At 40.1% G+C, this 126,754-nt stretch overlaps 3 protein-coding genes across 5 annotated transcripts in view; 2 read left to right on the top strand and 1 right to left on the bottom strand.

Annotated features, from left to right (window-relative positions):
• The first annotated feature begins 13,438 nt into the window (after positions 1-13,438).
• HGFAC (HGF activator) lies at positions 13,439-54,050 on the top strand. 2 transcript variants are annotated; one of them, XM_058803736.1, is made up of 14 exons: positions 13,439-13,617; positions 15,192-15,246; positions 17,066-17,162; positions 22,194-22,435; positions 26,807-26,932; positions 27,580-27,711; positions 29,036-29,146; positions 40,730-40,904; positions 43,230-43,315; positions 43,758-43,998; positions 46,472-46,611; positions 48,699-48,839; positions 49,872-50,002; positions 52,385-54,050. In XM_058803736.1, the coding sequence occupies exons 1-14, from the start codon at positions 13,552-13,554 to the stop codon at positions 52,553-52,555; spliced, it is 1,914 nt and encodes a 637-aa protein (XP_058659719.1). In that variant the 5' UTR covers positions 13,439-13,551; the 3' UTR covers positions 52,556-54,050. The 2 variants fall into 2 exon arrangements, with proteins under 2 accessions (XP_058659719.1, XP_058659718.1); XM_058803735.1 differs by having other exon boundaries at positions 49,854-50,002.
• Positions 54,051-56,267: 2,217 nt separating this feature from the next.
• Positions 56,268-115,939, top strand: DOK7 (docking protein 7). The gene is made up of 11 exons (XM_058803733.1): positions 56,268-56,493; positions 58,637-58,867; positions 62,669-62,869; positions 69,257-69,376; positions 76,863-76,970; positions 78,456-79,330; positions 98,135-98,177; positions 107,962-108,027; positions 109,095-109,166; positions 111,994-112,146; positions 114,210-115,939. The coding sequence occupies exons 1-11, from the start codon at positions 56,268-56,270 to the stop codon at positions 114,335-114,337; spliced, it is 2,223 nt and encodes a 740-aa protein (XP_058659716.1). The 3' UTR covers positions 114,338-115,939.
• Positions 115,940-125,566: 9,627 nt separating this feature from the next.
• The window catches only part of LRPAP1 (LDL receptor related protein associated protein 1), a 10,015-nt gene continuing 8,827 nt past the window's right edge, over positions 125,567-126,754 (bottom strand). The window contains exons 7-8 of one of the 2 annotated variants that reach the window (XM_058803417.1): positions 126,577-126,753; positions 125,567-126,267 (exon numbers count right to left, since the gene is read on the bottom strand). In XM_058803417.1, the coding sequence (XP_058659400.1) occupies positions 126,202-126,267; positions 126,577-126,753 (243 nt within the window). In that variant the 3' untranslated portion in view covers positions 125,567-126,201. The remainder of the gene's footprint in view (positions 126,268-126,576; position 126,754) is intronic. The other variant, XM_058803418.1, reaches the window with a different exon arrangement.

Below are 126,754 nucleotides of genomic sequence, written 5' to 3'. Positions count from 1 at the left end.
AACTCAGTGTGGGCCCGAATGAAGGTATATGCTGTGAAAATAGCTGTACTTTTTAAAACTTTCAAGCTTTAACCTAATTTTAGAGTCATGATAAAATCGTGGTGGCGTAATGCTACTAGAGAGTTGGGAAACACAGCAGGCAGAACACAGCTCAGTGATGTGAAAATACTTCAATATTTATGTATTTTTAAAGAGTTTATTTCTTCTTCTTTTTTTTTTTTTTTTAATAGTATTGTGCTAATAGTTGCCCTTAAGCAGATATTTCATTACACAGATAAATGGCCAAAATTTTTTGGAAAATCTTATCTTCTGGAAAATCCATAGCTTTGTTCTAATCAAAACTAAAATAACAGCAGTCAAACTCAAGAGAGGGCTTTTTGACCTGGGGTATGCTTTGCACTGCTTTTGTGTCTTGGAAAATAAAGTCCTAGCATCTGACAGATAAAAACTTGAAATTCAAATGCAGTCATTACAGTCCTTATTAATCTCTGATCAATATATTAGATGAAACAAGGTTGCTTATCTTAAATTGTGCGAGGGCACTCAAATGACTGGGAGTGAGCAATGCAGAATTTTTCATCTGGAAAAAGGGACAGCTGAGGGGAGATGCAAGAACAGCTGAAAAACCTCGAGTGCCATGGAGAGGGAGTTGACTTTCACACTCCTTTCTAATGCAAGGATTAGGGGCCATCAGATGAAACTAAGAAAAGCCAGGTGTAAATCAAAGAGCTCTTTCTCCGCCCTCTCCTGTTTCCTATCCCTGAGCTGCTGTGCTCAGAGAAACAAGCAAATGGAAGTTCATAAATTCTGAGTGCAACAAAATGGGTTTTATTGTATCAAGGATTCAAATGGAATTTGACAGCATGGGAGTCGAGTTGTGTGCAGGGAAATGAAGGATGTGGAAGAATGGAGTTTTCTTTAACATAGAGAAAAGCTTTGGCATAATGCCTGGAAATCCTGTAAACAAAGGGACATGGGAAAAGCTGTTTCTCCCCATGCTATGCTGCCATGCCAATCAATAGCAGATTGTTTAAAAGAATGAGTTCTTAGCTAGAACTAATAGAAATTAATTCCTTAGACCTAGAAGTCATTAATGATATCAGCTTTCCTTTCAATATCTGGCAGAATATAAAAGAATCAGGAGTTAATAGAAAGGAATGTGGGCAGCCTGTCTGGCTGATGGTTTCCAATATTTTACTAGGGATGTGGTCTAGTTTTTATTACTGTGTGACTTCAGCATTATGATATGATTTGAAGTTGCCTCTTCATACTGTGATTTACACTACTAATCAAATTTACTTACAGTTAAAAATCAGCCTAATTGAAGCCCTGCTTGATTACTTGATCCTTTATCTTGCCAGCTTGTTCCTGAAGATAATTGAATTCTAACTGGCTTTATTTCTCTTCTAGTTTTCCTGGTTTTTTCCATGTGGAAGCTCCACTTGTGCAGAGTTACTCTTTTCTCTTCCTAATCCCATGATGATAAATAACAAGGGTCTTTTCATCCTTTTAGGTGGAAGAGGGAGGTCTACTGACCTGTGTCAGTACTCAAACCTGAAACTGTAACAACCAGCAATGTAAAAAAACTCCAATCCCAACACTCAGAAAATCCTGCAGCATTCCAAATCTCATTTAATGTAGCAGTTGTCTTATATTTCACTTGTTGTCATGGTATCTGATTTTCAATTGTAGTGGTTCAGCCTCATTGGTTCCACAAGTCAGTTTTGTTGTGGTTTAATTTTAAAGGCTTTGTGAAGAATAGAAAGTATAAATCCAGGCCAACTTGCAATGAGACTTCTCCCATAGGATTACTAGAGTTTTGTGCCTTGTCAACAAGTTTGTGATATAACACACATGCAAAATAAATCACTGCACAGTTTAGCTCTGGGGAGCTGTGTGACAAAGAATAAGGGGTTATGAAGACACAAAAACAGGCTTTGCAAAGAGACTTTGCCAGAGCTTTACTGCTCCGTGGGAAGGAGCCAGTACCTGGCTGTGTTGTCCTTTCTCATGCTCCTGGAAGTCTTCTGGTACTATTTATTGTCCTTCAAAGATGCTGTGTCCTCCTGGCACTACTTTTCTCCCTGCAAGTTTTGGTTTCCTTGTGCCTTTGCTGTAGCCTGAACTGCATTATTCCTGTTTCTGTTCTGATGCTGGAATTTAATGTTCTTGACAGGAAACTTCTAGAAGATGTGGCTCAGCTGGCAGCCTCCTTGTCTCATTGTAGCAGAGATAACCAGGACTTATGAGCATATTTTTATTTTTTGGAAGTAGCTTGATTTTCACCACAAAACTGAAATCCTTGTCAGTAGTTGTCTCTCAGCAGCAGCGCTGCTGCTCACCCCAGCCCTCTCCAACACAGATTTGACAGCAAATAATACTGTGATTTCAAATGGCCTCTCCCAAGGTACTGGGAGACAAGGGAGAGTGTGTGTGGTAGTGTGATGCAAACACCTGGAGGCATCTTTTCACAATTTCTCAGAGATTTTGAAAAGTTTCCAAAGGCTCAGTTGGATAGCAGCAGGTCCTTACCCAGGGGTGTGAGAAGCCAAAACAGGTCTGAGGCACCTCCCAGCTCCCAACAACAGTTCGGTGACTTGTGTTTAGAAATGCCCCTATTTTCTGCACCAGCAGGCAGATTTCCAAGCCTTGTGGGATTGTAGCAAAGCTGTGTGACAACAGAGTTGCTCTGTGGGCAGTGTGGGTGTTCACCCTGTGGCAAAACAAGGGGCACATCCAGGTGCTTATCTCTGTGCTCTTGGAATAGCATCCCAGGTTTAGCATTGTGGAGTGATGGAGAACTGTGTGATTTGTGACCCCTAATCCAATGCCAGTTAAAACACAGGAAAGGATTTCATTGATCTTACCAAAATGCTTCCTTTCTGTAGACCAACTGTCACTTTTAGCCAGGTTACTATTGATTTTTTCAGAAGAAAAAAATTGTTGAGAAGTGCTGGATGATCACATCTGCAAATCTTGCCTGTATTACTCAAAATATTAGCAAATCCAAGATGTTGCACATGAACCAACTTTCTGAACTGTTTGTGTGAAAGATAAAAAATTGTTTATATTTTTTGTCCCAATTGATAAATCTGTTGTATGGTCTAAAATGCTGCTGTACAGAATTTTATTTTTATCCTTATTTTATTTGTGGTTTTTCTTTAAATATCTATATGATTAGTTTCTAATATGAAAATGCACATTGGTTTTCTTCCTCGTCCCTTATCTCCCCAAAGTATTAAGAAATCCTGTACTGCACAATAATGTTTATAGAATCTTAAGTGTGTCAAACTCATTAAAATGGTAATTGTCTATGTAGTAAGTAAATAATTTATACCACTAGAGCTGATAATGCTTAATGGATATTTAATTTCAATGTTGGGGAAAAAATGTGAAAAATATTTTTTCAGTTATTCTGGGACCTGTTGCCATTTAGATATTGCAGTTTAAATGGAAGTATGAGACAACATAAAACTCACATGCATTTTATTAGATTCTGCAAAAATATCTTCTAAACCCTAGCCTACATAAAGAAATTCCTTTAAAAGGTGATCATTAAGAATTCTTGCCAAATATTTATATACCTTAAAAATAGCTCATCCTCAGGAATTTAATAATAGTAGGGTATGTTTTTAGCCTTTAATTATTTCCTTTTGCTCTATTCTAGCAACACAAAGGGATTGCAAGCCTGAATAGCCAAATGTTTTCCAGGTACAGTGTAATCCTCCTCTGGCTTCTTGTCTGCATAGTCTTGGTGTTGTCTGGCTTTGTGTGGTGATCTGAGGGGACCAGTGCATCAGAGCTGCTCTTGCTGCTAACACAGCTAAAATATACAGATGCTCTATCTGCCAGAGAGAGATAGCGAGATGGATGGAAGGCAGGTTGGTTACAGGGGTTCAATGCCTGTGTAAACTAAGGTGTATCAGTGACACAAGAGTGCTTCAATCCTTCAATGACTCCCTTCTCCTCCACATCCCTCTCTGTGCTTGGAACAGTCTGTGCCAGAGCAAGAGGAATACAGAAGTTTAAGTACCAATAGTGGAGAATAATGTCTGATGGGAGTGGGATGAAACCTCTCTTCCAGGTCCATGCTAGCACTGTATTTCTGTCTGTGATAATCTCATCCCAGTTTCCAGGTAGGTGTGAATCCCACCCCTGTGTGTCTGCAGAGCTGCAAATGGAGCATTTCCATGGGTGCCCAGAGCCTGTAGCAAGTGTCAGGGTGGATGCTGTAAGGGCATTCACCCACCCCCCTGGAGAAGGTCCTGGAGTCCAAGTTTGGGAAGCGTATTCTTAAATGCCTTGTGTCTGCCTTGCCAGGGAGCATCAACCTGTTCCTCATTTGCATTCTTTGCTTGCAAAGATTTGCTCACCAACTAGTCTAGAAATCAGTTATTGTGCAGATTCACACCTCAGTTCCAGAGCAGGCTGATAAACAAAAAAAGGCCAGCTAGAAGTTCATCTGAAAAAAGCTAATCCTTCTTGGAGTGGCACATTCTTAGGCCAGGGCACAAAAATGAAATTAATGTTTCTCCCCATTCCTGAAAGAGGTAACTGGGGTCTTTCTTAATGATTTGAGTATTTTCTGGAAAGATGAAACCTTGTGATGATGAGGAATTTAATTACTATTACTTTAATTATTATTCTCCCTCATTTATAGATTTGCCCATGCATTCTTTTCAGCTATTTGCCATTATTTACCAATATACCAAGAGCATGCACTCCCTCAACAGCTACATAACCTCAACCTTTTCCATGATTTAAAAATTTCCAGAGGCAGTGCTGTGTGCAGGATGAAGCAATGCCTGGCTGAGATCAGCCCTCTGTATGCAGAGCAGTTAGCTGAAACTTGTTTGCAAGCAGGAGATAATCCATGGTGGTGGGAGCATATCTCTGATCTTGACCTTGCTTATTGGAGTGTTGACTGAAGTTTGTGTGTTAGAAAATCCAGAGCCACACATGCTGCAATTTCATTCCCAGGTGAGATTGTGAAGGGAGGCAGATGTTCATCTCCTGTGGGAAGGTCTGGATGGTGAAGTTTTGCTGGTCTTGCACAGCCTCCATCTCCTGGAAAAAGCTGCTTCTCCCATTGCATCTTGCCTGTTTGTTTTATGCTCTTGTGAGAAAGGACTGATGCAGATGTATGAGATTCTGCTGCCATTCACTGCAATGACATGAGCTTGTGCCATTAAAACACCCACTCTGTGATGTCATAAGAGGTATTTTTTTCTTGCTTTACACTCTGTAGTCAACAGGATTCAGCCTCCTGTTTGCAAAAGAAAGTCCAGTTTAATTCAAAGTACACTTAGCAGAGCTGATATGAAAGACATGATTTCTCTTTTAGGAGAACCCAGTTGGGATCTTGCCTAACTTTAGGTGTCTGCTCCAAAGCTGCCTTTGTATCCTAAGTACTTTATGTATTTGTTAGGGATGGAATTAAGACTGTCTGGGGATATAAAGAATTGTTTGTTTAATACCTTCCATGTATATAAAGAATGATTTGTTTCATCCTTGAGCTGAAACATGCTTTTGCACAGGTGACTCATACCTTAAATTTAACACTTCTATATTTCAAGGTCTCCACTGCCTAATCTGTGAGCCTTGATAGCTGCCTCAGATGTAAATGCATATTCAGGAGGCCCCTGAAGCTAGGTGGGGTGACTCTCATCTGCCAGTTCCTCCTGATCTCTGAACAATGTAAGTCAATGACAGCTCAGATTGTTTCAGCAGCAATTACACAGAGCAGCAATTACATTTCTGCAGCAATTACAAGGAGTGGCACTGGAAGTACAGCAAAATGAGGGGGGGAAAAGAGAGAGAAGGAAATACAGCAGGGATATTGACCATGTTGTGAAATCTTTAGCCTAAGCCTGTTCTTGAGCCTGTGAGTTGTACACAGTCACTTCTGAAGTGAGGATTTAGGCAGTGGGGAGAGGGCTGCTCTTCTTCCTGGGGCATCTCTGCCTGCCTTATCTTTAGGAGTGCAGGAAAAATGGCCCAGGAGTTTTGCCAGGGACAGAATTCCTATTGATTTGGTGAAAAAAGTGTGCATCAGTGCCCAGTAGGATGAGACCATGGATTGGCAAGAGCAGAGGGAGATAAGAGGCATCAGTAGTGGGGTTTTTGTATGCAGTGAGAGGGCAGTCCTGCTGGGAACACTGTGTCCCTGCTTCCAGGAGGCAGCTTTATCTCTCTGCCTCCTTGATACATCACCATCTCTCCCAAACATACCCCAGGGCATGGGACTGAGATCCAAGGGTCCTTTTCCTGCATAGGAACATGACCTTGGCATCAGGGAGACTGAAGGGAGAAGCTTGAAGAGTCCCTTACAGATTTTCCCCTCAATTTGGGATAGAAAAAACCCAGGGAAAGCTGAGACAAACACTGTGCTAGATCAACAAATCTAGGATGAGTGTCCTTACAATGATATTGAAAAATGCAGTGTCCAAGCAGCCCTGCTGGCCCTGGGCAGCTGCCTCAGTGATCCTGAGGGATGGGAGCACTCCCTGCACAGGTTTAGCAGAGGGCACCTCTTTGTCTGGCTTCCCCTGGTCACTGTGGCCAAAAGGCTGATCAGCTGGTGACAGCTGGCTCTTCAGCCCTTGGCATAGGTGCTGCTTGCAGAGCAGAAAAAACATCTGGTTTATACACACAAACACACACACATATATATGTATATATATGCACATACACACATCAAAAGCATACAGAAAATGTAGATATATCTATATATACATATATATGTATACAGGTTTCCATATAGGATACTATTAGGCCTGCAATCAGAATATTTGGAGCATTACTTATTGAACTCTGCTCTCCATCCTACCATAGGGGGTCACCCCAAAGTCAAGGCAGGCTCTGGGGCTGGCATCCTTCCCACGAGGTTGTCCGTTCCTTGTTAGTGCTCTTTCCCCTTCCAAAGGGAAGACTTCAGCTGCCTTCAGCTGCACCAGTGGAGCCACTTCCCTCACACATGCCTGACTTTAGACCATTTTAAAGTATGCCATGGGGGCGTCTAATATGCTAATGAAGAAAGTGGGTGGAATTGCAGGAATTTGAGCACAGCTAAAAATGTAAGTGCCTAACAATTGCAAATCAGCCTGTGCTCAAGTTACCTAAATGTGTTGGCATCGGTGGAAGGTGGGTGCCTCCACACCTCTTCTTGTCAGTTTGCAGTGAGTACACAGCTAAAAAAAACCCCACACGCCTCTGTATATGGGCCTACTGTTTCAGCCAGGGTTATCAGCAAAGGTTTATACCAAAGTCCTTGAGAAATACAGTTACCTGCTTTCCACCCTTATTCATGCAGTGGGAGGAAGTCTCTTCATGCAAACACACCCTAAGCTGGCTGCAGGCATGGCATTTTAGATAAACCATGACATCTGGAACAGAACTAAGTGCTATCCTGAAATGGACTTCTAAAAGCTTGTTTAGATCTGGGTTTGGGATGTATAAATTAAGGTTCTGCCTATTGTGGATTGTAGCAGAGCTTTAAATCACTCACAGATTGGTGTGATTAGGAGTGTAAAAGCACAGCTTGATTTTGTTTCTGCAGCTGAAGCCCAGCTCTTCCATTGCTATATCAATATAATTTGTTTTTTTTATAGCAGAACTGAAGGTTTTTTGGCTGCATCAATAAAAACATCCATAAGCACGGCTGCAGATAAAGGCATTAAAAAGATGTACCTGCAATATAGAGATGCAACTGCAGGGGCTGTATCTGGCCAAAACTGAGATTTCACAGGGAAGTTTTCACACATGAAAAGAAGCAGTACAGAGAAGTACACATTACAAAAATGGCCCAGGGTGCTGGGCTGTGGAGGGCCCTGTGCCTGCTCCTGTGTGATGCAGGCAATGAGGACATGGAGGCTGTGCAGCACTGGACTGGGGAGGAGGTGACACCTTCTGGAGAGGGATTCATGGTCTGATCCTTTTAGCTGAGGGGTGGCACAGCTCCGAGCGCAGGCCCAGAGGTGTGGGAAGAGAAGGTGCTGGTGCAGAGTAAGATCAGAGAGGCCATGGCTGAGGGGCAGTAGTGTCAGATAAACACCAGGGTGTGGGGTTTAAACAGAAACATGCCAAGGCCAGCTGGAAGAACCACGTGGAGAACATCCAGGAGAAGATCCCTCTCCATGTGGAGATGTGATGGAAAGGGGAAGGCCTGCAGAGCTGCCAGAGGAGGTCTCAAGGCCTGCAGAGGAGATCCCAAGAAGGCAGTGGCAGCAGGGACACCCAATAACACCCTGAGCCCATCCTGTGCGCAGAGGGATGGCATTCCCTCTGCTGTCCTGCACTCTGAGGGGTTGGAGGCCGCTGGGAGATCATGGGCCAGGATGGGACATCACAGCCAACATGTCTGAGGGGAGGAGAGTGAGTGAGGGAGATGAAAGAAATAACATGATAGATCTGAGCACTGCTTCTCTCCCTGGAGAGAAGAGAAAGGAAATCAGTGCAGAAAACCCCAGAGCTGTGAGCTGGTGGGTGCGGGAAGCCAGGAGAGCTGCTAGAGATCCTGGGGGAGTGTGGGAGGTGAGAGGAGTGAGGAGGAGAAAACATTTGGCTGAAGACATATATTTCAGTCCCAGGATTATCTGCTAAGTGCTGCAGCACCCAATCCATGCTTGCACGATGCCAGCTGCTCAGCAGCAGCGCTGGCAGCTGTGCTTTTCACAGCCTTGTGAAAGAGTTTGTTTGGCAGAGATTATCCCCAGTTTGGGGACAGCAAATTCTGGTGCAGGAGAGGACAGACTGGGACTCCAGTTCTTCCTGAGAGCCAAAAAGCATGGCATTTTTTTCCCCTTGGGTTTCTGAAGATCCCAGGGAAACAAGAGGGATGACACACAGAGATGTTCATGGTCACAATGTAGCTGGATTTTACCCTGTTTAAGGCCCACAAAAATAACTATCCAGTTTGATTTCTTTTTTCTTGCTGAAATAAGCAAACAAGAAAAATGATTTCAGCTTTCTGTCTTTGCTCTAGCAAAAGAAACACAATGGCTACAATGGCTTCTCTCAAGGCACCACTCCAGGAGACATAAGGGAAGGTGGAGGCTCACTTGTCACCCAGGGGTGAAGGTGCTGGTTTTGGGTGTGAGTGACAAGACTGAGGTTGCACCATTTGCTGAGACAGGTGTGACCTGTACCCTGCTGTGCTGGGACAGCTGAGGAGTTTGAAGGACAAAAGAGTAAGGGTTCCTCATGCACTCAGTGCTGCTGTGTTACCTTATTTATTTAAAAAGTCGCTATGCTTTTAGCTGTGAGTGTTCACCTCAGTTCTGGTGATTTGAATATTCATTAAATTTCAGAGACTCAAAGTCTATTATTGTGAGTTTTGGTAATGGTTCCCAGGATGATGGGAATGATATCAAGCAGCAGAGATGAAGGAAATCCCATCTGGCAGGGACAACAAAGTCTCTAGTGTGGTTTGCAGGTCCCCCAGAAGAAAAAAAAGGGAGTTAGTTGGGTTTGTTCATCAGTTTCATGTTAGCACTGAGTCCCTTGTTAGTACACCAGGAACAGAACTGCCACATGCGATTGCTTGCATTCCACACATTCCTGAAAGATAAATCAAAAGTTGTATTTTTAATACCAGAAATAGTTCTAATTACTTCCTGTTCACCTGTACTCACCAGGCTGTACAAAGGTCCTGGACAGAGTACACTTGCAGAGGCTTTGGATCCTGCACCAGTTCCTTGTGCTACCAATGCTCCTGCAAGTGTCTCCTTATCTGGGAAGCTGGGTCTGGCCTGTGTAGCAATAATGTCAACTAAAGTCATGAAATCAGATCATCTCAGGTGACAACACTACCCCATTAGTTTGGGTTACTTTATCACCGTTAAAAAGCTTAGAAATTTGCAAAAATACAGGGGGAATCTCCTCACTCCCCTGTCATGAGAAAAGTTTGTAGATTTTTTTTCAGTTTTGCAGTAGCTGAGTGGAAGTTTTCTCAGAAACATTTACAATGGTCAGAAAATAATGAAAAAATGGGGACAGATGAATGTGCAGTTACCAGACAGCTCTCTCACTACCTTGGTAGCTGGTACAGAGGAATGAATGCAAATGGATGTGTGTGTGTGTCTAGGCTTGTCTTTTCCACTTATATCTAGTCAACTCATTGATTAAAAAACCCTCTGCAATTTCATTATTTCATATTGATGGCTGACTCAGTTAATTTATGTTTTGCAGATATTTAATGATTTAGGGTAGTTGTTAATATTGTTTCATTATTATTATTAAGTAGTTCAAAGGTTGGGCTCAGCCTGAGCTTTTATTAATTATTTTTAAATTTTAAGTAATAAAAGCATTGCAGTGTGGGAAATAAGGAAAAGGCAAATGCATGAGGCAGCATTATCAGTATCTGGTATACAGCCACAGCAAGAGTTCTGTCTCTTTCTCCTCATTTATTGTGTGTTTATTTGCCTTTGCTTTTTCTCATGATGTCAGTATAAAGAGGAAAATGACTGCTGAAATGAATGGATTTCAGCCTTTGATACAGAAGGATTAGTCTGCAAATATGAAAAAGAATTCCTACTCTTATTTTGAAACTTATCATTGTCTTTAGTAGTAGCAGAATATGGCTTCAAATACATTTGGGTTCTGTGTTCTGTAGGAAATGTTCAAAATTATGTACAGCAAAATTGAGAATCAGAATGTGCCTTTCTTAAAAGGAAAATGGAATTTTCTTTGAAAACAAGAGCCAGACTCTAGCTGTAATTTTACTGATGGGATGAGTTGCTCCAGGCCTTATAGCTGCCAAATATTTTATCACTCCAAAGCCAGGTTTTCCTCTAGCTTTTTTGTACAGATTTTCTCTCTCTTTTTTATATTTATGTATATGTATACACACATATATTTATTTCCCTTTTGTATTTTACAGAGCCTCATTTGAAATGGGGGCTAGATGAAATCTAAAACCTAATGTCAGGGAATTTATCTTGAATTCCATATGCATTGTTTCTATAGCTTTGTTATTTTTCTCATGGTTGTTAAGTTATTAGCTCCATAGACACCTGATTCTTATTTCCCTGTATACAAAGTTTCCATCACCAGACTGGAAATAGTGAGTCACAGATGAAAAGACTTGAGAAGGTGGTGGAGAGCAGCTCTGCAGGCTCCTCAGCCTGATCCATGGGACAATGCTTTTGGCACAGAAATTATTCTTTGCACCTATGAACTCCCAAAGGCCCAGAGCCCTGTGAAGTTTATAAGAATTCAGTATCAAAACTGAGTCTAGTTTTCTGACTAGTTTCCTGCCAATAAGATAAAATGTGTCTCAAAAACACCCCAAACATTTTAACAATTGTACAAAATGCTTGAAAGAGGCAGACAGAGTTTCTTCTGTTTATAAGCAGCTGAAAGATTCACTGATCATTTAACATAATTGACCAAAAAACCACACCTCAAATCCTGCCTTTTTGCTATGGCTGTAAGACCTGTTCAGACACCTCTCTGCTGAACAAAGGCAGCACATGGAGCACTTGGGGATTTCAGTGATTCAGATCCATCTGAACCCTAAAATCACTGTCCAGACCTTACTCAGGGATAATTCCCATTTTATGGTGGGGCTTCTCTGCCAGCTGTTGCAACTCCTGGGTTTGATGACTTTTCCTTTTACTTTGTGCCAGCCCCATCCTATCAGCTGAAGTGGCTCCTGATGTTGGTATTTATTCCCTTTACCATGTTAAGGAATCAGTTTGGGCCAAAAGCTTGGAGTTTTGAGTCCCCAGAAGGACACACTGCAGCTCTTAGTGGAGATCTACAACATGAACTACAGCAGCTGGGAGTAGACAACACCAACAATAGATTGCATTCCTGCTTTTCTTCTCTGTTACTTTTAGGCATGGAAAAATGCTTCTCTACAACACACACGTTGGTCACCCCAGAAACACAGTGTTTCTTGTCCTGGAAGTGGATGATTTTTATTCTGGAAATGGGTGGAAGAGGGTATTTCCACAACCTTAAAGAAGTATCTTCCTTCTCTCCTCACTCCCCTGCTTCTCCCTTTCTACAAAACTTTTGGGAACTCTGGAGTGCAATAACAGGTAATGGCTCTTTTCCCCCCACTTTCTTCACAAAATTTCAGTAACCTTGATGGTAAACAGATGTCTACAAGTCATTGCATAGGCATTATTGATTTGAAACCTGATGGCCAGACTGAAAAATGAGGAGAGGAAGTGGAAATCTATGTTTCAGATTTGCTAGGTGTTCTCAGGCAGATCAGACTGTCTGTACATCCTATTTCCAGATTTGAAATGAGTGAAAATAAGACAGATCTATTCTGAAGCTTTATTTACTTCAAGTCTTTAGCAACAAGCAATGCACAGAGGCAAAAATTTTTCTTCTGCCTGTTTGCTGGATTTTGGGAAGGAAATGCCAACTTTTCCTACTTCCTGCTGTTCCAAGCCTTGCTCACAGTAGCAAAGTTTATTCCATAAACCTATATATGCCTAGTTGAAGTAACAGGAGTTATTGCTGTGATGAAAGGCAGAGCAGTGTGTCAGTTCCCTGCATCATGATAAACCATCATGTCAAAACTGTGCAGGGATAGCTCTGCTTCACCACTGGGCCCTACTGCCATGGCTTTGTTGGGTCAAAAAAATGAAAAAGAATCATTTCCCTTCCATAGCTGTGCTGGTGAAACTTCAAAGGGCAGCACACAACTTGAGCAAGGACTATGGTATTGTTTCTGTTGTTGTGGCTCTGGGGATTTTGGGTGTGAGGAGGTGTGGTCCCTGATTGACAGAACATGGCAAAAGCCTCAAGCACAGACACTGTTGCACCAGCCAAACCTGTGGATTTTGGTTGTGGGGCAAGGTGGGGCTGCAGTAGACGGCTCTGGTGAAATCTCAGTTATAGCAATATCCTCTGCATCTGTAGGACACATGATTCTGCAGTGCAGCTGTCTCAGACAGACACAAAACAGAGATGGCTTTGCTCAGGTGGTGGCAGAAGGGAGCTTTTTAGTACACAAAATGTGTTATCAGAGTAATGTGTATTTTCTTTCTTTTAACTTTCCCAGTCTGTTGCTGGATGGCTGCTGTTACAAGTCACAGCTGGGCAGGTAACCATCTGTTAATGAGTAATCCTTGGTGTTGGCATTGATCTGGTCCACATTTTGCAATGTGATGCCATCTCCTGAGTGGGCTTGCTTGGAGCTCTTTGCTGTTGCTATACCATGCTTTTAATCAGCTCATGAAGAGAAAGAAGGGAAACATCCAGCTCTAGTTATAAGCTACATTGGATCAGCCTCTCTGGAGCTGCCCTTCAGGTGATGACACCAGGGACCATCTCCAAGGGTCAGGCACTTTGTAAACTCTTCACTCCTGGTGTTTTAGGGAGAGTCTCTCCCTCTGGGGCATTCCCTTCTACTCCCAAAGACATTAATGATTAACAATGATAACAGCTCTGCTTACTTAGAAAACTAAAATACCTTAAAGTCAAGAATATCACAGTCCCTTGTGAAAGCTTGTTCCTGATTCACCCTCCTGCTTCAGCCCAGCTCTGGAAGTTTTCCTCTGCCAGGCAAAACTGCATGAGAGGAGAGCAAGGATGAGAGTCTGTGCTCCTCTCACTGTTGTCTTGGCTCTGAGTCTGAGCAGTGACTGTACAAGGATGGTAAGTGATTCCTCTCTTTCTGAGTGATGGATCAGCTGTGGGATACCTGGCAGGACTAGGCTGCCTGAGGCTGGATGAGTGAAGCCACTGAACAGACCCAGAGAAAGGGAGAGTCAAAGGGAACACAGCAGGGATGAGCCAGATGAAGGCTGACAGATTATAAGAAGTTTATAAGACAGTTTATAAGGTGCTCACTTGTGGGGGGACTGTGGGACAGCTGGTGCTACACCTTTCTCTGTTTGAAGCATTTGCTTACATCCATGCCTTGCTATGGAGGAGGAGTGGGCAGTGAGGAAGGACTGCAAAAATGGAAATCCCTAAAAAATACATCTCAGAAAAGTGTTGACACAGGCAGGTACCTGCAGGAGCATGGAGGGAGAGTGCTCCACTGCCAGACACTGCTGCTGTGTCTGTAACTGAGCAGGCCAGCTTAGGTGGCTGTCTTCTTCTTTTCAGACTTGTTTCCATGCCAAACCCCTCAGTGGTTTGCATTATGTATCTTGTGTCTTTTTTGGGGGTATATCTGCCAAGCACATGAAGCACTGCTGAGCAGGCTGTGATGGTCTGAATTTGCTAGTTTGCTTAAACCCCACCACAGCCTGGCATCTACCATGGGCTAGCAGGGTAGTTAGCTCACTGCTGCCTTATGGTCAGCACTGGGGCCTTAAGATCAGCCTTATTTCTCTAGCTGGGTTAAAACTAGCTCAGATATACTTGGATGGTGCTATAATCCTATTATAAAACTATTTTAGCAAATTACAAAAGTATATCCTCAGATATTGCATGAGGGAGCAGAGAAGAATGCTCATGCTCAAGGTAAAGATCATCCCTGGCTGGAGCCCTTGCTTGGTGGTGGCAGTCTGTGTAGAGTGCAAAAACTGTTCTTTCCTCAGAACTGTTCAAGCCTTCTCTATATATCTTAGCAACAGCTTTTTCTTAACCCTCACTTTTATGTCCCCTGTCCAGTTCTATGTTCATTATATGTGCATCTTTGACTGCTTTTGTGATATTTTTTTTGCTATAGTTCAATTGCCAGCACCTTTGGTGGCAGCAGCACTTTATGTGTATTATTCTCTTTTTATTATTTCCTGTGGCTTAAAATCGGCTCAGCCTAGTGCTCTTTGCTTGCTGTTTGGCAAACCCAAATACAGTTAGAAGTTGCTTTTGTTACTAATGCCCTGGGGAGATACAGTTAAATAGCAGGAAAAGGCAAATGTTGGGATATTGTTTGTAACTGTGAACTGGCCCCAGAATGCATGTATTCTTCCTGCTGAGAGAAATAGGAGATGTGTCCCTTGGCAATAGAAAGATAAAATGGAGGAGAGAGAGCTTTGGCCTTTGTTGGGTTGTGCTGGGTTTTCCTGGTTTAGCTGGCACTTTCAAGAGTCAACATGTATCTACCCTCTTTCACCAGATTGTGCCCCACCAAAAATCAAAAGAAAATAATAAGATTTTCTCAGAAGCACTGGGAGAAACACAAGTTCAGGGCACCCTGGAAAGTAGTTTTTGACCAGTAGTATGGTTCCCAGAGTGAATTTGTGTCTCCAACCCACATTCTCTTTTTCTCTTTGTAGCACTACAGATCTGGGGCAGGAAGAGGCTCAAGGCATGGGGTCCCTCGCCCACAAGGTACCAAGTCAAATCCAGTAGGTTTCATGACAGTAAGAATGGTCTGCCTGTCTGTGTCCATGCTGCGCAAGCTGGTAGGAAGCCTGTCTTTGTTTCAACATGAATAAGGATTATAGAATGGTTATGCCAGTATTAATTTCTGTTTAAAGGGGAATTTGAGATTAGCTCAGGAATCTCAGGTAATTTTCCTTCAGGTGAAGATTAATGGGAAGGTGCTGATGGGATTTGAGTTGTCTGAGCTGGCATGGCTTTATATTATTGCACAAGGTGGTGTGGCTGAAGATGTGCAACAACCTTTAATCAGAGCTGCAGCTGCCCTGTAACTTTCAAGCACATTAACTCTTTGTATGTGCAGGTTCAGTTTCTACCCTGGCCCTTGATCTCTCTGTGGGAGAAGGGTTTGAGTTGCATGCAGCTTTCTGGTTTGCATTTGTTCTAGTGGCACCCCAATGATCAGAAATCCTGGCTGTGGGAGAGTGTTGCAGTTTGCATTTTAAAGCTTTTATTGTCCTGTACTTTTGTAGTTAAAGATTACATGCATTGGGCCATTGGGCTTTATAGGTTATAACAGTCTTCAGTGGCCTTTGGGATGCAATATATCTTCTGGATGGCGATGTATTCTCACAACTCTCCTGCCTGTTGTACTGGAAGGTATCAGACAGAGAAAGTTGCTATTTGCAACACTTGCTGAATTAGTTCAGAGAATGAAAAGTGGTTGACAAGGTGGTGGCAGTGGCTATTTCCTGTTGATAGAGAAGGAGGCAGTTAGGGCAGATGGAGTGACAATAATCCCAACTGATTAACAAGGGGTTGGGCCACAGGGATAGGTTATTTTTTCTGTAATGCCAATAACTGACCTCAGCAGCTCTTTGGGATGTCTGGGCTGATGGGAGTAAACAGATATTGTAAGAGTGTGCAGGAGCCCCAGCCATCATGGGAGGGGTAAGCTCAGGACAAGGAGCAGTCACACATTGTCTCTGAGAAATGGAAATGTGCTGTACTGCCAGTTTGGTTGGATGACCTGTTTCTCTCTTTCAGCACTGGTTGGCTTCCTATTCAGATTTGGGATTTCAAAACAGATTACTTTTAGTTTAATCGTTAAATAAGCTCTGACAGTTTTTCATTGTCTTTTTTGTCTTCAGGCTCTCTCATTATCAAGACTCATCTTGAAAGATTTTTTCCTGATAGACTCCCACTAGCCTTCCTTAAAGTCCCACCACCCTTCCTTAGATTGCCATCACTCATGTGGCAAATAGAAAACTTGCCCTTTTTAGACACTGGTCCCATCAGTTTCTCCCCTCTTGTAAGGAATCTGCTTATACCAAAGGGAAGGTGTTATGATCAAATTCTCTCTCTACCCTCAGCCTTTAAAACTTCTTCCTCCTGACTCTTTCTATTTCAGTTTGTACTGTCTGGTTCCTTAATTATTTTAAACAGATATTACAATATTATATAGAGCCTGAAAGGATACAACTTCAGAAATTATTTTAATATGCAATTACAATACTACATAATTAGAAATTATAATTGCAATTAATGAATGTAATTGGCATTTGCTGTACCAGAAATGGCAGTATATTTTAAACTGAAATGATCTGGGATCTTTGTTCAACTGCAGAGTCCATTAATCTTTGTTGATTCAGTAATTATCGAAGTTTTAAGCTTCTTCTTATGCTCTAGACATTGCAGAGACACAGAGTCCAGAGTACAGCTGAAAAACTTGCAGATGTCTATCTTCATAACTTCATATAATAGTATGTAATATAATTTGGGGTTTGGTTTTCAGCTGCATTATGAGCTCTTTATATTTGTATTTCAGTGTTTACAGAGGATGGACATTTATGCAAATTTCCTTTCCGGTTTGGTGGAAGGCTTTATCACACGTGTTTATCAAATTTATTTTCCAGAAAGAAATGGTGAGTTGACATAAATGAAAACAGCATTCAAATGAAATGTCATCCTTTTAGTGCTTTAATCTTGCTTTTGGAGTAATTAAGATGAGCAGGAAGTTGTGCCCAAGGTGCAGTTCTGCTGCTGATGGCCGTGGCCCTCGGCTCAGGGTGTGCTCAGGGGAAGGGAGCCCTGGCACTGGGTTTACACAGCCACAGGAGCCTCAGGAACTGCAGAAATGCTTCCTTGCTGCCCTGCCCATGGAACTGCAATTTACATGGGTGACAAGAGCTTGTACAGAAACAGCAGGACTGATGGAATGGGCCTGGGAGAGACCCTCTGCTGAGGGAGAAAGGGACACAGACACCTGCAAGAGAGGACACTTGGTTAAGGGATTGTTTGATTTGTGCAGGCTGTACTTGCACTGTAGCAGAGACCATCTGATTTTTGAGGAAAGCTGTTTTCTCCCCAACCCCCATCTCTTTAATTTCTATCCAGATTGGCACCAGAACCCCTTTGGACAGTGCAGTCCTAAGAAGTGAGGTATTACTCCTGTTTGTTGGTTAATGATTTATTCTACTAGTGTGTTTAAGGCCATTTTGCCTTCTTTTGGGCAAAGGTTACTCTTTTACTTTTGCAGAAGCTGTTAGGAGTATTCATGATCCATTTTTGGGGTAGGAGCAGTCAGGGGGGAACCCTACTGAATTAAAGCACTGAATAAAAAAGATGAACTTTGCAGACAAACTCATTTGATAGGCATATTTAACTGAAATCAAAGGCAACAAAGCAGAGAGTATGTGGGTACCACTAATGTGAAAATTATGCCCAGATGAGCCATGTGAAAGGCAAACACTTGCCTGTTTTCAGGGCAGAGATGATATTTTAGAGTTTATTTTAGTTGCCCAGGCAGGGCAGAACTCTCATTTTTTATACTGGACTGTCTCATTTTTTCATGATCTGTTGGCGTCTTTCTGATGACACATCTGTTTCAAGTGTAAGTGCTGGTGTAATGTAAACAACACAAAACAAACCTGTTTGCACAAATAGACACTGAGCTTCAGGCTAGGAAACCACTTCAGAATTTCCCCAATATCCACTGATACAACCCAGCTAATACAAGCCTCCAGGAAACAAGAATTTGAGACTATCTTAACTAAAGAAAGGGAACTGGAATAATTTACCAGTTTGAATCCTGTCTTTGATGAACTTTAGCCACAAAGAGTTTGACCTTAGTACACACTTAATTTCATGCAATGCTTAAGAGGGATCCTGTTAATACATGACCCTGTGTATTTGCTTTTAGCCAGTTAGGGCACAGAAATGGAAAAACCTGTCAATGGATGTGGTCCAAGGTTAGAGAACACTTTAGAGCTGACCTTGAACAACTTGCTCTTATGCTTCTGACATTTTAAAAGCCATTTACAAGCAGGGAGACAGGGAGGAGGACAGCTGGAGTTATTTGGATTTGACAGACCATTTCACCCTATGGGTGACCTTCTGACCAGTGTTTGCTCATCACTCATAAGCTAAAAGCAACTTAATGTGTGACTTCAGGCACAGAGATGCCAGGAAAAGGGCCCTGAATAGCAGTTGGGAAACCTGCTCTGTGCGCTTTTTGTGTGACTTGGCACAATCCCAGGCTGGACTTACACTGAATAACTGATCCCAGGGCACCTGGAAGGCTCCAGGTGAGGGCAAGGCTCGTGCCCTTTCTGCTCCTGCCTCCTGCAAGCCGCTAGGAAGGGATGATGGGAGGCTGGGTCCAAACTGCTTCTGAATTCTGAATTCCAGGAAACCCGACCAGGAGAGCCCTGACTTGTGTGCTTAAGTTCATGTCCTCAATCTTCAAGTCATATTTTGGGTCAGGACTACAGGCAGGACTTTACAGTGCAGGCTAAACCCCACTCAAATTTGCTTTAGATTTATGTTTTCTCATACTACATATGACACAGATACTGTGTTTCAACATAAATCTGCTCCTGACCACAGAAAGCTCTCCCTACTTTGAGAGCAACAAACAAGCTGTATCTTTATAAATATTTATTGAAAATACAGGAAAGAAGACAGAATAATTACACTATTTAAATAACAGACTTCCTTTAACAGCATCCTGTATGGCTTTTCCCCCTAATTATAATCTGTTTTTACAGATAAATTTCCATTTAGTGATCTATTAGTAAGTCTTACATGATATCTTGCCAAGGATATAGTGTAAATTTTCCTTTTGTGCTGAGGAGAAAAAAAAATAGCTGGAATTGCTTCTGAGTTTCATTGGTACCTCCAGAGAGACAAAGCAGTGTAGGGACAGACAGAGTGGGGGTGCAGTGAGCACCGGTGAGAGCAAAAGGGGAGGGTGGTCTCAACTGGACCAAGCTGTGGCTGCAGGGAAGCTGTAGCACCCTGTCCCTGCATCCCAGGGTGGGATGGGTTCCTCAGATTCTGCTCTAGGGGAATGGCAGGAGCAGACCTTGCCTGAGATTTTGGCTATAAATGGGAAGGTGTTGACTCATGCCCTGCAGAAGCCTTATCCTGTGCTTGAGTTCTGCAGGGACAGGGCCACTGGGCCAGGGTGAGCTTGGGTCTGTGTAGGAAGGACATGATCTTATCATCTTCCTTGGAAACAAGAAGATAACTTTTGATATCAGACTGGCCACAGACTGCAAACAGTACAGAGGAAGCTTTTTGGCCAGCTGGATTACAGGATGGGGAGTTTCTGACAGTCCTGGAAAGGAGAAACCTGTGGGCTGAGCTGGGAGATGTTAGGCATCAGGTTCTGAATTTTCCTGGAGCTGCCAGTGGTTGGTCTGGTGTTGTCAGACAGAGTCTGTCGAGCCATGTCTCATGGTCAGGACAACACCTAAAAAAGTCTCAGGCAACCTCCAAGTCTCAAACACAGTGACAACACCAGGTGTGATGGCAAAGCTCTTTCCTTACACCTGTCTGCCTTAGGCCTGGGGCTTTGCTTGTTCTCCAAAACATCCTATTGTTAGGGCTCCCTGTACTCCTGGTGGGAAAAACAGCCTACTTTCCATTGATCCTGCCTGCCAGTTAGGCCTCATCTTCTGTTTGCCCATTCCCATGCTCTTTACCATCTATGGGTTTAAAATGCAGTCCCTTGTAGTGGACTTTTCCGATATAATTAGTTCAGTATCTCTGTCTTTATGTTTTCACTTTCATATTAGCAATATGACAAGCTGATGTAAAGATATTTGCTATCCCATAAATTTTGAGTGTGGATGCATTTGCAAATAGCATAAAGATATAATAAAGCCACTGGGTTGGTTTGGCTGCTGGAGGTAACATTCCAGAAGACTGAAAAGTCACAATTTCATTTTTGGTAAGCCTCCAATCAGACAAAACATTTTTAAAAGAAAAGGAGGGAGATCTCACAGAAAGTGAGATCTGTGGTGGAAAATATAAAAGGATTATGTAACTGTGCAAGAAGCTTGGCACCAAGGAGGCAGCTTGGCATCACAAGGGGGGACCAATCTCACTGTAGTCACTGCAAGGCAATAGGGAAGGACTGGCTGGGCAGAGCATCAAGTGGGAGGACCAGTGGTTTGTGGAGAGCTGGTAGAAGAAGCCTCTGTCAGGGTCTCTGATGACAAAAAATACTTTTAAGATGGAAAAATTTGAGACTCCCCTTTGCTTAGAACTTGGCTGCTGCTGGACAGTGACATGAGCAGTGCTGTGAACACATTTATCTCATTTCTCATCTTCATTCTTGTGCATACTAGACCACCCTTTAAAGAAAGCACAATCCACTTCCCACAGAAGGATCTTTGAGGAATTTCCATCAGCTCCCAGGAGTTTCACCAGCCTTAATTCCTGTGAGAGAACAGCCTCTTTAAGCATATGCCACCTTAATCTGCACCAGACTACCAAGCACCTCTTTTTGTGCACCTTTTATAATTGAGGTCACCCAACTTAATATACATGGCCTATTCAGATGCTCATAGGAATGATGCATTTTAAATACCTCATAGCATCTAATTAAGAAGGAAAATAGGGCAGTTAAAATGCAGACATGTGCTGCAATAAAATTTCAGTCTAGCTTGTGACATCCTAGGATGAAAAATTTGATCACACAACTGCTCAAGGAATTATAAAACCAGGCATAATGGAATTAGATCATCAGACACATTAAATAAACTCCAGTGCCTTCTAATGTCATGTGGCTGATACCTATTATTCTGCATTATAACTGGCTAGGGAGGATGTTTTGGTGGATAGTGCACTGGGACAAGACATGGATCTCCACGGTACAACCTCAGTTCAGCCATGTGCTCCCTGTGTGTCCTCAGGGAAGCCTCCAAATCTGCTCCTGCAAAAGAGGAATAGCAGCTCTGTGCTCCTTGTGGTGCTCTGAGCCTGAGATAGCAGACTCAGATAACAGACCAGCAGTGAGGGTGGGCAGGACTCTGTCCCCTGCTCTCAGAAAAGGAGAGGTTTTGTCTGTGCCTTTGGAAATCACCCCCGTGTCAGTTATTTCCTCATTTCATCTTGTAAGTTCCAAAACATGAATGCTTTAAAGGAACTGAGTCTGAAGGGTGAAATATGCTTGTCACTGAAAGTCAGGGAAAAGTCCCTTTGTGGACAGTCTCCTGCCTCTACAGATTACTACAGTAACTGTCAGGCATCATAAATGGGCTCGGTCTGTTGTGCTTGTTTTGTAATAAGTAAAGAAAACATTATTTGTCTTTGGTTTTGTTTTTATTCCTCTCTTTCTTTTTCTAATCCCAGAAATAGGAAGAATGTTGGGTTTTTCTGAAGGATTCATTGAAAATCTCAGGTTCTGCATTAACATCTTATTTTTAATATGTTTTTAATGTGAGACAAGTGGAGCAGAGCAACTTTAACAAAAGAAAGCATATTTTTTCCTCTGCTCGTACAACAATTTGAATGAAACTGATGCTAATTAGAAAAAAAACCAAGCATGAATTTCCAGGCCACCAGGGTGTGAAGGCCCTGTAGTTTCACTGCAGACATCCAGGTTGTTTAAATATGAACTAAGGCTATTTAAAGATGCACTAAGCTGCACCTTTGATTCTTTTCAGGTGTTCAACAACACATAACTTTGACCGGGACAGGAGGTGGGGACACTGTGATTTGCTGCCCGGAGACCACCTGCCCAGGGACCACCTGCCCAGGGACCACCTGCCCAGGGACCACCTGTCCAGAGACCACCCCAGAGAGCACCTGCCCAGAGAGCACCCCAGAGACCACCTGCCCAGAGAGCACCCCAGAGACCACCTGCCCAGAGAGCACCCCAGAGAGTACCTGCCCAGAGAGCACTCAGGTAAGGCCATGGCTGAGCTGCTCCAGGTGCCTGGCTCCTGCTTTGCCACCTGCAGGAAGGAGGGAGAGTGCCTTCAGTGCAACTTTTATTTGTGCATTTATTTTGAAGCAAACCTTCACATCAGCTGTTTCCATAATCTCTTTGTGACGCTGCACAGCCAGAGCATTAGACTGTGAATATCACACAGTCTTTAATTCACTCTCTGTTGACTAACTCTAAGTCATGGAGAGAAATTATGGTAATGCCAGCATGGAAATCTAAACTCCTGCTGGAGACAACCACAAAGGTGATAATCTTCTCCTCCCTCATGGCTTGGATGTGCCTTTTAGCTTTCCCTAAATTACACAGCTGCATTTTCTGTCTGTTTGACCAGTTAATTTCCTTAGAAGGCACAGAAACATTTGACACCCTGTACAACATACAGCCATCACTTCCAGCTTTCCTTTCTTGAGATCTCATGGGAAAGCGCAGTTCTCAGACCCAGACTTCTTGAGCTCTGGGCTGTGTCAGAGAAGACAAGATGCCAGACATGTTCATTGCAGGAGTCCTGAGGGATAATGAAAGGATTACTTGGCTGAACAGCTCTGTGGCTTCCTGTGGTCACCACACTTCAGTGCTACAATTACCTCATTGCGAGAGTCTGTCTGAAAGGGGAAGTCAAGGTCTGTGGCAAAGTCACCTTTATATAAAAAAGTCACTTTAATTGACACATTGGGTGAAAGTTCACCTGGGAATATGCATCCCTGTCCTCAGCAGTCCTTCAGTGACTGGCTTTGCTTGTCTCTGTATCCCTGGCTCCATGAGCTGGATGTTGGGGAATTCCATTTTATAAATAATACATATATATGTGTGTATGTATATATATACATATATGTATGTATATATATATATATATATGTATATATATAAATTCTCATTTCATACAGCCACCGACCAGCTTGAAAAATCAGGTGTTGAACTGGTCAAACTTGATGCCCCTGAGGCTTTTTTTGGGATCTCTGTCTAATTCTGTTCATGTTCCTCTTTTTGCTGTCTCACAATTTTCAAATGAGACATGTTTAGTCTGCAGGATATGACCAATAGCCTTAGATATTCACTTCCCACTTTCAAATGAAGGGCTTTTTTGACCAACCCCTTTCAGGGAGCTCTCCACAGTGTCAGGAGTCGCATTGCCAAGCTGATTGCAGTCTACCAGAGCACTTGAAAAACCAAATTAGCTGAATCATGCTCACAGTCTAGAATTAAGCAGTGCACAGCATCACCTTTTAAAATGTAGCTACTTTAAATTATTTTCCAGCCTGGCTTTAAAACAGATTAAAAGTAGATCAGAGGCCAGTGACCTAGTCCCAAAACAAGCAGCAACGTATACAACTTTGTAATGCAAGTGTGCCAGACATGAACATAGACTTTATGGGCAGCTCATGCTTACAAGAGTCAGGTTGTGAGGGCTGCACTTACTCATCAGTAGCTTCCCAGAGCTTAAAATACAAAAAAAAAAAAAAAAAAAAAAAAAAAAAAAAAAAAAGAGTTACATGTGTGTGAGAAAGGAAAGGAAAGAGAAAAAAGGAAGGGGTAGCTAGAAGAGATCACCACTGGCTGTTGCAAAAGAAAAGATAACCCCTTTATTTCTGGAAGCATTTAGAATTTGAAAAAAGTAAATGCAAGGTTTTTTGGCTGTTATTTTATTTATAAACATAAGTCTACTTAGGTTTTTTTCAGCAGCAGTTTTTGGATTTGGGAAACGTTTAACAGATTATTAATCATAGTTTAAAGTGAACAGGTCTATGATGAGGTTGCAAGGAAAAGCAATTTAATGGATGAAGGGAATTTGAAGCCAAAGAAGGAAAGTTTGCCTGGAAGAAATAAGCAGTCAAACTGAACACTGCTGATCTCTAAAACATGTAAAATAATACTTTTAAAAAATTCCACTAAAGTATTAAATCTTTGGATGATTTTTCTTGAAAAACAAGAAAAAAGTTGAATTTCAGGGAGAGAGTATCCTTTGTCCATAAGAGGCTGGTGAGCAGTGTATCCATTGGCATGGAGAAGGAGCTTCTTTAGAGCAAAGGCTGAAGCACAAATCTCTCCAGGCCAAGATTACCACATGCATGTGACAATCAGCTTCAAAATGATGGAGGTGCTTACAAACCAATGTTAAGCAAGCACTGAAAGCTTTGATCCAGAAAAATACATCTGCCAAATTCAAAGGGAAGTTTAACCAAGAGGCCTTTAGGTCTAGGATGAAGAGAAGCCTGGGTAGGAAGTTTCTGCTGGAGGGTGCTGTTAGTACTGCACACACGTGGACTGTGCAGGCATAGCTCACATATATGTACAAATGTCCATCAACGTGAAATGCCCTTATAGGTGGGAATTCCAGATTTTGGGCAAGCTGGTAGGACTACTTCTCTGAATGTCTGGAAATCTTGGACAAATGGCCAAACCCCCAGGGAGACCCAAACATGGGGGAGAAAATTGCCAGACAGTATTTTTAAGATCCCTCTGGACTGATATGGAAAGAAAAAGTAGAGTGGTTTGGGCTGGGCAGGCAAGAGGAAGAGGCGTCATCCTAGGAGGAGCTCTGAGGAAAGTGGGTGGCAGAAACAGAATGTTTTTGTTGGGAAATATGGGCAGAAAGGTGAGACAAGGCTACTGCTCAATCAGCAGAGACTCGGAGAGATGAAGCTGCAGTCAAGATGAGAGCTAGCAAGCATGGAGTGCTTTATCCATGAGGTGCTTTAGACAGTGCTGAGAAAGTGTGGACTTGGCAATCCCCAGTTAATGGATAGTTAATTGTGGGCAAGATTCCCCACTGGGAACTGAGATGTGTCCATCTGCTTATGAGCAGAAGTTGTTCCTGGATTCCAGGAAAGATGTGGAGCAACACAGAACATGCCTGGAAGGTCAGACTGGAGTGGTGGGTGGGATGTAGTGAGGAACAGATTGAGAAAGAAATAAATGAGTGGAAGTGCTTCTTGCAGATTTAACAAGGGTACAAAAAATTTCTTGAACATTTGTTACAGCAGAAGATGGCTTGGAGATCAGATCATGGCTTGGATGTAGTGGGAATAGGAAATTTGAGGAAACATTACAGCACTAGAAGTTTCATAACCTTCAACAGCAGGAAGAGTAGGAATGTCACTGACTTCACTTGCTTTCCCTTGATGTTATCCTGGATTGAAACTCCCAGTGAATACACCCAGACCTGCTATCTAATAGGAATTACATCACTCTCTTCTGAAGTAAATATTTTGACCCCTGCAGGGGAAGCTCAGATTTACCCTGCTGTAGCAAATTCAGAATGCACCCTTTGTGCTTCACCTCAGCCCTGCTCATGTGTGCCTGTGCCTCTGCATGTTGCATCTCATGCTCAGGACACACAGTCTGGCTGAAGGAGCACCTGGATTGAGTAACCCTGGAGATGGCATAGCAGAGTTTGACTAGCATTAAAAAGGAAGATTTGAATGCAGACAAGCTGTTGGGCCAACTCTGGAGCAGGTGTAAACTTGTTGTTGGTTAACTTCAGCGGAGATCCATCCCTTGGCCCTGCCTGAAATCAGAAACACTGCCTGACCAGCAAGACTCTTACTACTTTTACATTGCACATTGCCAAGTAAAGCTTCTATTGCACGAGCTGTGGTACCTAACTCCTCTCCCACCACATTTTCCCATCATTCAGATAATTCCCCAGTAAATGGAAATATGCTAGACTGGTCCAGTTTTCATCTTTCTTGGTGTGATTTACTTGGATGTGTAAATGAGGATACAAGCATCATCATGTCACCCCAGGACAATGTGCTTTGTGGTTTTCTTTATAATTTTTCCCTTGGTTCCAGCTGTCCATTTGTTTTAGACATAATCCAAAATCCCATGGCAAATCCTTCTGTCGAGGGCTGTCCTTTGAGCAGTTTGAAAGTGATGCGCGATCCCGGCGGTGGCAGAGGCCGGGCAGCGCTGCAGCCTTCCTCCCTGCAGCCTTCCTCCCTTGCAGCCTTCCTCCCTTGCAGCCTTCCTCCCTTGCAGCCTTCCTCCCCGCCCAGTGTAAAGGCACAGCTCCATCTTGTGGGCACCTAGCCCGTCTTCTTCCTCGCCACAGTGCCAGCTCTGGGGACTCCAGGTGTGCCTGGACCTACCCCCTTCAGACAACTTCGTCTTGGGGGGTGAAGGTTCAGCTCAGAACCACATGGTTCAGATCTGCCTCATGGTTTTTAAAAGCTGGATAAATATGCTTCCATATTCCCCAAACCCGCTGTCAATTGGTTGGACAAACTTAGTTTTACATTAGTAGATGGTATTAAACCCACTGAGCATGGTTCACGGAGCCAAAAGGACAAAGCATGACTTATACCATACTTATTAACAACAATTTCTTAGTGGCCTCTCCAGATCACTGCGCAGACAACCCCTGCCAAAATGGAGGGACCTGTTCTCTCACTCACAGCCACAGGATGTACCACTGTACCTGTCCTGAGGAATTCACAGGCGAGGACTGTCAGCTGAGTAAGTATCTTCTACCACCAGTGTTACAACATGAAATATGAATAGTAAGTAGAGCTCATTAATGTTTGCTTAATGAAAAGGTAGTGCTGTTGTGATGGGAGAGACCACTGCAGCATGAATGTTTGTGTAGGTGGATTTCCAAATGGTTATGACAGACAATCCATTCCTGACAGGACAACTGAAAATAGCTCGACTCTGCAATTATAAATCCAAGTATGCTCTGAGCATGGGAAACACAAAAAGCCTCTTCCCCTTCCTTTGCTGTTTTTAAGATTTAAATATCCCTTACATGTTTGGAAATTACTAATATTGCACTAAGCAATGCACAGAGATGTGAAAAAACAGCACAATTTCGGGGGATGCCTTGTTCCTTATGTACATGCACATGCTGGGGACAGTGATGCTGTCCTGCCTACAGGGCTTTAGGAGAAAGCCACCTCTGCCCTGAGGTTCCTGGAGCTGCTGCTCTACTGGCTCAGTGCCTCCACACTATGGAGGCTGGCTAGCTTGCGAAGAACTGTCAACAAACACGGATCTGCTCAACAGGAAAAAAGGGATGAGCAGAGAATGATAATAGAAATTGTGGTGCCATTTCTTGCATGAAATAACATCTGAAAGCTTGTGTTGTTTGTAAAACTTCATTTCAGAGAAATGTTTTGACAACGGCCTCTATGAATTCTTTGATGTGGAAGTGAGCTGGTCAAGAGTCCAAGGAGGAGCAGTGGAGCAGTGCACGTGTGTGCATGGCCAGATGCAGTGTGAGCGTGTGGAACACGAGAGTAAGGCTCTGTTTTGTACCACAGCTGTAGCTCTGCATGGAGGGAGGATAAAGGACAGTGAGGGTATCAAAGCCTGAGAGGTGTTACACACCCTAATGCTGCCCTTACACCTCTCTAAAAGACAACATTTTAGCTTTCCTTTCCAAGAGTGAGCAGTTATACTGACCCAGGAAATCCCTTCAATGTGTCCATCCTTATTTGAGGAAGCAACTATTTTAGGAGGAATTTTAGGGACATACATTGTTTTCTTACAGAGAAAAAAAATATATATAAGAATATACAACAGGTTATATAGTAGGAGTGGTAAAATTCTTTCTCCAAAACTATAACCTGCCTGAGAGGTGAAATCTGCACACCAACAATCACTTCATATTGCTGTTTTGCCTCTGTTTCTTCCCAAGTCCATCTCACTCTTGAATTAGCAGCATGTAAATTTTACCTGCCTCCAAGATCCCGTAAGGCCTGCATTGGCTCCAGGGTCCCCATGATTTTTGGCCCATTCCTGGCAGGTATGATGCTTACATTATGAAGCCTCCTCCTTTTTTAAGGGGCTGCCAGGAGCCCAACACCCTGGCCAGCCAGCACTGGCTATGCACTTTGGGTTGTTACCCATCTGAAGAAGCCAGCACGGCTCCTTTCATTTGGAGGAGAGATGTTGGGAAGCAAACCATGTGCCTCATCTACACATGTGCTCTGGTATGGCTATTCTGCTAGTCTGGCTAACTTTTACCTTGCCCAGATTCACAAGTAAGTCACAGTACAAATGAGTTTCATAAAAGCCCTTTGGAATGTGTAGGTGCCTTTATTCCCTTATGTAATTGGAAATTAAAGTATGGAGAGTCAATTTCTAGGACATTGAGAATCCATGTGAGAGTTGGAAAATTTGATAGACTGAATACTTCCCAATCACAGATCTTAAATATTTAACTGAGCTCCCTACTAGATATGTTATTATAAATTCTAATAGAGCTTAGTGGCAAGTCTAGAATTGGCAGAACCCTCTATAGAGGAAGAAATGTTAATACCATCTCCACTAGTAATAATAATCACCACCCCCATTTTACCTATTGTTCACTGATAATATCTTTCAATAGCTGAAATTATCCAATAGCAGGGAAAACAATAGACAGACCTCAGTGGGCAGAAATAATTTGAGTTTCCTTTCCTTTAATTTATCACAAGTGTAGGTCTGACATAAACAAAGAAGAAAAACTTCCCCCAAATGCATATGCACAGAGGAGATGCACTAGAGTAAGTTAAAATGGGCTGATTCTCTTGAATATTTTGTACCTTTGGTTTGACCATTCGTTGTGTTTCCTTGTAGGTTGTGTTCATAATCCTTGCATGAATGGTGGAGAGTGTAAGATGGTTGTCTCCACTGGGAAAACAGTATGTGATTGCAAAGAAAATTATGCAGGAAAGTATTGCAATATTGGTGAGTACAACAACCTACAGGCAGACAGAATTAGGAGTTTTCGTCTGGGTATAAGGCTGGTGGGTTTGGCTCTGTTGTGTTCTGCATTTGAGGACATTTCTTGTACCAACTGAAGAGTCACACAGAACAAGGGTTTAATGTATTTCTCCAGTGTAAAATATAACACACACTTCACCACTGAGACTCAGCTTCTAAAAATATTTTTTCACGCCCTTTACTTTATAGAAAATCAAACAGAAATTTTAATCCAATTACACATGCCTATAAAATAAGTGCATGTTTCTATTTTGCAGAATCAGTCACAGAGTTCTACTATAGAGCTACTGCCTCCCTACACATCCACACATTCCCTATAAAGCAGGGATTTACATCTGACAAAATCTAGCAGCCATTCTTTGGTAGCACTCAATGACTGTGGGACAGAGAAAATGCTCACCCTTTGGGTTACTGGACATTTTAAGTTAATAGCACATTTAGCCCAGTACAGGTTATACAAAACCCCTTCCTTTCTCTGGTGGGTCAGAGAAATCTGTTTTTTGGTATCTATGTGCAAGTCCTGTTTTGTATTTTAGGTGCTACATAGTTTTGATACAACTTTCCTCCAGAAGACTTAACATTTATCCCAGCAGGGGTTAAATCTTGCTTGCATGCTATATCTGCAAGTCGTGCCAGTGGCTACTTTTTAAATAAATGCACATTTTAGGCATAAATTTTAATAGACCTTCAGTCACACAATCCTGTGACCCTATCAATTCACTGTCTGTGTCTTTCTGGGTGCATAAATCCCATGGCTCATCAAAACTGAGGACGTGACTTCCAGTGGCTCTGGTGGGCACTTTCTTAATCCAAGTGTGTGGTGGGGTAAAAAACCTCTTAATGAACACTGCAATTTATATCTGGCATTCTTTTTGTTACTCTGATAGTTAAGAAATGGTGTAGTCAACTATTCTAGCTGGGGAAAAAAAATAAATCCATTTGGGAGACCAGCAGTACAGCTGGAAAAGCAAATAGCAGGAGTGAGTGGGTAAATTGGACAATGTATGAGCTGGTCCTGGACTCACCAGGTATCTGATGAATCATGAGAAATGGCTTTGGGACTCTTTAAATCCTTCATAAGGAGCACTATTTTAGCTCAGTTGCTCTGTCCTTTAGTTACCCTGGGGAGATTGTTCCAGGCTTTGGGAATGCTGCTGCAGGGATCTGGGTGAGGGGCTGCACAGCACACACTGTGTGGCCTGGAGCCTGGGGCAGGGCTGCCCTCTGCTCATTTTCACATTAAACTGCTTTTCCAGTTCCTGTTTTATTATCAGCTTCCCCTGCCCCAAGCAGCAGTGGTGCAAACAGAGACATCCACCCAGCAGGGCTGGATCATAAACACCAGAAAGGCAGCTTTACAGCTGTCATACAGGTTTCTGACTAGCTTTGAACAAGAAATAAGCAGGTGCTCTTTGATTACTTGAAAATAATAAAGCAAACATTTGGTTTGCTAAACAAGTGGCTTTGGATGCATACAATCCATCTGTGTTCAGCTTCCTAACACCCCTACACAGAATGGGAACTGAAGAATTGTGTTTGTGTGTCAGGGCCTTGCAAAGAGTCTAAAAAAAGAAAAAAAACTCTTTGTCAAGATGCAGTAATTCTGAATTAATGCAAATAAATTAATCTTCAGGTCTACACACCTGGTACTATCACCACAGTAGGGCAATGGCATTCTGGTGAAAGTGCCTTGTATTCTCTGAGTGCTCAGAAATTATTTTTAAACATTTGTTGGATTAATTTTTACTTTAACACTTTAATTTGATGCAGTGAACAGAAATGGCTTTTTTCCTTTTTTTCCTTTTTACTGTCTTGTACAGTTTCCCTTGTCTAACAGGATGTACTTGTGAGGTTACCCTTTAGTTGGAATAGCTGGTGGCTACAATGCTTGATTCAGAGAAAGTGTTACAGTATTTCCTCTCCAAAGTGTACTTTATTCTGAATTATCAGTTAAAGAGGCAACCTTAAAGCCAAGGTGTGATGCAAAAATGTCTTCTTAGATTTTTTTTAAGCAGAAATCAATTTAATAAACAGGAAGTCTCCCAGACTGTTATTGACATGTAATATGTTTGAGGTATCCTCTGCCCTTGACTTACACAGAGAATAACCAGCCTTCATATGTACCTAATGAAAAACCAGCAAATTTATCCTAACATTTTACCCAAAAATATTAAACATTATACTAAAAAATATTAATAATGAAGTACCATCCTTCATCCATCATGTCACAAGGTTTAGTGCTGTTGTGCCTCAAGCACTGGTAGAGTAGGAGGAGCAAAACCAGGAGAAAAGTACTGAAAACACCTCTTGGTTGAGGATATACTTAGCAGATGCTTGGACCATCATATCTGTCAGACCTTTACCTGTTTTCCATGAATTTGTCTAAATTCTTCAGTATTCCTTTATGCTTTCCCCTTTCACAGCATTCCATGTCAAGAAGTCCCAGATTATAAATAGATGTGATGAAAAGAACTATTTTCTATTGTTAACAAAAAACCTACTGCCTGGTAATTTTATTCTTCTCCTTTGAACAGTGAGTAACAGAATAATCATAACTTTTGTGATTTTAAAGATACCTATTTATCTGTCCATTACTTTTTGGACTACAATGTCCCTACCAGTACTCAAAACTCATCTTTGATCTTAAAATTCTCTTGCGAACAATCATCATATATGTCTGTGTGTGTGTATATGTGTATGTGTATATATATTTCTAGGCTACTATCATAAATGACCATATAGCTACTGGAAAATCATGAGCTGACTTAAAATAAAAAAGAGAGATGATAAAAGTAACAGAGGAGATATCCATCACAAAGGAGATTGATATACAAAAGACAGTTTCTAATATAGATTTCTATTCTTTGTGGCAATACATTATTTTCTTCTTAAAGAAGAAACTTGCAGTACTAAAGAAAGAACTGCCATTTAAAAAAGTGTTCTGAGACAGTTTATATGCATAGGATTTCAGTGAAGTTTAATTTTGAAGGAAATTAGAGGCATCACCAACAAATCTCTCCCCAAAGAGATGCTGTTTAAAGTTGTTCAAGGAACCATGTTTAATTAAGTTCAATTCATAATAACTGTCCTTAAATATGCATCTGTTTTCAGAAATAAGGATTTTGTGCTAAAAGAGTGACTGCACTCTCTTTGGAAACCGCTCTTGCTGGGACAGCTCTGAATCCAGGCTCTAGGTGAAGCTTCAGAATCAATTGCCCAATCATGAGTAGCAATGGTTGTCTCACTGAACACAGAAATTTATCAAAAGGGCCCAAATCCAACCACTTTAGCAGTGGCAAATGTGGGCAAGAAGTAAAACCTGAGAAAGATGGGAGTGGAATATTTTATCTCTAGCCCAGGCTGGCATTGGAAATGGAGAGCGGATTTTTTTGTAGATAATTAACTTTGTAAATATTTAGCTTCACTGGAGGTGATAATTGATGACAAACAGTTATAAATATGTAATTGTAAAATTACTTTGACATTTTATGTTTCTTTGAACAGACAGGAGCCATGGTGGAGATGTTGGATACAGAGGAGGAGTTATCTGGCCAGAGGACAGATAATTCATTATAATATGCATTTATGGAGAAGTTAAAGGGAATTTAAGGGTAAAGGAAGGAGATGTAGAATTTTTTTTTTCAGCGGGTTAGTGCCTTTAGGTTTCTGTGGTTGAAACCCCACCATTGCATTCACAGTTTTTGCTTTAGTTTATGGGATGTGAATGGAAATGAATATATATTTTGCCAGATTTCCATGTAAAAGCACTTCCTTTCTCTTACCACAGCTTTGTTACTGTTGGTTGGATGTCAGTTGTTATTAAATTTGGGGTACTTATTTGTATTTTAAATTCTTTCTTGATGTATTATTATTTATGCTTTATTTATATTCTGATATGTTAGTGGGGTATATTGACTCTCAGTCACCAAGTCTTTTCCTGAAGCATTCGCTCACTGTGGTTGTGGGTTGCATTGTGGGTTTGAGTGCATTGGGAGCACTGCACAGAGGATTAAACATTTTGAGTTTTCTTTGGATTAAGGCTTAGGTAGCCTTAATCCAAAGAAATGGATTTGATAATATTTTGATAATGGTTTTGATAATATTTTGGTCATGAAATGTGAAGTTGGTGAAGGTATTTCTCAAAACTCTGCTTTGTAGTGTTTGGGGGTATTTTCCTCATTAGGCTATGGATAATGGAATTAGAGGGGTACCATATCTTTAAAGAAAGCATGAGTTGGAATTCTAATTGTGGAAAGCTTCTGGTTATGTAAGCAGATGTGGTGTATGTCAGAAGTAGGCTGAGGATTTTCAGAAAAGGAAGATGATAGAATAGCTGAATATATAATGACCTACAGGAAAAAACCCCCAAAACTTCTTGGCCACATCTTTAGGGGTTAAACTGGAGGAGTTTGAGGTAATAGAATTAGCAAAAAATGACAGCAAACCCACCTTTTTAGTGGTTCATTTACTGAAATAGTGTGTTGGCAGTTTTCTACTAAAAAAGCTACTTTAGTAAAGGAAATTCAGCTCTGGAGGCTGGCAGGAAAGTTTTAAATATTTTTTGTTTTCTGAAGAAGACATAAGATAATGAATTTTAACTTTCTGCTTTATATTTATGCTGTACTAGAATGCTTTTGGATTAGTGTTTGATTTTTTACTTTCTAGAAATGCAGAGGGAAACAGGGTGAAGTATAATAACAAGGTCCCTTGGCTGACAATGATAAATGGGCATTTAACTGGTCAGTCAGTCCCCCACTGAACTTGGACAGGTGGGTCTGTAAGTAAGACTTGAAAAGGGTTTCTAAGTGAGGCTGAGATGATGCTTGTTGCTTGCTTGTGTGAAGCACTGGGCTTAATAATGTAACTAGGCTGGAAAATAATAAAGTCATTCTTTCTCCACAGTTGTGGAAAAATAGGTGGAGCAGCAGATAAAAAAGCAACATTATGTATTAATACATATTATGTTTTAATATGGCTTGTAGAGGTGATTATGTATTTGCACAGGACAAGTTTTAGAGGTCACCATGGAATTTGAATGAGGGGAGGCATGGGTTAATAATGCAAGGGTAATGAAGAGAAAGCCTAGAGCACCACTGCAGAAATAGTAATGGTGGGTTCGATTTTTATCAGATTTTGAATTATTAAAATAAAATTCTACAATGCTGGAGTTATAAGGATAAAACTATGCTCAGTGGACTGTTGCCTGCAATGATCAGTGGAAGGAGGCACTGGAAGATGAAGAGATGGGTGAGCATGGCATTGTCCACTAAGCCCCCACCTGTGATTCATTGCACTGAGACAGTTCCACTCCAGGGGATGGTGAACAGGAGACCAGAGACAGCTGTGGCTTTGCAAAACAACCATTCCATGTCATTTATGGAGGTGACAGATGTGAGCAATGATAGGCTCTTCTTATCTCCCAGCCTTCTTTATAATTTTAGGGCCATAATAAAGCTTTTGGCTAATATGGAGGAAAACAAAAATGAAGGAAATACTGTTTGCATTGGGGTTATGGATTAGTAATTTATATTTGACACCTTGGCAAATGTGAGCTAGAGATGAGAGCTAATGAGCTGGGCTGGTAGAGGCATGGCATACAGCAAGGACTGTCTCTGTAAGGATTAGAAGATAAGGCAGATAACAAAGAAAAGATTTCTCAGAGATAGAAGTAGGTTAAAGATCCACAAATTACTTTATTTTTACATAGATGTGCACTTCCAGATGCTGGTGGGCACTAAGTTTTCTGTGTTTTGCTCTCTATTCCTACAGTGTTGCCTTTTTAGATGACAAGTCTTTGTTCTAATCCTAGTATAAACTAATATGATTAATATTAGCAGCCTCTAATATGAAGCAGCTGCTTAGTCCTTAGTCTTGTGAGAGTGCCTGACTTGGCAGCAGTGCTACTGGGTGCTGGTTAATTGAAAGCCATTAGTGTGTTTTTAATCCTATTTGTGATGTGTTTGGGATGTGACAGTGGTTTCAGTTCATTATGTTACAGAGGGCACATCTTCTCTTGCAGTACAAGAGGACTGACATCTCTTAACCCATGCAGGCTGTTGTCCTGTGTAATTGTCAGGAAGGTGGTTGAAAGGAAGATGTGGAAGATGCAGCTCATCCTTGGATTACTGCATTATTTGTTTCTTCAATCTTCTGCTTTCTCAGCCTACTCTGGATGCTCTGGGGGCTCAAGAGACCCCCATGTCTCATTAAAATCTCTCCACAGAGCAGCTGCTCCTCTGCTGACCATCATTCACTGCTACACAGTCTGTTCCTTTTCCTGCACAGTGAGTTATTTTGGCTCAGTCTCTAAGCACATCAGAACCTACAGGTATATTCAAAAGAATGAAAGCTTTCACTATGAATTAGGCACTCAGATATTCTTCAAAATCCCGTATGGCAGGCTGTGTAACTGTCAGAGTAATATAGCACCGATATTGGCTTGTTGTTGCCAGAATTTCTTTCCCCTAGCTCTTGACAGCGTTTTCCTAAATATATTGCTCCTATTAGCTTTATATACCTACCTATTGGATTGCATTTATGTGTCTGTAAATCTTAACTATTGTACTAGAATTGAACATAATAAATAGAAAAATGAAATGGAAAAAGAGCCACTCCTTCCTCTTATGTAGGATATTACTTTTCTAAGCTATAAGAAAGTACTGGCAGAGTTTATAGATTTCTGGATTTAAACTTTTATATTAAGGAATTCAACTTATTGAGAAGGTAGCTTTGTACATTAGCTTTTATAACAGATTTAATCTCTTCAATTTTACCTCAGATGATCTAAGCATTGGCAAGTATGAAGGGACAAAGAGACTTTAAAGAAGAAATATATTAAAAAATGTCTAGTTTCAGTAAATGTAATGTGCCATCCTCATGTCAGCATGCAACTTTAAGAGGTTTTGTGCATATAAATCACTTTTTTTCCCCCAGTCTTAAATCTATCCTTGTTTTACATGTTAATTTTCTGCTAGATTAATTAATTACAAAAAGATGCCAATTTTCCCACCTTTCTGCCCAGCTTTTAGCTCAGACAGATTGGTTGTGTCATAATCAGGCTGCAGTTTCAGCAGGCATTCATTCCAGTGTTAGGTGCTGTCAGTCCAGAGGTTTTACTGCTATTCAACAACTAGAAAGTGACACAATTATTTGAATCAGTTATTTGTTATATATGTGTTCAATCTGCTGTTCATGACCCCAAAAAGAAATATTGAAATATAGCTATATATTGTAAGAGTATGATTGAATGATATTGAAATATAGATACATAGGTGCCCTTACATTTCACTTGTGGTAAGTGTTCATTAATTTCTAAACTCTGAAAGCCACAGTGGGTGCTATTGCTGCTCACATTCACAGAAAGGCAGGAAAATGTGAAGCAATTTGCTTCAAGCCAGGAACAGTCCAGGTGCTGCTGCCATGCAATCCTCTGCCTCATGTCATCAGAATTCACATTCTCATCATTAATGAGTGAAAAAAGGGCAACTGGTTTCTTCAGTGGAGCCTGCTCCTTAGATATTTACAGTGATTTTCAGTGGCATAGGAACACACTGGAAGATAAGTCAAATCTTCCTTTGGAAGCAGTACTGGGTGGATGTCTTTTAAAGATCTCTTCATGGTGCTTGTTTCATTTAGCACAGGAATATTTGCCTTATTGCTCTCAGAACACATGGCAGGGTGTGTGTGTCTGTGTGTGCTGTGTTTCAGTGCACAATTTGATGGAATGAGATGCCTGGAAGAGCAATCTCTGTAAGTACCAGAGACTGCTTTCTCTCACACATTTACTGCCAGCCCAGAGTTGTCATTGTCTGCCTGTGCAGCAGGGGAAGTGCAGCTCCCTCAAATCAAAGGCTTTCACACCTTTCATCTCTGAGGGCAGCTCACAGCTACCCAGGAAGGGAGATCAGGGAACTTCTGGCTGAATGAAGAAAGGACCAACCCTTCTGCAGGCAGCCCATGAGTCTGAACTCATGGAAAAAGGAAATTTGGCTTATACCCTTGTAAAGGATGGCTTGAAGGGCAGCACATCTTGTAATGTTGAGGTTGTGTAAGCAATAAATTAATGCAGAGGTGTAGAACATCATTGTTCAGTGCTGTTCATCTTGAGGAAAGAGCATCAAGCTGAGTCAGGGGAGGTTTAGGTTGGATATGTTCTTTTCCTCTTCCCCCTTCTCTGTTCCTGCCATCAGCTTACATAGAACAATACAAAAAATGAATATAACATTGTACTTCATGAAAGCATTACTTGTTGGTCAGGGATAAATCAAAGCATTGCTGCATGAAAGGGTTACTTTAAACCATCCTGTCCCAGAATCAGAACCATTGGTGGAAAAACATATTTTTATAAATAGAATGAAATAGCTGATGTGTATCTGGAAAAAAACAAAAAAACATTCCAAGCTCAAAAAATCAGGAAAATTGATGGTGAGGTGTTTTGGGGAAAAGGAAACGTGAAAGATTCATTGTTTTCTGCAGAGAGTTTCAAAAGAAACTCCCAGAAATATTCAGGTATGTAACTACAGGACTTGAAACAAGATCTAAAGAAAAAAAGTCTTGTGAAATGCTTTCAGAAAGTTAGCAATTAGAACTGCTATTTCAGGTTGCTGTTAATTTTAAGACCCAAACCTGTTTTATTGGAAAAGGCAGAGATTTGCTGTGACTTGCTTATAAAATATAAAATCTTAACATGTGTAATATTTTACATGAGCTATTGAAATACCTTAAACTGAAAAAATAAAACACAACAAAAGATTATTTATAATTTTAAATTTTAATATTTTTCTGAAAATAAGCTAACAGGGGTGATAGTGGCATAGGACTGTAGAGTAAATTGAATCCGCATTTGCATCAAAACTTTCATAATCTGAAAATTTAGGCCATTTCTATTCTTAGCAGTGATTTGTGGTAGTACAGTGAAGTGAATGAACAAGAAAACACATATTACATCCTCTATTAATTTCTTACACATAAGAAAATAAATATGTTTCAGAGTTGTGAGAAATTGTGGAAGCTATGTGGATCTGGGACTGAACAGTTCCCAGTCAGAGCAATCCATTAAGAACTGCTGAAAGCAGACCACCTACACACTATTTCTGACAAAGGGGAAAAAGAGAGTTTTTTCAGTGCTGTAACAGTTCAAAAAAAGAGAATTAGAGGCAAAAGGTCTACATGACTGCAATAATTGCAGAGATATTTTTAAAAACTGTTTTTCCTGAATTATAGGTGATAAAATGTACAAAGCATTGCAGATACTTCTCACGGCCTTAGTGGGTACCATGGTACTGCTGCCAACCAGTCAGGTAAAGGAGTCTGGAGTGGAGCACAGACCAATGGAAAGTTGCTAATGAATGTTAATTCTTCACCTCAGAAGCCTTCCCACAGGTTGCAAATTAACTCAAGTTATGCCTGTTTCCAAAATACTCCTCATAAAACAAAAAAGAAACTAAAAACTTCTTGAGAGATATCACTGTTCCCCTCAACAAGTGCAAGATGTAATCTAAACATCTTAGCTACAGGAGGAGAACGTGAGGGATGGTACAGAAAGAGGCTAAATTCTTCCAGTTAAAATACGCTGGCAGCTTTAGCAATGACTGGCAGACCTGATGAAATCTGTTGGATTTTAAGCCTGACAAGGATAAGCACAAATTGTAAACACCATCTGCAAGACATCCAAACCACAGGTATTGCAGAATATGGCCCTGTGCAGAATATGGGTCTGTGCTGAAATGCAACCCCTTGTTTGGTTCTCATAAAAGCAGCCACTCTAAATTGTTTCTGAATGCAATAAATACAGCCCAAGTAAACACAGCACCTGCATAAATGAAAAAACTTAGCATCCAGCATGATTGTGGTATTTTCATGACACTGTTTCAGGCAAACAAAGCAGGGTAACTTGCAACTTCCTGGAAAATTAAATGGCAGGTTTGCCAAGACATGGTTACTCTTGCTAACAATACAAATGATAGGCAAGTTATTTTCTATGAGTTCCTAGATTATGGATTTTAAAACATGAGTTTGATTTAATGTTATTTTTATAGTCATTGAATAAAGGGAATTTGATTCAGGTTGTGGGTGGGAGAAAATGTGATCTCAGCATGTCAGAAGTGTCTGCCAGGCCAAGGTAGAGTGCATTTAGCTAGGTGTTTGCATACTAACTAATGTTCTTCCACCTAACTTCTTGACCTTCGCCTCCAAAATTTATGCCATATGCTTGCTTGTGGTTTTGAGGTCTGTCACTCCACTGATGACTTGGCAGGGTAATTAACAGCAGCAGTTCAGCACTGTGGTTCATTATTTCAGCCCTGGTTCTGTGCCCTGGTTCATGTGTCACCTTATTCTGTCAAAATAAACTGGTCTTTGGCAATAGCTGTCTGCACTGTGTGGTGTGATGGATCATCCTCAGAGGGTGTTTTTCAACAGTTGGTCAATGATGTTATATCTTTAAGTATGCCTATAAGTTTAGAAGGAGATTCCACCAGTCTTGTGACATGTCAAGGACATGTCACGTTGACATGGCTGGGACAAGAAATCCTCTGAGGCTCGGTCACAATTAATCCTTTTTGTGCATTAGATGGTTTTGTGTTTCCTTTGGGATGCTCTTAGCTGTGTTTTGAGGTGTAGGCTTTCTGCTCAGTGTAGCTATTTGTATACAAATGCATCCCCATATGTTTTTCAGCCATAATGCTGGTATGTGCTGTTGATAGATCTTGGCAGCTGAGTATACAGGTCATAGAGTATGTATATGTCAGACCTAGCTGAAGAAATAGCCCTTATGCAGGTGATAAAGATGTGGGTTTTGAATAAGAAAATTCAGCCTACTAGTTAGAATTTTGCAAAATTGATGTATCTGCAACATGTAGCTACATATCTGTAATATACATGAGTATAGTAAGTCTGTATATATATATATGGGTGCATATGAGGCCATTAAAAGAAGTATTTTCAAAAATCAGGCCCTTGAAGCACTTGCAGAGCACAGCTATGTTATTTTCAGTACTTTTTTTCTGTTTGAGCTGGTTGTCTTAAGCACCCTAAATTTTCAATGGAGATTCATTCAATGTGGATAGGAGTCTGTGGGGCCTACCTCATCTTAAGAAAGTTACCTCAAACAGGCTGCATCAGTTTGGCACTAGAAATCTATGTTTCTCTTAATTAACTAAAAAGGGAGCCTCCAGAGATGAGCTCAGTTGTGTCTAAAATTAGACCAGAGGAATCCCAGCCATATTGCTGACTTTGCTGCAGATTGCTGACTGAAATCTTCCATACCCAGTACAAAATGTAGGTCTAATTTTCTGCTATTCTGTCTGTTGATTAGTTACTTGCTCCTGTGTAAAATGAGGTTAACTTACTACAAATTTTAAGCAGAGATTTTAACTTCTTGGGTTCCTTTTTTCTTTATTAAAAAAATTCTTTGGTGCATTCAGGTCCTGTTTAAAGAGAAAGGCATTACAAAGTTGGGCTCTCATTTCAAACCTCAGCTGTGAAGTGCGTATTTAACATGCATTTAGCACTGATTCCTGATTCCTGACCAGTCTCTTCCTCTGCCAGTCCCAAGCCAACGGTGCTACATTGGCAATGGCACGGATTACAGAGGGACAGCCAACACAACCATCTCTGGACACAGCTGCTTGCCTTGGAATTCTGACCTGTTTTACCAAGAGCTTCATGTTGACACCATTGGGAAAGCAGTGGAGCTTGGCCTGGGACCCTTCCCTTACTGCAGGTGAGGAAGGTTCTTGTTTGTCCTGCGTTTGTACATCCAGAGATGGATGTGATGTGGAAATGAGAAGGGCCAGGGATCTCAAAGCAGTGTTCCCCTGTCTGAGGAAAGCTAGGCTGACTTCAGTAATCAGTCAGCCTGACAAGAGTGATTGTACAGAAGACAAGATCTGGTAGATAGGCTCAATCAATAGCTGCTGAGAGAAGCTCAGACACAAAATAATGTTGGAAATTCCAGGTCCTTTTCTTTTCCCCTGAGTAATGAAGTGTTATTCCCAAATGAAACCATAATGCAAAAATTTTGACATTGTTCATTAATGCTCATCCAAAAAGAGAAATCAATGCACTAGCTAAATTGAAATGGCTAAATTTAACTTTTTATTCTTTGCTTGTGAAAGACATACCATAAAGAAATATTTCCAAAAGTTATTTGAAAATGAAAAATCAAAGCACTATATTTAAATAAGGTTGAAGTGGGATGTGAAATTTGTTTTTTGATTTCTTACAAAGGAAAACTTTTGCCAAAGAAGATGTCCCAGTGTTTCAATTTTGATTGCACCACATAGTGATAAACTACATTTCTGCTGAAGTTTTCTATATGCACTTAAGCTATAATGAAAACAGCTTGTGCTATGTAGGTTTGTGCCTTCTCCTCAGTCACCTTATGTTCTTCCCCCCGTTTCTGAGGTATCCATGAGCTCAATGGATATCCACAAATAAAGGAAATGTTTTTGTTTAGAAAGAATATTTCTCATCTTGGAGATGAATAAATGCTAAACCTGCCAAACTATAGATGATTCTCCATAAATTACTGGTTGATGCCTTTTGTTTGTTTGCTTGATTGCTTGATTGAAGATTTTGTTTGTTTGCTTGATTGCTTATTTTTATATATATGTATGTGTGTGTGTGTGTGTGTGTGTGTGTTTTTTTTTAATGGAACTTAGACCAGTAGTTCAGGAAAATCAGAATCTATTGCACTTCTTAATTTGTTTGGTAATAAAAAGCATGCATGAATGCTGAAAGTAGCCCCTCTCTATGTAACACAAACCAACAATAAACAATTCCTACCCCATCCTTTAAACCCTCCCACCTTGATTTCCAGGGCTTGCTCCTCATGCAAACATTTCAGTATTTGGTTTATGGTGTCCCAGCACAGTGTGGCAATTTACGTGGCACAGATTTTGTGCTTTGATGAAACTTGAGCCCTTTGATTTACATCATTTATGCCCAATATTCACTTCCAGATTTGAAATGCAGAGAACAAAATGGCGTAGGAGCTGATGTGTTCATGTTCTGTAGAGCTGAGAAAAAAGCTTTTCACTTTTTTGTCAGCTTGTTACAATTTCTGGGGAATCTCTGCTGTACTATATAATCCTGCAGATATCTTCTTCTTCAAATAGTCTAATTTAGAAACATTGTTGGCGGAAGATGACTCAACCTGTGTTGCTTCTTCAGTTCTGAGAATTTGAAAGTGCTCTTATCTTTTTCTGAAGAGCAATCAGATTGAAAAAGAAAAAAATAATCAAAGATAGCACTTGTGATAAATCCAACTGAAATTAGAATTACTGCTTATCTGGAGCTCTGAACTACCTTGTCTATTCTTCTTGGTCTAATAAAGTCTCCCTATATTCTTGGACGTGTAAACTGGGCAGATTTCTGGTCACTTAAAATGCGCTGATAAAGACAGGCTGTACACAGAGAAACCCTAATGGAGTCAAACCAAAATCTGTTTAACACCAAGGTAATAAAGAGCAAAATGGTTTCCATTACTCCTTTGTCTTTTCCCAACCTTTCTGAGGAATACAATATTTTCTTGAAATAGTCTTTCATTTCCTCAGACTCTCCAGGGAATGTGAACCTGAGATTTGCAAATTCATTTTTGCTAGCTATTCTTGTTATGGATTTCCTATGATTCTACCTGTGTTGGAATCTCCTTGCCTAAAAAATAACCTAAACCAGGAATCTCTCCCATGGGATTTAGTTCTGAAAATAGCTGAGCTGATACCTGTGAAAGCACTTCAGTGTGGGCTGTAGTTAAATGCTGTGAACGTGCTCATGCATCCAAATACTTGTAGGCAAGTTTCACAGGTGTTCAGTCATGTCAGTATTTCATGTCCTAGAGAGCCTTAGTCTTGGTTAGTTTTAAGATGAATAATTATGTTGAAAAACTGCTCACCCTTGTAGGTGAGTACTTTGTCAGATGGCTCAAAATCTGAGAGCCCTGTCAGTGGTGTGCATGGTGCAAGAGAAAAAAGAAAACTTTGGGAAGCTTTGGGAAGCTAACACTGTGGTTAATGCTTGTAATTCCCTCTTCTCCTGAATTCACCAGAAATCCAGATGATGATGATAAGCCCTGGTGTTACACCATGAAGGACAGCAGTTTGTCTTGGGAGTATTGTGACATTCCAAGTTGTGGTATGTAAAGACTTTCTTAAAATCCATGTTATGAATGAATAAAGATTTATTGATACTACAACAAGGTTTCACTGTATAATTTTGAATGCTCTACTGCTCCCAGAAGTGTTGAATATGTTACTGTTTCCAGTAAACAACAGGCTTCCTTTGCATTTTTGGAGTTGTGATACAGTCTGTGATTCTTGTCCTGAAATAGCAGCAGTGTCATACTACTGTTTTGGTCACAACCATCCCAATATCACCAAACCTTCTGCTAGAGCATGCAAGGTGCCAGAAATTACTGATGTTTTGGTAAAAATTTTCATCACCCTGGGAATTACAGGCCCAGAAAAGGGAGTGTGAGCAATGAGAGGTCTACAACCTGAGGATGTATGAGACATGGTGTTTAATTCCAAAACATAAAGATTCTGGTAGTCTGAAGCCATATGCCTTTTTATCTCAGCAAGCAGGGAAAGGAGGCCACTAGTTCCAGCCACAGTAGGTAGTTCTGCAATCACCAAAAGACCATGTGGAAGAAGACATAAAAAAAGAAGTTTTGTGAGACCTAGGATTGTTGGGGGATCTTCATCTCTGCCTGGATCTCACCCCTGGACAGCAGCTATATATATTGGAGAGAGTTTCTGTGGTGGCAGCCTGGTTCAGACCTGCTGGGTTGTGTCAGCAGCACACTGCTTTGCTCACAGGTAAGCTCACTCCTTAGTGTGACAGTGGGTCCTCACAACAAACCTGAACTGAAACAAGAAAAAAGATGAAATTATAAAAGACCAATGTGTCAAAAGGATTTTCTGGCAATTTGAATACTCTTCATGATCTGAAAAATGGCTTGGACTACTATAATCCCATAAGCTCTTATCTTGTTCCTTAAGGAGTCTCAAAGAGTCTAAATACCCTGACTAAAGGAATAAGGTAGGGTGAAACAGCACATAGAATGGGGCATTGCATGTGCAAGAACCTGCAGGGGAGCAGAAGTATTTATCTTCTTCTTGGTTACCTTTCTGAATGTTTATGCCTTTTTTGAGGTATAACAGAGATGACTGTGCTCTCTGCTGTGTTTTGTTCAGAAAGGCTGAGACAGCCAAGCAATGATTTATTGGAGACGATAAATTACTGTTGGTTGACACAAATAGAGTGGGCTGAGCTTAACAAAAAGCCACATGGAAGAGCTAAACAGTCAAACTTCTGAAGCTGATTTTCTTGAGAGAGTTTTTTGTTTTCTCCTGTGGGACACTGGAGAAAATATTGATTATAGAATGCTCTTACTTTATTCTAAATACTTAATTTTCTACAAATGCTCAACACTTTCCCTGATTTCAGTTTGATCACGTTCAAGGGAAAAATATTGCATCATTTGATACCCATTGTTCCTTTGCATAGTAAAGAAGCCAAGAGAAACAGAAAACCTTTTGCCAGAATATAGACACTGATAGCTTTTAGAGCTAATAATACCACTGTGAATGCTGTACTGAAGCATTTGGAGCTCAAGCCACAATGCATTTGTTTTTCAAATGTTGTGAAATAGCTACTAACTTTGGCAGCTGTTCAGGACATTTCCACCCACTTCCAGCTGGTCGTTTGGTACGTACAGATTTTCCATAATTACTGCATTGTAGTCTGTGCTCTTGTGTTTGTTTAGTACCTCTGGTAGTCACAATTCCAACTGTTTTCCACTAGGAGACAATAGATACCTGTGCAGCTCAATTATTTCTTTTTTCTTTTCTGTAACCCCTCCTGTTTTATTTCTTTTCTTTTTTTCCTGAATGAACCATCTGAAAGTTCTAGTAGAATCATTCAGTGCTTCTAAAACTATTCTAAATACTGTTCCAGAAAGTGAACTTTCCACTATTTTACAGGCCCAAAATTTGATTTTCAAGGAGGTTGATTTACTACTGCAAAAATACTGAGAAAATCATGGCCTGACATATTAATTGAAGAACATTTTATTTTCTTGTATTTTGATAAAACAGAATACACTTTGTTTCCTTTCCTTTGTTAACCTTAAGCACAATTCTTGTAGCATCTCTCTGCATTGCAATTGCCCAGTCTCTTTTCTCTGAATCCATAGCTGCTGGTCATTGCTGTGCACTCAGTACTGGGGGAGTACTGGTACTTTTGTACCTGTTGGGCACAGAAATGCAACCAGGGAAACTGCAATGATGCAAACCACTCTGTGCATGATGTGTGACATCAGATATTTCCCTCTCCTGCACTGGGTAACAAAACACAGGAATGCTCCAATGTTGAAGAAACTTGCTAACTTAATTCATTATAGACTTAAGCAGTTTGAATTGGTTTTAGAACAAGAGTGAAATGTGAATTCTGTTGCTTTCAAAGCTAGAGACTGTATTTCCTTTCCTAAACGCTTCCTGATTATTCTCCAATGTCCCTTACTTCCCAGTTACTATACTTGTTCTTATTAGTTTTCTTTCCTAGGATGCTGGATATCAGAGAACTGTGGTCTTCAAAGTGAAAAACTGATAGTTGGAAAAGATGGTGTGAATTGCAATTACTGTGTTCTCCTCTGGCTGTAAAGTTTCCCATTAAATCCATGTGCTTTTGGGACTTCACCAGGTTGCTTTTGATTCTGGACAACAGATTTAACATAGATAAGCAAATCTCTTGTGATATCTTTTCAGTGGAAGCTTCCCAGATGTCCCTGAATTGTCAGTGTTCCAGCACCTTTAAATCTTGGCCCATGCTTGTAATTTTTTTCAGGAGACTGTTTTCCTGGAGAAACGAGATATCCACCACTGACTCATCTTTTGATCCCTCCTTTCTTTCTGAGCAGTTTTTGTATTCATTGGCAAAGCTGAGTTTGAGTTGACTCAGTTGAATTTCTAGAAGAGGTGTTTACATCCCCCAAAGATGCTTGCTAGCCAAGCAGCAGCTGGGCACAGTGCCTGTGCTGGCCTTTTCCTTCTTTCAAGAAGGAGCAGCCTTTAATTAGGCTAATCAGGACCCACAGAGCCTGGGTTTCACTGTAATATCTTTTTTCTTGCCCTCTGCAGGCAGGAAACCTGGGGAACAGGTACAGGCATTTGAGAGGGTAAAGAATGGACATAGTGGGAGGCTGAAGTTATAATGGTTCATAGGATACCCAGCCACTGGAAAATCACCTGCATTTGTCCTAGTAATGCTTGTCTCTCTTTTGCATTACAGTCCACTAAAATCTACCATTCGAGTAGTTCTGGGTCAACAAATATTTAATAAAACAACTGATGTAACACAGACATTTGAGATAGAGAAATACATCTTGCATCCTCAGTATTCCGTGTTCAATCCTACTGAACATGATATTGGTGAGTATTTTTCTTCAGACAGTTTTATTTTCCATTTACTCAACCTAGTTTCAAGTTTAGATGGTCTGTTAGAAACTGCCTTTAGAGCAGAAAAGTCATAGATTCTAGGAGAGGCTTTTGAATACCGAGGGTTCTTATTTCTACCAGAGTTATAACAGCATCTGAAGACTAGACAAATTCAGATGAAAAATAAATTGCAAATTTTAAATAATTATGATAATTAGCCTTTGGAGCAATTTACCTAGCTGTGTGGCAGATTGATCATCACTTCAAGTCTTTGTGAGATTAGGCATTTTTTCAACTGAACCAGAAGCTGTAGGCTTGATGCAGGAATTACTTGGTAAAATTCTATTGTCTGTATTGTATAAAGGATCTGACTAGAGGAATGTAATAACCCCATCTGCTCTGAAAACCTGTGATACTAAGAATCATTTTTTACACTGAGATAGATTTAAAAATCAGCTGTCTTATCACTCAGAAGTTAAATGCCCTTCTGATTGACCTTATAATATTAGTCAGAATGACAATGGAGCAGTAACTTATTTCTTATTTTCTGATCTGCTCTTGTGAAAGTTGTCACGTCACCCCAGGGCATCAAGCTGTGTGAGCCCTTTGTGAGATTATTTAATAGCCTGACATTGAGAATATTTTAGGTCAGGCATGTACTAGGTTGTTTTTTTGGCTCACAGATGGTGAATATTTTCTACTCTATTGCAAAAAGCATTCAAGTTCTGTGTTGGTGTGAGCTCTGTCACAGTGTACAAGGAGATAAACTGGATTTGAGACATTGCTCTGAAATGTCCTGGTGAAAACCACCCATGATGCTTTTTTAATTACTCTGAAATTAGGTAGGCATGCCTCACCAGTGTGCTATGACCAAATCTAGGGAGAGCTGCACATGGAGTACCTAAGACAAGCCCAACTGCAAAAAAAAAAGAGAAAGCAGAAGCTGTGTTGTGGGGAGAGAGATGCAGGTGCCTGTTCTGTCCAGTCAGTGATTTCTTCTGATGCAACAGAAGAGTTTTGTCCTGCTGAAAGTACTTTTCTAAAGGAAACAACTATCACATGAGTGTTTGCTAGGAAATTTGAGGGATGCAGAAGCAGAGTTAGCAGGGAAGAGGAGCAAGGTGAGGAAGTGCGGGAGCAAGGTTTGTGTGGGTTTCTCAAGCTGTGAGTTACTGCTTCTATGTTCCACTAAGGCCAAAAACTGTAGCTGGTAGAGAAATAAGACCAGTGAGGTCACTTGCTTTCCACACAGCTGTGCTCACAAAACTTTGAGCTTCCTAAAGGCCTAATGAGAAGGTTTAATAGGTGTGTCCACATTACCTCAGCTCTTTGAGTGCTGTGGCCAAACCAACATGCTTCCCTTGTTCCACCCAGTACAAAGCCCCCTCTGCTGCTTTACAGCCAAATGAAAGAGGGAACCAATTTTTGAAATCTTTCAGTATCAAACCCATGATGCTGCACAGCTATGTATTTATACTGTTTTCAACCCCATGACTGGTTAGTAAAGACTAGTTAGTTGTGTAGGTTATGTAATATTTTGTAGCTTCAAGAAGCTTGGTTTTGAAATGTCCCAAGGTTTTATTCCTTAATTTTAAAGATCTTGAATTTTGCTGAACTCAGTTATAACAGGACATGAAATACACCAGCTCATGGAGTAATTAATTTTTTTAATGGAATTGGAATTAGGCCAATGGCCAGGCTTTCAGAAGCAGTGAGTATTTGCACATCCCACTTATTTCAGCTGAAAGTTGGGGATATGTCACTGTTATTTAACTATAAGGTGGGAGGAGACACATGTATTTTCTATCTTCCCCCTTCTCTACAGAGGCAGTGAAGCAAAATCTGCTCAGTGAGCATAGCATAAAATAAATATTCCCACAAGGGGAGTAGCTAAATGTTTCAGCCTTCAATTTGCTGTGAAATCAGGTGCTGTTGAGATGAGTCTGTCTGTCTTTGATTGAAATATCTTAATTAAGAGAGGCTTAGGGGATAATTAAATTTGTATTTGAGACCCATTACTGCCAATCCCATTAAAGAAAGGGAACAGTCACTTTCTTCCTCCTGCATTTTCTGTTCTGCAGCTTTGATTAAGCTGAAGAAGAATGGCCAACGTTGTGCTGTCAAGTCCCAGTTTGTTCAGCCCATCTGCCTGCCAGAAAGTAACACTGTTTTCCCTGACCAGTTGAAATGTCAGATTTCTGGATGGGGACACAAGCATGAGAGTGAGTAAAACAAGAGCTGATATTTGTATTAAAAAAATGATGATAATAAAAACATAACGCTCAGGTGTGTTATACAGCTGAGAGTTTGGTAAAATGTTTTGCAAGGGACTTCTGGTGGGATTCTTTATACCTACCTTTAGAGTTTACAACATTTACATCTGAAATAGTCATCCTGAACTTCCTTTATAGGCCTTGGAATTTGGAGTGTGGTTCCTTTGACCAAATGTTTGCACCAATTTCAGGACGGAAGGAGCTATGAGCTAGCTAGACCTCACTGGACTGGGAGGGGAGAAAGTAACTCATTGGAGTGCCAACACCTGGAATTTTAGTAAAGTGAATCCTTCCCCTGATTTCTAACTTTCTAACTAAAAATCTAGAGATTTTTAACTTCACCATCAACAAACTTTGAAAACATTTATAGGAGAAGGCTAGGTAGACTTTGGCTTAAGAAGTGCTTACACCCAGCTTGAGAAAAGTGGAAAAAATCATCCCATCCTTTCAGAGGAGGAATTTCAGGATTATGGCCTGGACCATGCTGCTTCAGTGCTGAGATAGCAAAGACCTATGTAGATAGATGAGAAGGACTGGGGAGCTGGCTACCATATTTTTGTGAGAGATAAAGTATGAGCAAATATCCCAGTCTAAATGTGTAGTCTAAAGATAAAAAGAAGTAATAGAGCATTTGAAAAATGGATGATTTATTATCACATCTGGAAAGAGGTGAGGACAGGAATGCTGGGGTACTGTTGCTGAGTCTCTAGAAAATGAGAGAAGCCAAAATGTATCAATGACTGGACATTGCAATACAGTTATTTTATGGAGTCTGACTGGAGGATCAGAAAGTGATCACTATACAAATTATTTTATTTTAAAGGTGTCCATAACATGAATACTACTGAGAGGTGTTAAATATGTTTATTATGTGTTAAATGTGTTGTGCCTTGTGTTTTCCTGTTACGCTCTTGACATTCTATAAAAATGACTTTCTTTTCCTTTCTGGGACATTTTTTAAAGATATATCTGGTTATTCAGATGTCCTGCAAGAAACACTGGTTCCACTTATTTCGGAGGAGAAGTGCAGAAGTCCTGAAATTTATGGAACAGAACTCACAGAAAATATGTTCTGTGCTGGCTACTTTGATAGCAAATCTGATGCTTGTCAGGTAATGCTGGATCATCTCTAGGCAGGTGATAGAAAAATGTATTTGGGTCGTAAATGTTGCAGTATTCCAATTCTTACTTTTGATTTTATAGCGTTCCTAAAGAAAAGAAATATTCCTAAAGAAAAGAACCTTATATGACTGCTTCCACCTTCATTTTTTATCATGTTCAATGTCAATTAAGCTCTACAGAAGGGCTGCAGGGTATTACATTCCTCCTATCTTGTCATAAGGCAGTGGCTGTGCACTGGAGGGTGTGTTGCTCCAGTCCTGGCTGAGCCTGCAGGTGGTGGCAATGGATTTCTGCCCAGCTGGCAGGGATGTGCCAGCAGGAAAACGAGCATGAACCTGAGTGGGGACAAATCCCAGAGCTGCTGCCTCTTGACTGAGGGAAAATAAGGACACCTGGGTAGGAGGTGAGGAGCAGTGGTGAGGCTTGGAGGAAGGAGCTGAGGTTTCTATAGTGGATGTGACTGAATGGTGTAGAATGTCAGTCAATAGGAAACTGTGTTATGCAACCTCAGTCTTTCATGGAATGACCTCATGCTCTCGCTACTTTCAGTTATGTCACACCTCGGCTCTGAATAAGGATGCAGAATTGTTGTGGTGATAGATGAGACTTCTTAAAATGAAGGATCAGATTATTCCTTACGTAAAATTTCAGATTTCATCTACAGCTCATTTTGAAGGAGGAGGGTTTTGCTCTATTAACATAAGTTCGTGAAAAGGCAGCACATAGCTAATAGCTGGCAGTGTAAGTGCAGGCAAGAATGTCATGTATATTGTGTGCTGGAAGGCCCATAGAGGTCATGAACATATCCAAAGAAAGGTGGCACGAGTGAAATGGCAGCAGCCAGCAGTGGCTCAAGGCCAGGGCTGAGACTGAGGCTGCAAGGGGTCACAAAAGCCAGAGGGATGGAAATGACCCTGCCTGCCCAGCTCCCCTTGCCTTTCCCAGGAAGTGCAAATAAGAGACAGCATTACAGCTGATTCTCTCTCCCTGCCCTGGAAAAACAGAAATCAGGAATGAGAAGGAGAAAAGAAAGTGGAGGGAAGGAGAAAGGAGTTGTACAAAGACAAGTGGTCTGGAGAAAATTACAAAGTCTGAGAAACAGTGATTTTGAGTCACGGATATTGCTGAAGAACAGTGCTCATGACATGAAGTCATTATTAGTGAATCAATAATTCATTTTTCCCTATTGTCAGACTTGTAGTGGGGTCTGAGGAGAAATACTGTAGACCTCTTAATGTAACAACAGAAGTGGCTGACCTCTAGGTTTTCTTAATGTACACTTAGGATATTAACCTGTAAGTAATCTGTTATGTATAAAAAATATTCCAAGACCAAGAAACTTCAAACAGACTGTGTTTCTCTTGATTATTTTAAAAATATTTTCTTGGAAACTTTTGTCATTTAATTAGTGCACTGATGCCAAAACTGCAATCAATTAGACTAATTGTGAAAAATATACAAATAAGACTTCATCTGATGTCCTTCACTTATACTGAAATCTTCAGTATAAAGGCAACACAATTTTCTTATGTATTTTGGTCTCAAAGAATTTTCTTTTGAGATAGGAAAAAATATATTTCTCCTTGGTCTCAAATAATTAGAGTGATAGCTGCTTTCACCAGTACCATTTACTAAGTCACATTTTTAATTTCTAACATTTTAATTTCTCTAGAAAATCAATCTAAGAGAAACAATAAAAATAATAAAAACCCCTGTCCTGAATGTTTTCAAGGTTTAATATAAGTAAAAATGTTCAAAATTAACCCTTGCTGTAGTGTAGTTTGGGCTGCTTTTCAGTTTGTGGTTTAATGACAAGATAAATACTTAATAGCAAATTCAAACACACGCAGAACCCCATATGCCACATAAAATTACAGTATCCCACAGTCCCAAAGTGTGGCTGTGTGCAACACCTTTCTTTGAAAACTCTCATGTTCTCTGCAAGCTGCAATAAACTGCATTGAGAAATTCTCCAAATGCCCCCATGTCACCTCTCCATGCAGTGCTGATATTACAACACAGTGCCAAGCCCCAAAGGCTTGTTCACTTCCACTGAAAATTATCTACATCAACCATGCTTTTCAGTAGGTCTCTGAATCTAAAATGTTCATGTTTTTAAACAAAATCTGATATTTTAATACTTTTGTTAATGTGTAATTTTAAAAAAACACCATTTTTATATTTAAATGTGACTAAAAATGCTTTCTATAATGAAACTTCAGTAAACTGGTTTTTTTGGGTTTTTTTTTTTTTTTTTTTTTTTTTTTTAGTTTAAATCTCATGTGCAATAATTCCTATTTTATGACTTTCCCTAACTGATCTTCTGACTGTTTTCTATCAAATTAGATAACCTTTGCTTACTTTTGATGCAGGGAGATTCTGGCGGACCTCTGGCTTGTGAGGAAAATGACATCTCTTACCTCTATGGAATTATCAGCTGGGGAGATGGCTGTGGCAGAGTCAACAAACCTGGAGTATACACAAGAGTGACAAACTATGTCAAGTGGATTAATGAGAAAATAGGCTCCCGAAAAACAAGCTGAATAGTTAAATACACTAACATTTGAAGCAGGGTTCTGGAGTCTTCTGGTTTTATTAAAATGGCATATATATTTTATTATAAGCTGGTATGAAAACTCTCGTGGTAATTGTTAGCAGTTCCAAGCCAGGCCACCAAAAGCAGCCTGCTCCATCTGATGTCAGCTGCCTTGATCTATCATTCAAGAACTGTGGATTGCTCAATGCACCTGACTGCCTTTATTTGTCTTAAAAAAATCTCAAACATATTGACACAGTGCACAAAAATCTGCAACTCTCTGTCAGCTTGGTGGATTATCTAAAAAGGGATTTGATGTGTTCTGCAGTTTCTGGTGGAGCTGTCATCCCCCAAACCATCCTGCAACACTATTGTCCTTGTATTCTCAGTTGAAATGAAAAAATAAACACGAGAATCAAAAATGAAATTCCCTCTCCCTGAGAAATGATCGCTTGAAGCTCAGGGCAAGAGACAGCAAGAGAACAATGTAGGTAAAGCTGCTCCTCAGCTTACTGCAACAACAAGTCTGGGGAAAGAAACCAGAGGGTTTAGGTTTTATTTCAACCAAACACGTAAGCATATTTTTATATAAACATATTTCTGTGTTCCACTGACGTAAAATCAGGAACGTGCCTCAGAGCTCTGCTGAATCTGGTGTGCAATTTCCCAGCAAGGTTAATGCAACACCTCCTGAGAGCTCAGTCTTCCTGAAAAATGTTGTTATCTGGAGCAGCTGATTTAGGTTGATACAGCCAGGACCTTCTGCAGACTGTGATCTGCTCCTTGCCCTGAGGATAGCAATGGAAACACTTCACCTTGCTGATAAATCCCTCAATGTTTCTTTAATTTGACAGTGTTTTGAAGATGTCTTAGGTTTTGTACTAACAAGTTGTTCAACTATTTAGATAATTCAGAAAGGAGGTTTCTTGTAACAGATTTTTCAACTGGATAGCTGGGGTGCAGCTTGACATTTTCCTTAGGGATTTGGTGACATCATAAACCACAGGCTTTACTGTCATGGCCTATGGAATTGTTATGGGACCAACCAAAGCAATTATTACAATAATTACAGATGTTTAGAGGCAGTGGACTCAGTTGTATGAGCAAAAACAGGCAGAAAATTATTCAACAGAAAAAGTCTGACAAAGAATGGAAATTTTTTTTTTTTCCTTTAGTCATGTCAAATGTGTATATTTAGGTGTTGATGTGAAAAGTATTTTTCCCCTGGCAATGAACATTTATGAACTCTTTTAAGTTTTTCAAGCAAAGTTGTTTTTTAAAGTAATAGAATTTTAAAGTGGTGCCTAGATATTCAAATATGTTTTTTGTTTGTAGTTTCCTCATGGGTTTCTTAGTAGTGGTGAATGTTATTTACAGTAAAAAGAGATCTTTAAAGGAAAAATAACCAAAACCTACATCTGTAAGTAAAAATATACAACAATGCTAATCTAGATAAATGATGTAAACTGTTTAATAAAAACATTTACCCTCTGTTTCTTGAACTTAGTCTGTTATGTATAAAGTTACAGTAAGATCTTTGAATCCCTCTGTAGGCTGTTCTAGAGGATGAGAGCTGGTAGACAGATGCAATAACAATTTGAGCTGCAAGGCATCAGAAAATCTCTGTAAGGGTTAATTTCAGCTGGTGGTGCTCTCAGTTTAATGCAAGTGTCACACACATTTCCAGCAGGCAGATGTAAGCACCTGGGTATGTTTTTCAGCTATGGATACTGTGAGTCCCAGGATGAAAGCCTTTGGTTTATTTTTCTGAGGCACTAAACACTAGCTTGAAATATTAATGTCCTCCTCTGGGATCTTGATTCCAAACCAAGCTGAAGATTTTTGTGTGGCTCTGCATCCCTGGCCATTTCCAGTATGAGTCTGGCTTGTTTAATGCCCTAAAATGAATATGACCATGTGGCAGGACTAACTGTACCTGCAGCTGAAACAAGTACTGTATCAGCAGGAAGGAACTGTTTGCTCTTCTTTGGAAGGGATTCATCAGGAACAGGTTTCCACTCAAAGATGAAGCCACCCTGAATGTCTGTATCTGTTCTGTGACTTCAGTTTCACTTTGAAATTAATATCTATCCACACTGTGCACAGTTTTGATCTTGCAGTTTCATGTTGTATATATTCTCTTGGTCTTCTCTTGCAGTAAAGAAGGTGGCTGTTTGATAGGAAAGGTGTTAGACTGGTGTTTCTGACAATTTCTGTAGAGTTTTTTTAGCTGTCCCATTTTTAAAATCCATGCTGCTTCATGGTGTATCAGTACACACCAACAGCAGTACAAATAATAACACACTTAAAAAATAATATATTGAATGGTCTGGTTTCTGCCCTCAAAGGTTTAAATGACAGATCTCCAGTTGATTCTAATTTGAATACTTTGCATTAAAATTAATTTTTGGCTTTCAAAGCAGCCTGTTTATCCACTGTGACTGCATTGGCTTGGTGGAACTAAATGAAAATCATTTAAGCCTCAGCTGTGAGGTGACTAGCACAGTATAACAAGCACAGAGTAGGGGTGGCAAGGAGATGTCCGGGTTGGGAGATGTCCTGACCTCTCACATCCTGACATCAGTCAAATTCCTTTGAGGCACTCTATTATCTGCCCCCTGCCTTTCTGTTGAGCATTAACCCATGGAAACTAATTCTCCATGTTTTTCACCCCCTTTAAGTGATTATTGCCTTGGTTAAAATGAAAAAACAGACTCAAATGTACTAGTGAAATTTTATCTGATATTTTCCCTAACTCTATATTGAAATTGAATTAGAATGCAAAGCCAGTTGAACAAAACACTTCCCTAATTCATTATGAAACACACTTAAAAGATGGTTTTATTAAATTGTATGTTATTCCATGCAAACCGACCGATTTAAAAGGAAGAAACAAATGCAAACATCTAAGAAAAACCCTTGTATTATGCTACTGAAAGAAAAATGTGCTGTAGTGCTGTTTAAAAAAAGCTGAAGGACTAATTACCATCAAATAAGATGCAGCAGGAGTATTTTTGGAATAATGGACTCTAATTAGTCCATTGCTCGTGAAAATAAATCTGAGGACATCATTAACACATCTTATTCTATTAATTGTAGCTGTTTCTGGTTTGGTGTAAGCGGGTTGTTATCTCGTGACAGTTGTATTGCAAAGAGGGAAAAAAAAGTGAGAAGAGTATTTTTATCTGGGGTAGTTGGCAGCGTCTTCTGGGAGCCAAGGAGAGCTGTAATTATACTTTTGCAAAGTGAGAATTGGGCATTGTAAGGAAGGTGCGGGAAGGGGGCGTTCGGGCCGGCCAGAGGCGGGCCCCGTTCCGGACAGTGAATCCGGTGCGGGCTTTGCGGCCGCCCGGGCGCGGGGCAGCCCCTGCGGGCAGCGGCAAAGTCCGGAGCCGGATTGGGGCGGGGGTCGCGCTCGGAGCGGATCCGCGGTGCACCAGGGGCCGCGCCTCGCGCTCTGAAACCCTGGGGAAATAAATAATTAAAAAAAAAAAATCCAAGTTTCTCCCGAAAGCCAGAAGTAAAACACATGAACAGAGACATTGGGACAGCCCGCAGCCCCCTTTGCCCAGGCGGCAGGTCGGGGGGCGGGCCGGGCCGCGCTGGCCGCCCGCCCGCGCGGGGCCCTAATAAAGCTATTTTGGAAGTGACCCCTCGAGCGGCCGGAGCGCGGGGCGGGCGCAGCGAGCCGGCGCAGCTGTCCGGAATCATGACTGAAGATGACGGATTCCGTGGTGGTGGAGGGTCACGTCAAGTTGAGAGACGGAAAAAAGGTCCCCGCTCCCGGCGCCCCTTCGGCCCGCGGGGGTCCCCGACCGCCGCCCCTTGCCCTGAGGGGAGAGAGCCCGCTCTCCCCCGCGCGGCCCCGGCTAACCCTGTCCCTTTGCCTCTCGTTGCAGTGGAAGAGCAGGTGGCTGGTGCTGCGCAAGCCCTCCCCGGTGGCAGGTAAGAGGGGCCCGGCGGTGGGGACGGGGCTCGGGGCCCCGCAGCTTGCCCGGCTCCCGGGGCGAGTGCCCGCACAGCCCTGGAGGGGCCGTCCCGGAGCTGTGCTGCCCGGGAGCCGCGTCCGGCCTCGGAACGAGCTCCTGCCCTCACTAAGAACAACGGGAAAAGTGACTTTCGAAAGCACAGGCATTGGATTTGGTGCTGGTTCCAAATGCACTTTTTTTTTTTTTCCTTTCTTTTTTTTAATTTTAATTTTCTGAGGGTGAACTTATTTTTTCAGGGTGACTGCTGGCTGTTAAAAAAAAAAAAAAAAAAAAAAAAACCACCAAAAAAAGCCCCTGACATTGTAAGCTCGATAGTTATTTTTGATCAGTGTTTTGACAGAAAATATCACTTCAATTTAAAAATAAAATGACATTTTGAATTAAGAAGAAGAAGAAGAAGAAAAAAAAGATCGTTTCCATGCTTCTGAAGGGGAAATTGAAAATGTTACACAGAGCTGATGTTTTACTGCTGCAGAGGGAAAAGTAGGCTTCAGGTTTCCTCATCTGCTCCCAAGAGGGAAAACATTTGGGCCCAAAAGTATTTCTTTCTGGGGCGAAATGTTGCCCACACTTGGAAAACGTGAATCCTCACTGCTGCAGAATGGATTTTGGCAGCCTTTCTTGGCTCTTGTTAGAAAGACTGAGGGCTTCTTAGTAATTCTTTGTTACCTGAGTTGTTACAGTAATATTTTAGTGTTTGAAATGCCTGCATCTCATCTAAATCTGTGCAGCCTCCCTGTGTGAAAGGGCATCTGTTGATCATAGAGCTAGTACATCGATCTGTGAACATGGGCCTGAGTTTCTATTGTGAGTAAGCCAGCTTCGAAGGCTGTAGATGGTGGAGCCTGACTGATAATATTCCTCAAAAATACTATTTTTATTCTAGCTAATCTAGCCAGGTTTACTAAAAAGCCCCTGGTGATCTTCTTTTCTTGGTATATAAACTATAGCCATTCTTCAGGCACACAACTGTATTGCAGAATGTTTAAATACTGTGGTTGCAGCTGTTTTTGCTAACAGGTGCACAAAGACAATTGGGAATCCATGCAAAGCTCTGCATTAGTTAGCAGACAGTTCAGTCTTTCAGTACTTTTTCATCTCTGTGGGTGGAGATTTTGCCAGTCCCTTGCCCAGCTGAGAGCTGCAGGGCACCTCAGTGGGACTGGGAGCACCAGCCTCAGTATTTATAAAATACATGGGGGTCTTTGTCTTTTGTGGTTTGTAGCTCAGCTTAAGCTGTGGATGTTGCAGCTTTGATATTGACCATTAATTTCATCTACATCTGAGTGCTGTGTGATCGGAAATGAATATGGGGGAAGGAGGGCTGCTTTTGTCATAAATGCAAAAGGTGGGAGAGGTGACTCCCCTTTCCTTTTGGGTTTGCTTGTGAAATGCTTGCTTTCCCCATGGGGCCATGGCACTTGAACTGGTTTCTGCCATTGCATGGTTGCTGTGTAATAAACACCTCTGGAAAGGGGTTAATAACAACTGGTGACACAGGCAAACACTAAAAAAAAAAAAATAAAAGAAGGTGTGGCACATAATGATTTTTAGCCATGGCTGCTGTGGAGCATTTAACCAGGAAACCTGAGCCGACAGGAGCAATCTCGCAGCAAAGCCTGCTTGCCATTTAGTGGCTGGGTAATCTGAAAGCTGCTGTAAGAATTTCATTTGTGGTTCAGTATGTTCTAATGAAAATACAGACAACAATAGCCTCTCGGTCTTTAGAGTCTTGTAACGTGAACAGCTATCCTAGCATAGCTCCTAATGCTCTGAATTAATGAGCCAGTCCCACTGGACTCAGGAGAGGATCTGAAATGCCACTGGACTTTGAGTAAAAGAGGGAAGATTTATTACTGACCTCCTTTTTTTTAGCCTGCAATTTAACCCTTAAAACACACCTTCAGTGTTTGCTTCCTGAAAACAAGGACTATAAACTACCTGGGGGTGGGCTGGGAAAAGAAATCAGAGTTTTACATTGACTTGATCAAGATGATCCTGCAGTTGTCTAAAGTTCCTTTGTATTGCAGCAGAGTGCTGAGAAATTTGTTATGGTCTGTGCTCTGCATCATCATCTCTGACAGTTTTGCTTCTTTTAGACTGTTTGCTCATGCTGGTGTACAAGGATAAATCTGAGCGAGCAAAAGGGCATAAGGAGAGGAGCAGCATGACCTTAGAAGACATCTGTGGCTTGGATCCTGGGCTGTCCTACGAGGGCCTCAATCACACGCTCGCCATCATCTGTCTGTCCCAGGTTGTGATGCTGGGGTTTGACAGCAAGGAAGCCATGTACGCCTGGGATGTGCGAATACGCTACAGCCTGGGGGAAGGTAACCTTTGTCTTCTCACTCTGGTTTGGGTTTTCCCCCACAGGATTAAAAAAAACAAAGAAAGGTGAAACTAAAATGCAAATAAAACAGTAGAGTTCAGGACAAGATTGTCACTCGTTTGAGAGTGGACAAACTGTTTTCTCCCTTAGATGTTAAAGCAGGTATCCCTTCCAATAGGTTTTGGCTGCAGTACCACCCAGTACTGATGGATAATTATGGCAGCTCTTAACTTGGGGTTTTGATTTGGACACTGATGATGTGTAGCTTTGAAACAAAGTGATCAAACTTCTGCTTCTGGTCCTACAACTGACTCAGGGATTCTGGCAAAAGGACTCAGGGGGAGCCTGAATTAAGAGATGCAAAGTCCTGAGTAGAACTTTGCCAGTTCATGCCCAGTTTGCTGAGCTGCCTACTGGGTGTTGCATTGATAATTTTCATTGCTGCTAGTGTGCCATTTCAGAAGGAGACTTTTTGCCCTAAGGAGTGTCATCAGACACATTCTTTCCAGCTAACTTCACCTTTCTCTTTCCTCCTATTTTATTTTCTTGGTTAGCAGCTCTAAAATGAACTGTGGTGAACAAAGAGGGATAATGTTGGTAATCCATAGTATCTGTCTTATGTTTGTTTAGTCATAACTAGGGAAGGAGGGTAGGTGTGTGGGAGACACACATTAGCAATCTTTATCATTTGTTACATATGCTCTGCCATCTGTTGGGTTTGTGGGCTCGTTCCTTTGCAGTACATATGTAGAAAGATGGCCTGGGAATTTTGCAGTAAAAATATGTAAAACTATAAGAAGTGAGATATGTGGATGTACCTCTCAGGGCTATCAAATATGATGCCTTGCATAACAGGAAAGGTTAGAGGATTTGCTGAACAATACAAGCATGAGTAGTGGGAGTGGTTGGTGCACTTTGATGATACAGCTCTACAGTCTTTCAGTGTTGGTTTGGTGTTTTTGTTTTAGTTTTTTTATTTGTTTGGTTGGTTTTTTAAACTAGGTTTGGGATCTATATATAGCATAGACTTATCCTAAAAGCTGAAGGAGTGCTTGAATATCACAGGGTAGGTCTGTTTTTTATGCTCTTGCACTGATGTAGTGCTGGAGTAATCTCAGTCTGGGTGTGAGGGTTGTGGTTGGGATTGGAGGACATAGAAAAGCAGCAAAGGTTTTTTTTCAAGGAAAGCTGTGAATGAGGTAGGAATAGAGCCTACTGGATTATGACATCTGCAGCCATGGAGTAAAGGTGAAGTGGGAGAGATTGTGTGTGTGTGGAAGTGAAGAAATGCAGAAGTAAGAAAACAAGTGTAATTGGTTGAACTGGCAATAATTTCTGTTAAGTTAATTGCAAAAAATCTTAGGGGCGGGAGAATAAACCAAAGCATTGAAACTTTTTTCAGGATTTTGTCTTTCAGTACATGTTCAGTTAGGAGAACAAAGTCAAAGGGAGTCTAGTTTGAGTAAAGAGGAATAGAAAAGAGAGAAGATGTAGATGAAGAGAGGATGGTGATTGGTGTTTTTTCCTAAAGTGTAGTAAGGGTGCCTTTGTGTGCCTTGAAAATGAGGTGGCTGGATGATAAAAATAGGCTAGGGAGAGATGACCTCAGAGTCTGGGAAGCAAAAAAAAAAGTGAAAGGAGCTGACACTGTTCTTGAATGAGGACCACAGAATGGAGGCGTTCACAGTGGAGTTCCCAGTGTTTTCTCTCAGTTTTTAGCAGATGAGGTGGATGTGATTCCTGCAATGTGCTTGGGCTCACAACTCATTTTGAGAAGTTAGTGTACTGCAGGTCAGTGCATAGCTGTGAAAAAGAAAAGATGGGCTGAAGAAAGCCCACAATTTTTTTTATAGAGTAAGAGAAGTCTGGGAAGTACTTTATTACAGAGTAAGAGAATGCTGGGAAGAATTTTTAAAAAATATTCCAATTTACCAAAAGTGGTGTATGGGAAAAGCTTTATTTTCAAATGTGCTTTTCCTTTTACTTTGGCTTTGTTCAGAGTTGGGTATGCTGTATTTTGACAGTGGTCTAGAACTTGGGCTGCAGCTCTTTGTTTTCAGCAGCTGTTTTAACTTGCAACTGATTGTGTGAAGAGTGGGCTTCATTCCTCAGTTATGAAGCAGAAAGAGTCCTGATGCTGCTTCTCCCATGGTTTAATTGTCAGCAGAATTCTGGGCAGAGGAGTACAAATGGCGTTAAAGATTGCTTTCTGAGCATTATTGATCATGATGCTTTTGCTGTCCTTTTGATAGCTGATGTTTAAGCAGATTGCGTAACAACTGCGTGCCCAAAAGGGGACATGGTGTGACTATTGATTTGCTCCCTAGCAGTGCTGCTGGCAGGGCTGTAAGCAGAGCTGTGGTTAGTTAGATCTATCTCTGTCTCCTTGCACATTTCACTCGAATGACTTTGTGGCTAATTCTGCTGGAGCCTCAGGGAACTTAGCAAATGCATGTCATAGATGAGGAGTTGGCTTACAGCTCGGATCGTGACTAAGAATACAGCAAGCAGTTAGATGAGAAGCAAGACTCAGACCCAGATGAAATTTGTGATGCTTGACGAGGCATGGGCAAGAAACAGGGAAGAGTTGATGCAAGAACTGAGAGTACCTGCAAGTTACCCAGTAGATTTCATAGGCAGGGAGCTGTTTGTGTGATCTTCGATGCATAACCAAAGACTAAGTCTATATTGCTTCTTGATAAACATCACCAAAAACCTCCTTCTGTGAAGATAAGAGTCTCAATGCTTCTCTCTACCAAGACAGATGTTGTTTGCTTTTTAAAAAATTTGTTGTGGGTTTATTGTTTTTATTTTGTTTGTTGGTTGGTTTTTTTGTGTCTAATCACAATATGAAAGAAACTAGAACAGTAGTGGAGGTCAAAACAATTGTTTGAGAATTGTATGCTTGCTCACTTAAATTGTTCCCTTTGAAACACTGAGATTTGAGTGATCCCAATAACTTATTATTCAGAATGCAATAGCCTTGGAAGAGAAAATGGAAGACCAGCCTAGAACAACTGCTTTCGGTAAGGATACTGAATTATAGATGATACTGGGACTGAGATTTGAACCTAGATTTTGTAAACTTGAGATACGTGTTTCTTTTTATTTCTCCGCTCTTTTAAAATTCAGGATGTGAAATACGAAAAAAAAACCTGACATCCAAAATTGTTTGTTACTTATACATCACTTCGTTTCCTAGTAATATAAAATGTCTTGGCATCTACCATCACCAACTCATGAAATAATCACAAAGGTGGAAAATATAATTTTCCTCATTTTACTGCTAGGGAGGAAGTGAAGCAGTTTATTAAAGGTTGCAGATGAGTCAGTGATAGAGAGATTTGTTTAGTTCTTTGAGCCTTGGCCTTTGGGCTCCTTGAGCACCATTTTATTTTTATTGTATGCATGTGGGAAAGGAGAGACACAGGTTAGAGGAGGAGACAAAGCAACCCATGTAATGATGCAAGGATGGAAGAGGTAAGTGAAGTCTGGGCTGGATGATTGACTAATCTGAGATAGGGATTAGCCTAGAGGATTTAGGATAAATTAATGTAGCATTGCAACTTTTATCATTTGTAGCATTAGGGCAAGATATGCTGGATTTTTTTCAATCCTAAACTGGCATAATAGAGGGTAATGGCCTTACAGCTACTTACATGTGGCTGTCTGGGCTCCATGTAGATATTTGTGCCAGAGTCTCATGGTGTGGGCAGGGTTTGGTCCAAATACCACAGCTGAACAGAATCACTTACATAACACTTGTATATCCTGTAGTAATATTTTTTTCCTTATTTGGTAGTTCATAGATTTCAAGTCTTTGTAGCCCCTGGCACAAAACTAGAGAGTGGGCCTGCTACCCTGCATTTCTGCAATGACATCCTTGTCCTAGTGAAAGACCTTCCTCCCAGTGTCATGGGGCAGTGGAAGCTCTCGGATCTGCGGCGCTACGGGGCTGTCCCGAACGGATTCATCTTCGAAGGGGGCACCAGGTGCGGCTTCTGTAAGTACAAATGGAACCTCCAAATGTTGCTTGCTGCCTTTTGCAGAAATGTAAATGCACTCTCATTCCTAGTAGAAACTGCAGAGCCAGCTGTGCTGCTTTGTCAAACAGGCAGCCTCTTATCAGAGGGTCTGTTCTGAGTAGATTTCTGCAGGCTTCAACCCTGGTGTTCAGGAGAAATGTGACTGTGTGCAGTCCTGGCTAAAAATTGCCCTGTGGCTCTCCAGAAGATGTTTAGTCAAAAGCTGCTATTGAATACATAGCAAAAATAAAGTAATGAAATTTTATGGCTTGTGTTATGCAAGAGATAAGGTAAAATGGCTTAATGTACAGATTATTAAATTATGATTAATTGTTTTGTTGTTTGCTGAGGGGAAAGTGATCCGGAGCTTTGAGGTTACAGGCAGCATCAATGTTCTCATTTTTTAAATGATAATTTCTAAATCCCATAGAGGACTTTTTACTCCTTAAAGTTAGAACAACTCTCTGGTCCCTTCCCTATTAGCAGCTTTGTAACTATGGGGTGGATAGTGATATTTGGGGTCAGAATGAAAGCAAGCAGGCTGAAGCTAGTTTCCACAGCCTAGTAGCTAAGATACACCTTTACATGGAGATAAATCTCTTGTTCCCATGGGCAATTTAGGACTTCTCAATATCTTACTTCAGAGTAAGAAGATCTAAAAAGGGATGGTTAATAAATGTACAGGTATAATAACATATAAGTAGGTTTTTATTAATAAGGTTTTAATTTCATAAGCAGAGTTTGAAGCCATGCTGAATTGATGGCCTGTGAGCATGGATGGATATGCAGACTGCCAGTTTGGATGTGAAGTTGTTTGACTTGCATACTTTTTTCAATAAATAAACTGAAAAATTAGAAGATTTCAGAGTTGATCCAAATCCAAATATATTCTTCCTGGGACTTGCATACAGTGCTCTGCATGTAAATTCTGGTTTCTCTACTTCTATGGAGTGGAAACCCAAATTCCTGACCTCCTTCTGACCTGATGGAGGGTGTGGCCTGGCAGGGATTGGTCTCTTCTCCCAGGCAGCAAGGGATATGACGAGAGGAAGTGGCCTCAGGCTGTGCCAGAGGAGGTTTAGGTTGGGCTTTGAGAGGAATTTCTACACAGGAAGGGTTCTCAAGCATTGAAATGAGATGCCTGGAAAGGTGGTGAAATCAGCATCCCTGAAGGTGTTTAAGAAATGACTGGACATGACACTTAGTTGACATGGTGGTGTCCAGTCAAAAGTTGGACTTGATTATGTCAGGATCTTTTCCAGCCTCAATGATTCTGTGAAATGAGGAACTGTAGGTGATGGAACGTGAATTATCTATGGTGGTTTTTCTTTTTTTTCCTCCCTTAAACTTACACTAGTTTCTGGTGAAACGGGGTCATCCGTAGCTCCCCTGTGTGCATACTTTAAAAAATATGAAATTATTGATTTTTTTAAGGTTACAAGCAAACAGAATTAGAAAAGTGCCTTGGAAAAGGTCCCACTACCTTGTGGATCATTGTTAAGAAACGTGAGTGTTGGTAGCTGAGCCCTTTCAGTTGCCATGAAAGGATATTTGTCTTTCCCCTGCAGGTGTGCATTCAGAGAGAAGAACAGCACAGTCAATTTGGTACAAAATTGCCTGCCACAGTTGGAAACTCTTTACAGGTTCAAGCTGATCTTGTTAAAGGAGTTGTTGCTCTTAACTAAGCAGTCAAACATACCCACAGGCATAACAACATTTAAATATGTGTTTAGTCTAAACACTTGATTTAATATTGCCACTATAAGAAAAGGCTTTTTGAAAATAGAACCTAAATTAAAATATTACTCTGGTTATTCTTGTCAGAAGTGTGTTGGTAAAGAGAAGGACCATCTTTCTTCAGATAGCTTTTACCTCAGTCCTCTGGAATTCTTGAGGCAAATAAGTAGTGTTCAGGAAAAAAAAAAGATATGTTATTACAGAAGTTGTTTTAATTCCTAAACAAAGGCACTCTCCATTACCCTGTCATGTAAGTGTAATATAATATTATGCAGACTCTATTATTAATGTTACTTTCCTACAGGTTAAACCATATCTTTGCTCACATTCATCCTGTGGAGGTCTGAATGCAGAGGATTAGTGAGTTTAAGGTTTAAATATCACTGTAATAAATACCTTATTAAAAGGAACCAGTAATCTTGTGGTTTGATTGCCTCTCCATAACAAAAGACATGAAGCCTGAAACTGAAGCAGAGCTTTTTTGGTTATATCTGTGGTAGAACTGAGGTCTAAAAGGATATGAATTTGTTTTAGCTTTCTGTTTCGTGCTTCCTCACAAAAGTTTTTATAAAGATATAACATTTCATTATGTTCTGTTGCTTAGTACAGGTTTAATTCAACTCCAAAGGCTTTGGTACTCAGTCCAGGAAGAGGGAAACCATCTGAGATAATGCTGAGACTTCAAACATTAAGTCTAGGTGCATTTTCAAGATGGTTCACACAAGTTTATTCACAAATAGGAAGAAGAACATTTACATTCTGAACTTCTCTTACTCTTAACACCACAATTGTACTGCTAGAGATTTAAAAAATATTTTTTCTGCTTCTGAAAGCTGCAGATAAGTTATTTTCTGGGCCAAAATTTTGTTCTCTCTGTAGCTGAAGCTTATTCACACACCATTTGAAAAAAGCTGGTGTCTTGGCCTAGCAGTCAATGGAGAGGTTTACCTGGAGGAACAGGCTGGAAAAAAGGAGCCTCTCACTTTCCCACGTTCCCAGCTCAATTAGTGTGCACCAGTTAAAATGACCAGTTGCCGGGAGAATCTTCACTTGGAGGTCAGTGTGAAAAAATTCAAGTAGGGTAATAAAAGGGCACATTAACACCATGAGAATTCAGGCTCTCCGTGTTCAAGTGCTTCAGGATTAGCTGCCAGAGCCTGGTTTAAAGCTGCCTCATATTTTCTGACAGCATCTCCTTGAAGAAGGGAACTTGTGGGACCCTTAGTGCCCTTTGAAAGAACAAATGCTAATTGCAGGATAAGGAGGAATATTTCTGTAATCCTTTTGGTGCTTTGATAAAATTTGGTACTTCCTTCCTTCTTTCCTTGTTTCCCCTTCTGCATTTATTTGAAATAAAGAAGTAGTAGAGATGGTTAAACTGGGGCAAGGTCTGGAATTTTTTGAAAAATCCTGGATTGCATAGATTGAAATGTCTCTTTATATGCAGATATTCTGTGCTGTCTCCTACTTAGGCCTACTGCAGGCAACCAACATTATCTCTATTTATCTATTTTTAGTTGTCATGCCCATATCTTAGTTGGCAATAATAGGAATACTGTGTCATTTTCCCCACAGAGAAGAGCAGTGTGAGGTCCCCTCTGAAGGGGCTATTCAAGGCTGGGGTTGGAATGGACATGCTGATTGCCATGGAATGAGCTGCTCTGGTTCCTGCCTAAAGGCTAAAGGCTTCAGCTAAAAGGCTTCAGGCTCTAGTGTTCTATGTTAGGAATAGTAATTAATGGGAAAGAACTGACTCTTCCTCCCTACTTTCACACTCACTACAGAGATTGAAGTAATTTTTGGCTATTGTCCGTTTTTAAAGTGTGTTTGCCCATATGATCAGTTAAAATCAACATTGGCAAGATTAAGCAGTACTTGAAGTTTTATGAAATTGGCAACTTGTCCTGAATGTTTGAGGGACTGTTCAATGCTTCACTGCTGATTGCCACAGAGGACTGGCTGAGTGTTTCAGTCTCCTGCGAGTGGCTGGAGGCTGCATTTCACCAAGTCTCATAGGCCATGGAGAGAGCTGAGTGAGCCCTTCAGTCTGGTGAACAGCTGCATGCTATTACATTGTGCATGCCACACATTCCTTGGCTTCTAAATGCCTGTGCACCAAACCAGTTCCAACACATGACTGCGATATGTAATTTCCAGTAGTGAATTTCTCAGTTTTCTCAAGAAAGGAGAAAAGAAATGTAATCACTTGCTTTTATGTATGCTTTAGTTAAGCCCTGCCTACTCATTCATCTCACTTGATGTTTTCTGCAAGGACCCTCAGACTTCTTTCTTCCCTTGCAATCTAGTCCTACCTAACAAAACTAGAAAGAAAATGTTTCCTGTGAGAGTCAGTCAGCAATTAAGAATAGAATCTACGAAGAGATTATTGTATTTTTCTGTTGGATTTGTATCCACATGCACATGGACATACACTCTTTGCACTGGTTATATAAAGGTCATCACATTTGGTTTTGGGATTTCGAGATGACTGATAGTTATTTGCAGAAAAAATCCTTTGAGTTTGGCAGCAAGCGTACACACACACATTTACTTTCTTTGTTTCCATTAAAGTCAAAGGCTTGTAGAGCCTCTTTGGAGTTTAAGTAACTCTTAAGAAAGGTGATAAAAGAACAAAATGGTCCAGATGTACTCCTTATCTACAGAAATATTTGAGGAATCTTTTTTTTGCCCTGAGTGGCAACAGGGAGGTGTAGGATTCTGCTGAATTATCAAGACACATAGTGTATCACTGTGCTTGAGACCTGAATGTCCTCTGCTATGTTGTCTTTATATCCTGCTTGCTTTTGCTGCATGGAATGCAAAGGTCCTGTTCCTGTAGACTCTCTGTGCTCTGTTCAGGGAGGAGAAGTCAGCTCAAAGAAGAAGCTGAATTTCAGATAATTCCTGAATACATTGCAGCCAGGATTTTTTATCCTAATACAATGTTCTCTGACTTTGGCATCTCTTGGGAAGGGAAGAGATGGGCAAGAGTGCAAGTGAGTCACCAGCAGAAACATTCATATCTGTCAGGCTGTGTGATTAATGTTGTACTCTCCTAGATAGCCTCTGACCATGAAGCCAGGGTGGCTTCATGTTTCTTTGGCTGAAGAATTCTTGATAGGTAAGATCTGAAGAGATGCAAATGCAGTGGAGTGACAAATCAAGTTATGAAGATGTCTCTAACAATGTTGTCTTGAACAGATTTAAGCAGAACTGGGAGAGACTTAGATGTGACATAAATTGGGAATGACAAGAGTGTAGACCAGAATATGTTTTTCCTAGAGAGATTGGTTTACAGTTTGCTGGTTATACTTAATTTACTCAAGTAGGTGTTGTGGGTTGTGATCCACTTTATACGATCCTTTTTGTTTGAATCACACAGCCCTTTGTCAAGCTGTCAAAAGTGTATAAATTTCTTAAGTGAAATGTGAGTATCCTGTTGGGTATGACAGGGCATATGTTTGGAAAGTGATGGGGATGCAGTCATTCTAGTCAAGATCAGCTGTGCTTCTTTGAGTAAAATTGAAAAAAATACAAATGCAACTCAGAATTGGCTAGAGACATGCAGAAGTCAAACATGTCCAAATTAGGGCCTGAGTCACAAGAAAAGTAATGTGCAAAACCCTACTGCAGGTCTAAGATTTTATATTGGAGTTTGCTAGCATGCTTGGCTCTGGTGAAGTGGCAGCAGTTCTTCTAGGTCTATATACTAATTTAATTTCCTTTTTTGTCTGGTATTGAAGTTTTATTTCCCTAAAATTGCTGGTTACTGGGGTGGTCTTTTGTCTGATGTTTTAAGATAATAACTTTTTTTCCCTGATGTGATTTATATTTGGACTGACAATTTATAAAATGTTCTGTGGAGCCCTTCTAGTCTTTTGTGTTGCTCATGCAGCCATGTGTCATGGAGCTCCTAACTTGTTTGTTTATTTAGTGAATCTCATATAATTTTGCTTGGGGCTATTCTTAATGAATGGAAAGCAAATATCAGAATAGAGCAAAGGGTAAAGATCTGATGACAACCTGAGGAGTTGTGTTACATTATGTTAATAATGTTAGTCTAGGAAAATTTATACTATAATCCAGCAATATAACCAAATTCTAATTTGTTGGCATATAAAAAGCTCCTCTTGCTTAAAAGTGGTTAAAAGTGGAATTAACTTGGTTCATTCTTTTGAAGTCACTTTAAGTATTCTTGACACTTCCTGCATAGGAAAGTTTGACCCCAAAATTTTAGGGGTAAATAAGAACAAAAGACCTGCACAGCTGTTGAGAGTAAGGTGTCTGTTTTGACATTCAGGGGGATTGGAAGTAGATGATCCATCCTCAAGGTCCCTTCCAACCCAAGCCATTCTGTTGTTCTAGGACACTACTTTAACTGCCTGAATGTCATAAAATTAGCATGAATTATTAGACAGATATTGAATTTATATGTACGTTTGTGGTATAGTGTGTGTGTGCTGACCTGAATTTTTTATTTCTTTTCCCAGGAGAATATCTTGTTGACTTCTTTTCATGGCTTGCACTTAAAACTCTTTTGATTGCTACATTATAAATAGCTTCAGCTAAATATATTTCTAGTGTTTTCAGGTGAAAACCATACATATTTATGTTGTGCTTTCTTGCAGGGGCTGGTGTTTTTTTCCTCTCTTGTGCTGAAGGGGAGCAGATCAGCTTTCTGTTCGACTGCATCGTCCGCGGCATCTCCCCGACCAAAGGCCCCTTTGGTCTGCGTCCAGTGCTCCCAGGTTAATACAGGAAGTCCAGAGTAACCCAGTGAAGCAGGAGCTTGTCATGTCTCACACCCCCTGCTGCTGGTGTGAGAGCAGCTTGCAGACACTGAGGGTGTGCAGGGTGCAAAGTGGTTTTCATTCTGAAATGTCACCGTACAGATTTATAAGCTGGATTTACCCAGTTTCCCCCTGCTGCTCTGGTTCATTCACGTTTCTGGTTATATTGCTAACTCCAGCCCTCTCTTATTTAACAGTACTAAAAGATGGCTATTTGAATTGAAGGGAATCCTAAATTTTAGTTTTAAACTTAGACATTTAACTTGGATCCATGTCTGCATTGCTATTTTGATAGTTTAACGGAAAACTAACTTCTGCAACATTTTGAGTTTCTCCAAAATGAAGTTCTAAGTCTTGTCAGCCTTAGAAAACTTTGTCAAGCCTCCGCATCATATTTAAGTTTTTCAACTTGAGCTTTTTTCCTTATGTTTGAGAATTAAATTCCTTTTCCTATTTCGTGGTAAGTGCTGCATGTACTGCAGTGTTCAAAGAGGAATTTGGATGGCATCATAATAAAGCCTATTTCCTTTTGATTTCAGCAGATGAAGTAAAGTATTGAGTCAGAATGACTCTGTCAAACCGGACAAAAGTGTAGAAATGAAATTGCAGAAAATTGTCTGTGATTTGGTGCTGGCATACAGTAGGAATAGGTTGCAAGAATGGTGAAGGATGAGATGGGATTTGTGGAATACTTAGAGTTTGTGTGTTAGGCAGTTAATAAGTGTTCAACAGGGTTTTATTGCTGTTATAAGGTTAAGATAATTGCAGGAAGGAAGTGTGATGGGAAAGATTAGATCTTTAGCTTATTAGATCATTAGATAATGTGAAGCTTGTGAAAATAAATTATGAAAAAGTTATTACTTAAAAATTAGTAAATTCAGTAAACACAAGTCGCAGTTCATGTTGTCTTTCTCATGGCTATAAGGCAGAAGCAAGTTAAATAATCAAGCAGAATAGTAGACAAAAAAGTCATTCTTGTATGATGATATATGTCAGCATTCAATTAACTGTAGTGTTTGAAAAAAAGAAGTAAACAGAAAAAAACCCAACAGAAACACAAGAATCAATGTTTATGCTTAAAGCTTTGCTATTGCACACATTTTTCTGCATATCTAAAACTATGTGTGTATGTAAATATATATGTACAACCCCGAAGTCTTGCCAAACAAATTTTAGTCGAACAGAAATTTCTGTCTGGAAAAATTAAGCACACAAACAACTATTCTGTTGTCTTTTTTCTTTTAATTATTATTTCAAATTTTAATTTTAGCACAATGAATCTTTGCAGATTCATTTTTCACAAGCATGTAGGAGTAAATCTGCTTTCACATGTTAGTTATCACTTCTGGTGTTTGTGGGTTGTTGTGCCACATACCACAATCTCTTCCCTCCTTCAGGAGCTCTGACCTCACTGAGGTGCATGAAGTGGATGTGGAGTGTTCTGGGGAGTTTTTGGTGTTTTTTGTAAGAGAAGATCTTCCTGAGGTCTTTCCATTTCTCTTCTGTGCTTGATGTACTTGCCAGTAAAATCTCATCCACTTGATTTAATCTCATTTCCCTGGACAGGAGAAGTGTTTTGTCAAGAGTTGTGCTCATGTAATTGCAGACTCTGCTTTTATTTATCCAAGCTACCTTGAGGACTCTAACTTTCATTCCTGTGTATTTTACCCTTTTCTCTTCCAGTTTGTTGTTTCTCTCTATGTACACGTTCCTTGGAAAAAATATTTGTTTAATGTTCTTTATTTATTATCCCATGCAGAAGCTTGTACAGATCTGTTTAAGGCACACACAGATGTACAGTTCTGGTGATTCATCCGTAAACTAATTTTCCTTATCAAGTATGTTGTTACACAGAATGTGCTGTATTGCTTGAAAAGGTCGAGTCTACCAGATGCATACCATGTGTCAGGTATTGAAATTCACTCAACCTTTGAAAGCATCAGCTTGTAAACAGATTAATTATCTGTACCTTTCAGGCAACTAGATCAAAACTTCCAAATTGGAGGTTCTACCAAAAAACCTCTTGTCTATGTAATTCATATTTACTGCATTGCAGAATGCTACACAGCTTCAACTGTACTTTATGTATGCAATATGCTGCTTCTGTGCAATTTAAAAGCTTTTAGGTAAACCTTCTCTTCACAGTTTGCTACTTGAATTTGGCATCTTGCCTTTGCCTTTCCAAGTTAAACATGAGATATGTTTGAAGCACTGTGGTATTTTCAAGCAAGGAAAACACACAAAGGGCAGATGTACTGAGAAGGAATGTAATGTGGTAAAAACAGTAACAGTGACAGTGTTGGACACCACCTCCCACAGCACAGATATAATCTGTAGATGTTATGCAATCAATGTAGTCTGTCCTTGTCTTTGTAGGAAGGATGAATGAATGAAGCCAGTTGCTTCATGTATGAGCAACTCAACAATATGGTTAAAAGGGGTGCTGAAATATTTATGTGTTAGCATGAAATTAATAGGAGATGGTAGAGGTTTGAAGAAGACTGAAAAATCACCAGTTTTCTTACTTGCCATAGTGATTCTTAAACAAATGTAAAACAGCCAGTATCCCAATGGAATTTGTAAACTGGGTGTGCAGGGGGTGTTTGCTCAAGGACAATATTCACATCTTCTTTTCAAGACTGTAGTTTTAAAAACAATACCTTGTTTCCTTAAAAGCATGATGTTCTTATCACTTGGATATATGACTGCTGTACATATTTTATGATGTCATCTATAAAATATGCAATGAAAATCCAGTGCAGTGGAACTCATAAACTTGACTTACCCTTGCAAAGTACCATAATCTGGTCTAATTTCTCAACAGAGCAGATTTGAGCAGCCAGTCAGAGAGAGCTCCTGAGATCCCCTCCAACCTGAATTATTCTGTGATGTTTTGGAAATGAATTAAATTATGATTCTCACAATAAAAAATAATTCTATTATGTGTACACCCAAAATAAATTGGAAGAGGAAAAGAAAATTAGTTGTTTTATGGTTTAAAAGTTGCCTGATCAGGTCTCATAAAGCCCCCCCAAAGAATAGAAGATGGGAATGTGAAGGTCATGTAGGTATAGGTATCTGTAGATATTTTTAGGAAGTGTAATATTTTAAATAAAGGACTCAAATGGGTGATGGCTAGGGATGGCTTGTTTTCCGCAGCTATTAGTTGGAAGAGAGCTGCTGTAACTGGCTACTAGTGTGATCTCTTTTTTGTTTTTCCTTGAAGAGATATTTAGAAAACAGTCCAGAGAATTTGCATTCTGTCTTGACAGAAGTCTAGATATGCACTTAGTAATGAATCTCTGATTTCTTGGTTTGTAATCTATACTGAATTGCATGCTTATTATTTGAGAAATGTTTGTTTATCAGGTGTGTGTTGAACTCCTTTTTTTCACTAGCAAGATTCACATTGAATGCCAAACCTGAGCACAGCAAAGGCCCAAGAGCCCATCAGGGATATCTTTGATCAATGGGCAGATCAGTACTCTCTATATCTGATTATGTGACAGTCTAGTCCTGCAGTCTGGAAAGACCCCAGGTGTGATGTTGATAGTCTGGATGCTCTTTTTTTAATTCTGGAAGCTTTTTCAGGCTGCTTTGTGACTGACTGGAGAGTGTACAGTTGCTGCTTGCTGAGGATCCATTGATACTCTTTTTTTTTGTTGAAGCTTGATACACCTTTGGCCATTGCAAGACAGCCCTGTGGCTGCCTTCTGCAGTATTTGTTCCAAATGGATCCTCCTTAAACCTTTAGGGCATCTTTCCATTCCTCCAGACATCTTACAAGGTGTGGAGATGTTAGCTAGAAGGTGAGGGTCCAGGCCTGATTTACAAATGTGCCTACAGTTACACAGGAAGAAAGAAAAGAGAGATTTTCAGCCTAACTTATTTAATTTTGTTTAACAAAGTAATTAACCAGTGTTGCTTTTAAGGTGCATATAATCAATTGGGTAGCTGCTGACTGACTGGATACATTTTTTCCTGACAGGTGCTTATTGAACAGCCTTGGAGCTTTGAATTACTATGACACTTTATTCCTATGTTACCAAAATATTCTAAATCTCCCACGATGAGCAGCTGATGTGGCTTTAATGAATACCCACCAACGTAATGTAAAAATATAATCTCCAGCAGAGGCATTTTTAGTCCAGCTAAATTTGATGTAATCCTTCCCCTTTGCCCCAAAGCAGTGTTTAAGAAGATTTCGATGACTGCCTCACATAGAAGATGATTTTCTTCATAGCAAGGGATCCATGTTTGATTGGAAAATGATAAAAAAATTATTAATTGAAAGACCTGAATGAGTCACAGGACAGAATCCATTTGTTAACAGTTTGGGGAAGGAAGGTACTGATTGTTCTTGGAGCTGCTCTCGGATGTTGTGTGGGCAGAAGCTGTCGGAACTTCCTTGGACAGCTGGCTCAGTACCGGTCACGCTGCTTCTGTCCCCCTGGGCTACTAACGTGGCAATTTGCCACCCAGTTATTTAGAGGCTGTGTATTGGGCATGCTAAAGGTAGAGGATGATGCCAACAAATCCAACTTTGTGTTATTATGGCCAAAAAAATGTATTAGAAAAAGGGTTATCACAACAGCACTCATGGGAGGTCATAGGTTATGCACTCCAATGAGGACTGGTCCCTAAAAAGTGGCTGCCAGTGACTTCAATCCATAGTCAGATCCTGTAGGAAAATGTCTTGATTAGAGCTTGGTCATCTGTAACCAAAAATACTGGTACAAGAATCTGTTACTTCTGGGAAATAATATTGTGGGTGTTTTCCATGGAAGTCTGGCTTATTAGCAGAGAAGATTCAAGGTGAAACAAAGACTTAGTTAAGACTGATAGGTAATTATCTAAAACTTAGACTGTATGTTTGTCAAGTTTTGAAGTTTTCAATAGGTATTTCCTAGAACTTGCTGAGGAAGGTTTTTCTGCTTAATCTTTCACAAACCTGGGTGATGAGAGCAGCACATAACTGTGAACACAATTTTATACAAACATTTTATCCATAGGCAATCTTTAAGGGGAAGGTTAACCAAAAAATTTCCAGTTCTGTTGGACAGACAGAGGTTTCATGTTGTTGGGTGAAACCTGGTGTGTTCTGTAGCTGTGTAGCTGATAGGGAATTTGACTTCTGGAAGCAATTGAACACGTGAAGTGCAAACTTTCTGACTTCAACTTCCTTCCTACCTCATCTTGTATTTTATTATAATTTTACAAGATCAGTTGTTTGAATTTCTTTTAATTATGTCTTTTGCTGTCTGTAAGAGGGACATAACTTACTTCAAAAACTAGTTGTTGTGTAGGTGCCCTAGTTCTGAACATCTGTATTTGTCAAGTAGTCATGTTCTAAGGAAAGTGAAAGGACCTTTCCTACTGGCAGTTCTTTGGTGTGAGAAGGATTAGTAGTGTCTGTTTGCATCTTTGTTTGACCAACTTGCTGATCTGTTATGACAACTTTATACTTAAAGTGCTTGTAGAACATCTTTCTGGGACCTTTTTGGACATAAGGAATTTAACTAGATACACTAAAGTAACTGGAGTAGAGGACATAAAAAAAATAGGCAGCAGCTTGTAACGCTGTATGCTTCTGAGAAGATCTTTGCATGGACATGTCTGTGTTGCACCATAGGTGCTGGTGGCCAAATGTTGTGCTTTCCTTTGACAGAGGTCCATATGGAAGCACTGGGGGTTACATTTGAGTAAGCAGTCACACAGGTTTGAGGTACTCAATGCCTAATGTAACTGTCTTGCAGTGTAAATAGGAATGGACACCTAACAAATAATTCACATCAAACATTCCTATTTTCTGTCTGAGCTGGGACACACAGAGGTCACAGACCCTGTTTGTCATGGGCGTTGTTGCCTTGTCCCTGTTAGAACACCCTTGGGTTCCAATGTTTGTTGTTATAGGTGGATTGTGTATATCTTGGTTTCTCTGCTCATCTTACCCAGATTGCAGACTGCCAAAGATGGAAACCTCCTTGACATAGGAAAGAAAAGTTAGAAAGTTCAGCATTGTCATTTCTGTTCCTACCTAGGACAGGTCAGAAAGGGAATATGATTAGAGAGGAGAGACGTGGCAGTTTGTTTCTTGGGGCAGTTGATAATGTAGGCAGCTCCCATGGAGCTTCAGCTGAGCTGGCAGTGCTCCTTCCCCTGGTTATGAGCTTGCTTTGACTGCTGTGTTGACAATATTAAAACCAAGTCTTTTAAAAATAAAAAACCTGGGGTGAAAATGAAACTTTTCTTTCATCTTTCCAACTGGTTTTTGTTTTACTAACTCAATCACAACAATGTATAGCCTTTTTCATCCTCTTTTCCTTTCATTAAATGATTCAGTGTTTTTGTGGTTTGCTTCTGCTGCCCATTTGATCAGATATACAAGTGCAGCAGTTGTGAGGAAGCTAATCTGTTTTTGCTGTCATTAATTACTTTCCCTGTGTGTTAATAAGAATTACTGAAGTTTCTGATGATGAACAAGTTAGCAGACCTTATCCTCTGCAACTGCTGAGCATGACAGACTCATTGCTGCTATTTGAAGGGATCTGTAAGGTTTCTCTTGGGATAATCGTTATGATTACTTCCAACATCTGGTTTTATTGTTTATTGTTATTGTTTTATTGCCTTCTGGAAATAAAATTATTTAGAGGAAACTGGCCTGTTTTACTGATGAGACTTCCACATTCTGCTTTTTTTTTTTGTCTTTCTGCCTTTTTTTTTTTTTTGGAATATAATGAGCTGCCTTCAATGAAATAATCTCAGCTGGAATGGCAAACTCACTAAAATGTATGGGGAAAATCCATAACAGTACATTGTAGAAGTGGTTTATATTGTCCTAACTTGTCTTGTCTTAAACATGAAGACAGAGAGCCACCGGGGTTGCTTATTTTATCTCTGACATCTGAACTTAATGACTGTCTGAACATCCAACTTGAAGACAAAGTCTTTGTAAATAGATGATCTGGATTGGAAGATGTCAGTTTAATCCCTCTGATTCTGACTTTATGATGTAGATTTGTAAATTTCTAGGATGAAAAATTAGGTTTTTCTGAATGTTAAAAATCCCAGTGAATCCAGTGACTTCAAGACAGATTTTACGTGGGTCAAATTAGCTTTCAAGTTCTCTAGACCTGATGGATGCTAATTATTTCTGTAGCTATTGTCTTTGGTGCTGTGCTTTTCAGTGTTCTGTCCCTGGTGGTAACTATTACAGACATTGGGTATAATCTCTGAAAATCTTTTATAAGTTACTGTGTAGCACATGCCCAGGATATGCTTGAAGTCAGATTGTGCCATACATTTTTCCAATCAGCATTTAAAGCATAAGAATGTCTTTTTCTCTTTCCTTACTTTTTATTTATTTTCCATATTACCTCATTTATTTATTTATTTATTTATTTATTTATTTATTTATTTATTTATTATCTGTTTCTTTTTAAAGATCCAAGTACAAACCCAGCCTATTCAGAAGAAAGATTGGCTCATGAAGCTTTGCAATTAGAAAAGCGTTTGAGCTTGCTGTCCCATACAAGTCGTCAAGGTAGTGGAGGTAAGAAATATCTTTAATTAAATAAAAATACTATGTTATGTTCCTTCCTGCCCAGGCTTTAAAAGTTGTATGGTCTGTGTTATAAGATGTGGAGCTTACAAGAAAAAATACTAGAGAAATGGTCAAGACATTTGATTTGTTATGTTTCCTGTGAGGCAGTTCTCCAACAGCATTGTCTGAGGTCCTTTGATGTACATTGGAGGTTTTCAATTCAGCAGACTGAGTTTTGAATCAAGCACTATTAAACCAGGAAGAACATTTAGGATGCTGAGTCCTACTGAATTCTTGCATGTAAAACTTAAAAAGAACTGTCTGCATCAAATCTGATATTTGCTTAAGTACCTTAGTCAATGCAGCCTGTGAGATGGACTCACTTGTATGGTTCACACATCAGACTTACGGCAGATTTTTGCAGTAACACATAGGACTCCTGTGCTTTTCTCTGCTATCTGTACATGCCTTTTCTGGAGTTGTTAGTGTATCAAAGTAGAATTGGTGTCTAGCACTGGATTTGTAAAAGGGCCTGTGCCCTGAACTGCCATTTGAACTGTTTAATAGCCAAAGTTAGATCATCCAAACATCTGCTTTGCTCTTGACTGTAAAGCCTACAAGCCTAAAAATTGTCCCTGTGAAGATCCTCAGGAGCTTAATTATGTGCTTATATACATGTCCATGGCTGCTTTGGCCCAGACACTGCTGGGTAATGGGGTTTGTGACTGAATTCCAGTGAGACTTCCTGAGGTTTTTCTTAATTTGCACATAACTACTAGACTTAACTGAATGGGTAGAAAAAAATGACACTTGATAGATAAGCATGCCTGGTTTTTTTTTTATTTTAAATTCTTCTGGTCAGAAATCGCGACCCAACTTCATGTACAGTTTAGGACTTTGTGCTACAAGAAAGTGGTTTTGTATTTGTTTGGTTTTTTATTTGTTTGTGATGTTTATGTTTTGTCCTTGTGCTCTTTCATGCCAGTGTTTAATTTTGGCATGATGGCAGTAATTACCTGCTAAAATGCCTTTCTTGCAACTGTCATTGAAGAAATTATCTTGCAATATAGACATGAATTAATCACAGAGGACATTTTCGTTCATAGATATGTAAACGTTTTTATAGCAATATTATTCCTTTTTTTTATTTGTGCAGTGATGTATGATTATATTTTGGTACAGCAACCCAATTAACTGTACGAAAGTAAAATATGTTTGAAAAGGGCAGAGCTTGGTGCATAAACTTTTAAGAATTTAGCCTCGAATGCATGATGTTCCACAGTGTGGTAGGGTTATGGCAAGGTAACATACCATTGCATTTTATTTTTCCTGTGGGGCTGTGAGTTATTGCAGGAATTTCTGGCTTCCTGACGGCAGTTCCACTTACAAAAAGCAGATGGAATCTCTGGGCCCTTCCTGTTAGTGCATACTTGCCATGCTTGAGTCTGTTGATTGTGTTTTAAACGTAGGTTGATGTGTTTCCTTCTTTTCCAGGAGATGACAGGAGTATTTCAAGCTCATCTTCAGATACCAGCCACTCGGACGTCAGTGTTGGGAGCAGGCTGACAGTGTGGCCTGAGCAATCTTCAGCCAGCACCTCTCAGGAGAGCCATGGGCTGGCAGCTGCCAAGGGCATTCACCTGGGAGAAGAGAAGACCCTTCCAGAAGGGGCACGTGGCACCACCAAACCCCCTCCAAAGCCCCTGCGGTCCAGACAGCTGCAGGAAATAGGACGTCAGAGCTCTTCTGACAGTGGAATAGCTACTGGGAGTCACTCTTCCTACTCTGGGAGCTTCTCTTCCTATGCTGGGAGCTTAGACATTTGCCATGGTGATGAGTTTGGATCATTGCTAAGCTTGCCATTGAACTTCCCTTCAGATCAGAGTCTATGTACTTGCCCTCACAGTGAGTCCCAGAGAGGTGTGGGATCAGAGTATCAGGTTCCCAGCTCTCTCAGACACGTTTATGATATACCCAGGAGTGTGGTACAGGCAGCTTCTAAGGAAGTGCAGCTCAAGAGTGCAGATTCCACGCTACCCAAGGACCAGGCCCTGCCAGCTCAAGGTGCCAGTGACCCAAGACTGCTGCTGCCACACTTGGAATCACGGAGGGGAGCTGAGCACAGCCAGCACAGAGGGAGGCCTTCATCCTTACTCACAGAAAGCAGCAAGGACTCAAGTGATGAGACATATGTGGATTTTGTTTCAAGGTGGTCAGACACAAAACCACAAGGACAGGTGTCAGACTCCAAAAGTAGTGAGCTGTCACCACCTGGTGGGGCCTCAGCTGACCCCTGTGACACATGTAGCCCCCACCCTGGGATGACAAGAGCTCTTTTTTCATCTTGTCCAATCTGTGGTGGACTAAAGGTAAATACCTAACACTGAGCTGATGCTAACGAGCCTTAGTTAATAGAGCATGATTGATTTAAAGTTACCTAAGTTGTAGGTCATAAGTAATATTGTTTCCTTTATATTCTGAACAGGTAATAACTTTTTCTGTTGTTCATGCTGAAATGGAGAGGCTTAGCACATGGTTTCCTCAAAATCTGTTCCTAGTCATGGAAACACTGAACAATAGAGACCACAACCACTACTTTTAAATTGGCCAATTTTGGCTTTGGGTAGATGTAAGTGAAAGAGGAAAGTTTTTCAGGCACTGGATTTGTCATATAATGGCAAGCAAGCATGAAAGACACTGACCTGTTTTGCTGTGAGTATTTACAAAGAAAGAAGGGAGGTGAAATAGTATGTGCTGCTCTTAAGGAGATCTGAGTGCATACTTTTATTTTATTGATGTTTTTCCTTTTCTTTGTCCCTGTAGTTTGAGCATGCCTTGCACAAGAAGCCAGGTTAGACCCGTTTCTCACTGAGGAAATACAAGATAGCCAAGTCAGCATGGCAGTCTGGTTCTGTGACTGGCCAATGACAGGCACTTTAGAGCAGGTACACAAAATTTCACAAACAGTCTACAAACAGGACAGTTTATTTGCAGAGAAATTTATTTTTATCACCAGTCGTGTAAAGAATTAATACCTAAACTGTGGAGGTTCACTTGCCTTTCCAAACACATTTGCCAGTATCTAAGACTGATATTCTTATAAATTCTTTTTGGACCTGCTATGTTCTTGTCTTTTTATGGCAGTAAGCTTTATACATCAATTATACATTGTATGAAAATGTATCTGATTTTATCCATGCTAGAGAAGATTTTTTTTTTTGTGAATGTGTTTGCTAAACTTGAAGTTAAAGCTACTTGTATTAGTGAGCTCTTGAAAGGCTGGGAAGGTTAGAGGGAGTGCTTAATTTAGGGAATGTGTGAAGCAAGGATTCAGCAAGAGAGACTTCTGCATGAAGAATTAAACACTGCCATTGAAGTGTGTGCATTTAATTAAATATGAGATTACATAAACCACTGCTATGGAAAGGGCTTGAATGCCTAGTAGGTGATGAAAGAAAAATTAAAAGGTTATAAATTTGAGGGATTATTTTCCTCTCATGAGGTGTTTCATGCATTTGCATCATTGAGTGCCTTCACATGTTTGCAAACTGGAAAGCTCTGTCTGCCTGGGCCACTTGCACAACCCCATCACAGCACCTTGGATGTTCCTGTGCCATGTGCCTGGAGCACCTGGCAGGTAGGGAGGCACCTGTGGGACAAGTTGTCTAAGGCTGTGGTCAGTGGAATCAGTGATTTTCCAAGGCCATCCTTGCCAGCCACCTGCACCACAAGCCCTCAAAGGCCTCCAGCCCAGTTCTGGAAGTGTGGCTGCAGGCAATGGGGTGCACAGCCAACATCTGCTGTTGGCTTCCTGTGGCTGCTCCCTGTAGTCAGGGAAAATTTGGGGAAAATAACCAAGACTGATTTCTGGAAGGGCTCTGCTTTGGGGTTAGAAAGCTTAAAAGTGGCTTTGTTATAGGCAGGGAGGAAAGGAGTAATTCAGCTACAATTAGCTCACATGGCCTAAATGTTTCTGGGTGACCAGAATTGTTGGTTTAGATGTCAATTTGTCAGATCTTACCCTGGCTATCTGTGGAAGATGGGAAGCTGAAAGTGAGTGTTCCATTGGATATCTTCAAAATCATTAAGTAAAAAAAAGTAAATTATGTCATTACAACTGCCTGTTGACCCCAATGACAAATACCCACATCTTTTATTACAAAGTGGTGTCAGGTTTAACAGTGTTTCTAGCTGCCCTAATAAGTTGGCAAGAATTTCAGATATTGTCTATACTTAAACAAATTTAGTGATAAACACTGGTGCAACCTTCTTCCTAACTTTTGTTTTAGCATGAGATATGTACATCTGCTTTTTTTTTTATCAATCCATTTATAAGCAGTCACGAAAGAAGTCTCATTAAATGGAATGATTCATGGGTTTGTTTTTACTTTTGAAAGAAAAAATAACCCTTTGGTGCACTCTCTTGAACTATCATGAATGAGTTATTTTAGCAGTATTTAATGGACGCTGTCTTTGGCATTTCTCCTGATGAGTTCAGTGAAAGAACAAATCCATAGGCTGTAACTAAAAAATAATTATTACTCCTTGTACTTTGAACAGAATATATTTAAGTTAGGGCCAGGAAGAGTTGATTTATGGGTTGATGAAAACACCAGGTTTTAATGTTTATTCAAATTCGTGCTCAAAAAGCTTTAATGTGCTGGTGTTTGGAGTTCCTTTGCAATTTTGAGTTAAGCTGTTAATTAAATTGTGTTAATGGCTTTTAAATGCCTACTATTTAAAGTGACCTGAGTGGAGGAGAGTCTGCAGCAGTAATTAAGGCTATAAGCATTAGTTTGTTTGTGCCCTTTGGCACAAAAGGCACATGGAGGTTAGGTTTGTAGTTTTGGGCATGTCTGTGTGCATGTTGGAGTTCAGCATGTGGAGAGTTGGAGAGAGGTTGCAGGGTGAAGATGGGCATGGTGGGGGTCCTGATGGGATGGACTTGTTAACAACCACCTGCTCCTCTGGTGACAAAGATGGTGATGAAAACAGGGAGAACAGACCTGGGAAAGTGCCAAGGCTCAAACAGAAAACAGAGCAAGGAAGCCTTTCTGTCACTCTGCATGAAAAATAGAACCAGCATGACAAGAGTTACTAAATATTGCTTCTATTACTTGTCTATTGTATTTCATATTAGACATTGGGGGCTAAGAAGCAAGCATGCAGGGTGATTTGCTTTCTGTTGTATGTAATTGTGCTGTGCTCAGGATGTCCTTTACAGATTTCCAAGGTGTGCTTTTGCTATGTAATTTGACCTAGATGATTTCAGTGCTGTAGATGATTGCAGAGGTGAATTAATTGTCTATTGTAAGTATAATTTAAGCTCAGAATTGATTGTTACAATTTCTGAGTAAGCTGTAGAGATTTATTATTAGACTTTACTTATTGTGTTTTTAACTACTTAACTAATACTAATTTGATGAATAGAATTTCATTGTATGCTTGTTGCTCTGTAACTTCCTTTGATGCTATAGTTTGAGAAATGTCAACTTTTTTATAGTTTTTTTTTTTTTTTTACATCACCATTGTTTGTAAATTTTCTTAGAAGTCTGAAAAATAAAAGTATTTTCCAACTGGTTTTGTCCTTTTCCATCTGACAAGTTCTGGGTTTTGTTTTGCTTTGCTTTTTTGTCCCCTGACCTCCTTCTTGCAAGTTGAATTAATATGGAGTGTTTATGGCTGTCTCTTCATGCTACTTAGTGTTATACTCAAATAACTGTTGACAGCTCCAAATGTGCCTATTAGTAAGAATTACATGTATGTATGTCTAGCTCATGCTAAACTCATATTTATGTCACTGCGAGTTCTTATTTATGTAGAAATATAGTAATGAGTACTGCTTTGGTAGTTAACTTGCCATGATAGAGGAGAAAAGAAGTTGTGGCTGTTGTCATCAATGGCTTTTGGTATTCAGCCACCAACTTGGGTTGATGATTTTAAAATACCAAGGCCTCGTTGGGGACAATATGGTCCCAAATTCTGTATGAGGTACTTGTATAGTTCCTGCTACCACAGTGACTCTGTGCCTCAAACTTTGAATCTCCCAGCATATCTGTAGTAAGTGGAAATACAGAAGTGTGGTGGTCTTGATGGTTTTGTCAGGCAGCAGGATCCACAGCACTGAGGGGCTGAGAACCCTTCCCTACACAATCCAGGGAGGACTGGCAGCTGCCTTGGGAGCTCATGGATCTCAGGTTAAGTGAGGAGTTGGTTTGGTTGGTAGGATATTTAACTCTTTCAGTCTGTCCTGTAGAAACTGCTTTGTTTTGCATTACAACTCCAGAGGGTGGCATGTGCATGGCTCTTTACTGCAGTGCTTGACGCTGCAGCCCCATGTCCCGCTTTCAGAGCTGGGTAATCTCCTGCAGCCTTGGGTGAGTGCAGAGTCTCTGTGTTCTAGAGAAACTGTGAATATCTCTGTGTCCCTTGCGCACTATAGACCAGGGAGAGGGACTAAGCCTAGGGAGAAGCACAGCTGATGTGACTTCAGGCAGAGAAGGGGCTTCAGCTCTAGAGCATCCTACACTGACTTGCCTGGTACTAATTTCACCAGGGTCATGAGCAGCCTGTCACTGGCTTGGGAATATGGCCTTAATCCTCCAAATCCTGTACAAACCCTTAACCCTGGAGTTAGCAAGTGTTTCTCCTGTCATTGTAGATGCTCCTTTTGAAAGGGGTGAAAGAGAAGGCCTGTAATGTGTTAACTTTCTTAGTGAAATCTGAGAAATGGCAGCTGCATGACTACATGGCCATATCTGTGTAACTGAGAATGTTTTAATTTTTTTTGGCTTTTAATCAAGTACTTTTCTAATGTAGTACTAAAACAGATACTAAAGAAATCACAATGTACTGTTATCTACAACCTTAACTTAGCTATATTTTTTCTGTTGGGAGTCATTACCTCTTTCCCCAGGAGACTGAAAACCTTATGTGTTTATCTTGTACTGTGTTTATTTCCATGCTTTCTCTGACAGTGTAGGAACATGATTATTTGTAATTGCACATCTTTTACATCTCTTTTTTTTACAGTATTGACGTGTGGTGCTGTAACATTTTATGCTTCCTCCCACCTTTAAAAAAGCTACAAGCTGTCTAAATTCTCAGCTGAGAAGGATGCATTTGTCATCTTCTACAGCATTGTTGCTGCTTGTATTTCTGCTCTAATCTCAGAGCTCTGGGCAGTTGAGCAACACTGTCAGAACTATAACAGGAGCAGTTTGCACCTCAGAGGAACCTGGAAATTAATGGTCATTATTGACCTGAATGATATGTTTGTGAGGTTTCTGTATCTGGGTCTTGCTGGCTTTTTGCATGAATTAGAAAACTTACTTTTGTGCTCTTTTCTTTCAAGATTTAATTCCAGTTGTTTTTCTATGAGTCCTGACTGTGATACATGAACCAGCAGTGATGTGCATCTCCCAGCATGTGTCACCACTAAATGAGGTGCCTGCACTGGACAATGATTTGGCCATCTGGCATTTTACTTACATTACTGTTACTGTAAAAGGCTCTGAAATTTTTACAATAAAGTAGTGTTATTCTTCAGACTTCTCAGAAATTCAAAAGTATCTTAAAGCCCACCCACAGCATCTTTCTGAAATAGAAGAAATCCATGATCATTGCTGCTCTTGACAATGAAATGCAGTAATTTCTGGAGCTGGACAAAAGCACCTAGTGCTGTGCAGATCAAAGATGAGAAGAAGTGTCATCACTTCTGTCAGTTTTTCAATCATTTTTTTTTCCAGTTGAAGCTGACAGAAAAAAGGGGCATAAAACAGGTGGATTTAGTGTCAGGTTTAAGGCTACATTTGTTCTGTTTTTCTTTTTGTAGTTTTGGTCAAGAGCCTAAGTCTATTGTAGAGATGATCTCCATCCTCTTGATCTCCTCTCCCATCCAGGTGTGCTTATGCACCGTGTAGAGATATTGCCTAATGTCAGCTTGCAGGAAAGGAAGAATGTTTTTTCTTACCAGTTCCCCAGTTAACTTGTCCAGTATTTAATGCTTCTTGGCAGCTTTCAGGCTTCACTCCCAAGTAACCAAGGAGAGACCCAGCTTCCTTTTCCATTGTTGTTGCTGGTAAGAGCTCACATAAGTGACCCAGCTCTTCCAAAGGTGGGCATGGAGGAGATCAAGGGGTAAGAATTTGGATTTTAGATGTCACAGGAACACATGAGACATGCCAACCCTACCAGGGCAGTGCAGATCTGACTTGCTTTCAGCCCTGTAGAGGTTACCTTATCTCTTATCTAGAAAACTGTACTCAGGGTACTCTCCAACTATCATGAAAGAATCCTCATAACTTTTGTGCAAAGAATAAGAGTTTTAATCTAAATTTGGAATAATAACAGTTGGCACACCTTGGGCTCTTGGCACTAAGGGAAGAAGACAGCCTGTGGTCTGTAATGGGAAAAGCAGTGCCTGCCACAGAAGCACTGGTGAGTGAAATGATAACAATGTCAAGAGAAGAGAGCATCCTTCCTTACATGAGGGAATACAGACAGTGTAACTCAGCAGAATTCATTCTTCTGTAACAAACACAAGTGTTCCTGGATTGCTTTTCTGTCAGAGAGCCTTGGAGATCTTGATAAACCCCATTATTGACCTTCTATCCCCATCACAATGAACAAACTAGAAAATTGGCTTCCTCCCCTAAATAAAATCAAGCTGGATAATAGCTTTTATTATTACTAATACCAATGGCTACTTCTTCCTCTGTTGGGAGCAGTAGCTTTTCTGAAGAGAGAAAGAAATGCTTTGAAGGGGGAGTCATATGACAATAAAAGCTGGGAAAAATTCCCTTTGGAATGTAGAGTTTGTGGGGTTTCTGGTTTTGATCCAGCTGTAAAGGAGAGTCTTCAGATTGCTTGGAATGTGGCCAAAATGAGAAATGGAAGGCTTTTTAAAATCTATGTAGCCCCCCCCCCCCCAAAATACAAATCCATTTATTTCTGGAAAAATTCAACAGAATCCTACAAAGTGTTAGCAAACACTTTCTATCTTCATTTTATAAAAGGGAGAAAGAAAAATTCACCTGCAGGGAAAGGAAAGAGAGGAAAAGCATAGATGTAAGGAAAGCTACATTACATGGAGCTGAACTCAGGGGAAGCGAATAACTCCAGTAGCAGCCCTGGAATAAGATTCCCAAGTTTGATTCCCATACGGCTTATCTCCTTCTGGAAGATCATAAACAAAGTTACTTTCAAAAAACCTCAATTCCTTGACTTACATTTCTGAAAAATGTTTGTAATGTCTGCTAACATTCTATTTTTAAGGTTGTGCATTAAAAAGACTATGCAGGAAATATTTTGTTTTGATTAACAGTCAGTGATATCAAAGTAATTGCATGGCTCAGAAGGAACTGGTGAGTGTCAGTAGGATAGCAATCACTTAGATGGGATGTCTGGAGGGCTGACAGCAGCTCCCTGGGAGTAGATGAGAGGACTGAAAATAGATGCTCAGTAGGGGTGTGACCTTTCCAACCAACCTTTTGTGACAGAACCACTTAAACTGGAAGTATGCAAATTAGAAGGTTGAAATGTGTTCCAACAACATTAAACAAGCTGGTCCACAACTCAGGACAAGATATAGGAGTGGAATTAGTTTTGGTAATTCAAATTCCCAATATACTTATTACTTCAGGATATCCATGGAAGTACTTTCAGTCTAGCTGATAACATGTCAGCAGAGTTACAGTGAGTTGTAATTACTTGTAATCAGATTATATCTGAAGGTGTTGGTTGTGTTGTGGTGTAGGCAAATCCTTACTGTTTGTCATATTCGACCCTATTCCAAGTTACATTACTTTAGTCATAAAGAACACATAATTTTTCCATCTATTATGTTTGTGAAATGTAATAATATGGTAACAACATCTTCCTATGGGTAATGCAATTTTGGGATTTGTTAGCATGAAAATATGTGGCAACAAATCTACTGAATAGAAAATGGTTTATTACCTACTCCATTGAACCTGCTCCATGGTTTCATTATACTGAAACCAATTTGAGAAATGAATCACTGAAATATATTTATGTGTTCAGACCTGAATGAATGCTTCCCATAGGCAAAGAAGGTAGTAAATGTGCAAAAGCCATTCTGATAGAAAAATGCCTACCAGTTTTTAGGATGGACTATTTTTAAAGTTCATTGAGATTTTATTTATTGTTTTGTTATGCAAAGTTCTGAATGCTTCTGCTGAAATGCCAGGGAACTTGTCTAGAGGAGAAAGGAGAGAGAATTCTTTAGAAGCTCATAAGGAGGAAAAGACTGTCAAATTTACCCCTCATGCAACTGTATAGTTCTGACCAAAATGTTCCTCTGAGTTGAGCAGAAGTCTTGTGCAGACTTCATCTCCTTTCCTTTGACACTCCTGGAAGCAAGGCCGCTGAATCAATATGGGTAAAATGTTCACTTCATTAGAGATTGGGGCTGCATGTGAGTTAAAACAAATAAGATGAACCTTTGATATTTAAAACAGGCAGATTTCATACCGTGTCCCACAGTAGAAGAGTGGAATTGACTGCTCTGGACCTGAGGGAATACAGAAAGAATCCATACTGCAATCTGGTGGTGTTCTTGCTCTGCCTGGCTTAGTGTTGAGTGCATCTGACAAACCTGCCCACCATGCTATGAAGCTGCTTGTCTATGCAGACAGGCTGCTGGCAGGAGTTTGTGATGGCAGAGTGGTGTTTTGGGCACTGTCTCACTTTGTAAAGAGAGGAAAGCAGCTTGAGATTTGGACTGATGCAGGGATTTTGTGCCAGGGTTTTCTTGTGACCAGCTTACCTCACTCTATCTGTGATATCTGTATTTCTTTCCCTGGGCTGTTGTCTGATGGGATGATGTTTGTACAGGACTTTGGATCTTGAAAATTCTGTCCAAGTGCTAAAGATTATGTTAAATGCAATGTTGTCCACATGGTAGTGAGAGAGACAGAAAATTTGTTTGCCTTTTTAGAGAACTGTGGACAGAAAAGGAAGTCATTAATGAGAGTTGCTAAAGGAAAAATCAACCTGCCAGGATGAAGCAGCTGCTCCACAATTATTGTTTTAAATTGTGGCAAGTCTATTAATAATTTTTATAACTTCAACAAACAGTTGAAAGCTGTTTTCTATTTAATGAAAGACCACAAAGCATTGGTACTGCATAAGTTATTTCAAGAGATTTTTTTTGTATCTGAAATTGAGCTTGAAGAATGGTGTCTTTCAAGAACTAAAGTTAACAGAAAAAAGTTATGAATGTTGGAGCCTTAAACTCAGTTGATTCAGAAAATCTGAGACTGAGGACATGGCAGTTGAAGATCAGTTCTTTCTAAGAATGGGATTAGCCTGAGGGCTGACTGATTTTTTAGCATTCAGAAAGGTGCAAGGTATCAAGAAAATGCTTGAGGATATGCTTGAACTTCAAGCCAAGTTGCAACAACAGAGGGAGGAAAAGACTATACTGGTATTATGTTTTCTCAATGTATTCTTCTCTAAAACCCTTACGGAGAAGCATCTTGCATAAAATGTAATTTTGCAAATTTTTTTGGGTGCAATGACTTTCCCCCCCCCCCAATTTCTCTATTAGATCAAAAGCCATTTTGCCCAAACAGGGATTAGGTAAAACTCAGCTGTTCCCCAGTAGGAGGTGTGAGAGCAGATGACTGCAGGGAACTTCTGGAGCAATGTTTTTGGTAGCAAATTAACCCAAATGAGTTCCCATGGTTCTGGCTAAACTTAGTTTTGAAATGTAGGAACTCTGGGTAAGAACCAAGGTGAACACAGTGAAACCTCAGTTACTTCACCTGACCAACTGAGTAAATCTTTAAGTGGGAATAAAGCTCTTTTTACCAGTTTCACACAAACTTTTCTGTTCCATTCCTAAATGACACTGCAGAGGGAAGTGCTTCCTTGCATTCTGGCCATCCCTGCTAGTGTAACAACATTTTGTGCCTTGAAAAACTATCTTACTTCAGTCAATAATTCAACCTGTGAGTGTAGGATAGAAGTGCAGGGGAAAATGTAATATGGAGCTACTGTGTGTTTTTTGTCCCCTCTGGTTCATCTCCAGGGAAATTTGATGCATCAATAAAACAATGCAAAATTTTTGTATGTGGGTCAAAGTTAGACTGAACTTCCTCGGGTGGGATGAGGATGTTAAGGTCAAAATAAATGTGACTAATATGATAAATGAAAGCCAGGATGTGTGAGCGAATAGCAGTCATATATAGGACTTCTAGGCTGCAGTAAATTGCCTTTACTGCATGCAAGCTCTGCTTGTATGTCCTCCTTGGAGTTATCTTCCATGTCTTTCCATGATTTTTCTTCCAAAAACAGGGTAGACGAAAGAAAGCAGACCTTGGGACTTTCTCTGCAGAAGTTCAATCCAATTCGAGTTCAAAGTATAGATGGAAAAGGGACTCTGAAGTTGACTTTGTGCTCTTAAGTCTTGTCACATGAGGATAAAGGGTTATTTGCAGGATAAAATGCAGCAGCCAGCTGTCAGTCAACTAAAATGACTGTTTCAACAGCTGGGAATCAGTGGGACATGAACTCTGGCTGTGTTCCCTCTCCCCTAGCCACATCCTCTGCAGTAGTCTGGATTCTGTGGAATCCTCTGCTAATTCAATGCTGATTGGAAGCAATTCTGGATGTACTAGAAATTTGAGCCTGGAAAATATTAAGGAAATAGAAACCTTTTCCAGATCTAGTTTATTAGAAGGACAGAGAAGTGCTAAGTGGGCTATATCAGGGCTGGTAACTGTACACTTGAATCCCCTGTAGCACAAGGAAAACATTTCCAGATGAAGTTTGCTGATTCATCTCATTCCTGGAGACACAAAGTCAAGCAGAACACACGTGCTGTGGAGATAACTACTGTAGGAGACTTTGGAAAAAACTACAAATATAATTGTGCCCAATAATTTATTGCACTGCTCTCTGATATAGAAGAAGCCTGGGAGCAGCCCCCATGGATAGTTAAATATCTCTATACTTTGAAGCTGTGCAGCTTAATTATAGTTTCATTACTTTTGACAAACCATAATTTCAGTGATGGGCTGGGGATAAAGAAAAACACTTGTCTTAATTTTACTATTTTGAGCTTTTCCTCCCTTATTTGTCCTTCTTCTTCCATCCATTTCTTTGTGATGATCACTGATTATCTTGTTAATACGTTTTTCTGGAAGTTGACTAACTATAGCTCTAAATGTGAGGTTGAAAAAGGAGGAAAATGAATGTGAAGATCATATTGCAAGGCTTTCATTTTTGTTCTTCATAGGCCCATAATTAAGCCCACTCTAGTTCTCTTTGTGGAACAGGATGCACAGGTTATAACAAGGATTCTTTTCTCTGTGTCTTTCTGTGGAATGGGCTGGAAGGAAGGAATCAAGTAACTAGTCTAATGTAAATTGGCATAGCTCCATCAGCTACAAGATAGGCACAAGTGTATTTTTAGTGCCAGCAGAAGATAAGCTCACACTGTGGAGCAACAGTCTTTGGGGAAATAGAGGAAGAAAAGGACTTGGGGCTTTCCTCAGGTGAATGTTTCAATATGATAATTAAAGCTTAACTTTTTCTATCTGTAAAGACCCCACAGGGGCAGGTTTAATTTGTCTCTAAGATCTGAGATTTCACTTTGCCAACTTTTGAAATGTTTTCATTTGAGTCCTTCTCTGTTTACTGTCACTTCAGCTGTAGAGTTGAACTCTTTATTTGCAAAAAGTGATCCCTTTTCTTCATTAATAGCTGGCTTGGATTTTAAATCTTGTTGCAAGCAGAAAACTTGGGTAAAGCTATACTTCATGCACTTTTGTGTGTAAATTTTCCATAAATTGCTGCTTTGCTAACCACAAGAGCAAGGCCACCTGAATCCCTTTGTGAGCACGTGTGTCCATAGGTCCATATGTTAGTGATGGTCCTTCTTGTTTATTTTCAGCCTCTCCAGGCTTCCTGCTCCATAGTACTTTTGTACTGACTTTGACTACCTTGAAATGGGTTAATGCTCTGACTCAGAGCTCTGTGGTTTCTATTGGGCTGTGCTGTTCTGAGAAAATGTACAGCAGTACTTCCCACTGGCCAGGTGTTCACAGGTGTTTCTGCAGAACTCAGGTGCTCAGTGGGGGCACAGTCAGTCTTGTGAACTTGAAAATGCAGAGGGAGTGGATCATGTGAGGGGTTGCATTCCATCTGTGAGCACCTTGCCTCTCCTGCTTGTGTTATGTGCAGAGTAAGAAGAACGAGCTGAGAGGCACACACTGATTGTTTGCACAGAGTCAAATATGGTTTTCATACCTGCTTGGGCCCATCTGAACCTCAGTTTCAGTAGTGGGGGAGTTTTGCTGGAGTCTCTGCCTTGTGTGGTTTCCTTGGGTGCAGAATGAGTGGAAATTAACAGATCTGTTGTACAAGGAAGCTCAGACTATCGAATGTGGGGAAACTGAGTGTATTCTCAATAACAAATGTTCTTGCAGAAGTGTAATGCTACCCCCTGTTGGAATTTGGGATATATGAAACCAGAGTACGTGGAATTGAAGCCTCTGACTTTGTGTACATTACTTTGTTTCCATTCCACTTGACAAGACTTTAGAAGTACCAGTCTCTCTTAAAAAAAGTATTTTTTAAACATAAATAGGAAAGTTTTTTTTTTTTTCCTTCCAGTTACCACTGAATTAAATTTGAAATATTCTTTCATGGTGAAATACAGCTGCAAGCAAAAGTGCCTGTCATTTTACTGTCTTTCTATAAGAATACAAATGTATAACCTATTAATGTTGATTTTTATTGTTCACAAGCATCTCGTCATAAAGAACTTGCAACTTCTAAAACAGAAATGCAGCTTCTCTCTTTGCATGGCTAAAGTTACAGTGTTTGCTGTGATTCAGGTGCTGGCTGAGGAAGGGCACTTGTGCTCCCCTGTGGAAATGGGACTGGCTAAAGCAGTGCTGTGGATGCCCTGCTGGACATGGAACAGTCTGGAAAAGTGTATTTGGTCTCTTGTGCATTGGCATTGCAGCAGGAGTTTCTGTCTCTGCCTCAGGAGAGCTGAGCTGAGCAATGCTCTGGAAAAGGGAATGTAATGTTTCTATGAAAACGTCTCTAGAAAGCTGACAGCACTGTTTTGAATTGGAAAATCTGCTATGTGTCTTAATGCTTAAATTAAAAATTGTTCTTTTTCATAAAAGTGCAGAACATCATCTGCTACTGTAAATCAGGACAGCTCACTTGAGGAGTTGGGGAGAACAATGTAGATGATTCTAATTACCTGGAAGAATTTGTTGTCTTTATCTTGGCCCTAAGAATATCTGAAATACTGAACTTCAGATTGTATTGGGCTATTTGCCTTTGTTCTTAGATCTCACAGCTGGAGAGAAAGCATTTATCACTTCTGAGCTGAGTGTGGTTTATTTTAATGGCAATTGTGTAAGGAGTCATTCATGCCCTGAATGGTAGAATGATTATTATGAGATATCTGGTGAAAGATGAGGCAGTGAAGGCTGAGGTTAATGCATTGCATTATGTACTCAGCATCAATTCACAGGTGTGTTTGTTTAGGGTTCTGTGCTCTGAAATCAGGAGATGCTGTTAAGTTTGAGGAATATATCTTGTGAAATTTACATATGGTGTTTTTATTTTTCATGAATAATTACTTTTAGTTCCAGTCTTCTAACTCCTCCAACATTCTGCCTGTGTTTATCAAATACATTGGATTAAAACTGGTTTCAGAGGCAATTTGCTGTGTCTGGTGTAGCCATTTCCTCTGGTGGAATTGTTCAGCCTAGTCCTGGCTCCTGCTGTGAAAAGTCCTCCTGTATCATGAACCAGGGGTGAAGTGTTCTCTGACTGTACTTCAGTGTCTTTGTCCTGTGAGATCTCTTCAGAATCTTAGATGAGCTCATCCCTTCAGCAATATTCATAATCATTAGTGTCCATCTTTCCATCTGAGTTTCTTATACAGCTCTCCCTAGAGGGTTTGCTACTGCAGCCTCTCTCTCTGCAGATTGTCACTATATTTATCCCTACAAAATCTCTATGAAATAATGAAGTGCTTCTGCCTGTATAGAAACCAGTGCTTCTGAATTTTACCCATGGTTAAAGAGGAGAGACCCTCAAATTCATGGAAGTATTGAATAATTTTGTTTGATCTGGAGCCATTATATCAAATGAAACCATGAGAAACTCAAACCTTATGAAATCAGTTAGAAATGGTAAGACAACCCCAAACCCTCAGTTTGACAGAGGCGGCAGAGTGTCCTTATTTTATTTATGTGTTATAACTTGTAGTTTTGGGCATGTCTCTGTAATCACAAGATAGCTGATATTGCTGCTAGGACAGTTTAGGAGGGTTTGGTGTTTTGTGCCTTCAGACTTTGCTATTGACCCGGGCTGAGTGTTGCTGCTTTGGGCCAGCTGTATATTCTCCTGACTTATATTTTTGTCTAGCAAGTATGCAAGCTTGGCTTGTAGCAATGCCTGGAGACAGACACAAACATCACTGATGTGTTTACACCAGGTATTTTATATGCCTTTGACGGCATTGCATAGCTGCTTCCTCTAGAATACTTCTGTGCATAATGAGATATGTGTGTGATGTTAAAAGGATGTGGTTTAGGTTGGAAAGTTAAGCTCCTCAGTGTTGAGGAATTGACAGATTTACTGTTGCTCATGCCATCTTGTAGCCACACATGTGTCTCTCTCATGCAGTGAAGGAAACAGATGTCCCATGGACAAACTGGTATGTGACCATGTAATTGCATTACAGTGCAGTTGTTCAGCACACTCCTAGTGTGACTGTCCTTGTAGTAATTCTAGGTCTGGTTTTGAAAAGGCAAAGACAAGAGCAAATCATGTGCCTTGCTGCTGTGTCAGTTTCCCTGTGGGCTCATATATTACCAGTAGCAGAGCTTGAAATTTGACCCTTCAGTGTTGCAACTGAGAATCGACCTTGTGAATTTCTGCTGCCTGGCAGAGGGATCCAGCTACTGGCTTTCGTGGTAGGGAACTCAGCCCAGCCTCTCTTTCTCTCCCATGAGTGGACAGCTTCCGAGTATGCTCTAGGCAAGTTGTGTCATTTTGGGAGGTAATGGTCATGTTCTGATGTTAATGGTTGTGGTCTGGTTGTGTGACAAGAGACTCCTGGCTGCAGGCAGCTGGGAAGCCCAGAGCAGGGAGCAGGAGATGCCTCTCAACAGAAGCTTAAAAAAAATTACAACTGCAGAGGCCTCTGTAAAAAACATTAGAAGAAAGCGACACAAATCTGGACTAGAATTAAACAATACTTTTGATTGTTTCTTAAACAAGACCTGTACCTTGTAGATGAGCAGAGCTCATATATATATATATATATATATATATATATATATATATATATATAAAAATAAAAAATATAGAGGGGTATATTTTAACAGGGGGGTATTTTATGCAGGGGTATATTTTAATTTGGCACAGCCCACGGCTTGCTAGAGGCACTGAAATTCCCAGCTTCATGCCTCATAAAATAGCTGATGTTTGGGCTTGGCTGAGCAAGTGGAGATGTTTCTAAACTGACTTCAGCAGTCCTTCTGTAGTTGGCAGTGGGCTTGTCACAGATGAAGCTGAGTAATCAGGAGTTTGTGGCTGAAATTAGAGCCCTGCACCAATGAAACATGCTATGGGCAGGAGTTTGTTTCATTGGAGTTGTTAGAAAGGATCATAGAGTTAAAAATTTTGTATCTTTTCTTCTGAGCCTGATCAACTGCTGGGTGAAAGAGCCCAGCAAGGCAGATAACCTTTAAAGGTTGCTCCATGTGACTGTATTTATTGACCTTTCCTGGGAACTTTGTTTTTCTTGTGACAGCCTAAGCATTCAAGCTTTATATTTTATTATGATTTCGAATAATAGAATAAATCACAGTCTTTAATCCTTACAAGAAAAGTACTAGAACTGTCACTTTCATTAGAGACCGGCTCCTTTTTGCTGAAATATGTGAGCTTTGCAGAACTTTACACGTACTTTTTCTCTTCCATTCTCTAAAAGCACTTTAAAGTTCTCTTTGTGACACTGATTTCAAAATCTTCATTCAGGATCTCTCATTGAGCCCTTTACTCCTTTGAGAAGTTTCTGATCGTTCAAGTTGATTGTAATAAACTATATTATGTGACTGTAATCTGCTGCCTCCCTCTGCACACAAACTATGTGAAGCAGTCAGAGGCTTGTGATGATTTGCCACCAGCTACCCACAGCATGCAGGAGAGTGTTTGTTCATTGTTGGAGACGTCTGCTCACAGTTCCTGGTTTTCAGGAACCCAGGGAATTTTGAATCATGATTTTCATGGTTTCCTGTTGAAAAACTGGATATTTTGTGTAGCCTTGTTACTACATAATAGCTTTAACATAAAGGGAGGGAGAGGAGAAAAAACAATCTAGATCATCTTCTCTGCAAAAATGAAGCATTTGGCCAATGTTGCAATCAAGCCTTTGTTTATGAGTGCATTTTTGGAATGTGCAGAATAAAAATCTCCCAAAGTAAATACTTGCTTCTATTACAGTCAAGTACAAAATCCTGTTTCATAACAAGACAAATCTGGGAGCCTCTAATTTATGTTGAGCTTTTCTTCTTCATGTTTGAGGACTCAGATTGGGGCAAAACTTCAGATATGTGCTTAGACTAAAGCAAGAGAGACCTAAAAAGCACAACTATTTTGTGCTGCAAGGGACCTTTAAAGGTCGCCTACTTTAACTCCTCTGCTTTGAGTAGGAACACTTTCCATTAGGTCAGGCTCCTCAGAGCCCTCTGCAGCCTAATCTTGAATGTTTCCAGTGATGGGACATCCATGACTTCTCTGGGTTACCTGTGCAAATGTTTCACCACCCAGGCTAAATCTATCTTATTTTATTTAAAACCATCACCCTTTTTCCTATCACAACACAATCTGCTAAAAAGTCTGTCCCAATCTTTCTTATACTAAAAGTACTGAAGGGCTGCTCCATGGTCTCCCTGGAGCCTTCCTTTCTCCAGGGACAAGCCCAACACTCTCAGCCTTTCCTGAAAGGAGAGGTGCTCCAGCCCTCCCATCATTTTCTGTCCATGCTCTGGACCTGCTCCAAGAGGTTCATCTTCCCTGTGCTGAGAACTCTGACTCTCAGTAGGTGCAGAATAATGGAGCTATAAAAAGCTGCCAAACTTAGATGAGCTGAAAGAAAAGCTTTATTTCTAAAGATACACAGAGGGAATTACATAAGCTGTGGCTGATGAGGTGTGTCTGAAATGTTGGCACAGTTCTCAGGTGACTGGCATTTCATTCCTCTTGCCAGTGATCATGGAGCTCTGCTCAGCATTCAAACCTACAGAGCTTTTTCTTGGAAGTGTAGGTTACTCCTTTTTAGGAGGAAAAATAGGAAACAAAAATATTTTGGCTCTGTGAAAATGCTTGGTTAATATTGATCAGCTATCTATCATAGCCAATATGGGAAGAATTAGTTTTAAGACAATTTTTTTTTGTGTTTTGGTTTGTTTGTTTGTTTGTTTTTTATTCATCCAACTGGCAAGTTTCTGGCTCCTTTTTATGCCACAGAGGTGAGCTTGCAAAGCTGTTCTGGTGCTTTTGGTCACTATGAATCTGGAAAAACTTCTTCTATAGCCAGGGAACTGTGCAGTGCAGTATCTTTGCTCCATGCTGTGGAGGTTATATTAGATGATCTGGAATTTTTGGGCTGGTCTTGGACCCAAAGACTAAAACTCCCATAAGCAGCACCAAAAGCAGGATTAGGTATGTAATCAGTAAACTGAAAAGTTGTATAGATATGGGAAGGCCTGCTCTTCTTCCTGTGGGACCGTATTTTTAACTGCTGATTTTTTTTTTTTTATGAGAACCGGTGTGATCAATCACATATTTAATGAAATTTAAAATGAGTGAAAGTTTGAATATAATAAAATGAAGCTTAAAAAAAAAGGTGAGAGGAAGGCAAAGATATTCCAAATATACACAGAAAAGGGAAAAGAAAATCCCATTTTGATCATGAAAAGGATTATATGCCATGGTGGTTATTTGTTATACAGAAAGAAATGCCAGGCTTAAGTTCTATTTAGCTCTTTAGGGAAATCAAGCTAATCTGTGGATAATGACCCAGCATATGAAACCACTGGGTTCTCCTAACATCACTCATTGAACTCTACCCAAGATATTTGGAAGCAGAACATAAAAAATGAATGTCATCTGACAGCAGGCAGATCAGTACCAGAGCCAAAATAGCCCTGGCCATGCACTCCTGGTGTGTGACACACAGACTGTGCATATCTGCTTACTGAGGGTGCTGTGCTGCTGGGGTGGCTGGGGCCAGGCATCACAGACCCCAGCACTCAGCTCCTGGGTCACAGACAAAAGATTACATGCTTATATGAGGCTATTTAACTTATATTTATGAGTAATACTAGGAGGCATGCAGGCCTTAGGTAATCATGTTAGTTTTTGTCTGGGTGTCATAGCAGGTGTGACAAAAGCATATGATTTGAGTGAGGTCACTTACCCCTTTTCTCCTCTGATGTAATCACAGGGTGGGTTGAGATCTGCATTATGCTCTGTATTTGAAAACCATGCACTTACATTTGTACATGATGCCATAATAATTTTAAAAGGTTCTCCTACAGGAAAAACCATGTTTTGCTGTGTTTTGTAGAATTATAAAAGGCATCTTTTACATCTCTCTATTGTTCTTTCTGCTGAGTTGCCTTTTCTGTTGCCACTGTTACTGAACCCTCTGCCTTACAGACGATTGCAGCTGGAGGCCTCAGAGTTGCAGAAATAACAGAATATGATGTACTGAAAAGGGAAATGAAAACATTCTTAGAGACTGAAAAAAATCACTTAATAACAAAACACTGCTTTTTTTTTATGTCAGGCTCATTTCTTTATCTAATCAAAGGTGATTCTTCTAGTTATTTGTTGTCTTTCCTATAATTTGAATGATACTTTAACTGTGTCCCATATCTGTTGTAATTTCACACATCAAACTTCTGTTGGCATTTTTGCATCTTTGTTAAGTAAAATCTAATATTTTCTGGAATGCTGTGAGATGTTTTTCTCTTTCACAAATGAAATCTTGGCCACATTTTTGATTTCCTCCCCTCCATTCTACTTTTATATACCTTCTATATTTTGTCAGGTTTCTACTTGTAGAGATATTTCATTCTAAAATTTTCTGTTTTCTTTAGGGAACAGCAGTATTACAGTCTGGAGTCTTATCAGCTATATCAGGTAGGAGTCATTTACTTATTTACTTTATTTAACAATGATGTTTTAGTCTCAAATTGTGACAAAAGAAACAGAAGATTTATGGAAGCAGAACTAAATACTGTATTGAGAGGTGTGCTGTTTGTGGCTGGTTTTTCTTCTGCAATCCATGACTTGGCAGCTATGAAATACATTGTAATCTGTAATAACCTTGGTTGAAAAGATTTATATATTTGTTTTCCCCCTTTCTTTTGTTAATCTGAAGAGGTTCAAAGTTGTTAGAGTCTTAAAAAAGCTGTTTAGTGCCTTTTCTACTTACATGTTCAAAGAACAACAAGAATTTTTTCTTTTTAGGCTATATTAGCACCAAAAGCAAACATTATTTATATGTTCAGTGTGTGTAGCCAGTTTCCTAAATAACACAAAATCACAGGAATGAATCTTTACCAGAAGCAACTGGGAGATGCTTCTCTCATGTCAGTAAAACTCTTGATTGACCAACAAAATCACTAATGAGAGGACACTGAGTGTCTGGCCTGGAAAGATTATGCAGAGGCACTGGCCATCCTTGCAGTGTAAACCTCTCTATCAGTAGAACGTGTTGGTCACCTGAGTTCCCTCTCTAATGCAGCCAAACTGATCTGGCACTTCTGAATTATCATTTTACTTCAAAAAAAAAAAGCATTTCATAAGCATTTAGTTCATAAGCATTTAGTTTTGTGTGATTACTCTCTGTCTTAGACCTTGGAGAGATCTGTGCAAAGAATTTGGTTACTGTCTTAAATGTCTTTCCATTCCTTAAATAGTTTACCTGATAATTCATCAGATCCATTAAATTTCATAGGATTCCCACCTCCAATAGACATGGAGCAGCTCTTCATGCTTGGGTTTCTTTACTACTTTAAAAAACCTTGGCCAATACATAAAGCAGTGTGACTGATGGGATTTTTGTGAACAAATCCAGTGAGATACTCAGGATCAGGAGGTGTCTCTGGAGAAGGTTAAAAGTAACTCCTTCCTTTGTCTGTCTTAGCAGGAGAAAATCCAGAAGCATTTAGCAGATGTTGTTGCTAGTTATTCCACTCAAGTCAGTGGAATCACTCTTGATTTATAGAGGTGTAAGTAGAATCCCAAATTGGATCATTAATTTTATCTTTCCCTCTGGTACTCAAGTTTCTAGTCCTCGACTCAAAGCAAGGAAACCAGAACACTTATGATTCAAGTGTGCGTAAATACAGGGAAACTTCTGCTGCATGTGGTGGGCAGAATGTTATTTCTGTATTAATTTCAGCATCAAGTTAATTTTGGATGCAAACAACATCTGACAAAAATCCTTATCTCAGACTATTCGTGCATAGGAGGGAGTTAGCTGTTTTGATAAAACCTACCATGAAGCAAATTGGAAGTGCAGAAATACAGGACAGATTTTTATATCAACAGAAAAAGAAGTTTGAGCAGGTGCATTTTATTGTCTGGTACACTGGAAAAATATAGTTTATGAAAATAAATCTTGCAAGAAAAATATAAATGTTTGAGACAAATGCAACATCTAAAGCCAGTGAGTGAAATTTTGTTTATGGGGTTTGACCTCTCAAATGTTCTAATATACCAGTAAAATTTTATTTTCAAAGCTAAAACTATTTTTCAGAATACAAAAGGAGCTGCAGTTTTCTGTGTCTCATTGCATTTTTATTATCCTTTGATATTTGATGATGATGATGATGATTATTGTTTTGTATTAAAGTTTTCTCTTTTATATAGGTGAAATTTTAAGTATAATTAAACTCAGCATTGCAAAGCTTTCAAAATAATTCTGTAGCATTGGAATATTTAATCTAAGGCATTAACTGAAGGTCCCAGGGTGCTGAGCAGTCATTCACACTGTTCTGTTGCACTAAAGGAACTGCATTAGAACTTGTCTGTGGTTCTCTATTATTATCCAGAAATAATAATAGAGAGATTATTATCCATTGTTGAGAATAAAATAGAGGCACACTAATTTGAGGCAGCTACTTTCAAAACCTGTATTGTGCATATACATGGCAAGATACATCTGCTAGCATTGATGACAATGACCAATACCCAGATATATTTCCTACTGTAGTAGTTTCCTTACTCACAAGTAAATCTCTTTTCTATCATATTGTCATTTAAATACACTGTAGAATGCAAACCCATTCCTTCCGGAGATACAGGTACTTACATCTTCTATGCAATATTTTTGCTCTTGAATGTCTTGGTCCTGTAGCAAGACATGAAATTAAACAGTCACAAATCAATTGTTTGTGTATTTGTTGGTTTATTGTAGGGAATGTGGGTATTCTCTTTCTCCTTTTCGTTAGATATGCTGAGCAACAGACTCAGCAACTTTAGGGAATTGTGTTTCATTCTAATGGCAAAGTGTTCTAAATATGGCAACAATTCTAAGTTGCATTATTAGATAGAAAAAAACAAGTTGGGGTGAATCATTTAATTCAGGTTTAAATAATTTGGTTGCCTTTGTTCTAAATAACTTTGTAAATATTGATTAGAAAGAGAGACTGAATTAGATTACTTGAGTTTGTAGGAGGAAAATGTTCACATTGTTATCATAGCTTTGTACTACAGATAAAGGTAAGGGATTCTATGATGTGTGAATATGTGCTCTTAAGTATAATAGACTGCATTTATAGTTATGATGGACCTCAAAATACCATGACAGGATAGAGGTTTAAAAGTATGATTCAGATTTCCTGAGACTGCTGGATTCTGGAGACACCTCAGTTTGGTACATTTGGTGTGAGCAGTTCTCATGGGACCTGGGCAGATTCTCATCACTGCTTAAGGAATCCTGCAGCTTGATCTGGTGGTTGCAATTTCAGAGATATTTATGTAGGGCTTTTTCTCAGGAACTGCTTATATGCTTTGAGTTAAGGGATTGTGAATAAGATCCACATTCAGTGTTGGGAAATGAAACAATAGACTGCACATTCATTCCTTCACAGAATGGTGAGCTGAAAAGCTTGCCATTATCTTCATTATCTTTCTGGTACTATTAACCAAAGCACTGTAGGAAAAATAGGACTGAAGCAGTTGTCTAGAGTCTCTGCCCTTAGGTTTGGATGTTCTTCTGTATATGTCTGACAGATGTTTAGTTCTGCAGTGAGAATCCTTAATCCACCTTGAATCACCCAAAATCCTCCGCTATTCTTACAACTTACAATGTATTTCCTAGCAGTTGTGCTGTTTCTCATTGAAATTTAGGCCTTTTCTTTTAATCTTGTTCTCCTTTCTATTCCATTGCAACACCTTAGATAAGGAACCTCCAGCTCTTATTCATAGGGGCAAATGATTTCCTTCAAAATATTTGTATTTTCTCAGTTGAGTAGAAGTCTTCACAGCAATCTTCTTTTATGAATGATGTTTAAACCATGAGGCTGTTCAGTGTGGAGGGGAAATGTCACTATTTTTGTCCTTGGGGAAATGCCACTATTTCTGTCCTTAGCTGCCAACCACTTCCAAATGAGCTGAGCAGACTGAATCCCAAAACTCCTGTTTAGAGAAGGGAGGCTGGGAGCTGGAATAGCTTGCAGAAGTGCTTAGGGACACTGCAGTCCCTGGGGAAGGCATTTCATGCAAGCTCTGTGCACCATATTTCAGAAACTTTCATCCATTTCCAATTCCCACAGGGGAGCTGCTTGCCTGGGCATTCCCATGAGCCTGACCCAGCCCTGAGTGTTTCAACACTCAAATTAAACTTTCCTTGAGGGAGATCTGATCTCCCTGCACCCCTGTGCCAGGGGCTCTGGCTTTGCAAAAGCCAGTAGTTGAATGGGCAAGTAATAAAAATGCTCCCAGGGAAGCAGTGCACTTTCAGTTTTGCTTTTTGACTTGTAAATTGTCTCTCTCCTTTTCCATTTTCCCCCTTATTCCAGAGGAGCAGATTCACTGTCATTGCAGCAGACACTCTGCTCTCTGACATCCTCTTTGCTTGCAATACCAAACCTACACAATGCTTGATGGGAAATGTACTGAGGAGATGGATTAAGGAGTAAACATAAAACAATGCTGTAGATTGGAATTCAGCTAAAATATCACCTATTAAATTTTTCTTAAGTAGACAGGGACTCAAGGCAGCCAGACAAGAAGAAAGAATAAAATTAAGTATATAACAGGTACTGTGGGATCTCAGCACCTCAGGACTGATGTGCAGAGTGACCGAGATCACCCTTGGGGGGCTCGGGAGTCCTGGAATGTTGCCAGAAGTGTCTGGTGGCTGGACTTTGATCCTACAAGGGAGACGACACCTGTATGAGGATAGGAGGATTTCACTGGGGTAAATGGTGAAGGGATAAGTTAATTAGAGTGTAAGACACAGGGTTTAGGATTTCTGTACAGGGGGGTCTAAAGAAGTAAGATGGAGGAATTGGGGCGTGTCCTGTCCTTTTTCTTCTTCTTCTTGGCCTCCATCTTCTGTGGTGATGTTGGCACTTTGGAATTGGTTATTACTAAAAGTGCACTGGTTAATAAGGGTAAAAGGTATTGGGGAAAATTGATAAATATTGTATACGTAATTTTGAGTATAAAGATAGGTGACTGCCCCGGGGGCTCGCAGTGTGCTCATGGCTGGCTGCTGTGCAGATCTCTGTCGGGCCGAGAGAAAATCTTTTAGATAAACAATTAATAAACACCGAGACCGAGAAAGAACCTGAAGCCTCTTCTCATCCTTTGAAGCGCGGGCTGTCCAAGGCCACCCTGGGCCTTTCCAGGTCTTTAAAACAGCCGAGAAACCAACAAGGTACTGAAAACAAAGTCAGCTGTCTGACAGCTTAACTTTCCTGATGGAAAATTCGATGGATTTTTGTGCCTTTAAAAATATTTTTATTGCACATCTATGCAGCATGATGCTTTTATTCCAAGCTTAGGAGTCAGCTTTTAAGGAATTAATTCAGAGCAATGAGAAAGAGGAATCTGGGCCATACTGTGGTGGTTATAATTGCTTAGATTGAAAACAGTTTACAATTCTCACTTTTTTAAAAGATTTGTGCTGTCAGTTCTTGAGATGTAGGATGACCAAGTACACTCTGATATTTTTATTGAGCCAGGGAAGGACTCTGTGTTGAACAGTGTCCACTATAGATATGTCATGTCATACCTTATAGGGCTAAACACTGTAATAGACAGAGATCATTCTAATGAGAAACTGATTAATGAAAACCTGCCATAAAGTGGCATGCTCTTTCTTGGTCCTGCTTTATTCTAAAAGTCCACTCAAAATAATTCTGCAGGGGAAGAAATACAGGAGCTCAGAAAAAGTGAGCTTGTTAAAATACAATACAATTTACAAACTAAATTAATGTCTGAATTAAGAGAATTTCCAGGGGCGAAAGAAAACTATGGGGAAACCATGTCAGAGAATGATCCCAATGCTGCTGCTTCATCCTCTGGGCTGAGCAGATCCAGCAGATCCAGTTCTCTGGACTGGGGCTGACAGAAGGTGGTGAGTCTGTGCCACAGTAACCCTCTAGTCCTGTCCTTTATTTATTTGTGATTTGCTTTTCCACACCTTCTCTGACACTGAAATCTGGAGAAATTACTTATCCCAGCCTTATAGAGCACAAAGGTGAGGACCTTATTTGCACATATAGTGATTATTTCAAATTTTAAAAAAATTTTTGGTTTTGTGTCTGACCTTCATCCCTGCCCAGTGTAGATTCTGAGCTTTGCATGTATGAAGATTTTTGAATTAAATGTATGTGAAGCATCTTTGAAGGTGTATTTAAAAAAAAAAAAAAAAAAAAAAAAAAACCAAAACCCCAGACACTGAATTTCCTGGCACAGGGAAATGGTAATAATTCTAGCTTAACACTTTTGCATTTTTAAGGATAGGAGGCTGGGATGGAATGGCCCACAGCATGAGAAGATGAATAATAGCCAGACCTAGTTAGATCCTCTGTTATTTTTTGCACAGACTAAATAGACATCTTTGAGGAGCAATATTTGAACAGAGTGCTTGAATGCATTTCTAATTTTGAGAGATTTTGCCACATTTAAAGTAATCTGTTAGAGAGAAAGGAGGCATTTCTGAATATGGAGAAATCTGTGGAGCAAGCAAGCATTTTTAAGTATCCCCTTCAGCTTTTATGTCTTGGGGTAATGCCATTTGTATAGCAGAAAATATATGAAATTACTTTGAAAATCGAAGAGAACGAACAGGGAGGTTTTGTAGGGCAAATATACAGGAGCAGGAAGTGTCCTGTTACATTTACATGAAACAACCTCCTGGTGCTCCTGCAGGGTTCCTCCTGCCAATCAGCTGCTGTAGCCTTTGGATGCTCTTTTAAGCAAGGTATCTGTTTTCAGAGGAGGAGATGAGAATGTTGCTTGGGTGAGTGGGTCAAAGTTCTTCATAATAAAGCTAGTTTTAATTCAACAAGCAGCAGGGTTTTATCACAGAATGTGGTGTTTTCTTCTGTTCTGACTCCTTTTCAGGAAATTTAATAGCCCAGACCTGAAGAGTGTGTGTCCTACCCCTCGAGGAGGCTGGCAGTGAGAAGTGATCACTTGGTAAAGGCAGTGCAGGGCTGTGTGTGTCTCCTCACTGGTCATGCAAGGATAGGTCAGATGATTTGAAAATGTAAACTGTCCGGGCTCAGTTTATATTTTATATTCCATCTTCCCTCATTATTTTTTTTCTTGGCTCTTTCTTGTAGCACATGTGCTGTAAACTGTCCTTATGTTTGAAGAATGGGCATGAAGTAATAACTATAAAGCTAGAAAAATATTTCAAATAGTAGTTGTCTTCAACTACTGAGCTATGTTAAACTTTTGAGTCTAATCAAATGTCAGAATTCAAAATATCCTGCAAATCATTTTCGTTTTGTCACATTTTGAGTACCTTCTTCCTCTTACAGATTGAGGAAAGTAGAACAGAAGTAACTCTCTTGATGAGGTACCCAGTTCTGAGAAAGACTTGAGCAAGTCTGCCACACAGACCTAGATGACAGGGGAAATTGAAAAAAAATTCTTAACAATCCCTTGTAAAATGAGAAGAATAATGGAAGGGAGCGTCTGTCTCCTGTTGGATACTTTTTTTGCTAGAAATTTATCTTGCTTTTTCCATTCCTGGAAGTGTTAGCCTAGATTCACAAATAAAAATCAAACCAGTTTATTCAGTAGCTGAAAAGAAGAAGGAAGAAAATATCTAGGTTGATCTCTGTTGACATGTGTTTATAGGATGAAGTTCAAAGCTTCAAAAAAAATTCCCTGGGAGATTTGATTATGTAAATATTTGTTAGTTGCCAGATTTGAAAATGAGGAAAATGCAACAGGTCAAATCCTAAAACATTAACATGGTTCTTTTAAATAAGCCCTGAATGAGAAAATTTAAACTTGACCATAAATGGATTGGACTGTCTTTTTCTTTTAAATTTTTCCTGTCCTGGGTGTTCCTCATAGATCCTAAAAATGTTGCTTAAGAATCCACAATGCCTCTGGAATAATTTCTGCTGAGTTGCAATACATTTTTGAGGGAATAAAAACCCCAACCTCACACTAGCTTTGTGATGATGCTGAAATTAGCATAAGGTTCTAATCTTTCTTCAAAGTAAGGGGAGGCTTTTGGCTTCATAAAACATATTCTGATGTTTTCAATGCAGAGAGAGGATGCACTGATATGAGAAAAAGGAAGATGAGTTAAAGTGAAAATATAAGTAAATCAGCTAGCCTGGGGCTGTCCTATTTTTGCATTTATTTTTATCAGCAGTCTTGGTAAAAACAAAATTCCAAATAACATTTTTAGTTGTTAAGTCCTCACTAGAGTTCTATAATATGTAAATGTTCTACAATCTGACCTCATTTGTTAAAATACAAAATCAGATTCTCAGTATGGCATACTTTAAAATTGAATTTTTTAGCCTTGGATTACCCTTGGATGTATATAAAGAGACCAAACTAAAAGCTTTAGTTCAGTTGTGCCTTTTTGAAATAGTTTTTCTTCTATTGTTTTAATCCATTGTCCTCATTAAGTGAAATAATGAGTGGCTTTTTAGATTTATTTTATAAACTAGGATGAAGCTTGGAAACCCTTAGGTTTGGAATTAAAATTGTGTGTATACTTCATACAGGAGGAAAAAAAAAGAAATTGCCATTTTCTTTAGATTCCCAGGCCATGCAGCTTTCTTAGATATTTCAGAATATTTATCTTACAGAATTTCTTCGTGTTGCATAAGAACTGTGGTAATTTTTGGACGCTATTTTAAAAACAATTTGCAGAGCAGTGTCTCACCTGCTCAGAGACTATTCATCAGCTTAGAAAAGTGTTAATTTTAAATGTGAGCCCCAGCAGGCTGCAGCACATGGCAGCAGGGGCAGGGTTACTCATCCCCACAGCCTCCCACCTGCTCCCCGCTCAGCTCCATCTCCTGCACACGCAGTTCCCTCACAATTACTCATGCCAGGACAGAAATGCCACTGAGCTCTGCTGAGGTGGCCGCAGTGACACAGCAGAGGTTTGGGGTGGATGGGGTGAGGTCGCCCCGTAGCCAGCAGTGGGGATGATGCTGCTGAGCTTGCTGCTCAAAGAAGGAGCTTGTGTGTGCAGCCAAGCCACCCTGCAGGGATGCCACCCTGGAGCTTTCTGAGCTGATGGCTTTTGTTTCCTCAAATTTCCCCAGTGCAGCTTCCTGCTGGCCAGACTCGGGCTGGGGAAGGGAGGCTGGCTGTGCCACCTGGGGTGTCCATGGCTGGAACACTGGGAGGGTGTTTCACAAGAACCTGGATTCAATCCCCATGGGGCAGATCCCCTGTGTTCCCTTGCCTCTGGCCTGCTGTGTCCATGTCTGAGCATGGCTGGTGGAGTGCTGGAGTGTAGAAGTTTTCTCATTCACTTATGCAGCAGGCACAGGGCCTGCAAGGCATTCCTGGCGTTCAGCAGCCTAAGATAGGAAATGCCCAGTCATGATGGCTGGACCTAAAAAGCCCCTTTTTCTGCCTCCAGACCCTTGCTTATATCTCTGTAAGACTATAGATCACTTCCCTTTTGACCCTTGCTGTTGGACAATTCCTAAAACTCCTGTGCCCTGTACAAAGAGCTCCTTTTGCCCAGCTTGGCGGAGGAGCTGTCCCTGAGGCCTTCGCAGAAGGCCAATGAAGACAATCCTGTGCAACCTCACACGGCCTTCTCCTCTCTCTCCCTGTGTCTGCCCAAGGCACTTAGCAAGCCAAGAGCTGAAATCACAAATGAGCTGATAATCACAAAGAGCTGATCTCACTGAGAGTTGAGCTTGCTGAGGTAGCCTGTGGCTGGGAACTGCCTGGGAGCCCGGGCAGGCTGTGCTGAACAAGGCTGCACTCTCCGGAGCAGTGAGGCCACCCGGGGATACCCCAAAACCCAACCAGAGGTCACATTACACTTAGATAGGTTTTGGATCCACTCTGACCAGATTTTAATGAGCATTTTAAACTTTGTGATTGCTAAAACGACATTATGGATTGCAAAGGCATCTCCCAACTCAGTTCTCGTCGCCATTTTACTTAGCTCAAGACAGCTTTCCCTGTGAGGAAGGAATTACTTACCACAAACAGGGAGGGACAGCATCCTTAGGTTTTATAGAAGGCATCCTTTCTTTCTAAAGAAAGAAAACACAAAATGAGATTTTCATGCCACAAACTCAGGATAAAGAACTAAGCAAAAAAAAAAATTGCCTAAATGAAGAACAAAGACTTGTAATTCTTTGTGTTTTATTTTTTTTCCTAGATGTTTCAGAAACATCTACTAAAAATGAAACAGGTATTCAGATTTAATGTTAATCTCTGTTTTTGAAAACAGGTGGTGCTTCTGTCATGGCAGCTTCTGGGTCTTTGAAAGTGCATAGAGGGCACAGTCTCCAAGCTGGTAAGTAAAAGTAACTATGAGGTGTGTTTGCATGTAAATCGAAACTAATTTAAACTGAAATTATTTTAAACTTCAGAAAATATTAAAGGTAATGCATCATTTGATTCCCTATTGTAAGGCTTACGTATTTCTTTGGGTTTTTTGCTTTGAGGAATTTCTGTCAGAAAGGCATTGACAGATGGGATAAGTTTAGAAGAAGCAGTGACAGATGAGATAACTGACAGAGTATAAGCAATAATCTTATTCACAGCAGTGAAATGCTGCCATCACTTTAACAAAGGGCACCCACCAAAAAAATTCACCTCAGGTCATGAGAAGTCCTGTACCCTAACAATGATATTCTGGGAAAAAACACCCACCACATTTAAAATATACTTCTTTATGATAATGTAGAATAGAAACACTGCCAGCAGATAGATATGTGTGTTTGTCATTCAAAATTAATTGCAATATGTTCATTCTATGGACACAGCATTTTTGCTTGCCTGGTTTTAACTGGAGTGGAGTCTGAAATTGTGAAGAAATGTGGGCATCTCTTTTCAGCTTCCTGCTCAGGAAAGACCAATAATGTCGTGCAGCCTGACTTCTTTGTAAAGATGGAGGTTTGCACTTGGAAAGCAAAGTTGTCTTTGGAAGGGCTAGCTTAAGCATTTTCGATGGTTTTTCAGAAATCAAGAAGTTATCCATCATGCTGGAGGTGGAATTTCAACAAGAGTCTTCCAGATGCTCCCAAGATCACCCACACATTGCTCCCTGATTCATGCATGCAAGACAGCTCTGCTCCCACACTGCTGTACAGCAGAATGCACTGCTGTTGACTTCAGTGGCCCTCAGTGTGAATAGTTGTAAAAGTGTCTTAAATTTTATTTCCTTGGTGTTACACTCATAAGGAAATGCTGACATCACCGTCACAGAAAAGTCAGCACTAGGCACAGTTTATGCTTTCTGAGGATATTCTGTATGGTTTAGTTTAAAAGGTTACAAGTCAAAACCAGAAAAGCATAGGCTTAGATTATATTGCACAAATTGCTAAATCCAAAGCCATTAACAGTGTTCCTGTATTCTAGGTCCTAAAGGTGGGTATGAGATGCTAGCACTTCCTTCAGAACCTGGAACTCCAACTAGTTCTGAGGAACTTGGTGAGTACAGATTTTTGTGCAGAGGTCACTAAGACCTCTTGATTTTTTTTCATGTTCCTTTTGTTTTTAAATTTTTTTTTATTGTTGAGATCTCTTCTAAGTGTAATTTTTGAAGTGTTGCCCTTTGAACGTGTCAGCTTCACATGCATGCTCACACACACACTTATCTTTGGGATGTAGTTATAGTGCTGGTTTTCTTTCTGTGTAATTTATTGCTCATTTCTGAGAACAGTGCCTATATTAGGGAGAAAAAATGAATAACTAACACTTCCTGAAAGAAAGGCTGCAACACCAGTTTCATAACTTTTTTCTTCCCTCCCTAGTTATAGTCTTTTCCTTCCTTTTCCCCTCAGTTGGGGGCCACTAAATTTTCACTTTTACTCTTCTCTTGTTACTTGCTTGACTATCTTTTTTGATTCCTACAGTTTCCCCTTTTCTCTTCAAGCAATCATGATATTCTAGGAATTCTTTCAGAATGTTGTAACCATCCATTGTGGTCTGCTCTTCTCTGAAATCCTCCTTTCATAATGTTCTCAAGTATTTGCCTTCTGACCCCTCTTGGAAACATCTTTCTCTGTCCAACCAGAAGGGACTGCTGCAAGCACTGTCCATGGCTCACTCTGTGCACCATGCTTTCATTAGTTGGAACATTTGACTGTGCTTCTTAAATAAATTCTTCTCTTCAAACAAATAAAAGCCAGTTTTCAGTTGCTAGTAAGATTTTTTTTTTGTTTGGTTGGGTTTTTTGAGGAAAAATGGAAACCAAGTATTCCTATTTTTGCAAAGAAAACACAGTTTCTATTGAGACAGCACTGACTGAACTACAGAAGGCTTTTTCTTTCCTTCCATTCCAGTTTGCCCAACTGTTTTGCTTTTTTTGTTTGTTTGTTTTTGTTTGAGTTTTTTGTGTATAATTTTTTTGTTTTGTTTTGTGTTTTTTCTTCTTCCTCCTTTGAGAAGAATATTTGACTGTTGCCAGGTCTTGTTTTTTTTTTTTTTTCCTGTGTGTTTCTTTTGTTTTTCTTTTACAAAGCCCTACTAATTGTCCATGTGTAGTATTTCAGTTCTTAGGAAAATCCCTTGGCTTGTTTGCATCAGGTATGATGCTCAGCTTCCTTAAACCTGTTAACTGTTTAGTTCTATAGGGGATCTTGCTAGTTTTCATGCTAGCTAACTTTGAGGATGCTTCACTTAACACTTCTGTTACATCACTTTAACAGAATACAGAAATACTTCAAAAATGATCTTTTCCTTCACAACTATTTGTGACTCTGTACTCAAAATTGTCACTTGCTTGCAGCTTCTAAATTTTGTGATGCAGGTTTTCAATGCTATGATTTTTCTGAGTCCATTCTTGCTCAATCAGGCCAAAATCCTTTGCAATATTTTGGACACAATAATTGAAAATAATTTCTTAGAATGATGTTTGATGAAAATACAAAAATTCCTTCTGCATTCATTTCTGCATTGATTTTGTCATTTTGTTCTTAACATCTTGCTTTGCAACAACTTGAAGTCTGACTGACAGAGAAATATTTGTATACTTTTTGGATTTTCCTATGCTTTAAAATTAAAATCTGTGAGCAAATTGGCCAAATTTCCAGTCTTTCCAGTATTTGGACTGTAACTCCTTTGATTTAAACAGCTTAAGCCTGGGGAGATTCCGTTATACTGGAACATACCCATACTGTTGCCTAACATTGTATAAGCTATTTCTGCTACTCATAATACTTCCAAAAGGATGAAAAAGTTTCCCTCAGTGGTTATTCACTGCTGCTGTTTTCTGGATATAAGTAATTTTTCTCTATGCTCTAAAATGCCTTGATATCCTACTGCCTCTCTATTGACATCTCAATAGGGTCTAAATGGGGAAAAAAGGAAAAGCAGCATTTTGGGCAAAAAAAGACTTGATATGAGCTCTTAGTAGGGATAAGGAAGGTTAAGGAAGGGCTTAAGAGGAGAACTTCATGATAAAGAACCTCAAAGTAAAACTGTTTTCCCTCTGCACTCCTCTGTCTCAAACTGACTTGAGAGTAGAAGGTCTTTAGGGCTAAGGACTCCAACTGGACTGAACAGGCAGATAAGATTAAAATTATTGAAAGCAGGGCTAGATAAGGTCTTGAGAATTCAACCAGTAGACAAAAAAATGGTTTTAAGTCAAAATTGTTTCATAGGAACTCTTTCCTAGTAGGTGTTGGTCTGTGTCTTTTTTAGAAAGTTCTAGAAAACTCTGGGATTTCCTCTGAAGTTCTTGTGATTTTTACTATTTAGAAGGGTTTTCCCACTATTTTTTTCTGCAGTGAAAGTCCTTTAATATCTTCATGTCCTCTCATTATTCCTATCTTTTCAATTCTGCACAGGGAAGCTGTCAACATTGTCTCCTCAAGATCGCCCTCCCTTTGCTTGAAACAGTTCTTCAGTCCCTGTTTTTGGGACAGGCTTTAAGAACCTCTACTGATTTTGCTTTCTGTCTTGCAGATGATATAGTAATTCACATCTTCCTAGAACAAATTACTTCACATAAAGCTCTACTAACCTAAGGCAGTGCTGCTGTTAGAAATATCTGCAGTGTTTGCCTTCTGCCACAACACAGCAAGACCCTGTGGTCTGTCTGTGGTCTGTGGCCTTCTGCACAGTTCCTGAGACACTTGATCAGTGTCTCAGGATATTTAAAGTAGAAGCTGTAGTTTTCTCAGGTCCCATCTACCACTGAGGAATGTCCTGTTTGGCGAGAGGAGTTATTGCTGCCCATTGTTTGCTTTCTGTGTGTCTGTATGAACATTGGTCACTGCAAACAGTGCCTGCTGTAACTTGTTATTTATTTCAGAAGGGGCTGTAGGTTATTCAGCTGATGTCCCAACACCAGATCGACCCCACAGTGAGACAGCCACCTATGTTAATATTCCTGTCAGCCCTACTTCCAAAAAACAGCTTCACTACATGGAACTGGAGCTTCAAGAATCTAGCACAAGCATAAGAGGTAAGGAAGTCTGTGGTACTTTTAAACAGCTAAGAATATGCAGAATGTATGGGTATGTGGAACCCTGATTTCATACGGGATGCAGATGAGGGAGCTGGGGGTGTTCAGCCCAGAGGAAAGGAGGCTCAAGGGGGACCTTAATGCTCCTACAACTACCTGAAAGGAGGCTGTAGTCAAGTGGGGGTTGGCCTCTTCTCCCAGGAAACAGTGACAGGACAGGACACGGCCTCAAGCTGCCCAAGGGGAGGTTCAGGTTGGACATCAGGAAGAATTTTTTCACTGACAGGATGTCACTGAAAAGCATTGGAGCAGGCTTCCCAGGGAAGCGATGGAGTCATCATTCCTGGAACTGTTCAAGAAATGACTTGATGTGGCATGCAGTGCTGTGGCTTAGTTGATGGTGCTTGGTCAAAGCTTGGACTCAATGATTTGGAGGTCTTTTCCAACCTTAATGATTCCATGATCTACCCACAGGCTTCTGCTAACAGAGGAGTTGAATCCTCTTATGTTTCAGAGGCAGTTTTTTTTAATTGGCATCTCTTCTTGAAAAAGATTTTTGAGTAATGAAGTTCTATAAGGTGTTGCATCCCTTTGACAGGTGATTGTATATGCACTCCTTCTAAAGTGAACATTTCAAACTCTGGAGTTTGAAAGACAGTAATTTGCTTGTGTTCTCAAGATTTTCATTGCATATTAGGACTACACTTTCCTCATTTTTCTTGGCTTCAGAAACAGGGCTGTGGGTGTACAGGGCTTGCTCCTGAAGACACTGGCTCTGGAGCCATGCAGCAAGTGCTTCAGAACAGAACACAGTGTTCTTCTATCTGCTCTCCATGTGGGCATGTGAAAGTGCTACAGAGAGAATGCAAATGATTTCATTTTTTATGTTTTTTTTTCTTTTTAATTATTTTGTATGGATTGGATATTTTACTTCTATTGCTTAACTTGGGCAATTAGCACATAAACAAGCAATACATCTGCTATGCGTTGTCATTTAGAGATGCAGTCCTTGCTACAGCAAGCCTTTCATCAGACTCTGGTATTTAATTCCTTGCATTTGATATTGATAGGTTTTCCATCTATACTTCTCAGCTATAAATAAAAAGTTTATTTTTTTTATAAACTTTTTATAAAAAGTTTATAAAAAGTTTAATTTTTATACTTCTAATTTCAGCAATTTTATTAACTTGAAATGCTAGCACTTTTCCCATGCTTTTTGCCTTTTAAATGTTTTTATGTTCTTCATTATGTAATTCTAAGCTTCTCCTGGACCTCAATGTAGTTCTCTCTACAACCATTGTGTTGAAATGTAAAAGCAATATTTTCTCTTAATTTTAAACACAATGAACCAAGGCATTAAAAATGAAGAATTAAAGACTCTAAATTTTCCTAAATGTCAACTACCCTCCCAGTCTCAAATTGTGTAACTTTAAAGGTGCCTGTAATGACCACAAATATTTAAATTTTTTCATATTAAAGTTTTCCCAGCCTCTAGCCTTATAGAAGTATTTTACTGCTCAACTCTTAATACTTAAGTATTTTACTTAACTTGTCTTCACTATTGGCAAGAAAAATGAGCTGAAGTGTCATTCTGTGTGAGGCTGAAGGTGTTGCTCTGGTAAACATTCACAGAGTGCCTAATCCTGACAAGGAACCTAATCCTGACAAAGAACAGTGCCAGCTGCCACAAGAGTTTTCTGTTCAAAAAGCAGGAGTTGATTTCCTGATTGATAGCTTGGTTGAGGAAACCTCCCAGGAGTGGGAGAGTCAAGTTCAATTTTGTCATTGACTGGGAGTAATAGGGGTGGAGATTCACACCTGGGGCAGACATGCAAATGGTTCATTTGCTTGTTTGAGGAAAGCCAGACCGCTAGAATATGTAGGTAGCAAAGCTTTCGAGGTGTTTTGTTTTAGTGGTGGTTATCACCTTGCTCCCTTTACACAGCTTTCTCTGAGACTGGACAAAGACAGTCCAGGAAATCTATGGAGGAAGTGTCACAACTGTTTTGCTCAGGAATGTGTGAGGGGTGCAGCCTTTTACAGGGTTCCATGTGGTGTTTCAGGGAGTGGATCGTCCCGGTACGCCCAGATTGACATTGCAGCCACCGAGACGGCGCACAAGGTGGGCACGCAGCACGCGCAGGAGCGCCTGCAGGAGCTGGAGCACAAGAAGAAAGGAGCTCAGCAGTGACCTGGCCAGGAAAGAACTTTGTGCTCACCACAAATCCATCCTAATTCATCTTCCAAAGGATTCACGTTTGTTGCAAAAATGCACTCACACAAATTGCTGCCATTGCTCCTTGCAGTTACACCAGATTCATTCCAATGTCTTGATTCCTGGTTGGAAAACTGGTAGCACGAGGGGTGTGTTTGGTCTTTCCTTTTGTTTTAATTTGGTTGTAAAGTCCAGATTTTTTGTCATAGGCAATTAGTTACCTTTCTCTATAATTCTAAAATCATGGAGAACCTGGAACCAATTTCAGTGTTTATTAAATGGTGGCATTTTCTTTGAAAATAAAGAACTTGAATGTGTGTAGATAAGGGAATGTGAGTGTGTGTGGTAAGTGTACACATATGTTTGCATATGTCTGTATGTAAGCACACATTACTGATAAAATATATGTATATATCTGAGTGTATAAAATATGTAAAACCTCTATTAATACATTAATGGACTCCTACAAAAGCAAGAAAATTCAGTGCCAGCTCTTTTTGCAAGTACAGTTTTGTTCAATTGATGTGCTTATTTATGGACATGCTCAACTATACCTACGGATAATTCAGTTTTATACCTCACCAAGTCCTGCAGTTTGTCTAAAGTTTCTCAGATGTAAAAGCCGGAGTGTCAGGGATGCACATGTGTCTGCAAACAGACCAGAGCACACAAACAAGTTATTTAATTATGTTTATAAACCACAGTAATGTGAAGGGGCATTTGGGTGTTTCTGTTCTTGAAAAGCCTAGTTCAAACCATATTGCTGGGTATCTGTAATTCTTAGCAATTTTCCCGGAGCTGAACATATGTATCACTTTGAAAATCAGGTCCCAGTTTTCTCCCACAGCATATTTTAAAACCAAGGTATTCAAGAGAAACATTTGCTTTTCGAAGTTGGGTCTTTAATGTCACAAAAACTATTCATAATGTAAAACCATCATCCCCCTTAAATCCAAAACTTTATTGAATTATTCTTTGCTGTCCCTAAGTAGCATAAAACCAGTTCTGTGTAAGAGGATGATATCTCCAGAGATGCTACAGCCTTGAGGCACAACAGGATGTTGTCTTGTAAAATAGGTTTACCCATGAATCTGCCATATCTTGCTTTTGTACAGTGAGAGTTTATGATTCAAAACTTAATTCCCCATGTTGGCTATGTAAATATTTTCTTTATCCTCATATAAAATGTTATTTAAATAAAATGTTATATAAAATGTATAGCAGTGATGTTAGACTAACAAAGAAATGTACTTAAGAAGGAAAGGAATTTTTTTTCTGATAAAATATCAGCTTTAGCTTCCAGAAGTTGCCAGGAGTGACATCTTGGGTATTATGATTTTCTGTTAATGTCCTCTTAAGATCCAGGGTTACAGCCAAATTCTGTTTTCTAGATATGATTATAATTTATATTGGTGGGTGGAAGTTTTGTGCCAGTGAGGGTTTCAAAATAAGTGACTTAAAATGAGAGGTGGGGTTTTGTTTCTGAGGCAGGATTTAACCTACAAATTTATTTGAATGTAGCCTCAATAGTAATGTAAAATACCAGAAATCTCTCAAATAAAAAAAAAAACAAACCAGTGTTTGAGAGTTGACAATTGCCATTCTTCTCTGTCCTGTGTTCAGATGTATTTTTTCTGTTGATCCACCTAGCATATTTCTGAAGGGAAAAGAGATCTTTTTATGAGATTCTAAGTTTAAAAGATTTTTCTTTGACAAGTGGACAGTGCTGATCTGCTTTTTTAATTTCAGTACAACTGGAATAGCCTGGACTTCCTGGGGTCAGGTTATCAGAGTTCTTCACTCAAGGATCCCCCACCGGAGGACTTGCAAGGTTAAATCTCTTCATATTTAGGATGAGGCCACCTGGACTGATGCATTGAAATGCAGTGTTTTCCATGACAAAATATTTTTATTGCAAAATTCTGTTTACCAGGAAAATAAATTACCCAAGGTCTCTACAAAGGCTGCCTTTCTGAATGTTACTTGCATTAAATCTGGGACTTGTAGCATGGGTAAGGATTTGACACAATAGTAAAGGTCATCAGATTGCTGCTGGTCTCATAGAGGAATCACAATTTAAAAAAATGTATTTTTTCAGGTTGAGAAGGGCTGTGAATCTGTGCATGCACATGCTTTTCTGTGCACGTGTTTGTGTATATCATAGTAATCTCTGTTTCTTTTAAGTTATTTTTACATCACTAGAATAGGACAAATAGATGACTTTCACTTAGTTTTAAAATTCACGTTATATTGTCATGCACTAAATTATATCAGGAGCTGAAGCAAGAGGACAAGCCAAATTGTTGCATCTGTTAAAAACTGGTTGGTTTTTATTTCAGTAGTACCTGCAGGTTGTACCTCCCTGTCAAGTTACACACTTGACATTTCTGTTGAAAGAACTGGAATTTTCTCATTGGAACAACAGGAGCTCACAGAAATGGAAACATTTTTTCCTAGATAAATAAAATCATGTGCCTTCAACTTCCACTAGTGAACCAGGGGCAATGGAAATCAAACCATAGTCCTGTTAGCAGGCTTGTGCTTGTTCACAGACCTTGCATAAAAAAACATGTGCATGAGTGATCTAAAATACAGTTTGTGATTCTATGGGATGAGTCCAGATACAGAGCTCTTTGCAAAAAAATCAAAAAAGCCAAAAAAACAAATTCTCCCACGCTTTTGGAAACAAATGCAACTTGTAACTTCTGATGATAAAAAGAAGGATTTGATCATTTTTAATTTAGCATTTTATCAGAGTCAGATCTGTTTTCACCAGGAGCACAAAGTATTAATTACCAGAAGAACAAGACAATGTGATATGGCTGGTACTTCTGAAAGGTGTTCTTGAAGGACTTTAATGTGGCAGAAGTGCTCTTGGTGATGAGAAAAAGCTCTCAAGTGCAGTGTTTGGGCATAAGCATTAATGTGCTGTGTGTGTACCTCCTTCTGCCTGATAACCTGCTGCCAATTGTAACTGCTGCCTCAGTGGGGCAATGGCAAGGTTCATAAGCTGCTATGGAACAGTTTTACAGGCAAATATTTGGCTGATGGAATTTTCTCCAAGGTAATGGGCTGCAGGACGGAGGGCTGGAGTTTGGAGGGATTTAATTTCCCAACAATGCAAATAATTGTCTGGGTTTTAATAGCACTCTGGCACCTAGTTGTGGAAAATGCCAGTAGGTATCTTTAGGCATGTAAATGTTTGTGAAAATCTGCCCTGAGAGTTGTTTTCAGCAAACGGCTTGGAAAAAATCCTCATTTTTCCTCTCTGCTGTAAACAAAACAGTTTTAATTAGTGTAGCTTGGAAAACTATATTTGAATTTGAATTATGAGTGATTGCATTTTTGTGAGATGCTGGAACATGCAGCCCTTGGTAAGTTTCTCTTCTAGTTTGTCTAGAATAAGACACATACTTGGTACAATCACCACAGGAAAAAGACACAGTATTTTATGAGTTATTGTTAAAATTATGAGGATTTTTTTTAAGATGACAATGCTGCTACATTTTTATGTCACCTTTTCTTTGGGAAGATCCTCAGCTCTCATTTGACCAGTCATACAAACAATGTTTACAATCTAAGTTGACAGGAAATGTTAATTTAATCTCATACAGCAATTAGAACAAGCAAAGCAGAGTAAGGCTGGGAGAGTTAAAAGTAATTAAAGGGAATTTTTGTAGGGAGCAGATCTGCATCAAACACAGCACAGACAGCTGGGCAAAAGAGGTGAATGTGTGCTCAGCTTTGTTACAGCCTTATCTTGAGTGATGTTTGCTTGGCCTCACAATTTAAGAAGCAAAGGCAGGTCCCTGAGTGTGTCCAGAGAACAACAAAACTGGTGAAAGGTCTGGGAGTGCTCTGAGGGGAGGCTGAGTGCTCTGGGTTTGTGTTATTTGGAGCAAAAGAGGGTGAGGGGTGACCTCATTGCTCTCTGCAGCTTCCTAAGGGGAAGCAGAGAAGAAGGTGTTGAGCTCTTCTTGCTGGTATCCAGAGATAGGATGTGCAGGAATGGTGCAAAACTGCACCATGGAAGATTTAGATTGGACTTTGGGAAGCATTTCTTTACCAAAAGGCTGGTCAAACACTGGAATAGGCTTCCCAGAGAGGTGATTCTTGTCCCAAGCCTGGCAGTGCTTAAGAAGCATTAAGAAAATACCCTAAATAACATGCTTTAACTTTTGGTCAGCCCTGAATTGGTCAGGCAGGGGGATTAGTTGGTTGATACTGCTCCCTCCCAATTAAAATATTTGTCTTGTCTTGTCTTGTCTTCTCTCTTCTCTTCTCTTCTCTTCTCTTCTCTTCTCTTCTCTTCTCTTCTCTTCTCTTCTCTTCTCTTCTCTTCTCTTCTCTTCTCTTCTCTTCTCTTCTCTTCTCTTCTCTTCTCTTCTCTTCTCTTCTCTTCTCTTCTCTTCTCTTCTCTTCTCTTCTCTCTTCTTCTTCCTCTTCCTCTTCCTAATACTTTCTCTTTCTCTTTCTCTTTCTCTTTCTCTTTCTCTTTCTCTTTCTCTTTCTCTTTCTCTTTCTCTTTCTCTTTCTCTTTCTCTTTCTCTTTCTCTTTCTCTTTTTTCTCTTTCTTCTCTTTCTCTTTCTCTTTCTCTTTCTCTTTCTCTTTCTCTTTCTCTTTCTCTTTCTCTTTCTCTTTCTCTTTCTCTTTCTCTTCTCTTTCTCTTTCTCTTTCTCTTTCTCTTTCTCTTTCTCTTTCTCTTTCTCTTTCTCTTTCTCTTCTCCCATCCCATCCCATCTCATCCCAAAGATGACAGGTTTCAGAGTAGCCTCACTCTGAGTAATATGAGTTGGTTATTGATAAATCAGCTATCAATTTTCTCTGAAAGGCTGGGATATAAGTGACAGGAAAGTAACTGTAATCTTCACCTGGATTCTGACACAAGGAATAGCTTTGTAAGACAGTGAGCAGGTTTAGGAAAGTGCAGCTGACATGTGAACTTTGAATTTAGTAAAAACTTGAGGGTGAGTGAACTTTAAAACTTATATACTTTCAAATGCTCTCCTGCATCAGGGCATCTAGAAATAATTCAAATTTATGATCCCACTGTGTACACAGAGGCGTATGTAACATCACCATTTTACTGAAATAATACGTGTCAACTTATTTGAGGAATATGCAGTAGGGGGGGTGGGATCAGAAAGCAGATTTAGCATGACAGTAATTTTTCTCTACATTATATGGTTGTGAAATCCTTAAAAAGAAAAATAAATAAATAAAAAACCCCTAGCATCTGCTATTGTATAAGTTAAATTTTGCTCATCTGTGGGCTGAGCTGGCAATTTATGGATAGTCCATATACAGAAAATAGAGCTGATTAGATGTTCAGAAAGGAACCTGCTCTTTGGATACTGGAGTTTTGTTATGTAATGAATCACTCAGATCCATCTTCCCCCATGTCTCTGCCACATTTGGAGGATGTACCCCATGGCCTGCTGTAACACTCTGTCCTTTTGATGCTGACAGTCAGCAGTACCGGACACAAATTGGGAAGCACAGGAAAGTGTCTTCCTGGGAATGTGATGAAGTAGGTAGGTGTCAGCAGAGAACCAGAAAGCAGCAGCTGTCCTTTGGCAGCACTGGTAGGAGGGCAGCACAACAAGATGTGTGTGTGTAAAGAGCCAAGTGCTGTGAAACAGAGAGAACTGAAAGGAGATCTGAAAGGAGAGTGCTCCTAATTCTGAGTTCTGTAAATGCACCAGTGTCATTTACAGTGGCTGGGGTGTTTGGTACAGATGGATCAGGTCTGCTGAAAGCCCAGGACCTGATCTTGGATTTGCTGTCTCTGTGCTTTCTATGGTGAATCACAGACCTATGACAGTAGTGACCAGAAGTGGCCAGAAGTGATAGCTGTGAAATGCTTCTCCTGCAGTGACGGCGGTGACAGCCCTGGCTGTGCTGCTTTGGAGCCCTGCAGGCAGCAAATACAATGGGAACATTTAACCAGCTTAGAGCCTCTCATTGTTGCTCTGTCTGGGGAATTGTCAAGGTGCCAGTTTCAGCCTGCAGCTGGCCACATCTGCAGCGTGGCCTGTGATGGCAGCCCTGTCCCTCTGTCCATCAGCACAGAGCTTGCCCTGAGTACTGCAGGGAGAAACAGAATGAATGGATAACAGAAACCTGGTGGCCAAGCAGCAACACTGTCCATGTGAAGATGCCAAACTAACTGCACCCTGCTGTGTCTCTGCTGTAAGTGGTCAAAGCTGAACAGGGTGAGTTGCTCTGTTCCTAGGTTGGAAGGGGCTGATGAAAATTCATGTTTTTTTCATGGTATGCTTGTGGCTAAACTCCTGTTCCTTCTGTAATCCCAGACACATACTGTGACAGCACTTTGATCTGGAATTCTGACTGTCCTATTTGGTTACATTGGCTGTTTGGGTCTTTCAAAAGTTTTTGTACAGCTCTTTGTACATGTGGCATTAAAATGAGAAGGAAAACAATTCCTAAGAACGTCTCTGGAAAATCATGTTCTCATCCTGAATTAATAATCATGAATAAAAACTTTGTTTTGCAGTTCTACAAAAAATGAGGGTCAATTTGTGCAAGGCCTGATTGGTGGCAAGGCTTTAGTGACACCAGCAAACTGAGTCTAATGCAAACATTCTTTAAGACACATCCATCCCAGACCCAGAACTTGGGTCTTAAATGGTGGAAAATGAACTTTTTCCCCACTGAAGGACCATTTAGTTAATGGTTTTGGTTCAGATGTCTTCTTGAATTAGAAACTGAAATTTGAATTTTGGACTAAAGAACCCAATGCCAGGTATTGTAAATGATTGGTTTTCATATGGGAGTTTCCCGTTCTCAGTGTGTTTATACTTCAAATAGTGTAGCTCCCTTCTCTCTTTAAAGTGCTTGGAAAATTACAACTGTAGAACATTAAACAGCATTTTATTTTAGAAGGAGGTTTATTTCAAAGTGATTCAACACTCACTTTGCCTATAGAAAGTGTCAGTTTTAAATTACAGTAGACAAGTTATTGAGAGGCAAACTTGGAGACTGAAATGGTTAGTTTTATTAAAATGGCAAGCTTTTGTGATAAGTTACTGCAGCAGTGAAGGAACAAAGTTCACATATTAAGCATTACTATCTGTGTACTGTTTCTGATTTAGGAGAGTGCTCTTTTGTTGAGTGGTGGGATAATATAACATTTGAACATTTGGATATGAGAGTGCTTTAAAGGCTTTTGATAAAAGCACTTGGGTTGCAATTGTTGAAGTAATAATATGGCTCAACTTGAAATATTTATTGTGGAGGAAAGCTTATGAATTTATTTTGGCTCTACTGGACAGACTTTATGAGTGCTTCCATTTTATGCCTGTAGATACCAGTAAAAGAATTCCATGCAGTCCTTTTTTGCAGATGAATATCCTGCTTCCCAATAGGCACTAGGTGAATACACTGAAATACACGTTAACTGTGTGATCTGTTTGGAAATGTTGGTTGTGGTATTTAGCAGCACTTTTTAAAAGAACATAATGCATCCAGAAAATGCAGCACCCAGCTCTCAGTTACAGAGGTAGGTCTGTTTGTATTGAATGCAACAATCTATTCCATTTATTGACTTAAATTACTTTATTTCTTCTATTCTCATTAAATGCTATGGAATGAAAAAATATATTTAAGATATATTTTAGAACTTCCTGTGTAGTACTTACTGTGAAATGCTCAGCCAAGATCAGCTGTTGAGGCAGCACATTCTGGAAGCTCAGGTGGTTTCTCTGTCCCTTGCTTTCTACCTTAATCTGCATTAAGCCTATCTTGAGGGAACTCCACAGGGAGAGCTGGACACAGCAAGCAGGAAAGCCCAGGCAAGGATCCCACCAGCTCCTGAGCACAGGGATCCCCACCTGCAGAAACGGGATCTGAAAAGGCAGATGCCACTTCACCTGACAAAATGTAAATGATCTCTACTTGGTAAATTTAAATATTCCTGCTATTGCCAGATCTATCATTCATGAGGATGCCATGGGAGGGGAGAGGGGAAATTATTGCACAATAAATCTGCTACAGTGCTGTTCCTTATTTGTCTTGGTAGAATGATGCCACCTGAGCTGCTGTACCAACGTGTAGGATGGGCTTTTTTTAAGAAAGGCTTGGTTATTTTTGTTGCATTTAATGCCTTATGTATTTATTTCCCTCACATTTCCACCCCCCTTTTTAACAAATAAAATCTGTCCATGAAGTCACTGACATGTTTACTTAAATTGAGGTTCTTTTCAGGGCAGAATTTGACTGACTATAGAATATTAAATGGTCTGATTTTTTTTTTCCTAAGAAATGCAGCTCTTTTCTCCTTTTTTTGCTCCCCCTTTTGTATTTCAAATTGTTTCTCAGAGTGGTTTAAAAACTTGTTAATTTGAAAAATTACAGAAGGATCAGCTAGAAAACCTATTAAGGAAGAGAAGATTCAACCGTTGTATAAAAGTTTTCTTTGCTTTTCAGATGCCTTTTCCATGTGATCTATGAACTCCATTATTCACCTCTTACAGGGTACAGGACTGCAGGTATATCTCATTTATACCTTTTTTCTTGGCTCTGATTTTTTGTTGCTATTTAGAGAAACACAGGAGTGGTGACTCAAGTTATTTTTTAATCTTTAATATCTCAAACACTACCCACTCTTGTTATTTTGACCATATGAACAGTGTTTGGAGGACTAAAACTGCAACAATAACTGAATTGTAGATACATTGTAGCATTCACATTCCCGGAAAAAATCCCTTTGCCCAGGATTTTTCCCCTGGGAAGCTGAGAAGCCTCAGAGAAAAAGAAAATAATTCTTATCTCATTTGCTTCTCTTGTGTTTTTCTCATGTGGAATGTATTTGGAGATTGTTTACCCACAGGTGATTGTTTCATTGGATTCTGGTGTGAGTTGTTTTGACTCTTTGGCCAACTGAGGCCAAGTTGTGTTGAGAGTCTGGAGAGAGTCATGAGTTTTCATTATTATCTTTTTAGCATTCAGTAAGTATCCTTTCTGTATTCTTTAGTATAGTTTAGTATAGTATTCTTTAATATAATATAGTATTTTAAAGTAATAAATTAGCCTTCTGAGAACATGGAGTCAGATTCATCATTCCTCCCTGCCACAGGGGTCCCTGCAAATACAGTAATACATTGATGCATGTGAGGTGCAGACCATAGAAACTACAGTGGAATCAGACTTTGCACCCCCCTAGCCTGTCCCAAATCTTAAAAGGCAGGGAAAGCCCTGAGGAACCTTGACAGGAACAGACTATTGCTCATGCTTTCCCTTATGCTGTTGCACTCTAACTCAGCCACAGACTATTCCAATGGGAAGCTGGGTGCAGGGCAGCAACAGCCTTTTTGCTTTGTTCTCCTCTAGGTTTGTGTGCTCAGACTCATTAACAGCTCTGCTCTGTAACTGAAGTGAGGTGACTCTGCTGACCCCACTCTCCAACCTTTGCCTCTGATGAGCTGTGACTTGTTCCCAGTTTTACATTACTGTGACATATAAGTATTTTGTCAGCCTCTTGTACTTTGCAGCACCTGCCAAGCATTCTCTCTGCTTGAGCCCACCTGGCCTTTGAGCCTTTGAACCTTACTGTCATGGTGTTGTAGGTAAAGACACAGCACAGCCACTGCCTCTTTAAAGCCTCTGCTGCAACACCTCTGCACTTGTTCAGTAACTGATCCGACCCTGGTTATTCACTCCATGAATACAGCACCTTCTGCTGTTCCAGACATCCTCAGAAATTCTTGGATAAGCATATTCTACTTCAGGTAGACACTGGAATGAAACCCAGCTTCGTGCTGTGCCCTCCTGTGTGGAGCACACAGCTGCTGTGCCTGCCTTCAGTGCAGGCTGGGATATTTTGCTTTCCCAGGGGCAGCACAGCTCCCCCAGCAGCAGGACCTGAACTCTGTGCCCTGGGAAAGCTGCTCCATCCCCCACCACCCTGCCAGGACTGCCCAGCAGCAGTGCCTCAGTGCTTTGTGTAGCTCCTCTCCTCTGCATGTGTCCAAATTCTTCACCCAGGGCCATTGCTGTGGGACCCCCCACACCCAGGCCACAGCCACCAAACTGACCTGCAGCTCACAGATTTGGTGCCCACCCTGCCAAAGGGGGCACTGAAGAACACAGTGAAGTCTCTGCTTTCTAACATAATACAGATTACATTTCTGTTCTGCATTCACAGGGAATTGATGTAGACAAACATGAAAGATAATACAGCTACTCTCTGATATGACCCTTAAAGCCATAGTCTGGAGAAGAAATAAGTGTGTAGCATTTGAAAAAAAAAAAAAACAAAGCAGTTTTCTCATAAATGGCTTGTAACTATTTTTGGATTTACATTTTTTAGTTTGCCAACCAAAGGTATACCTAAACTACATGAACAGAGCTGTCTAAGGAGATTGCTAATATTAGTGGTGGCTTCTTATTGTGATGGACAACGATTCTCTGCAATATAAATAATTCTAAGCTTACATTAAATTCAAAAAGTAAAAAAAAGATTCTATCTTCAAAGTAAAAAAAAGAAAAAGATTCTATCTTCAAAGAAAATCTCAAAGTAAGACTGCTACCAGAGTTTTGGTTCAGATCTTTTGCACATGAAGATACAGTTTTTAAGTAAAAAAAAATCACGTTACTTTTAAGCCATGATGACCCAGGATGAGTGGCCTATTCTGACTGAATGGGTCTCTTCAGTATTCCTCACGGAACAGGCAGGCAGAGCAGGGCTTGAGGACAGCTGCCTGATCAGACACCTCAGCACTGCCATCTGTGAGGGACAGAGCTCCCCAACCAAGCTGTAATGATTCACCCACACCGGACCTTGGCCTTGGCCTCGCTCCTGGAACAGTTTAATTCGAAACTTGCATTTGAAATAAAGGGTCAGCATTGTTATTATAGACAATTTCAATCCAAGTGCCTGATGTGTGCCAAAGTTCTGACCAGAAAAATTTGGTCTTGAAAGAAGAAGTGATAATAATCTTTACTGGAGATTGAACTGAAATATACACTCAGAGATAAGCTGCTTTAGAAATCTTTCTGCCTATTCAGAACATAGAAACACATCCTTGTGGTGCAAAACTATCCATCCTCTCTTAAAAACTGATGTGTGAATGAACATTACAGGAACTAGCAACATGCTCAAAAAACAGGTCTGGTTACTTCTCACTTTATGAAAGGGAAGGTGAAAAGAAAAAGACTCACCAGTATCTTGTTTTGATTTTTTAATGACCAAGTGTAGCAAAACCAAAGCAACCACGAACAAGATAATTGTACACACACATTAGTCAATAACTAAACTGTGCAAATTGACCTCAGTACTTGTTCCCTCATTACCCTTCCTCCCCCTCTCACATGAAAGATTCATATACGTGCAGCAGTCCAGCTCTGAGCCACTGCTCAAAGTCAGTAAAAATATTTTTGTAAACTTAAGTTGGAAATGTAATAGGCCAAGGATTGAAATAAAGACTTTTTCTGGCCCCTGTTTAACCTTCCTGTACCTCAGTGTTTGCTTTCATTGATCAGAATACCTTACCTGACTATAAGATTAGTATTTTTTTACTAGCAGGAATCCTTTGATTTTTGCATATTTGTTTCCTTTTGACAAAACTGATTATTTCAAAGGCTGCTACTTGATTCAGAAGTAAGATTCTTATGATCCAAGATGTGAAACCTTAATATTTAATCATTTAATTTTACAGTGCAAATACAAAATTTGTAATAAAGTAGGCAAAAAAAATTCTTACACCACACATCTGTTCAATCCTTACTATTTCAGAAGGACTCCTTGGTAAGCCCTGCTCAAAAAACCACACTAATTGCTTTGTGTTAACAGACTGATCCCATGAAGCAGGACAAATTCTTATAGCTCATTGTGTTGGAGACCTTGAGAGATTCTGCTGGATAAGTCTTGCAAGTGCTTCTTTACCTATCAGGAAAAGAAAACACACACAAAAAAATCAGGAAGACAATAAATTATCAATAGAGTAATATATTCAGACTTTGCCACAAATATTTGTAACAACAGAAAGAGCAGAGAGCAGGAAGATTTCAGGCCTTTTTAAGTCTGTAAGAACAATTATGTGTATGGTGTACTAAACATGGAGAACAGATGTGTCTTGAACTCCCCTTCTGGAAGTCATTTAGCTTGCATGAAAAATCAGCACTGGATAATCTGCTTCCCCTCTGCTATTGAGTTAAACTTTCAACATGTATGTAACACTGCATTTATACAGACCTTATATCCTAGCTCTTTTGTCTTTTCTTGCAGCATGGCATATTTCTCTTTGTTTCTGTTCAGATGATCCTTGTCTCCAGTTTCCTCTACATGCTTCAGTTTCTGGTGTGAAATCTCTAATTGTTTCTGGTAATGATAGTGCTTTTCAATCTTTGCTTCAAAATGTTTCAGCTCCTCC

Source organism: Ammospiza caudacuta, chromosome 4, assembly GCF_027887145.1.
Source record: "Ammospiza caudacuta isolate bAmmCau1 chromosome 4, bAmmCau1.pri, whole genome shotgun sequence".
NCBI classification, from domain to species: domain Eukaryota; kingdom Metazoa; phylum Chordata; class Aves; order Passeriformes; family Passerellidae; genus Ammospiza; species Ammospiza caudacuta.
This window is presented reverse-complemented; position numbering and strand designations above follow the sequence as displayed.

Coding starts and splice junctions, on each gene's coding strand:
- DOK7 (XM_058803733.1), top strand. CDS start 56,268: ATGACGGATTCCGTGGTGGTGGAGGGTCACGTCAAGTTGAGAGACGGA. Junction 62,870..69,256: donor GGGCACCAGGTGCGGCTTCT/GTAAGTACAAAT, acceptor GCTTTCTTGCAG/GGGCTGGTGTTTTTTTCCTC. Junction 108,028..109,094: donor AGGGCACAGTCTCCAAGCTG/GTAAGTAAAAGT, acceptor CCTGTATTCTAG/GTCCTAAAGGTGGGTATGAG.
- HGFAC (XM_058803735.1), top strand. CDS start 13,552: ATGAGAGTCTGTGCTCCTCTCACTGTTGTCTTGGCTCTGAGTCTGAGC. Junction 29,147..40,729: donor AGGAAAGTATTGCAATATTG/GTGAGTACAACA, acceptor TTCCTCTGCCAG/TCCCAAGCCAACGGTGCTAC. Junction 48,840..49,853: donor ATGGGGACACAAGCATGAGA/GTGAGTAAAACA, acceptor CATTTTTTAAAG/ATATATCTGGTTATTCAGAT.